Source organism: Myotis daubentonii, chromosome 16 (assembly GCF_963259705.1).
Source record: "Myotis daubentonii chromosome 16, mMyoDau2.1, whole genome shotgun sequence".
NCBI classification, from domain to species: Eukaryota; Metazoa; Chordata; class Mammalia; order Chiroptera; family Vespertilionidae; genus Myotis; species Myotis daubentonii.
In genome coordinates, this window is record NC_081855.1 from 17,383,137 (window position 1) to 17,511,841 (window position 128,705).

Sequence of the window (128,705 nt, forward strand, 5' to 3'; positions counted from 1 at the left end):
ATGAGAAAGAAACATCAGCTGCCTTCTGCACTCCCCACTGGGTACGTGCCCACAACCAAGGTACATGCCCTTGACCGGAATGGAACCTGGGACCCTTGAGTCCGCAGGCCGATGCTCTATCCACTGAGCCAAACCAGTTAGGGCCACATGTTCTATTTAAAAAAAAACACAAAAAGGGGGAACACAAGAATACTGTAATCAATCTATACTATCTAAAGTTCCATTCTTTTTTTTCTTAAAAAAATAGCCTGACATTGCCAAGTTTTCTTAATATTGTTTTTTTGATGTTAGAGGGACCTTTTAGGAATATTTCTTATGGCAATCTATCAGTGACATGACATCCAGCAAATTTGTTTCACAACTTTTTTTTCTTCTAAAAAATTATTGAATCTATTAAATGATTGAAGGTATAGACTGAATGTTTTTCAGAAATTATGTTGAAACTTAATCCCAACTGTGATGGTGGGGTTTTTTTGTTTGTTTTGTTTTAATGTTTAGAAACCACTGCATTCTTAAAAATATTTTTTTATTGATTTCAGAGAAGGGAGAGGGAGAGATAGAAATACCAATGATGAGAGAGGATCATTGATTGGCTGCCTCCTACACACCCCACTGGGAATTGAGCCCGCAACCCAGGCATGTGCCCTCAACCCAGGTATGTGCCCTCAACCCAGGTATGTGCCCTTGCTGACGCTCTACCCACTGGCCAAATCGGCTAGGGCACAATGCGATGGTATTCGGATGTCAGGATCTGGGGGTGCTTAGGTCATGAGGGTGGAGTCAGTCCTCATGAGTAGAATTGTGTCCTTATAAAGAACCCCGAGAGCGCCCCTGCCCCTGCTGCTATGTGAGGATGGTGAGTAGATGGCCATCTATGAACCGGAAAGCACTCTCACCAGGCACCCAACCGGCCAGCACCTCTCTCTTGGACTCCCAGCTTCCAGAGCGGAGAGAATAAATGTCTGTTCATCCGCCAGTCTATGGGGTGTTACAGCACCCAAGCTCAACAGGGTGTAAATATCCCCATTTTTATTAGACAATTTCTATCTGACTTTCTACCATCTTATAAATGCTGGAATTACGTTTGTTAACCGCCAATATTAGTTTCTTGGTGATGGGGCTTGAGATTTTTTTCTTTTTATAGTGCTTAGAGATCTTCTGTAATAAACGTATGTCCTTTTTATAAAACAGCATTTCTTCCACAATTTAAGATCTGAATTAAATATAGCAAAATGTTATCTATTATCTGTAATTTGGGTGATAAATTAATAGATCTTGGCCATATCACTTTCTATTCTTTGAAATATGATTAAGCTTTAAAGAACGAAGGGACACAACATAAGTAAGCTGCCAGTTAGTTCCTAGTTGGGGCGCTTACAAGAGGCAACTAGTCTGTGTTTCTCTCTCCCCCATCCTCTCTCTCTGAAATCAATACACATATCCTCAAAACCAGGAGAAAAAAAACTCTGTCCTAACATGTCACCTTTCATTGTAATTACATCTTTAAAGTTATTCAATAAAGGAAAAACTGGGGGTGTGTGGGGGGAGACACTACAAAAACATCCTCAGGTAAGGATTAGAACTAATTAAATAAATTAATTTAAAATATCTCACCCTAGCCCTGACTGGTTTGGCTCAGTGGATAGAGCGTCGACCTGCGGACTGAAGGGTCCCAGGTTTGATCCCGGTCAAGGACATGTACCTTGGTTGCGGGCACATCCCCAGTGGGGGGTGTGCAGGAGGCAGCTGATCGATGTTTCTAACTCTCTATCCCACTCCTTTCCTCTCTGTAAAAAATCAATAAAATATATTTAAAAATAAAATATCTCACCCTAGCTGATTTGGCTCAGTGGGTAGAGTGTTGGCCTGCGGACTTAAGGGTCTCAGGTTTGATTCTAGACAAGGACACATGCCCAGGTTGCGGGATTGATCCCCAGCAGGGGGCGTGCAGGAGGCGGCTGATCAATCTCTCTCTCATCACTGATGTTTCTATCTCCCTCTCCCTTCCTCTTTGAAATCAATAAAAATATGTAAAATAAAACATCTCAAGTAAACCAGAAATAACTTGCAGACATTATAGAGAAAGCTGTTATCTACATAAAGGTGCTAATAAGAGAAATTATGCAATGGCCAACTGAAAACAGCAAATGAGCCCCCAATCCTTCAACTCCAGTTTTAAAGCATATTACATTATTTATAATTTTCTCATTGTTGGTTCGAGGACAAAACAAAAACTGGTTAAAAGTGACTTGAGAAACATATAAAAAAATACCAAAAGAAAAGCTGCCTCCTGGTGGTCATGTTAAGCATGGGAGCTTTTCTTCTCCTGTACCACATCTTCTTATACTTTTCCAAACGATCTCTCTATATAAAAGGCTAACATGCAAAGTGTCCCTGCAGGAGTTCAACCGTGAGACGTGTTCTATTGCTGGCTGTGATGTGGGCTGACCACCAGGGGGTGGCACGGAACGAAGGGAGGCCCTGGCCAGCAGCTGGAAAGCCCCGATCAGCCCTGATCACCAGCCAGGCCTAAGGACCCTACCCGTGCAAGAATTTCATGCACTGGGCCTCTAGTATAATCATGAAAATAGGTTAAAAAGCCATTATGTTCAATATTGCTTTAATGTGGGACAAGTGCTCTATCTGTTTGATGACAGATCCAGAACACTGCCTGGCACATAGTAGGTATTTGTTCAACAGGTGAAATGTACCACCTGCTCTCATGTTCCTGCCTCCCCACCCACCCTACCCCCCCATTAACAGGAAGCACCTGAAACACTAAATGGCACAGCAGCCCAGGCAGGAAGCAGGCGCCTGGGTATGCCTGCCTAGCAGTAAGCACTCGATACACACGCTTTTGGTCAAAATTAGTAAACTTTATTTAAATTTCAAAAAATAATACACAGAAAGGCAGCTTTAGCTTTGTTCTTGAGGATCAGATGTAACGACCCAGAGCAGGCACTACCCCTAAGAAGTCAAAATACCCTTTACCCCCAATCAAGCCACAGGCAAGGAGGGATCCTCAATTTGGGAACAGACTTGGGTGGGAGGGGTAGGAAGAACACCAGTCAGGCGAGTGGGTTCAGAGACAGCACAAGTGGAGAACAAGACCAAAGCCCCACTGGAAACAGGACCAAAACTTCAATGGGGAACACAAGGAGCTATGTACAAAGGAGCCAGGCTGGCGGCTTGCACCCCACAAGGGAGGTGAGAGGACGCCCTTCGCCCTAGCCAGCCGCTGCGCCCTGCTCAGCCTCAGTTCTCCTCATCACTATCATCTGGGCTGATGGCTGGGCTGGTGAGACTATAGGTGGGGCTGGTGGGCGAGTAGCCAGGGGAAGTGGGCGAGTAGGTAGAGCCTTTCGGGGAGGTGGGCGAATAGGTGGGGCTGGTAGGCGAGTACTTGGGGGAGGTGGGGGAGTAGGTGGGGCTAGTAGGTGAGTACTTGGGGGAGGTTGGGGTGTAGACTGGAGAGGTTGGTGAGTAAGTAGGAGACGTTGGTGAGTATTTCGGGGTGGTGGGCGAATAGGTGGGGCTGGTAGGAGAATACTTGGGAGAGGTGGGCGAATACTTCGGGCTGGTAGGCGAGTACTTGGGAGAGGTTGGGGTGTACTCTGGTGAGCTGGGACTGTAGGAAGGGCTGGTTGGGGTATACTTCGGTGAGGTAGGGCTGTAGCTGGGAGAACTGGGACTGTAGCTGGGCGAGCTTGGGGTATAGGTTGGAGACTGTGGTGTGTACCGTGGACTTGAAGGGGAGTAACTTGGTGAGGTCGGGGAGTAGCTGGGTGAAGTTGGAGAGTAGCTCGGAGAGGTTGGGCTGTAGTTAGGGCTTGTTGGTGTGTAGTTGGGACTAGTAGGTGAGTAGCTGGGTGATGTTGGGCTATAGCTGGGTGATGTCGGGGTGTAATTGGGACTGGTTGGAGAATAGTTAGGGCTGGTGGGTGAATAACTTGGGGAAGTGGGTGAGTAACTTGGTGATGTTGGAGAATAACTCGGAGAAGTCGGCGAGTAGCTAGGAGAGGTGGGAGAATAGCTGGGTGATGTTGGCGAGTAACTGGGAGAAGTTGGCGAGTAACTGGGAGAGGTTGGCGAGTAGCTGGGAGAGGTTGGCGAGTAGCTAGGTGATGTAGGCGAGTAGCTTGGGGAAGTTGGAGAATAGCTGGGAGAGGTGGGAGAATAACTGGGAGAGGTCGGGGAGTAGCTGGGAGAAGTCGGGGAGTAGCTGGGAGAGGTCGGAGAGTAGCTGGGTGATGTGGGACTGTAGTTGGGACTGGTTGGAGAATAGGATGGAGAGGTAGGAGAGTAGGAGGGTGAAGTGGGAGAGTAAGAGGGACTCTGGGGTGTGTAGCCCCCAGGGGAGCGGGGCTCGTAGGCAGGCGACGTTGGTGAGTAGCTGGGAGACATGGCACCACCTGTAGGAAAGAAGCCGAGAGGAGTTAAGTGAGCCTAGCCCCAGAGGAAAGACCAGGGAGAAATGAACTTGGCCGTGAGACACGGACAGCTCACCTGGTGACGGGATGTACGGGCTTGAAGGGCCTGGGGAGCCTGGGGAGCCGGGGGTGGGAGACCAGGCAGGGGAGTAACCCGGGCTGAAGCCACTGGCATCTGAAGCAGCGCTGGGAGAGAAGCCGGCTGCCCCTGGAGTCATTCCACTCCCTGCGAGAGAGAAACGTGATGTTAAAACCAGAGCAGGAGCCTGTGCACAGTCGGCTCTCCATCTCAGGGCAAGTGGGAGAGCTGTCTGGGAGGCGTGAGGCAAGGGAAGTAACTCTGTCCGATTCAGGAGGAACGTCATACACCCACTGGCCTCAGCCCGCAAGTCATCTTTTCTGGCTTTACAGTAATGAAGTTAACATTACACTTCAAAAAAAACCAAAAACCAAAAACAGAGCTGGAGTCCAACACCCTCCCCAGAGCTCCGTGGCCTCCAGTGTTCCAATCTGGTGACCCTTTGCGAGCCCTCGATCCACCCAAAGAGCTCTCTCCCGGGTGGGGCCACTCACCAACACTGGGGGACCAGGCGCCGTAGGCTGGGGTTGCGCCCTGGTTCCAGGGCGTCATGGCTGGAGAAATGCCTCCCATGGGACTGGGTGCTGAGCCGAAGAACATGCCGGTGGCTGCAGAAGGAACACAGCGACTCTGAGTAACAGCCACCCTCCCGTCCGGGGCCTGCCTCCCCTTCAAAGGCCCAGCCGAGTTCTGGGCAGCTGAGACCCTCATACTCACGTCCGGCAGCCCCCAAGCCGGGGATGTTGGTGGGGATCTCCATGCCGTACTTGCACTTCTCTGCATCGAGGAGGAGGTCGAAACAGCCAGTGCCGGCGGGAGCCAGCTGGCCCAGCATGATGTTCTCAGACACCCCCTTCATGGGGTCGCTCTCTCCGTGCGCAGCTGCTTCCATCAGCACATCCACCTGAGCAGCCAGAAGAGGGCCAGGCCCCATCAGACCCTCCACGCAGTACCCAGGGCCGCTCACCACCGCATGGCGCACCCCCCCCCACCCCCCACTCCCGCCAGGGAGGACAGCACCAGTGCCCAGCACTCCCCCCTCCCACCCCACCCAGCACTTCTGCCATTACCGTTTCCTCGAAGGAGCATTTCATGAGAGGGCCAGTATCTTGGCGGTTGACTCCGTGTCGCGTGATGGCCATCAAGTGGCCACGACAGGTCATGGTATCACACAAGAGAGCCAAGTGCCGGTAATTAACGTAGGAGCCATCAAAGGAGATGACATGGTACAGCTCCCGCTCCAGGGCCTTCCGCACGGCTTCAATACCCAGCACCTGGAGTGGGGGTTGGGGGGAAGGTCAGGGCGGAGTAGCTCTGCTCGCAGCTCCGACCATCACACAGATCCAGAGGGGCAGCCAGTGAAGCCCAGAGTCGAAAGGGGGTGCAGGCTAAAGACACTGACCACGGACACCCCGAGAGTGGAAAACACAGAATGCGTCTGTTGCCAAGAGCCCCAGGGACGGGGTCTTGAGCCGGAGACGCAGGACGGACTGCGGGCACGGGGCCGCAGGCTCACCGTGAAGATCTCCACGATGTCATTGGACGTGGTGCGCACGGGGTCCACGTCCTTCTCACTCAGCACCCGCATCAGGCTCACACCGTCTGTCTCCAGGATCCACTCCTGCAGGGCCTTGAACTCCCCGTCCTCGGTGATAATGATCTTCTTCTTATTGTCTGTCTGTGGCAGGTGCATGTACACCTGGAGGGGCACAGAGTGGGTTCAGGTGGGTGGGGCCGGGGGTGGGAGGGAGAGGGGTGGGAGGTGGAAGGCTGCTGGGGAGGGAGTGGCAGACCTTGCTGATCTGCTCGATACCCTGCAGGGTCATATCTGTCAGCATGTTGGACTCAATGCAGCGCAGAAAAACATCGTCATCCATCTTGTCCACCACCTCTTCCTCCTGCAACGAGAGTGAGGTGAGCTCCCGGAATCCGGTCTCTTCCCAGGCTCCCCACAAATTCTAGACTCCTCAGGGACCTAACCGCCAAGTCAGGCCCAGACTCTACCCCTTCAGTTGCAGTGAGGTTATCTGTTCTCCAACAGTTCCACAGTAGGTTCTGACTTTTCATTTTTAAAGCACCAGGCAGGCACCCACACCTGCCGAACAGGGAGCTACGCCCAAGAGTGAAGCCGTTAGTCAAACACTTTCTTGGGTCTTGTTGCGCCTGCTCTCACACCACTCTTCCTAGGGCACAGCAACTCCTACCGTCCAACCTGCCCCAACTCTACCCCTGCCCGCATGCCGGAGCTTCGGGGAGGAGAGCGCCAATGACAGGGCTACCCCACTCCAACGCTCCCTGCTCTAGCTATATGACCACTACAGATTTCAAAGACTTTTGATGCTAGAAGTTTTGAAAATCTTTGCTAACCACGATTACCCATTCCTACGTTAGGTGGTGTGACTGGCACCTCAATGCTGCTTTCACTGTAACTTCTTGGTCATGAACAAGATCTAATGGCTTCTTAGATCTGACATAACAAGTTCCTCCTGGCTCCCACTTACCTCCTGCATCTTGTTTTCATCACTGTTCATGATGCGGATACGGAGGACCAGCTTCTCCGCGTTATCGTCGTTAAAGATGCAATTCAAGTCATCGCCAAAACCTGGGGGGAGGAGTCACGAGAGGTCACACCTATTGGACTTGCTTCCGTCGCTGTTCACCTGCAGCTCTCTCCTTACAGGGCGCTCTTTTGGCTCCCCACCCCCACCCCCTTATAGAACCCTTTGGAAAGAGGGGAAACACTGAGAAGGAAAAGGGGATGGAGAGGGGACCTGGAGGAGAGATGCCGTGGAGACCAGAGTGCAGTGACACGACAGAAGGGGATCCCAGGCTCAACTGAGCTGGGCTGGCCCTCCCAGCCTTACCAGCATTGATCTTTTCAGCAATCTGCTCCATGGTCAGCTTCCGGTCAGTCATGTGCTTCCGGTCCAGCTCCACCCGCAGAAGCCAGGGGGAGATTCGGGCCACATCAAAGTCAGGCATCTCATAGTAGACATTCACCCATTCCTGATCCTCTGCCACAACCGTGCTCTGAGGGTTGGGGTCATAGTAGATGGCTGTGTTGGCGGTCACCTTCCTCAACGTCGTATGTTCCAGGCGGCACAGAATGTCCTGGGAAGGAGGAAGGATCCGTGACACAGTGTTTGGGTAGCTCCACAGGCCTCTTCAAACCCCCGTAGAGAGAATCCCAAACTTTCTATTCAAGAGAAAGAGTTCCCCTCCCTTTCCCCGGCCAGGAAGCCCACCCCCAGGTCCTACCTTGGCTCTCTCAGCATCTCGCGCAGACTGGCCCAGCAGGAAGACCGTGAGTGAGGGGGTCTTTGGCTTCTTGGAAATGTTGATGAGCTCCTTAAGTCGGGGCACACCCAGTGTCACATTCTTGGCTGACACACCAGCGTAGTGAAAGGTGTTCAAGGTCATCTGGGTTGCAGGTTCTCCAAGGGACTGTGCAGCCAGAGCTCCCACCATCTCCCCAGGATGGGCCTGGAGTAAGCAGAGCGAGATCAGAAAAGCCCTCCCTTTTGGTGAATGAAAGCGAGGTGCAGTCAGGGCTGAAACTATCTTCTCTTCTTAAAGGACATGGGACAGAGGCATTTGGAAAAGGCAGAGATTTGAAAAGGTGCCATACCATCTAAATCCCAAATCTCTAAAGTATGCTAAATTTACAGGGTAAATATTCATTTGGCAACAGTCTTCTAAATAAGGTGCTCCCCAATGTATTAATTGAGATATAATCATATTTGATAAAATATAACCTTTTAATTGCAGTCATACAGTATACAGTCTTTTTAGATGGGGTTCTTTCACTTAGTTGTTACGGATTTAAGGTTCATTACTGCCTTTTTATGGCTTGATAGCCTATCACTTTTTATCATGAAATAATATTCCCTTGTATGGCCATACCAATTTGTTTTATCCATTCATTAATGGAAGAACATTTAAATAAGTCTTCTTTAATTTCTTTCAGCCATGTTTTGTAGTATTTCCTAGTGAATTTTAATTATTTAGTTTATAAAACTAGATTTAGATCACATGAATTCTAAAGCATGCCTATAATCATAATGCTTCTCTCCTTCAATTAACCTGTAAAGTCCTTAGAGAGAGTGATGGTATATTCCAGTACCTATAAATCTCTTCTCTGCTTACTGCAATTCCCTACCTCCATCTAACTTAGAATTCTGCACTCTGGAAACATTTTAATAGATAACAATAGTACCATTTCATATCCCAGTCATGCCACTTATTTCCTGTATGACCATCGTATAAATACAGTCACACACTCTCCAAGGCTCAGTTTTTATCTCTACAACATGGGACTAACAGCCCCCTCCTACTAGGGTCGTCCTAGGACCCTCAGGAATAAAGGTAGAAAGCCTCAAACACAGGACTTGGCGCACAGCAGACTCACAATGAATGAGAGTTATTGTTAGGTGTCTGTGGGCAGAAGTGGGCTGTTCTCCAAAGCCCAGAGAGATCAAAGGAGAAAAACAAGGCTGAGGTGAGATAATACTCACAATGGCTTGGTTGAACTTGGACTCAATCTCTCCAAGCAGCCAGTCGAAGGCCTCTCCACTGAGCCGAAATTCCTCAGCCATGCGGCGGGAGCACAGCGTGGATCGAAGGTGAATGTTGAAGAGCAGTGTGGCGTTTTCCTGGGCCTGCCGGCTCAGTGGGTCATCCCCATTCACAATCACCAGCTTCTTGCTCAAGTCTTTGACTCCTGGGGACCAAATGAGAGATGAAGAGTTTGCAGACCATGGTCCAGCAAATTCTTGACGGCTATTCCTGCCTGGAGGCCTCAGAGCAGGTACTCACCCTCTACCACCTTGATGGGGTGCAGGTCCGAGGGAAGGCGAGGGTTGATATGGAAGATTTTCTGAGCGTTCCAGATCATGCGCAGCAGGTTACAGGGGAGGACAACCTGAGGCAGCGAAGGGAGGAAGGGTCACAGGTTGGGGACAGCCACACAGGGGACACCCTTCTCCAGCGCAGCCCTGCCTGTCCACACGCACCTTGCTGTCCCCAGTTGGGAAGATGACCCTGAGCACCTCCCGATCCTCACGCATCCTTTCAAATTCTCGCTCCAGCTCGTTCTGAATGTGCGCGTTGCTCAGCACATCCTTCACCAGATCCTCCTGCAGAGTACGCCGCAGGGCCCTCTCATTGGTGTAATCGAAGCGGAACCTGCAGGTGACAGGGCGTGGTGTCTAGGACCAGGCGGGCTCTGGGGCCTGATCTCTGCAAAGGAGCCCTGTGAGGCTCCCAGAGGTGCGCGTTCTTCAGGAACAGAGCTTTGGGACAAGAGTCCTGGGCAGGGAAACGTAAGATCTAGGCCCAAGGACTGCCAACGGGCCCCGAGCCTGCGCCATGCCCTCTAAGCTTGCTTTGTGCCGTCACCAGGAACAAAGCAGTGACGGGTCTCAGCTCCGCCCTCCACCCTCCCTCCGCCATCGCACAGCTGCTGTCAGAGGACGGTGTTTCCACAGCAAGGCACCTCCCGGTGACCTGGGTGGGAAGGGGAATCCCACAGCTCTGGCCTGCGCTGCTGGAGGGAGAACCACCCGCCTGCCACTCCTCACTTCTTCTCAAAAGCCTTGTTGGACGGCTTAAGGGTAGCCAGGTTCTGGAACTCCACGCTCTCGCCCGCCAGGCCGTCCTCGCCGTAGCGCAGCTGCACCACCTGGTTGATGGAGTTGCGCACAGTGGCGTCATACTTCACCATCACCGACTCCATGGACTTGATCAGCCGCCGCTGGATGTATCCTGGAGGGAGGTAATCAACCATGAGACCCAAGGCAAGAAGAGGCTGACAAAGCCGTAAGAGTCCTCCCTATCTCAGGATGAGCCTTGCTGGTTACTCTGAAGCCTTACCGACCTGAGGAGCCGGCTAGTAGCCCATCATCCCTGAGATCTCGGACTAAAAGCTCAGTCCGCTACCAAATGCAACCAGGGCCCAGCAGAGTCCCCGAGCAACCAGCCCCCATGCGACAGGTCAGCAGCCGGGAGCCCCGAGGCCCCACCCCTCATCCTGAAATGCTATAGAGCAATCAATGAGGGCATCTGCCTAACTCTTGAGCTGTAGTCTCTATTTTTTCCACGAAGGCCAGATTCCATCTCTGGGAATAGACGACTTTAGCCCGAGAACCCCGCTCCCCACCCCAGGCACTTTTCTGCCTGTGGTGCACCCTGGGACCAGCCACGGAAACCCTGGCTCTGAAGGCCTCACCAGTCTCAGCAGTCTTGACCGCTGTGTCGATGAGCCCTTCACGCCCGCCCATGGCATGGAAGAAGAACTCGGTGGGCGTGAGGCCGGCCAGGTAGGAGTTCTCCACGAAGCCGCGGCTCTCGGGCCCGTAGTCGTCCTTGATGAAGTGGGGCAGAGTCCGGTGCTTGAATCCAAACGGGATCCGCTTGCCCTCCACGTTCTGCTGCCCGACGACAGCAATGACCTGGGAAACACAAGGTGGGGCGCGTCTGACTCCCTTTGCCTTAAGAGTGAGTTCCCCGTTTTTCCCCAACTGCTCCCCCAGCAACACATACTTTCCTCCCCTCTCAACCCTCAGTGTTGGCCCCAATCTGAAAAGACAAGGCTCCCACCTGGGAGATGTTGATCTTGGAACCTTTAGCTCCAGACACAACCATAGACTTAAAGTTGTTGTATTCAGACAGGGACTTCTGGGCAGAGGAGCCGGTCTTGTCTCGGGCGTCGTTGAGAATGCGGTTCACCTGGTTCTCAAAGGTCTGCCGCAGGGTGTTCCCTGGGGTGGGCTCCAGCTCGTTGTTATGCGCCTTCTCGATGACCTGGGTGCGAAGATGGCGGCCGAGTTCTCAGTGAAACACCAATCCCTGTCTACTCCCCTTCTCTCTAACCCGCACACCCTCTTTGTTAATTAAGTTCAAAATCCATGAAAGGTTCTTGTTCAGTCTTTGCCCAGCCTTCGCTCTCACCTCTATGACATCCTGCTTGGCCTTCTTGATCGTGTTCTGAATGTCCTGGTAAGTCTTGGAATCAGCAATAGAGTCCCCAATGCCAATGGTATGACCTAGAGACAAGAAGCATCAGCAACACCTTCTTTGGTCTCCCAAGAACCATGGGACAGAATCACAGCTGAGAGAGGAGGAGGAGGGACACCCAATCTAAGGACTGAGAGAGGGAGGGCAGAGAACAGCCAACAGCGGCGGAGGATTCGCAGAGGGCTTGGCAGAGCCCTGTACTTACCCTCAATGAGAAGCCAGTTGTTAATCACAGTCTGAATGTTGGAATAGAAGAGGCGAGTGATGTCATGGCCCATCTCGAGGTAAGAGATGTGGACCAGGGAGCCAGCTGATGTGCCCAGAGACTTCTTACACAGGATGCCCATGATCAGCTCCCCATTCTCCACCACCACCTGCAGACAGAGCACCCACTCAAGGCCCCTGCTGGGGTTCCCGTGTCCAGGTCCTGTCCCCACCCCCCAGAAGCCAGGCCCTACCTTAGTGTCCCCGGGAGAGATGTGCTTGTAAGGGCCGCTGTCCTCGTCGTCGGGGTGGGTGCTGTGGGTGCGGATGCAGTTGATGTGGCCGGGTATGATGAGGGAGAAGATCTGCTTGCCTGTCCACAGGGGCCGGGGCTTCAGGATGGCCGGCTGTGGGACCTTCCCGTCCCACGTGGACAGGAACATGAGGAGGTTCATCACTTCGCCCTGTGAGATACAGAGCAAGGACGACGGGAACTGAGAACTGCAGGCCTCAACCCCTGAAATGCCCGGGAAGGCTACCCTGCCCCAGGAGGAAAGCCAGATTTTGGAGGCAAATAGATAAAGAAAATGTTTTCCAAAGTTTTAATGTAAAAATTTGTCATAATGAGACTTAAAAAACCCCCACCAGTAAGTATAAATTACTTGTAATAATTAGGAAATAAGTGAAAGTAAAAAAAAAAAGCAGATAAACAGAATTTTAACAAGGTCACTGATTTTCCCCTTCACCTTTACTTCCCAGACAATACATGAAATTACATGACATTTTACGGAATTAAATGGGGAGCTCAAGTCGTACACCCTTTTGGCCTCTGATCTTTCCTAACTTACACTCCTTCCACCTCACAAGCAAGTTAATCTCACAGGTCAGGACAGAGCAAGTCAGGGCAAAGGTCACAGCTCTTCCTCCCCAACCCCAGCCGCACAGCCTGGGCCCCTCTCCAGGACACACACCCGCTCCAGGAAGACGTCTCTCTTTGTGAACTTGCGCACGGCCGTGAGCGTGTCCTGCACGATGCCCATGACGGGGCGATTGCTCTGGGGCGTGACGATCATGCGTGGCACCATGGCCAGCTCCTGGATCTCGGCCCGAGTCTCGAGAGACTGTGGAAGGTGCAAGTTCATCTCATCGCCATCGAAGTCAGCATTGTACGGGGTGGTCACACTGCAGGGAGAGAGAGGAGTCCGAGTTGGGAGGATGCCTGACGCCGGCAGTGAAAGCGCAGGGAGCAGCCCAGCCCCAGTCCGACGCCCTCCGCCAGCAGACTGACCTAAGGTTCAAGCGAAAAGTCGACCAGGGGAGGATGCGGACCCGATGTCCCATCATGGACATTTTATGCAGAGTTGGCTGCCGGTTGAAGATAACAATGTCCCCGTCGCACATGTGCCGTTCCACCTGGGGAGGTGAAGCGTGGACAGTCTCGGTGAAGGGGGGATGCTAAGGATGAATGACGGGGGACCTAACACGCTTTGTAGACGGAAAGGGATGGTACTTTGGTGTTATTTCACTTGAAACACTTGTCAGCCACCCTCTTTGGGCTGGGCCCTGGGTTAGACACCAGGCTATCAGAGATGACCGAGAATAGTGCCCACCAACCCCAGGGAACTGTGTGGGGAGAAAACTAAGAGGTTCTAAACAAGAAGCCTCTGTCTGTTCCTCCCCCTTCCCTGCCGTATGTGCCCCGCATGCTGCCCTTGGGATTATGTGACCCCCCCCCAGACTGTCAGAGGCTAACAACCACAATCTAGCCTAGAGCAGCAGTGTTTTGAAAAGGGAGTCAATAGGAGTCTGGATCCTAAGGAACAGGACAGCCACAGCCAGCCCCCACCCACACAGCTTCCTGCTCAGGTGAGGAGGCGGCCTGGCCTGTTCCGTACCTTATAGCCAGTCTGTAGGTGAAGGTCACTGGGCTTGGGGTGGAAGCGCAGGTCAATGCGATCCCCATTGTCTCGGATGATGTACTTGGCCCCGGGGTACTGGCTGTTCCCCCTGCGCACTAGTTCCTGAAGTCTAGGAAGGAAACACGTGAAGTAAACAAAAAACTTCCCCGGAAGCTCTCACTGGCGTTCCGCAAAGCCAAGCCCAACGGAAGCCCAGCTGTGAACGTCAGCGCTCCCTTCGGTTCGCTCCGAGCCCATCACCCTCAGGTCTCCCCTGCAACGCCAGGCAGGACTTCTGAACTGCGCACACCTGTCAATGTTGAAGGGGGTGACAATCTCTGCAAAGGTCATGTTGGCGGCAATGGAGCGAGGCACGCCAACCTGGTCAATGGAGAGGTTGGGGTCGGGGGTGATGACTGTGCGGGCTGAGAAGTCCACTCGCTTGCCCATCAGGTTCCCTCGCACCCGGCCTTCCTTGCCCTTTAACCGCTGCTTCAAGGACTTGAGGGGACGCCCAGACTTTTGCATGGCCTGTGAGCAAACACAGGGTGAGGGGCACCCCAGCAGTCAGCACTGGCCTCTCCTCCAGAGCTCGGAGGCCTCGCGCTGGCCCCCTACCCGTTCCTCTCGTGCCCCGAGTAGGGAGTGTGCTGACTCACGCGAGGCAAGCCAGGCAGCTCATTGTCCACCATGGTGGCCACATGGAACTGGAGGAGCTTCACGTCCTCTGCAATGACGTGGGCGGCCGCGCCGTTCTGCTCATTGCGCCGAAGCTGGTTGTTGATCTTCACGATGTCGGCCAGTTTGTGAGTCAGGTCATCCTGAAGTGGGAATCAGCACAGTCACAGTCCAGCTCCCACTGAGCACTCAGCACGGGGGTGTGCACACAGCGCCTCTGGTGTCCTCACCCCACCCTCAGGCAGGTCTGCTCTCTCCTTTCAGTTAGAGAAGCACCTCCATGAACTTTCACCACCTTAGGGACCTTGTTCAAGGTCATACAGCTAGCCAGGGGCAGGTATTTTCAGGCTCAGGTGATCTGTCCGTCATCCATGCACACTGTCCTCTCCCACTGGCTCCTGTACGTACACACCCCCCCCGCCCGCCGACACCTGCCAGCCAGCTGAGAGGAAGAGTCCAGAAGCCACTGACCTGGTTGCGGGCAGAGCCCTGCATCACGACAGCGGGCCGCACAGAGAGCGGGGGCACGGGCAGCACGGTGACTATCATCCACTCGGGCCGGGCGTAGCGCGGCTCCATGCCCAGCACGAAGCACTCCTCGTCGGAGATGCGTTTGAAGATCTCATGCACGCGCTCGGGACTCAGCAGGATCTTCTTCTCCTGCGAGTCCTCGTTGACGTGCTTCCACTCCGCATACAGCTCCAGGCCTGAGCGCCGGATCCTGGGCTGGTACCGCCCACAGCCACCATGGCCCTTTCCGGGAAACGAGGGGCCTTTAGGACCCAGGGATCGGGCCTCTGGGACCCCCCCCCCCACCAGTGCCTCCCTGCCCCAGCTACCTTTTCTTTGGTCAAATCCTCGTCACCTTCCGGTTGCTCCACACCAAACTTGTTGTCCATCTCCTCCCCGCCCTCACAGATGTTTTTGCCCTTGCAGAGGTCATAGACATGTGTGAGCCGCTTCTTGGGCTGCCCCTTAGACTTAGCCAGAATGTCCTTGATCTTGGGGTTGTTCTGGGGACAGAGCAGAGCAGCGTCAGGCGGGCCTGCCCCTCTGCCCCCGCACCATGTAACCCCTTCCCTGGGCCGGGCCCACCCCCACTCACAGAGTCCACCAGCAGCTTGGAGCAGAAGAAGCAGACACAGCGCAAAACTTTCATCGTCTTCACCAGGAAGCCCACGTGAAACACAGGCTTGGCCAGCTCGATGTGGCCAAAGTGGCCAGGGCACTCTGTCATGTTTCCTGTGGGAACACACACCTGACGTTTCCCTCCCAGCTCTCACCTCAGAGACGAGGTCTCCAGGGGTCCCCGCACAGGCCTGGGTTTCTTTAAGGACTTAAGCTCCCCCTTCCCCTCATGACTCCACACCCCCCCCCCCAACACTCACCTGCACACGTTTGGCAGCGGCCAGTTCGCTCAATCACCCCTTGCCTCGGGTCCATAAGCCCCCCGAGCTTGGGGCGGCCTCCCTCAGTTGTCTCAGGGTACTTGATGCCACCCTCTGTCACAGACATTCGCTTCTGAAGGAAGAGGAAGGCCAAGAACAACTAAGTAGGATTCTTAGTTTCCAGATGTCACACACCTAAAGCCTCCACGGCCCACAGCTTGGCAGCAGACTAAGCAAGTTTACCCCGGAGTGAGGGGAAGGGGGGCCAGTATGTGAACACCTCTGGGAGTAACCAAAACTGAGTGTCACAAGTCACGACCCCGTCCGAGTCACTGCCCGAGTCAGGGACAAGTGGTCAGACCAGCATTCAGTTAATCTCAAGCTCCATGTAAGCTGCGACCTCTAGGACATGACCAGACATCCCTCCAGGTTGAATTCTAAGCCACTGACATATATATGACTGAACAGCAAAAAAAAAAAAAAAATAAGTTGTTTTAAGAAAAAACACCAAACAAACCACCACCAATGCCTGTTTCTTCCCCAAAGCTGAAATCAAGCCCAGAAACTGAGCCCCTGACAGGAGCCTGTTCCCGCTGGAATGGCTCCGGTGCCCGCTTCAAGACATGCCTGACAGCTCTACGAAGCCAGGCAGCCCATCCTCATACCCTCCCCTTCTCAAGGGTCTGGCCAGCGTGAACCCTTCCATGTTCAGATAGAGATTTTATAATAAGACAGGAGAGCCAGGAGCTAGAGTGAAGGGTTGGTGGAAATTACTTGGAGCAGACGTAAACCCAGGCCCTCGCGAGATGAAGGCAGAGGCGAGGCCTAGAATTCTGAGAAGGTGGGGCCAGGAACCACTGGCACCAATTCAGTGAAAGAAAGGTTGAGATGAAGGGCTCAGAAGCAGATATGCACCGAAGGAGAGATTTCTGCCCTGGGCTAAGGACGGTTGAGGAAACCTTTAGTTTTCACACACCAACCACCGAAGACCTTTAAAGTAGGTAAGGTTTCTGGTCCACTAACTTCCAAAGGGAAGAACTCAGACACGAGAAACCAGAGGCTGAAGTGAGCTGCTTGAGGAGCCTGCTCAAGAAGTCACACCCAACCCTTTCTGCTCCCAAACATACGCTCACCCACCCTACCATGCTGCAGCGTAAGTGACGATTTAACCTCTAGGACCCATCTTGGTGCCAAGTGCAGAGCTAGCTGATTCATTCTTATTTTCATAATTTATAAAATAGGTGCCATTTAATTTTACAGATTACAAAACTGAGGCCCAAGGTCACACAACTAGAAGGCATTAGAGCCAGAATTTGCCTGTGCATTCTTTCCACTGCATCATGCTGGGGGGAAAACGGGTGAATTCAAATCAGCAAAGGACAAGATGATGATATATATGAGTGCTTATTATACAGCCATCATCCTAAATATCCCCTCCTTCCACTACCACCGTCCCTACCACCGCTCCCGTTGAGACCCTTCTCTGTCTTGGCTCGTGGGACCACTCCTTGACCATCTCTCTCCCTATCTCTCTGGCTGCTGCTGCTTCGTCTCTCCCCAGCCTCCTCTGCCTTGGTCTGCTCCTTAAACACTGCTGCTCCCCGAGGTTTCGTTCGCCCCCACTCCTCACAGCACTCTAGGCTACCCCATGATTTTCATTATATACTGATGAGGCCCAAATTCCCTCCAGATCACCCTTCTTTTGGATTTTGGAGTCACATATGAAACTATGACTAAGCCCCCTGCAGATACCTACTAATAAATCAAATTCAACACGTCTAAAATCAAACGCCTTTTCCACAAAAATCTCTCCTTTTCCTTTAGTCCCCTCTAAGGTGGTGGCACTCAAGATCCAACCCAATACTTACCCCTTCTCACTGTCAGGTCTGATGGAATAAGTGAATGGCCACCCCTCCCCTGGGAAGTAACCTTTAGACCACTTCACAACAGACAGTCCCTTTCCCTGAGCATCTGAGAAGACCACATTCCACTTGCTCTTTTCCGTCAGGACCCGCCCAGAGAACTCCCCCGCCCAGAGAATTCCCCACCCAGAAAAAGCCCCCCCCCCCAGTCCTTTAAAAATCTCTGACTCCCTGTCCCTGGATGCTGGCACCATTTTGGGGCTCAGCCCATCTGGGTATCCAGATTACCTAATAAATTCATAATTCTTTATCCCTTTTGGCTTCGTGTGTTCCTCCTTTGGCGACCCTAACACTTACCCTCAGGCATAAAACAGTAGAAAGAGCATGAGTGGAGGCCAGAGACTCTTGGTTTAGAATTATGAACTGTGTAATCACAGGACTTAATAAGCCCAGGATGTAATTACCCATTCATTCACCAAGTACGGGTGTATCTGTCTGTAACTCCTAAATATTTCTTGAGTTTGCCCCCTTCTCCATCCCTTCCACCAGTGCCCCAGGTCAGGCCTTTCCTTTGTGGTCCACATCAGAGCATCCCATAGGTCATCAATCTATGTCTCTCCAATCCATACATGCCACAATTGGGGTGTTCCCTCTAGAATGGAAATCTAACCTTCATATCCTCTTATTCTCAGAATGATGTCCGAATTCAGCAAGACAGCTTACAAAAGGGTTTTATGATGTTCTCACCTTCCTTTCTTGTCCCACATCTGTAACAGACTTCCCTATCACCTGGCTGTGCCTGCACTCCTCTGGGTGTTTGTACATGCTATTATACGTCCTTGAAATGTCCTTCCCCGAAAAACAAAATGCTATTTAAAGACTCAGCTCAGGCATTATTTCCTCTTCCCCCCTTTTTTTCCTTTTGGTTAATCCTCACCTGGGGATATTTTTCCATCTTTTAGAGAGAATGGAAGGGAGAGAGAGACAGAGAGAAACACATTAATTGGTTGTCTCCTGCACTTGCCCTGACCAGGGACCAGGGAGGAGCCTGCAACCAAGGTACATGCCCTTGACTGGAATTGAACCCAGGACCTTTTGGTCCGCAGGCCAACACTCTACCACTGAGCCAAACCGACTAGGGCAGGCATTAATTCTTCACAGCCTTTCCACAGCCTCCCAAGGCAGACTGGCACTCCTTCTCTGTGCTTCTGCAACCCCTCTATATCCCTGTACATCTCATTCAATGAAATTATCTACTGGGGTCTGTCTTCCCCATAGATTTTAAGCATCTCTTGGGCAGGCAGCATTTCTCTATCCTGGATCCCATGGCTCCCAATAAAGGTTTGTTAAACTGAACTAAACTACTTAGGACCTTCAAAGACAGGGAAGCACCCTCAAAAGACCTTGGAAAAGAGAGATTTTCCCCTCCAGTCAAACCAGTAATCCCCTCCTAGTGGATCTGATTGGCCACTGCTGGGTAGGAACCAAAATGTTCTACAGATGAAGGCTGAAGAGGTTCTGAGCACCCATGATACTCCTCAAGATGACCTGATGAAATCTCAGGGAGACAGGTCTGGAGGGTGACTGAATTCACAAAGTTGGAACCTCATCAGCTGCACTGAGAGAAACACAGGGAGGTTCCTCACCTTGAATGAAACACAAAAAAGCCGAAGCAGGTCTGAATCTGGCTGTGAAGAGAGTTACTACAGAAGGCCTAAGGGAAATCGCACGTAAAACTTTTCACCTCCCTCTCCTCCAAGCTCATGCTGACCGAGCCAACCACCTTCTAAGGACTAATTCTGCTCCCAGGCATTGAGACTGGGCCAGCGGCTGTCCTGGACTGTCCCTCTACCATAAATTAACAAATTGTCATTCTGAATTATATACAATCTATTTTAGCCCCCAACCCTTTACCCAAACACTAGGTCTCACTATCCACATGATGAAGGTTAGAATCCTGAGGAGTGGCCGGTCCCAGGTGCCCCTGAGGTCACAGAACAAGAGGCGTGCCCTAGATTGTCAGTAAAAACTCATTCTCTTTCCTCTGTCTTTAGCAAGTACACAAGGTCCTTACAACTCGGCTTCAATCCAGTCTTACAATAGATTTTTAAATAAATAAATAAATAAAAATATAATTTTTAATATATTTTTACTGATTTCAGAGAGGGAAGGAGAAGGTGAGAGATAGAAACATCAATGATGAGAGAGAATCATTGATCGGCTGCCTCCCGCATGCCCACCACTGGAGACAGAGCCCGTAACCGGGCATGTGCCCTGACCAGGAATTGAATCCAACCTCTGGTTCACAGGTCAACGTGCAACCACCGAGCCACACTGGTGGGGCAACAGCTTTAATAGGTATCTCTCCACCCCATTTACGCTCCAACTGCCAAAGAGTTCTCAAAATTCCCTGTCTTCACATGCCCCTCCTTTCCAGTAAACTTCTTTTCACTCTTTAGGACCCAATTCAGCCCTGGCCAGTTGGTTAGAGCATCACCCCGATATGCCATATTGTGGGTTCGATCCCCAGTCAGGGCACATACAAGAACCAACCAATGAATGCATAAATAAGTGAAACAACAAATCGATGTTTCACTCTCTCCCCCTCCCTTCCTCTCTCACTCTAAAATCAATTAAAAAAAAAAAAGACCCAATTCAAATGCCACCTCTCCAATTCTTCGAAGCCTTATCCACACCCTAGCAAGGTCCTCAGTCCAATTTTTAATTACTTATTTACACATTTGTCTCTCCCATTGGGCTGTAATCCTCGAAGGCAAGGATTATGTTTCATTTATCCTTTCTATCCTCAGCACCTAGCACAGTAACCAGCACATGGTAGGGGCTCAGTAAGTATTTGTTGCACGTGTAGGAAATCCCTTATTAGATTGTAAGTAATTTGAAGACAAGGATAGCTTTACACTACCTAAAAGATAGTGTGGGCTACTACTGTCTTAAATCCTTCTTGGAATAAGTTGGGGTATAAATAAATTAGGATATGCTTTCCATGGAACAAAGTTGCTTTTAATGAATAGGAGTCAATGCCTTCAAATGTATTCAAGCACCCATTTCCCCTGACTTTGCGCACGCTTTTCTTTTATTTATTTTTTCTTTTAAAATATATTTTATTGATTTTTTACAGAGAGGAAGGGAGAGAGACAGAGAGTTAGAAACATCGATGAGAGAGAAACATCGATCAGCCGCCTCCTGCACATCTCCTACTAGGGATATGCCCGCAACCCAGGTACATGCCCTTGACCGGAATCGAACCTGGGACCTTTCAGTCCGCAGGCCGACACTCTATCCACTGAGCCAAACCGGTTTCGGCCTTTTATTTTTTTTTAAATATATTTTATTGATTTTTCACAGAGGGGAAGAGAGAAGGATAGTTAGAAACATCGATGAGAGAGAAACATCGATCAGCTGCCTCTTGCACACCTCCTACTGGGGATGTGCCTGGAACCAAGGTATATGCCCTTGACCAGAATCAAACCTGGGACCCTTGAGTCCACAGGCCAACGCTCTATCCACTGAGCCAAACCGGTCAGGGCTGCCCAAGCTTTTCATAAACCCCAGCACCAAACCTCCCTGCTTCCTTCCCCTTACTCTGCAACATCAAAACACTTTTTTTCTTCTTTTTTGAGAGAGGAAAGGAGAGGGAGAGAAAAATATTGATGTGAGAGACACATCGATTGGTTGCCTCCAGCATGACCCCCAACCAAGAGCCCGAAACCGGGGCATGTACCTTGACCAGAAATCAAACCTGACTCTTCCTGCATGGGATGACATTCCAACCAACTGAGCCACACTGGCCAGGGCCAAACATCTTTTAACAGCAAAGACAATAGCTTTACCTTGCAGCCAATTCTCAGAGCCCTCAGTATCTCAATATACACCCCACCTCAAGACTTATGAGAAAATATTCTACCCTTAAATACATCTGTTCCACGAGAGGATTCTTACCCATCCTCCTCCGACCCAAAGTGGAAATTTCATTCCCTCAAAACTGGCCAGTGTGACTTGGATGGAGCGTCATCCCGTGCACCAAAAGGCCACAGGTTCCACTGCTGGTCAGGATACATAACCAGGTTATGCGTTCAATCCCTCCCCCCAGTCGGGGTGCATATGGGAGGCAACCGACTGATGCTTCTTTCTTTCTTTTTAATTTATTTTAGAGAGGGAGAGAGAGACATCAATGTGAGAAACATCTATCGCTGACTTTCTCTTCTCTCTCCCTCCTTTCCTCTCCCCCCCTTCCTCTTTCTCAAATCAATAAAAGCATATCCTCAGATGATTAAACAACAGGAGCACTATATAAACAGCAAGCAATGACCCCTGTAAGTTTTGTGAACAGCCTTTCATGCTTTTTAAAAAATGAAAATGTTCCGGTTTTTTGTTTTATTTTTCCCCATAAATGGGGCCTTATTCTGCATATTGTTCAATAACGCTTTCATTTATCCAGATTCCTAAACTTATTGGTCCAATGCCTTAGTGTCTCAGTAATTTTCACAACACTCCCTAGACAAAAACAAACAAAAAACACACACAAAAACACCACTTACTAATTACTTAGATCCAAACAGCTTAAGTATTTATGTCCTACCAACTTAATACCATTTGAAAAAATATACTAAATTTGAGAAAAACATTTTTAATATATTAAAGCATCCCCCCCCCCCAATAACCACAATTATTTATTTATGATACCTGCTGGGCACTGCCCAACTTCTCAAATCTTAGAATCAGATTGGACAGGACCACCCTATTTCTTGCTCTACAATGATCGTGCCCAGAATTTAGCAACTGCTAAAAACCAAGCTTCACAAAGACATGACGTCATCTGAAAGGGTTTGGTGCCACCTAATGTTGAAAAGGAACTACCTGGCACTAGTAGTTCCCAGGTGTGCTTGTGTTTCTAGAAAATTTAAAATCTCTCACGGGGACCTGTGAGTTTGCTGCAGAGCCTCACATTTAATTTATTGGGAAGGTCTTGTTCTATTGTAAAAATAGAACCTGAGTTATTCAACAGGATTCCTATTAGTAAATTAATAATTAGGAAATTTATAATTTCAAACAATGTTGCAATAAAATACTTCTACATGTATCTTCGTGTACTTGTTCAATTATTTCATTCACTCATTTGACAAACTTTTTAATTACATGCCTTATGTGCCAGGCACTATTTGAGATGCTGAAAGAAGAGAGTGAAAACAGTCTCTTATAAAATTTACATTCTATTGAGGGAGCAAAAAACCACACACAGAAAAACGAATCCTCTCAGGTAGTGACAGGTTATGAAGTAAAATAAATCAAGACTAGAGGTTATAGGGCCATGTGACTCTGGTTGAGCGTCAAACCCAGGAGGTCACGGTTTGATTCCTGATCAGGGCACGTGCCTGGGTTATGGACTGGATCCCCAATAGGGTGTGCAGGAGGTAGCCGATCAATTATTCTCTCATCATTGTTTCTATTTCTCCCACCCTCTCTGAAATCAGTAAAAGAATATATATTTTTTTAAAAAAGACTAAGGGGTTGGTTATAGAATGCAGAAGGATGTCATTTAAATAGGGTGGTGAGGAAAGAGCTCCCTTGACATGACATCTGAGCAGAGAAACATCGATCAGTTGCCTCCTGCACCCCCACCCGCACCCCCACTGGGGGTGTGTGTGCCCACAACCAAGGTACATGCCCTTGACTGGAATCGAACCTGGGACCCTTCAGTCCGCAGGCCGATGCTCTATCCACTGAGCCAAACCAGTTAGGGCCAAACACCCAACCTTTGATGAAATATCTGGAATTGTGTTTGCTAACTGCCAATATTAGTTTCTTGGTGATGGAACTTGCAATGGGCCCCTAAAATTCGTCTGATTTCGTTTCATGTCGGGATCTCTGCGGTGCGATGCCAGTCACCCTTCTCACCCTCCAGCCTCACCTGCGGCCAGGCTAACACCCTAACAAAACTGAACTCTGAGGAGCCTCTAGGCTGGACCCCACGTTGCCAAAGGCTCTCTCTGGGCGTTGCGAACCCATAGGCCTGCCGCCTAGGGCTGCGAGCAGCGCCACACCCCGCCCGCAGCGAGGAGGGAGGAAGAGTGCGAGGACAGATCCGCTTACCAGTTCATCCGGGCTGAGAACTCCGAACTGCACGCGCTTGATGGTGCGCAGCGGGCATGCGCTGTCCCCGGAGGGGGGGCCACCCCCGTGCATCGCGGAGGCAGGCGCGCTGCGCAGGCGCAAACCTCACTACAAAAAGCCTGCGCCGCCTCCGCCTAAGAGCTCAGACCCCGTCGGGGCGGCCGCCGGGAAGGATCTTCCCTAAGTAGGGAAGAAAAGGCCGGAGGAGGGAAAGGTTGGGGGAGGGAAGGAGGCGGGGAAATAAAAAGGAGCGAAAGGAGTTTTCCTCCCTGTTTCCGGAGGTTTTTCGTTTCTCAAAAAGGAAAAAAAAGGAGGAGGGGGAAGGAAGAGGGGTCAGAGGGGGGAGAAGAAAGAGGGTAACAAATAAATAGTTAACCGGGCTCCCGAACGGCAGAGGTTACGGCAGTTTGTCTCTCCCCCTTCCGGGAGCCGCCTTCTTCTCCAACCGTCCCGGCCGCGCTCTCGGCGCTTCTGAGAAGAGAACTGAGCGAATGACGCCTTTTATAGATCCGTCCCTGCATCCCCGCCCCTTCCTTTCCCGCCCTCCCTTGCGCTCTCCAGGGCGGTCTGCGCCGGCCCGCACGGGGGCGCGCGCTCCAGTCGTTGCTCCTCCCTTCCCGGCTCCGGGGTGGAGCGACCTTTGAAATGACGGGGGGGAAGGGAAATTGAATCCCTCCACCTCCCTGAACTGCTCGCTCCCGCGCTGAGGTTTGAGGTTTGGAGGATCGAGGGTGAATATAGGCTGCTTGGAGTCTAGTTTGGAGTGTGTTTCGTCTTCAGCCCAAGTTTGTCATTAATATCCCCCCCCGCCCGCTGGAAAATGGTCTGTTCTGTGACTCGGTAATGAAGGAGGCGGGGCCGGCGGGTGTTCCCGCAGGGGGTAGTGCTGGGGCCGCCCTTGGTCATGAATATGCAGTAGTCGCGCTGAATATGTATGAGTCAATCAAGACGGCCAGGCCGAGTGTTTGTCCGGAAGTAGCTATTTGCCGAGAGGCCTCCTGGGACGGGTGGGCATCTTCTGGCCGCTCACGGAGGAGCCCTGTTCGCGGCCCGAGTGCGGGATCCCCGGCCGGAGCGGCTCCGAGACCTCGGCTCAGGCCTGCCCGGAAGGAGGCTGGCCGCTGCCCGGGAGGGAGATCGCGGACCGTGACGATCCAGGAAAAGCAGATTAGCCGCGGGGCGGGACGCAAGCCCCGGGGGGTCAGGGTCTAAGCATCCGAACGTTAGGGAATCCTCTCCCTTCTAGAATATTTCAGAAAAAAGGTGGGGGAGGGGGGCTCCCACTATCCTTCCACAGCGGAGATGACACAAACTGTGCAGCCACATTCAGGGTGATCCTTGTTTGATGTCAATGTCACGTCACCACCCCAAATTGGCCGGGGAGGGGGGACGGGTTGGGGTGGAGGGAGGGAGGGGGCACAGCCACTGGGAAGGCAATCTCACGCAAGGAAAACAGGCAGACGCCCTTCCCCCAGCGCAGCTGATTGCTCCGCTGGCCTCCGGCCGCCCCAGCCCATGGCCTTCTCCCTGTGCTGGGGTGCCATCTCCCCGTGACTCATGGCCTGCCTGCCTCAGCTCCTTGGATCTGCTCCTCAGACAGTATTTATTACTCTTCTCCGGTCCTCGCGCCCCAGCCTGGATTCCACATGTCTTGGTCCCCAGGCTTGTGCCAGGCCTTCCAGGCAGTCCCTTTCCACCAAGTCCCGGTTCCCCTGGACCCCAAGGTCTGTCCCTGTCCCACACCAGTTCTCTTCCAGTCGCTTGTTCTCCCAGGTTTTTATTCCAGTCCCTATTTGCCCTTGCCTTTCCCCCCTGACCCCCAGCTCTCAAGTCAGTCTCACTCCGCCACCTGCCCTGCCCTCTCACAGCTGAGGTTCTGGGCCAGCCGTGGGCAAACTACGGCCTGCGGGCTTGAAATGAATAAAACTATTGAAAAAGACCCTACCCTTTTATGTAATGATGTTTACTTTGAATTTATGTTAGTTCACACAAACACTCCACCCATGCTTTTGTTCCGGCCCTCCGGTCCAGTTTAAGAACCCATTGTGGCCCTCGAGTCAAAAAGTTTGCCCACCCCTGTATCTGGGCCTTGGTGATGGCCAGCACAACCACTGCCCCAATGATGTCAGAGGTGCCACCATCTCTCTCGCACTGGCCAGTGTGGCTCACTCGGTTGGAGCATCTCCTGTACATTAGAAGGTGGCATGCTCAATTCTCGGTCAAGGCACAAATTCAGGTTGTGGGCTCAATCCCAGTCAGGGGTGCAGGGGAGGGTGTGGAAGGCAGCCAATCAATGTTGATATTTCTCCCTCACATCCATGTCTCTCTCTCCCTCTCCCCCCTTCCTCTCTCTAAAAAAAAAAAAAAAAAAAAGTCGTGGCTGGTGTTGCTTGGTGATTAGAGCATAAGCTCACACACTGAAGGATTTGATTCCAGTCAAGGGCACCCGAGTTGTGGGTTCACTCTCCCCTATTAGTCGATATGGCTTTTTCACATTGATGTTTCTCTCTCTCTCCCCACCCCTTTCTCTCTTCCACTCTCTCTGAAAAAGCAATGGAAAAAATATCCTTGCCCTACCCAGCATCAGCCTGCGGACTGAAGGCTCCCAGGTTCGATTCCAGTCAAGGGCATGTGCCTTGGTTGTGGGCACATCCCCAGTGGGGGGAGGGGGGTGCAGGAGGCAGCTGATCCATTTTTCTCTCTCATTGATGTTTCTAACTCACTATCCCTCTCCCTTCCCCTCTGTAAAAAATATTTTTTTAAAATGCGGAGACAAAGAAACAGGTCACAAATGACAGAAATGGAGGAAAGCAAACTACAGGATATAGAGTTCAAAACCACACTTATAAGGTTTTTCAAGAATATTCTAGAAACTGCCAATACATTTAGTGAGACCCTTGAGGATATGAAAAAGGACCAACTAGAAATTAAGCATACACTGACTGAAATAATATTATACAGAGTTCCAACAGCAGCCTAGAGGATTGCAAGAATCAAGTCAAAGATTTGAAACACAAAGAAGGAAAAAACACCCAACCGGAAAAACAAAAAGAAAAAAGAATCCACAAATATGAAGATAGTGTAAGGAGCCTCTGAGACAACTTCAAGCGCACCAACATCCAAATTATGGGGGTGCCAGAAGAAGAGAGAGCAGGATATTGAAAACCTATTTGAAGAAATAATGACAGAAAACTTCCCCTACCTGGTGAAAGAAATAGACTTATAAGTCCAGGAAGCGCAGAGAATCTCAAACAAAAGGAATCCAAAGAGGCCCACACCAAGACACATCATAATTAAAATGCCAAGAGCAAAAGACAAAGAATCTTAAAAGCAGCAAAAAAAAAAAAAAAAAAAGTCAGTTACCTACAAGGGAGTACCCATACGACTGTCAGCTGATTTCTCAACAGAAACTTTGCAGGCCAGAAGGGAGTGGCAAGAAATATTCAAAGTGATGAATGCCAAGAACCTACAACCAAGATTACTTTATCCAGCAAATCTATCACTCAGAATTGAAGGTCAGATGAAGAGCTTCACAGATAAGAAAAAGCTAAAGGAGTTCATCACCACCAAACCAGTATTATATGAAATGCTGAAAGGTATCCTTTAAGAAGAGGAAGACGGAGAAAAAGGTAAAGATACAAATTATGAACAACAAATACACATCTATCAACAAGTGAATCTAAAAATCAAGTGAATAAATAATCTGATGAACAGAATAAACTGATGAATATAATAGAATCAGGGACATAGAAAGGAAATGGACTGACTATTCTTGGGGGGGAAAGGGGTGCGGGGGGTGCAGGAAGAGACCGGACAAAAATCGTGCACCTATGGATGAGGACAGTGGGGGGTGGGGTAAGGGCAGAGGGTGAGGTGGGAATCGGGTGGAGGGGAGCTATGGGGGGGGAAAGAGGAACAACTGTAATAATATGAACAATAAAAATTTAATTTAAAAAAATATATATATATCCTTAGGAGAAGATTACCAACAATAAATAAATAAATAAAATAGCCCAGCCAGTGGGTGTGGCTCAGTGGTTGAGCATCGACCTATGAACCAGGCATAGTTCAATTCCTGGGCAGGGCACATGCCCAGGTTTCAGGCTCGGTCCCCAGTAGGGGGTGTGCCTATTGATGATTCTCTCTCATCATTGATGTTTCTGTCTCTTCCTTTCCCTTCCTCTCTCTGAAATCAATAAAAACATATTTTTAAAAATAATAAATAAATAGAAAATAAATGAAAAAGTGCCACAGTCTCATAGAGCACCCAATACTGCAGCATCGCGGGGGCCACCACCTCCTCAGAGTGCAGGATAGTGCACACCAGGGCAGGGTGGACCTTGGTGACCGAATAGCTCACACACAGGAGGCCAGAGCAAAGATCACCACTGCCCTCACACAGCTCCAGCTCAGAGGAGAGGATCAATGGGCAGCAGGGGAAAGGAGAAAGGCCTGGTACACAGCCCACCGGGTCCATCAAGCCGAACAGGAAGGCACTGTTGGCAGGCAGGAGGGGAAGCCCCAGCGATAGTGCCAGGCCGCCCAGAAAAGCGAGCACATAGCTCAGAGCCATGCAGAGGCCCTTCGTCCCCTCAGTAGTATCCCTAGTCCAGGTCCCACAATGATGATGAGTCCCACGGAGCTGCCCACTAGGCCATACCAGTCCGGGTGACTGAGACCCTGGCGCTCGAGACAGAGGGTGAGGAAAACAGAGCAGATGATGGAAAAACTTTTGTGGACGAGGACAGTGTTGCCAGCAGGCATCACCTGAGTGAGGGCATACAGGCAGGGGCCAGGCAAAGGGGAGGTGGAAGAGGCATCAACAGATGAGTAGCTCCAGCAAGGATAAGTGGGAAATCTGGTAAGACGCCTGGGAGAAGGGGCCCAGCCCGGCCACAAGCAGACTCGTGGGTGGCAGTACAGGTGCCGGGGGCGGGGGGGGGGGGCGGGGGGGGCGGGGGGGGTCTGGGTGGAGTGGAGGGCCAGCCATGATGACTGGGTGAAGTTGGCAGGTTGAAGGAGCAGTGAGTGCCAGCTTGTTAGGGAGAAAAGCGCTCAGGCATTAGGGCAGCCATAGTCCAGGGGACCTGAGACAGGGCAAATGTCAGGCTGGGGTCTAGGACCCGTGGACTGTAGAGGGGCAGGCTGTCTTGCTGAGGAACTCGGGAGCGAGAAAGGGCCTGAAAGATGGATGAGGCAGTGCAGTGGGGTAATACGGCAGGAAGCAGGGCGTGAGTAGTCCTGGAGCACTGTTCCTCTGGGTAAGTTGTTCCTGGGAGGAGAAATGGAAGAGCCAGCGACGCTCGGCTGGTATGAGGAAGAGGAGGTGGCCTCTGACGCTATGTGTTTATGTGATGTCACAGGTTCCAGGGACATCTGGGCACACCACGGTGAATGTCATTTGTTCCTTCTCTAGGACAGCTGGCAAGTGCTGGGGGCGGGAATGGGGAGCAGCCAGGAGCTATGAGGAAGGAGGCTATGCCCCCTTAGCCCTCACACTCACCATCTTTCCTTGGACTTCCTCCACTCCCCCTGGCTCAGGGCCCTGGGACCCGTAAGAGCTCCAGCCATTGTGACCTGATGGCAGGGGTGGGGTTCTTCCCCGAACCTCCCTGAGACGGGGGTGAGCCTGTTTTCTCTTTGTGTCCCACTCTGCTGGCTTTACATCTCTGCCTCGGTGATTCCAAAGTTGTTCTGATTCTTTTTTTTTCTCTCTCTTTAAGACTAGCTCTGTGATGAGACTTCTTTGGTTTTAGCTTGTCATGTCTCACCTTGTTTCAGAAAGGAGCTCTGAGGGCTGGCTCCTCAGTCTCCTGGGTTTTGGATTTTTGAAGACCAGGGGGGAGCCTTGGGGACGGTCCCTCTGGAGGTGCAGGAATGTGTTTCTTCTGTGTGTGTTGTCGGTGCTGTCCGAGGAGGCCCACACCAAGGCCTCTGCATTACGGACCAGTACATAGAATTGGCTATTTCCTCTGGTGGACAAAATACCTAGCTGCCTGCTCCTCTGCGCTGGTAGCCATCGCTGGGCCTGTTCCCAGAGGCTGGGCATTCCTGGGCCTGGCCTGGTGCGGGTGCCCTGCATTTCTGGGGAGGGTGTGTGTGTGTGTGTGTGTGTGTGTGTGCTGGCTCTGTGAGTGTGCTGAACCTGGGTCTGCGGGTCCACCGAGGCCCGACTGCGAGCCGAGCCTGCCATGTTGTGGGTCTGCGCCCTAACAGGCTGTGCGATCTCTGGGCGGAGTGCCACGCCGAGTGGAGGGCAGTGTGTGTGTGTGTGTGTGTGTGTGTTGGGGGGGGGGGGGGCTGTCCCTTCCTAGGAGTGGGTGGTCGTGCGCCCTGCGGGGGTGCTGCAGCCAGGCCCGCGCCCCGCTGGGTGCCCAGCCGCCCGGCGGCCCAGCGCGAGCCCTTCCTCCCCCGGGATCGGTCCGGTCCGGGCAAAGGCCGCAGGGCGCCCCGGCCCCAACCCGAGCCCGGAGCCCTGTGTCGGTGTCGGCTGCGCTACGCCGGCCTCCTCTCGGCGGCAGCGGCGCTGGGGGGGACTGTTTCCGGGGGTGGGGGTGGGGGTAGGACCGGGGTGGGGGGGGGAGCCGATGATGTCAGCGGCGGCGGCGGCTGCGGGGCCGGGCCGGGGCCGGGCGCTGGGGGGGCCGGGGCCGGAGCCGGAGCCGGAGCTGGAGGCGGGCGAAACAGGAGCGGCCGGGGGCGGCCACGGTGATGAGCCGGGCCTGGCGGACGCGGCGCCATCGCAGTCAGGTGGGCCCCGGGCGAACCGGGCAGGGCCAGGCGGACCGGAGCCAACAGCCGGGCCCCCTCCCCGCTGCCCGGTGCCGCGGGGGCCAGGGTCGCGCCCCGCGCCCGACCGCTACCCTTTGGGGCTGACCCGGGGGCTCCGGGGTCGGGGGCTGAGGCTGGCCCCGCCCCCAGGCGCGCACGGCGCTGGGAGGGGGCGACTGAGGGGCCCGGGTTCGGCGTCCGACCCAGCGGCGGCCGGGGGAGGCGCGATCGCGGGGGCCGGGGAAGGGGCGCCCTCGCTCCCCATTTGAAAGGTTAATTCTGCAGCCGAATGCCCCCTCCCCTTCTGGGGCAGGTTGGGGGTAGGGCTGGGCGGGCGTGAGCCCCGGCCGGCGCTGCTAGCGGCTGGGAGGGCGATGGCGTAGGAGCCAGGCAGAGCGGGGGAGGGGTGGGCCGGTGAGCGCCCCGGAGTTAGGGTGCGCGGGGTGCGCAGGACCAGCCGGGGCCCGGAGCCGCTGCGCCGTCGGGGCAGGGTGGTGGCTGTGGGTCCCGGAGATTGCGTGTCTCCTGCCGTGCTGTGCGGCCAGGTAAACCGCTCCTGCGCACCACCGTTTGCTGGCCTGGCAGCCAGGGGTCTGGGGAGGGCCCTCCTGGGCCATGGGGACTGGAAGCCAGGTGGTGGGGTGCCCAGGGTTGTGGGGCAGAATTACAGCAGGTGGCCCCGTGGCTTGGGGTGACAGGTCCCCGTTCCAGGCAGGATCCGGTACCTGCAGAGTTTGCTGGATGTGGGGCGTTCGGCAGGTTTATAGCAGCAAGTGTTTTCTTCTGCCTCCTGCACGGATGAACTATTTATGAACTGTTGTTTTCCGCACAGCTCGCTGGTGTCAGTGCTCTGGGCGGCCGAGTGCAGGCGTCTGGTCTGCGCCTGTTTGGAGGGGCGGTTGTTTACCTTTGAGTTGGAAGGTGTCACTTCTGGGCCCCGTGTCTGTGCCGCTGAGGTGTGGTCCGTTTCTGTGCTGCTCGGTGAGGACGGCCCCCCCCCTGGATGGGTTCCTGTGTCTGTGCGATGAGCGGGTTGCATGGGGAGGTGGCCCACGTCTAGAACTCAGGTACCACCCATCGTGAGGGACTTGAGAAACCCTAGGGTGTGTCTCAAGTGCTTGGGGAGCAGCTGGCACTGGTGTGAGGGGCTCTGGGTGGAATGTGCAGGTCGTGTGGATGGGACCGTGGGCAGCCTAGCGAGGGGACGGTTGTGTGTGCGCTGAGGGATTCTTTTGTGACATTGTTTGTGGGGAGCCTGTCCCTGCTGTTGGGCTGGGAGGCGAGCTGCTCAGAGAACACTTGTGGGGCGGGAGGTGGCGTGACAAGGGCGTGTGGGCCTCAGCCGCAGCCGTGTGTGCGTGCCTGCCTCTCGTGTGTGTGAGTGGCCTTGTGGGGCTGTGTTAGGAAGAAGGCAGGGAGATAAATGTGGGGCAGAGCAAGGGCAGCAGGCAGGAGGCTTGGGTGACGTCCGGTGGCCCGGCTCGTCTTTGTGCAGGGTCTGTGCGCTGGCCTCTCGCGGGCCTGCCCAGCGTGTCAGGGTCACTGGGAGGAGAGGCCTGGCGGCTGCGAGGAAACTGAGCTTGGACAGAGTGGCTCCTTGGTCATGTTTACGTAAAGGTCGGGTGTGACTCTTGTCACTGAAATGGAAAAAAGAAACACGAAGTTTTCAGCCTCCGCCTCCTGCTTCACCCTCTCTCGGCCCCCCTTGCTGGTATCTCTGCTTTTCCATCGCTTCTGTGTCTGTGACGCACGCTGGGCAGCTCCTGTGACTGTGGAAGGGTCTGAATTCGCTCACTAAACAGATTCCTCAGAACCGGTTTTCCTCACCTTTGGGGCCTGGGCCCTTCAGTAGTGTGTGTGTGTGTGTGTGTGTGTGTGTGTGTGTGTGTAGGGGGGATGGTGTGTGTGTGTGTTCCGAGTGTGTACACACCACTGGGTACTGCGCCTCGCCTGGCCTGGAGGGTGGATATGCATGGGGAGCGGCAGGAAGGCACGATGGCTGGGGCCTCCTGCATGGAGGGCTTGCTGGGCGCTAAGCGAGGCCTGCACAGCAGGGGCACCGCTGCCTGGTGGAGGGGAAGGAGGTCTAGGTGGAACTGACGGGTTCCGGCCCTCCTGCTTCTTCACTGGCACTTTCCCTGAGTGAGCCTCGGTTCCCCATCTGTAAAATGGGACTGATTGTCTGCCCTGCCTATCTCCCAACAGGGTTGTAAGCAAGTAGCATGTGGGAAATGTGCCAGAAAAGTAGCTACAGTTTGGGGACTATGCCAGCAACTGTCAGCCCTCTGCCAGCGCTGAGCCCCTGTTGGGGCTTGGCTCATAACAGTAGCAGTAAGCACTTATTTAGCACTTACTGTGTACCAGGCACTGTTCTCAGCTTCACATATGATCACTCATTTAGTCTTCACAGTCCCCCGTGGAGGTAGGTATTCTAATTACCTCTCCTTTTCAGATGAGACCGCTGAGGCCCACTTAGCTAGGAAGAGGGAGAGCTGGATTTGAACGCAGGCAGTCAGGTTCCAGGTCCTGTGCTCTTCTACGCTGCTTTCTGCTGCCCTTCTGCAGTTTTCTGCGGGCCTCTCTATGCACACACTTCTCCCCAATTTCTGTCTCCCTCAGCACCTGCACCAATCCATTTCAGAAGACCCATGTGCTTAGTAACTCAGCAAGGCCTAGCCTGGGGAGTGAGCTAATATCTGCTGCTGGGTGCTGGCCATAGAAGCAAAGAGATGTGGATGAGCCAGGGGAGGGAGAGCTTGTCCTGTGGGTTCGGTAGGGCCACGAGGGAGGAGGTGGCATTTGAGTTCGATCTTAATATTTTGCAGGGCTTTGGAGAAGAGGTGGAGGAAAGGCTGCATTTCTAACAGGAGGCCCAGCACAGGCAAAAGCATGGTGGTCCAGGATGTGTTGAGGTTGTAGAGCACACTGGGTGCTTGAAGGGAGACGAGCACAGGCAAGATTGGAAAGGAAGATTGGAAGTAGACCGCTGAGTGCCTGGCTGAGGAATTGGAGCTTTATTCTAGAGGGAGCGGGGACCAGTGAAGGGTCCTGAGACCAAGAGTAATACCACCTGAGCTGCACTGGGGAGGTTGACCTTCAGTGAGAGGGAAGCCTGGAGGCAGGGGAATAGCTGGGAGACCATGACCTTGGACCTTGCGAGTGTTAACAAGGCCCCGAGCTAATTTGGGGGCCGGAGGTGGGTCGAAGGGAAGGCTTCCAAAGCCTTTCCCAAGTCGGGCTGCAGATTTGACCAGACTTGGGGACTGCCGGATGTGGGGAGCGAGGGAAAGGACAGAGTCAGACGTGACACAGTTAGCGTTTAGCACGTGAGACCTTGTGTGGTGATTCTGCAACCCGCTCGCTGGCCATAGGCCCTTTCGGGGCAGGATCCAGCAGTATGGCGGAGGGCAAGACTCAGCACCTGGATCACACAGGCCTGGATTTGAATTTTGCTCTGCTCCTCACAAGCTGTGTGACCTTGAACAAGGTAGATCCACCTCCCCGTGAGCCTCGGTTTCCTTCTTTGTAAAATTGGGATACTATAAATACCCACCTCGGGCGGTCGTTTGGGGGATCATTCCATCAGGCAATGCATGTAAGGCCCTGGTGCGAGTGCCCCAGAAGTGGTCGAGTTACCGTCATCATCCCAGCTCCCGACCAGCCCAGTCCTGCACTGAGGATGACTTCCTTCCCAAGGGTGGACAGACTACAGGCAGACTTTGAAGAAGACAGGTTCATGCATTCACCAAATTTTTTAAAAATCTCCCATTACATATCAGACACTGTTCTAAGCACTGGGGATCGCAGTGAACAAAGCAGACAAAAATCCCTCCCTCCCTCCCTCCCTGGCCAGTGTGGCTCAGTTGGTTGGGCGCAGTCCCGCACACCAAAGGGTTGCCAGTTCTATTCCCAGACAGGGCACATGCCCAGGTTGTGGGCTTGGTCCCTGGTGGGGGGCATGCAGGAGGCAGCTGAACGATGTTGCGTTCTCACATCAATGTTTCTCTCCTCTCTCTCTCTCAAAATCAATAAACTTAAAAAAAAACTCTTCTTCCCTTGGAGGTTACATTCTAGAGATAAATGAACAATATGTTTTACTAAGTGTCAAAGAGAAAAATAAAGTAGGGGAGAGTGACAGGAAGTTTGGGGAGGCAGAGGGTGGCCAGGGAAGACCGGGGGTGGGGTGGGGTGGCTTTTGAGTCTAGACTTAAAGGAGGCGGGGGGGGGGGGGGGGGCGGGCAGCAAGGCACGAGGCTGAGAAAACATTCCAGGCAAAGGGAACAGCAGGAGGCGGAGTGTGTCGGTGGCAGTGCTCGGATCCCCACCTCAGTCACACCTCTAAGGCCACACCACCAGTCAACAGTAGAGAAGCAGTAAAAACAAATAAACTAAAAACCACAGAGCCACCAAACGTACCATGAAGCCTGATTTCTGCTTCTCTTTCTTCACTTCCCCGCATCATTTTCTGGGACGACGTTCTGAGATGATGATAAGAGTGAGCGCTTCCTGAGCATTTACTGTGTGCCAGGTGCTCTTCTAGGTTCTACCAGTTATCAGCTCACTTATTCTTCAGAATAACCACACAAAGTGGGGACTTTTCCCTTCTCATAGACAAGGAAACTGAGATACAGGAGGTTAAGTAAGTTGCCCAGAGTCATTTAGCTAGTTCTTCTCCACCTCCCACAAGCCCTCGTAGGGCAGTGGCCCGTGGTGCGGCCGTTGAACTCAGCAGAGCTGGGTTCAAACTCTGTGTGGTTAGCAGTAAGAGCAGGGGCAAATCACACTGCCACCGTGTTCTCTATACCTGAAAGTGAAGCGTGTAGAGCATTTAAAGCCTCAGTTTCCTCATCTGTGCAGTGGGGTTGATGACAGCCCCTGCCTTACTATGGTCCTTTTTGAGTGTTGAGATGCGATGATGCAGATAAAGCGCTTAGCTCTGTACTTGGGACATAATAAGTATTTCATAAATGGCAGCTACAAGTCCGAACTAGGTTTATGATGTTTCTAGGTCAGCGGTCGCCAACCGGTGGTCTGGGGACCACTGGTGGTCCGTGAGGCCTGAAAGGTTGGCGACCGCCGTCCTAGGTGATCTCTCTAAGGGCCGGGCCAGCTTTGGACGTCTCTGGTTCTAAGAAGCCTCAATGGGCCTTGTCCAAGTCAACACAGCCACCCTCGGCAGGCACCACGCCTCAGCGGGCGCCATGCCGGTATGGTGGTGCAGGTGGGCCGGCCTGGCCACGCGAGTGTGTGGGGGCTGGAATTGAACCTTTGCTTTGCTCACTGCAGGGCTGCTACTTCCTGGAGGAAGGGCCTCTCCTCTAATTTTAACATGTGGGCTGTTGAAAGAAAAATACACTATTTTTCTGTACTCTACTCAAACACTTCTGACATCAGGTGTGTGGGTTTTCCCCTCACTGGGTGTCCTACAGTTCACTTCTGACACCAACTGCCTGGAAATAGTGTCACACCCCCCCCCCCACCCCCCATTCAGATGCCAGTTGCAAATCCAGGCTTCCTGTGTTCTGACTGACCAGCTATAAATTGGGGTTTACCGTGACCCCTGCCTCAGATTTGATAATTTGCTAGAATGGCTCACAGAACTGAGGGAAATACTTATGTTTACTGGTTATAATAAAGCATATGATAATAGAGACGAATAGACGATGGGGAGGTGTGCAGGACAGGTCTGGAAGGGTCTTGAGCGCAGGAGCAGAATTCTGTCTCCGAAGAGTTGTGATGCGCCATCCTCCCAGCAGGTGGATGTGTTTGCCAACCTGGAAGCTCTACTGACCCCACAGTTTAGGAATTTTTATGGAGCCATCATCATGTAGGCATGATCAATCATTAACTCAGTCTCCAGTCCCTCTCCGCTCCCCAGAAGTTGGGGGTGGGTGGGGCTGAAAGTTCCAAGCTTCTATCATGGCTTGGTCTTTCTGGCAACCAAACCCTATCCAGGAGTCCACCAGCAGTCACCTCATTAGAACAAAAAAAATGCTCCTGTCACCCAGGAAGTCCCCAGGGATTTAGGAGCTTGGTGTCAGGAAGCAGAATCAAAGACCAACCATTAGAACAAAAGAAGCTCCTAATGCTCGTACCACTTAGGAAATTTCAAGTTCTAGAGGCTCTCTGTCATGGAGATGAAGACCAAATGTATATATTCCTATTATATCAGAATAGCATAGCTCAGAGCTGCAAACAAGCCCTTCACCTGGTTTGGTACAGTCAAGAACACAGGCTTTGGCGCCAAACTTCCTGGGATCAGGTGCCAGCCCTGCTCACTGCTCATACATTCTTGAGTGAGCTACCCAGCACCTCTGAGCCTCAGTTGGTCACTTAAAAATGGGGAAGCTGCCCTGACCGGTTTGGCTCAGTGGATAGAGCATCGGCCTGTGGACTGAAGGGTCCCGGGTTCAATTCCGGTCAAGGGCGTGTACCTTGGTTGCGGGCACATCCCCAGTGGGAGGTGTGCAGGAGGCAGCTGATCGATGTTTCTCTTTCATTGATGTTTCTAACTCTCTATCCCTCTCCCTTCCTCTCTGTAAAAAATTAATAAAATATATTTTTAAAAATATATTTAAAAAATGGGGAAGTTGCCGAAACCGGTTTGGCTCAGTGGATGGAGCGTTGGCCTGCGGACTGAGGGGTCCCGGGTTCGATTCTGGTCAAGGGCGTGTACCTGGGTTGCGGGCGCATCCCCAGTGGGAGATGTGCAGGAGGCAGCTGATCGATGTTTCTAACTCTCTATCCCTCTCCCTCTCTGTAAAAAATCAATAAAATATATTTTTAAAAATATATTTAAAAAAATGGGGAAGTTAGCCTGGCCAGTGTGGCTCAGTGGCTGAGCATTGGCCCATGAACCAGGAGGTCACGGTTGGATTCCATGTCAGGGCACATGCCCTGGTTGCAGGCTCCATCCCCAATAGGGGGCGTGCAGGAAGCAGCTGATCTGATGTTTCTCTTATCGATGTTTCTATCTATCCCCCTCCCTTCCTCTCTCTAAAATCAATAAAAATATATTTAAAAATAAAATGGGGAGGCTAAGCTACTTTTTAGGGTAGTGAAGAGGAAGGAGTAAATGAGGCAATGCAAGTGAAGCGTTGACCCTTGGGGGTCCCAGCGGGCCGATGGCTGTCATGGGAGGGAATGCTCTTTCCTCACGTTACAACCAGACCCACCTGCAATCCAGCAACTGACGGGCAGCACCGACCCAGTCTGTGCCTGGCCATTGGGGCTGTTGAACTTGTGCGTTCACCTCTGTTTATCACCTGCTTCTCCAGGGGAGGAGTCAGAGCAGTATTTTGGGGAATTGAAATGGACTTCGGAGGGAAAGCCTTTTAATCCAGATAGTGTGGTTACCAAGTGGGAAGATAAGGTTTTTATGGGGTGGTGCGAATTGTGTGGGGAACTCCTGACGCAGGACACGTCAGAGAGCGTGTGACCCAGGGCATTCCGAAGGAGATCGCTCCCAGGGCAGACGAGAGGGGCCAAGAGCTCTGCTCTCAGGTCAGCAGGCCTGGCTCTGTGCACAGGCCACACCTGTTGTTATCAGCTCTGTGTGACTTTGGCTAAGTCACTGTATGGCTCTCGAACTTAGATCCTCAACTGAAAAATGCAATCCCAAAGCCCTGGCTGTGCCCACAGGGGAGAGAGCGGCTGTGACGTGCCTTCTCTGTGGTGATTGCCACAGCTCGCCTTTGGGTTGCCTACTATTCCTTTTGGATGAGCTTCCCAGAAAGAGGTGAGATAAGAGTTGTGTCCCACCCGCTCCCGCAACCCCTATTTTATTTATTTTTTATTATTGTTATTGATTTCAGAGAGGAAGGGGGAGATAGAAACATCAATGATGAGAGAGAATCATTGATTGGCTGCCTTCTGCACGCCCACTACTGGGAATGGAGCCCGCAACCCAGGCATGTGCCCTTGACTGGAATCGAACCCGGGACCCTTGAGGCTGCAAGCCGATGCTCTACCCACTGAGCCAAACCAGCTAGGGCCACAACCCCTATTTTAAAGCCAAAGTCCTAAGGCCCCTAGCTCTCAGAGTAAGGAGTGGGACCCAAGTTTCCTCACTCCTGATCTGGTGGCCTTTCCAGTCCCTCCAGAAGCTGGAGCAAGCTGGGCACCTGCTGTAAGAATTGTGTAAGAATTGTGGTCTTTGGTGGTCCCCTGGCACCTGGGCCAGAAATCCCCTCAAAGATTTATGGGGCTGGCACCTGTGAGAGGAGGTCCTTTCCTAATTTGAATATCTAGCAGCTTGGTTCAATAAAAAGTCTCAAACAAATCTATTTTGATATGTAAATGAAGTCATTATAAAAAAGACAATATGCAAATGTCTGACTTCCTTTGAACTTTAAGATTGGGCCAAAGGGACTTGAGAGTGATCCAACAGGCTTCCCTAGACCTAGAGCACTGCACGAAGCTGCTGTATGTTTTGAATTGGGAATATGCAAATGAGCTTGTTCCTGTGCTGATGGGGCCAGCAGAACCAGGCTGCAGGACTCTGTGTGGCCTCCTAGGTCCCACTGGATGTGGCTAAGCAAATAGCCTGACAGGCCCCTGGGCGGGTCAGGGTCTGCAGAGCAGCCCGTGTCCTCTTTGACCCTGAGCACTCTCCCACCCCTGGCTCCTGGGTGCCTCCCATTTCAGGTCTCTTACCGAGGACATACATGGTTTGTTCCTTCACAGAGGGAAGAGGCCCGGCCGGAGGGACTTGCTGAGCCTCCCTCATTCTGCTCCATGGTGGCTGTGCTCTCAGGTGAGGCGGTGAGAGGTGTGCAGCGGGAAAATGTGGACCTGAGGCAGCAGGCCAGCCATTTTGTGTAGCCTTGCGAGTCTTATGAAATGGTCATCAGTCCCGTGGGAAAGAGGTGTCTGTTGCTTATTTTTCTAGCCTGTGACTCTGGAGGTTTTAACCTTGGACCTTCATCAAGACCTGAGGTGTCCCTGGCATCTTCCAGCCCCAGATGTCTGACATACTGGTGTTGGATGCTGGCCAGACGTGGGTGGCTAAGGTTAACCCCTGACTTCTGTGATCGGAAGTTAGCCAGCCTTCCACTAGTCTCTGACCAACAGCATTTGGCCCCCCACCCCCACCCCCACCCCCAGCTCACCTCCCTGGGTTCTGAGGCCCCTGCTCTCTGCCCAGCCTCTGAGATGCTCCCCTGACTTCTTCTCCTGTCTAGGCTGGTGCCATGCCCCCCCCAGCAGAGGTGACGGACCCATCCCATGCCCCCGCTGTCCTGCGCCAGCTCAACGAACAGCGGCTCCGCGGCCTCTTCTGTGACGTCACCCTCATAGCCGGAGACACCAAGTTTCCTGCTCACCGCAGCGTCCTGGCCGCTTCCAGTCCCTTCTTCAGAGAGGCCCTGCTTGCTTCAGCTCCACTGCCCCTCCCACCAGTTATTGGGGGCTCAGCCCCTAACCCTGCCACCACCACAGCTGCCTCCTCCTCTTCCTCTTCCTCCTCTTCTCCGCCTCCAGCCTCGCCCCCCGCGTCCTCCCCACCCAGGGTCCTAGAGCTGCCAGGGGTCCCAGCAGCGGCCTTCTCTGACGTCCTCAACTTCATCTACAGCGCCCGCCTTGCACTACCTGACGGCGGCGGGGATGGGGCAGCCGTGGCAGAGATTGGAGCGCTGGGGCGGCGCCTGGGCATCTCCCGCCTACAAGGCCTGGGGGAGGGAGGTGATGCCTGGGTGCCTCCTGCCCCAGCCCCCATGGCCACGTCGCAGCCCGAAGAAGACAGCTTTGGGCCTGGGCCTAGGCCAGCCAGGGAGTGGGAGAGTGACAGGGCTGAGGCCCAGGGCCCTGACTCGCAGCCTGCCCTGTCCCGACAGCCCCTGCCCTGTCCCCGATGTGGGAAAAGCTTCATTCACCCCAAGAGGCTCCAGACCCACGAAGCACAGTGCCGCAGGGGGGCCAGCGCGAGGGGCTCTGCGGGGCTGGGAGCCGGGGGCTCTGGCCCGAGTGGCCCCACGGGCGTGGACGCCTCAGCCCTGCCCCCCGCCGTGGGCTTCAGAGGTGGCCCGGAGCACGTGGTGAAGGTGGTCGGCGGCCACGTGCTGTATGTGTGCGCGGCCTGCGAGCGCTCCTACGTGACCCTGTCCAGCCTGAAGCGGCACAGCAATGTCCACTCCTGGCGGAGGAAGTACCCCTGCCGCTACTGCGAGAAGGTGTTCGCCCTGGCCGAGTACCGCACCAAGCACGAGGTGTGGCACACCGGGGAGCGCAGGTGAGTGTCTGGGGGGGCGGGGTGGGGGCAGCCAGTCAACACCAGCGCTCGGGCACCACCTGGGCAAGGGAGGGCGTGGGCAGAGCATGGAGCCTAGGAAGGCATCCTGAGACTCCCGCTCACCTGCTCTTCATCACTTACCCATCTGCCTCCTTTCAGCCCCAGCTCCTTCTGCTGATACTTATTAGCACCTCTAGGTGCCACGACCCTGCTTGGTGCTATGAAGACCAAGGAGGAAGGATAAAAGTTACCCCCACAGGAAAAGACTATGCCCATCAGTCGTTATAATATGTATTTCCATAATGTGTCCCTGTTCATAAGACATTTCCCCTGTCATGTGAGCTTAAAAGAAGGCCTGGTGAATTAGGCAAGGTGTGTGATTATTCCCAGTTCACAGATGGAACAGCTGAGGCCCGCTGTCCCACAGCTGGGGTGGGACACTGAGCTCGGCGGGACTGGTGTCCCTCCCGAGGCTGGCAGGGTGGGATACGCAGCAGGAAAGGAGGGTGAGCGAGTGGCTGAGGGAGTTCTAGGTCTGAGTGGAGGGCAGTAGAGGTTATGGGAAGCTGAGGCCCTGGCTTCAGGGCTCCTGACTCACCTGGCTCTGTCCCCACCCTGTTTCCTCCGCCCCGGCCCAGGTACCAGTGCATCTTCTGCTGGGAAACCTTTGTCACTTACTATAACCTGAAGACCCACCAGCGAGCCTTTCACGGTATTAGCCCGGGCCTCCTAGCCAGTGAGAAGACACCCAATGGAGGCTACAAGCCCAAGCTCAATACCCTCAAGCTGTACCGCCTGCTCCCCATGCGGGCAGCCAAGCGACCCTACAAGACCTACAGCCAGGGAGCCCCCGAGGCCCCTCTTTCTCCAAGCCTCAACACACCGGCCCCTACAGCAATGCCAGCCAGCCCACCGCCTGGCCCCCCGCCTGCCCCAGAGCCCGGCCCCCCGCCCTCCGTCATCACTTTCGCCCACCCCGCTCCCTCCGTCATTGTTCATGGGGGCAGTAGTAGTGGTGGAACAGGGAGTGGGCTGGCCAACACCGGTGGGGCCCAAGCCGCCTCGGTCATCACTTACACTGCTCCCCCGAGGCCCCCCAAGAAACGTGAGTACCCACCTCCTCCCCCAGTGCCTACACCCACACCAACCAGCCCAGCCACAGCGGGCAGCCCCGCCACACCTGCAGGGCCTGCCACGGCCACAGAGGAGACCAAAGGCCGAAACCTGCGGGCCGGAAGGACTCTGACCTACATGGCCAAGCCAGCTGGTGGGAGTGGCGGGGACGGGGGTCCTCCCACAGGGCCTGGCCGGGGGCCTCAGCTTCAGGTGCCCCCTCCACTGTGTCAGATCACTGTGCGAATTGGCGAGGAGGCCATTGTCAAGCGCCGCATCTCAGAAACTGACCTGCGTCCTGGGGAACTGAGTGCAGAGGAAGTGGAGAGTGAGGAGGAGGATGAAGAGGAGGACGAGGAGGAGGAGGAGGAATCGAAGGCTGGCGGGGAGGACCAGCTCTGGAGGCCCTACTACTCGTACAAGCCCAAGCGCAAGGCTGGAGCTGCAGGCGCCGGCGGCGGCGGCGGGGGCAGCGGGACGCCCAGAGGCCGCAGGCCGCCGCGCTGGAGACAGAAGCTGGAACCGAGGAGCTGGGAGGAGACCCCGGGGGCTGAGGCCCCCACAGGGCGTGCCTGCGGGGAGCGGAGGCACCGCTGCGGGGACTGTGCCCAAACATTTGCTACCCAGAGGAAGCTGCGCAAGCACCAGGAGGCCCACGGCGGGGGCTCCCACAGCTCCCGGGCTGGACGGAGGTCTTCCACACGCTTCGCCTGCCCTCACTGCGCCAAGGTGTGCAAGACGGCAGCCGCCCTGAGCCGCCACGGGCAGAGGCATGCTGCTGAGAGACCTGGGGGCACCCCCACACCTGTCATTGCCTACTCCAAGGGCAGCACTGGCACCAGACCCGGGGATGTCAAGGAGGAGGCCCCCCAAGAGATGCAAGTCTCCTCATCCAGCGGGGAGGCCGGTGGCGGGAGCGCTGCGGCGCAGGAAGCGTCTGAGGCCGCCTCAGTCCAGGACCCTGTCATCTCAGGGGGTGAGGAGCTCCCAGTGGTGGCCGGAGGGGGCGTCTATGCATACCCACCTGTGCAGGAGTTCCCACTGGCTCTGATTGGAAGCGGCCGGGAACCTGGTGGTGGCAGGGGAAAGCCTGGCAGTGAGGGGCCCGTGGGGGCCGGGGAGGGGGACCGAATGGAAGGGATAGGAGCTGCCAAAGTCACCTTCTACCCCGAGCCCTACCCCCTCGTCTATGGCCCCCAGCTCCTTGCCGCCTACCCTTACAACTTCAGCAACTTGGCTGCGCTCCCAGTTGCTCTTAACATGGTCCTACCTGATGAGAAGGGTGGGGGAGCCCTTCCGTTCCTACCAGGGGTCTTTGGCTACGCAGTCAATCCTCAAGCAGTACCCCCTACGCCCCCAACTCCGTCTCCCCAAACTCTTCCCCCACCCGTCCCCCCTAAGGGAGAAGGGGAATGGGCAGGGATTGAAGGAACCCAGAAGGGAGATGTGGGGTGAGCTCTGGACCCAGATCTCCCCTTTCACCAGAGGCCACCCTCCCTGAACCCCCCGCCACTACCAGCTGCCTGGCCTCCTTGCCCCTTGGGAGCCCCTCCACACTCTTGTGCAGGGACTTAGGGGCCCCTGGAGCTCAGGGGCCAGGCTGCTTTGTGTGAGATTGTAGTTTTCCTATCTCCTGGGAAGGGGTCTTTGGTGGTTCCCCTCTCGGTTCTCCTCCAGGGAATGACCTCCATGAGGGGCAGGGCCAGCTCCCATTCCCTTGGCCAGCCCTCGGGGCAACTGAGCAATATACTTACATGGATCTCTACTCACGGCCCCCACCAGCTCTGAATGTCTAACCCGCCCCCCTGATTCGTATTCCTAGGGGGAAACCATCTCTCTTCCCTATGCTCCTCCCTCCTTCTGCAGCGTTCTTTAAGCCTGTGCCCAGATGCTTCCTAGCACATTCCATTCTTGGCCCAGGGCCTGGACCAGACCATTGTGATACCTGACACCCACCCACATGGGAGCTCGGCTTTGGATTCTATCTTCCGATGGTGGATTTCTGCGTCCCTTTTTCCTTCACGTTAAGATGCCATGCCTTCCTTGGCTTCCACGCCTTTGGATCTTCCATATCCCTCCTCAAACTCCTAGACTCTGGAGATGGCCTCTTCCAGTCCAGGTCAAGGGGGTGTTGGGGAGGAGGGCTACCCATCTGTTTCTTTCCCAGCCCAGGGCAGCACCAATCTTGGTTCTATCTTGACCCCCAAATCCAGTGAGTCCCAGATTCTTCCAAGGCAAAAGAGGTGAGTAGATCACATCTCTTTCTGCCTCTACATATGGCCTCTTCTGGGCTAAGCCAGATTTGGGGGCTAGGAGGGAGGACCTCCATATGGAATGGGGAAGGGAATCTACTTTTTCCCTGTGGTTTTTTTTTTTTCTTTCTTCCTGATGGTTTCTCCCAGACTAGACCAAATAGCCAGAAAAATAATGGGGGTTGGATGGGTGGGTAAGCTCAAGATTTGCACATGACCTCCCATCCTTACCTTTACCCCCATCTTTCCCAGCACCACTTCCCTCACCAATCACTCCCGATGGTTTTGGGGAAACCATACTATTCCCTTGGTGGGCTTTGGGGTATCCCCACCAATTTCCCCTCCAAAATAGCACCTTATACCCCATCTCTGATTCAGTTCCCCACACCCAAAGATCCCAGCCTAGGGATGGGATGCAGGGACCTTAAATAGTCCCTAATCCCTAATTTGCACTAGTTAACCCTGGTCAGGGTCCCTATGTTTCCTTCCAGTGGGTTGTTGGAGAAACATTTGCTCCTAATTCTCTGATAACAGGGCCTCTCCACTCTGTGATTGGATGAGCATTTCCCATCTGACCCACCTCACCCAAAAAAACCCAGCTCATAAGGGGAGAGCCAGTTTTGGGGAGCAAATTTGAAAAATGGGAATTAGAGGAGTGCAGTTTTAGAAAGGGGGAAAGTTGCTATCATCAAAATGGCAGCCTTTTTCCCAGCTACTGTTTTCTGGGGCCAAGATGGCTGCCCTCTCAAAAGACGTTGAAAGGGCAAGATCATGGCTTTTAGAGGGGGGTGAATTTGGGGGAAGGGACAGGAACATCCTCCTGCCCCGTTACCCTCCCAGACTACACAAAGGGGGAGGTTCTTGGCAGGCTCCCTGAATGTTAACTATGGAGGAGTGTCGCTCCTTCACGACTCCTCTGTCTCTTTGCACTTTTCTTGGTCTTGGCCACAGTCCGAGTGAAGAGTTTTCCTACTGAATGTACCAAGTTCCAATTTTTATGGGAGAAAAAAAATTTTTTTAACAGGGAAAAATGCAAAAAAAAAATCACTAAAACGTTCCCACAAATCTTGTTTCTGGCACTTTAGAAAAACTGCGAAAAAAGTACATAATAAAGAATACATATATATATCTATATCTACACACAGATTATATATATATATATATATATATATACACACACAGCGGAACCACAAGAGAGACTGAGGAAGGCCTTGGAGGCAGGGACAGATGAGATGACAGTCCCCTTATATCCTTAACCTGAACCGCTGAGGCAGAAAGGCACAGGAGATGGAAGGGGTGGAGGATGGACCAGGGAATGGTAATTTCTGCAGGTCACAATTCTAAAACCATTTTGGGAGAACTGAGATCGTAGACATTTATTTTTTTGAAAATATGATTTAGGGGAAAGTTTCCAGAATTTGGTGGTTCTGGGCAACAAATGAGATTGTGGCAAAACGGCGATTAAAAGACATGGGGAACTTGAATATTGTGAATTTCAGATGTTGGAAATTGGGGGGTTTGCAATTTCATCTTTTGAAAAGTATCGTCTTGTCAGTTTGGGCCCTTTCCTCATGTTCCCTGGGAAGAAGGGTGATGGTGGAGTAGGAAGGCCACTGGTTCTGTGCCACAGCACGCGAGATTTAGAATTCTACAGACTCTAGTTCTATATGTAGTGAGGACCCAGATTTAGAGAAATTGACCAATATTTATCTCCGCATTTGTGTGTGTGTCCAACTCTCTAGGCCAATAAACCAACAAGACAAACAAACTGTGCTCCGCAGCGGGATACCAGGTGCAATTATTTGTGTGGTCGGTGGTCTGGCTGGACAGGGACGTGCTGCCCTTGTCCCACAGGGATCCTTGGGAGCTGTAGCCCTATTCTCCCTCTTAGGACAACCACCTCCAGCAATTGAGTTGGTGTGAGGTACTTCGTTGTAATTGCAGCAGCCTACTAGGCTCCAGCTGACTTTGGTCTGACCTCCAGGCAGAAACATTAAACTCCTTGCAGTTCACACAGCCTTCTGGGCACAAGATCCTCCTGTCCCAGAAAGGCATTGCCCTAAAGCCGGTGTAACCCTTTCTCCAAATTGAAAGGAAACAGGCACAAAATATGGGATGGCCGTAAGAGACACAACAACCTTTCTTTTTTCCTCCCATTGGCTTCAACTCCTGTCCCCCATGCCCTCCCCTGTATTTTGTCTAGTGTTACGGAGGGATGGGTAAGTAGAATGAGTGAAGCTGGTCAGGTGGGTGGGGGCTTTGAGGAATTGATCAGAGTGGGCAGCCACTAATGAGCTCTTGCAGGTTGCTGCCAACAGGGGAATCAGGCCTGGTGTTACTGTAGGTTTTTAAAATTTTTTCAAGAGGAGCCAGAAATCCAAATTTCTCTGTGAAATACCCACATTTTAAAATTAGCTAACTAATTTAAATTTAGCATTATTCAGGCCAAGCCCTAGCCGGTTAGACTCAGTGGATAGAGCGTCGGCCTGTGGACCAAAGGGTCCCGGATTCAGTTCCAGGCAAGGGCACGTACCTTGGTTGCAGGCTTCCCCCCCTCCTCCCAGGCTCCCGGCCTTGGTTGGGGTTTGTGCAGGAGGCAACCAATCGATGTGTTTCTCTAACATCAACATTTCTCTCGGTCATTCCCTCTCTCTTCCACCCTCTCTAAAAATCAATGGAAAAATATCCTCAGGTGAGGATTAAAAAAAAAATTTATTCAGGCCAATGCCATGGGCCGAACAAAACACAAGTTTACAACGTCTGATACATACTACATAGTGCTTTTGTTCCCATCTATAATTATAAAATTGTAATATGCTAATTAGAACGGATGTCCTGCAGGATGACCTTCTGGACGAAGCCTGGGCTGTGAGGGAAGCCAGTGCCGGCAGCCGGGGAAAGGAAGGCCTACTCTTGCACGAACTTCGTGTATTGGGCCTCTAGTCTTCTCATATGATCCTTAGAGTGAGGGGCAGATACTATTATTAGCTCCACTGTACGATTTAGAAACAGCGCAGTTTAGTAGCTTGTCCAAAGTTTAAGCACCAAAGCTGGAACTTGAAGATTTTTTAAGCGCGATTTTTCTCCTTTTTACAAATACATCCTTTTAGAAACACTTATCTTAAAGATAATACTTATTTCAAAACATATTACGCTACAGAACGGTAAAAACAAAAATGACCACTAGTCCCAACGTGCAAACATAAGTGCTATTAATTGGTGTATTTCCTTCCCTATTTATTCAACAAATATTAAGCAGGACATGTGCTAGGTGCTGGGGGTACAAGACACAGTTCCTGCACTCATAAGGCTTACAGTCTCATCCTTGCCCTTTGTTCCTTTTTACTGGGAACCTGGGTGTGGACAGTCCAAAGAGTTTCTTTAAGAAGCCAAAGAGTAAATTAGCTGAGAGTGCATTTCTGGGGGGCCCAAGGCTTCCGTATGCCCACTCCCACTCAGGTTCTCCCTGGAAACAAAACGACACGACTGGACCCCGAGTGAAGGAGTTACGAGGCAGAAAGGGGAAGGGCCAAGCTCGCCAGTCAGCTGGCCGAGGACTTAGGTCTTGCCTCTAGGTCCTAGGGAAAGGGGTCGGGCGGGGGCAAGTGGTATGTGGCGTCCAGGAAGATGACGAGGGTCCCGACGCTCGTGAAGATGATGAAAGTCCACAGGAAGAGGCGGTCCACGACCATGGCCACAAACTGCCAGTCTTCCTTCAACTGGGGGTAAGCGGAGAGAACTGTCCCCGAGCTCCAGACCCCGGGAGGCCACCCCCCGGCCCTGGGCCCTGTCCTGGTCCTCCTACAACAGCTCTGAGGTAGGGCAGACTGCGAAGCTACCAACGATTGGTGACGGTAAAGAGCCAGTCAGATAAAAAAAAAAAAAAAAAGGAAAAAGAACCAGTCGGAAGACAGGGGGCGGGACCAAACGAGGACGCTTCCAATCAAAAATAGAAACGTAATATCAGAGGCGGAGCCTGAGTTTGAGGGTGGAGCCAAGGCTGTGCCCGGCTCCACCCTCACCGGACTTACCGCATCGTGGTCCTCCTGTTCCTGCAGCTGTCGAGCGATGTAACTGATGGAGGCAACGACCTCCCGTAACTCGGCGGGCAGGCCCACAGCCCGGTTTGGACCCTCGATAAATCGCCGTAGATCCAGGGCAGACAATTCAGGCTGGAACCTGGAAGAGGCGGGACCGTTTGGTCAGGTCCCGGGTGCAAAGACACAGCCTGCGTTCGGGCCATAGCCCCCGCCCCAACATCCTGCCCCTTTTCACACGCTCTCAGGCTCTCCCCGCCGGCGGCGGTGACTTCGCCAGCCTCCCGTAATTCCTCCCGTCTCTATGGCGTAGTCTCCCCCTTTCAGCAAAGTGGGCAGCAGATACTACAACTCCCGTGATGCTCAGCATCTTTGGGGAGCTTAGACCGCCTGCCTCCGCACAGACTTCTGGAAATTGTAGTTCTCCCTCCCTGAGTAGGTTCTACCTGTTGGGTTTGGGGAAGAGGAAATCGTTCGGTGGCTTCCGGATGAAGTATTCATCCGTTCCCCGACCCCAGCCACTCCCCGGAGTCTCCCTGAGGGCTGCTGCGGGCGGCTCCGGCATCTGGTCTCTCTCAGGCTTGGGCCTCTTCAGGCCCAGGTACAGAGGCAGCTTGTGGATAAAGATCTGCAGAGTAGAAGAGGCGTGCTGGAGGGGGCTCTCATGCTTTTAGGCCAGCAGGGAAACAGCCGGCCACCCCCACACCACATGCCCATTCCTAAGCATGTGCGCATATGTCCCCAGAGCTCCACAGGCAGGGAAAGGCAGCCACGCAGCCTTCAGAACGCCGAAGCGGACGGGAGCCATCCTGACTGGAGAGGAAGGTTATGGGGCTCCACCCTGGTAGTGCCGCGCCCTGAGGATGTTTCCCTGGGACCCAGGAGGGCCATATTGATGATGAGAGTGTGCGGGGTTCTTGTCCCCGCATCAAGAAGGGCTCAGGAGTCTGGAGAAGGGGCTGTGCGTAGGTGACATAGGAATCCAGAGGCTAATAACGAGTCCGGAGACGAAATATAATTTTGTAAGGCATTCTGGGGGTCAGAGGAGCTTAGCTAAAGGAGCTAAGTTCTAAGATCTTAAGTCTAAGGCAGCGGTTCTCAACCTGTGGGTCGGGACCCCCTTGGCGGTCGAACGACCCTTTCACAGGGGTCGCCCAAGACCATCCTGCATATCAGATATTTACATGACGATTCATAACAGTAACAACATTACAGTGATGAAGTAGCCACGAAAATGATGTTATGGTTGGGTCACCACGTGAGGAACGGTATTTAAAGGGCCAGAAGGTTGAGAACCACTGGTAAGGCCTTGGGTTCTCTCCTCGTCCCCTGTACCCCATGCTTCTTATGAACACAACTTGTCCTGAGGCGAGACAGAGATACGCACTTCAAAGGGTCAGGGTTTGGTACAGAGTCCATTGTCAGAATGGGGGAATTAGCCTACGGCTGTTCAGGTGTTTGGCCAGTAGGAGGCAATGACATGTAGATGAAGGTGCCCTTTAACTGTCTGGCAGCCACAATCAGTTTCCTATTCAGGTTTGGGGAAAGGCCTTTAGCCATTCCCAACAGGTGACTACATGTGTGACTCAACCCTGTTGAGTCCCCCCGTCTCATCAACCTTTTGATGAAACTCTTGAAATTATGACATGCTGGAATTGGTCTACGGCAAGAGTGTGGGGTCTATGAAATGGTAATGATGGGAGGGCAAATGTAATTGTGCAACGTTTGGACACCCAGCGGGCCTTGGCACTTCAACAGTCCATGAAGAGCTGTAGTTCTCCCTCAGTCTGTGAAAGGGAAGGTTGAAGTGGTAGGAGGGAGAAGTCAGACCCGGACAAAAAGCCAAATACTAAGATTAAGAGTTAATACAAGCGAGAGGAGGAGATTCTCTTACCTGACGGACCCACAGGGGCATTTGGTGGGTGTGAGGTGAGCGATGGTGCAGGTTGAGGACAACAACGCTAAGGATGACTGAGAAGGTGACGAGGACCATGGTAAACATGAGGTACTTAATGATGATGGGGACAGCCAGGGAGGTCTCGGGCACTTTGTCTGCCAGCAGCAACAGGAACACGGTAAGAGTCAGCAGGGCAAAGATTGAGAGCCCCATCTTCTCTCCTTGGAGGGCAGAGGGGAAGGCAGAAGAATTAGGCTTTGCCGGGAGACAATCTCCACGGCATAATTGGTGACCATGTTTCCAGCCCACTCACTCAAGGACAGACTTTTGGAAGGACCAACTGCATGCCAATGATTCCCACATTTATACCTCCAGCCTGGACTTATTCCCTTACACTTATATTCACCTGCCAACTAAACCTCTCCATTAAGTTTGGGATGTTAAGTAGACATCTCAAACTTAACATGTCTAAAACCTAACTCCCTCATCACCAACTCCTCCCATAGTCTTCCCATTTTATAAATAACAACTTCATCTTTCCTGTGGCACAGGCCAAAACCCTTTCAGTCATTCTCAGCTCCCTTCTCTCTCTCATCCCACATCCGATTCATAGCAAATCCTAATGGCTCTACCTTCAAAATATATCTTATCACATCTACCCCTAACACTCGTGTAGGTATAAACCACCATTACCTCAGGTCTGAGTTATTATAAAGGCCTCCGCTTTGCTTCATCCTTTCCCCCTCCCCCACTCTGTTCTCAAGAGAGCAGCCAGATTGATCTTTTTTTAAATTAAATATTTTTTATTGACTTTTAGAGAGAGAGGAAGAGAGAGAGAGAGAGAAACATCAATTGGCTGCCTCCTGGACACCCCCCACTGGGGATGGAGCCCACAACCTGGGCATGTGCTCTGACCTGGAACAGAGCCAGCAACCTTGGGGTGCACAAGGCGAAGCCCAACCAACTGAGCACCACTGGCCAGTTAACATGTAAATCAGTCCCTGCCCGCATGGCAGCGTGGCTCAGTGGTTGAGCGTCAACCTACAAACCAGGCGGTCACAATCTGATTAATATGTTACACAGATTAACTCAATTCTAACCTTTACAACAACTCTGTGAGGTAAGTACTGATTACCTTACAGCAAGTGCTCAAAAATAGCAGCGACAACACCACCACTTACATAGAATTTACTGGGTATGCTCATGAACTCACGTGATCCTCAAAATAATCCTATTCTGTAGGAACAACCATTGTCCTTGTTTCTAGATTAGGAAACTGGAGACACATAGAGATTAAGGAATTTGCACAAGGTTACTCTTACTATATTATGCTGCCTCCTAGAGAAATGTTGGCTATTACTGCCAAGAGAAATAGGAGTTTAAGAAACTAGTAGGTGGCCCAGCAGGTGTGGTTGAATGTTGACCTATGAACCAGGAGGTCATGTCTTTCTCTCCCTCTCCCTTCCTCTCTGAAATAAAAAAATAATAATAATAAATTTTTTTAAAAAAAGAATAGTAGCCCAGGAACCAAGAGGTCACTGGTTGGATTCCCTGTCAGGGCACACGCCTGGGTTGCAGGCTCAATCCCTAGTAGGGGACATGCAGGAGGCAGCCAATCCATGATGTTTCTCTCCAATTGATGTTTCTATCTCTCTATCCTTCTCCCTTCCCCTCTCTCTCTAAAAATAAAGACATATTTTAAAAAAGAGAGAGAGCCCTAGCTGGTTTGACTCAGTGGATAGAGCATTGGCCTGAGGACTGGAGGGTCCCAGGTTGGATTCCAGTCAAGGGCACATGCCTGTGTTGCGGGCTCGACCCCCCAGTAGGGGGCGTGCAAGAGGCAGCCGTTCAATGATTCTCGTCATTAATGTTTCTAATCTCTCTCTCCCTGTCCCTTTCTCTCTGAAATCAATAATAATATATATATATATATATATAAATATAGAGAGAGACTAGTAGGTGTCTAAAAAGTGAAGGAAGGAGGATACAAAGAATGAGGACAGGGAACAGGAGAGGTGTCTAAATCTGAGAGAGGTTTCGAGGATGAGATACGAGGATTCTGAAGTATTCAGAATTTACTGGGTGAAAAGAAGTGAGCAACAGAAGACAGGCAGAGCCTGAGGCTGGAGGAAAAATCTGGATCCAGATAAAAAAGCTCTGGTCGCCCTAACCGGTTTGGCTCAGTGGATAGAGTGTCGGCCTGTGGACTGAAGGGTCCCAGGTTTGATTCCGGTCAAGGGCATATACCTTGGTTGCAGGCACATCCCCAGTAGGGGCTGTGCAGGAGGCAGCTGATCGATGTTTCTAACCCTCTATCTCTCTCCCTTCCTCCCTGTAAAAAATCAATAAAATATATTTTAAAAAATAAAGAAATAAAAAGGCTCTGGTTGAAGAGAAAACCTGAGTGAGATTGCTGAAGCACAATCCGTGCTGGCTTGACAGGAAAACCTTGCCTGGATTAACGGTGGAGAGGAAGAAGCTGAGCTCCTGGTAAAAATGGGGGCTGGGCCTGACCAGTGTGGCTCAGTGGTTGAGTGTCAACCCAGGAACCAAGAGGTCGAGGTTCAATTCCAATCAGGGCACATACCTGGGTTTCAGGCTCCATCTCCAGTAGGGGGTGTGCAGGAGGAAGCTGGTCAATGATTCTCTCTCATCATTGATGTTTCTATCCCTCTCTCCCTCATCCTTCCTCTCTCTGAAATCAATTTAAAAAACAACAACAAACACACACGAGTGCTAGGGCCGCTTCTCCCTTACCCGCATCTGGCGGCAGGTAGAAGACGAAGATGGCCAGGAGAGTGATGAGGATGCATGGGGCAATGACATTGACCAGGTAGAAGAGCGGTTTCCGGCGAATGATGAGGTAGAAGGTGACTTCTTGGTGCTGTCCCTCTCCCACTCCCCTCGGATCCCCTGGAGGCTGGATTAGCCGAGAGGGCTTGTGGATAATCTCCCATTGGCCATTCTCTTGGTGAAGGGGAAGAAGAACAGGAGAAGGGGACAGATGTGGGGCCTGGTCCTTGCTGGTGCCGGATATGGCTGGCTCTACCACATTCTAGAGCCTCGGAGGCTGATGCGATAAGGGGTTAGCTGTGAACACCAGGCTGGACAGCCCATCATTAATAAACTGAAATAAGTCTTAGCACAATGTAGCTAGTCATACCTATCCTGCTGACACCATAGGTTTGTATTGGCATTGCTGATGGAGTATATTTACCAGCCTGTTAGAAACCGGAAGCCATAACAGCCACAGATGTGGGATCCAGGCCCACTCACCAATGAAGGTCCCTTCATGAATGTCCACTTCCTGCCGTTCCTGCCCATCCAGGCCCACACCAGTGTGCAGGCTGACCTCTGAGCTGTCATAGCTATAGGAACGAAACACCATGGTGCAGTTCTGCCAGTCAAAGGGGAAGTAGGTGACCTGGATGGAAGGAGGAGTCACTAGAGCTGGCAGAGAACTGGTCAGGGCTGGGGGAGTTAGGGCGATCACAGGGCAGACAGGGGTCATAGAATATGGAGCACCAGGAAGATGAGGGCCACCAGGAGCGGTCAGCGGGGTCACAAAGGAATTGGAAGGTTATGGGGGGGGGGGCAGGGGCAATGGAGGGGAGTTACTGAGGAAGACTGGAGGTCAATGAAAGTGAGCAATGAAACAATGGAAAATCAGGAGGTTAAGGGAGATGTGAGGGTCAGGAGGGGTAACGGAGGAGGGAGGGGTGGGAGTCAGGCTATCAGAGAGGGAGGGTTTCTACGAGCGCCTGGAGTTCCCCGGGTGGAGCCCAGAGACCTGGATGCTGCAGCTACTGCGATAGTTGCCAGGGGGCTTCCAGCGCACGGAGCCATCGGAGGTTACCACGACGTTAATGTCCAGCGCGACGTCAAAATTGCCGTCATTGCTGCGGGGAAGGCATCTGCTCAGGTGGGACCAGGCCCCGCCCTCCCAGAGGCCTCGCCCCCCCCCCCCCCCAACCCACCACCCCGTCCTGGAAAGACCCTACTTGTTCAGTAGCACCACGTCTGGGAGCCACACGGATCCAGCCGTGATGCGCAGTAAATCGATGCCTTCGTACTCGGCGGGGTCCCAGCTCAGCCTGTAGTCATTCCACTCCTAGGAAAGCAGAGGCCGCGGGGGGCTGTCAGGGGCTGGAGGCTGGGGGGAACCTTGGAAGGTCCGAGGGAAGCGCGCAGTGAGCGCGAGGGTGGGGGGCAGCGCAGGTGTGGGTGAGATTCCGGAGGCCGGGAGTTCTGGTTCCGGCTCCCCCTGCACTGGCTCGGACTCCAGCAGCTGATTCCCCTTCCCTCGCAACGGGTCCCAATTTTTTAGTCCGTAACAACGAAGACGTCGCACTAGCTATCCTCTAAAACAGTGGTTTCCAAACTGCAGTTCGAGACCCGTTCGTGGGTCAGGAATCATATTAGGGGCCCCAAAATAGTTCAAAAAAATTAGAATGAAAAAATGCACGAAGTACAACTCCCGCAGTAAAGACGGCATTGTTTCCCGAAGCTTCTGTTTCAGTTGTTTGTTTTTAATATATTTTATTGATTTTTAATAGAGAGGAAGGGAGAGGGATAGAGAGTTAGAAACATCGATGAGAGAGAAACATTGATCAGCTGCCTCCTGCACACCCCCCACTGGGGATGTGCCCGCAACCAAGGGATGTACCCTTGGCCGGAATCGAACCTGGGACCCTTCAGTCCGCAGGCCGACGCTCTATCCACTGAGCCAAACCGGTCAGGGCTGTTTCAGTTTTTTTTTTTTTTTTTTTTTTTTTTTTTTTTTTAAATATATTTTATTGATTTTTTACAGAGAGGAAGGGAGAGAGATAGAGAGTTAGAAACATCGATGAGAGAGAAACATCGATCAGCTGCCTCCTGCACATCTCCTACTGGGGATATGCCCGCAACCCAGGTACATGCCCTTGACCGGAATCGAACCTGGGACCTTTCAGTCCGCAGGCCGACGCTCTATCCACTGAGCCAAACCGGTTTCGGCCTGTTTCAGTTTTAAATGTGTTTTCTTTTTTGTTTGTTTTTTGTTTTTTGTTTTAGTTCATAATGAAAAAATTATTTTTGACTGGGCCGGACATTCGAGGACATTTGTAAAGGCAGCGGGACACTCTTTCCCATCCCGGGGGGGTCTCCGTACCAGGTCTAAGTACACCTTTGTGCTCATCTCCTCATCCTTCTCGTTCTAGAAGGGAAAAGTTTAAAAGGTAGAGGTTATATAAGTGGAGATGGATGAGGGGGTTCGGCGGTCCAGCTCTCCCTGGAAACGCCCCGCTTTTTCTGAGTCCCACCCGCTCGGGCCCAAGCCCCGCCTCTACCTCCGAAACTTCCTGCGGTCTCTACTGTCAGTCAATTCCCGCGCAAGTCCCGCCCCAGGAGCCCCACCCGCAGCTCCAAAGTCCGACCCTGAATCTCCGCCCGCTGCTGATTGACGCGACCAGCACCAAGCTCCGCCCAGCCCGTGACCCCGCCTCAAGGCCCGCCTCCCAGTCCGCCCATCAGCCCGGTTCCACTCCAAGATCCGTCCGCAGGCGGGTTCATCCCCGCACCCGGCCCCACCCCCGGCCTGTCCAGCAGTCACGCCGATGTCCGCCCAGGCTCTGCTAGCGACCGGTCCAGCTCGCAGCCTCGTCCCGCCCCCGTCGTCCCTCGGTCCGGCCCTACCGACAGCCACGCCCCCAGCCCGCGGGCGAGCCTGACCTCCACCGCCCGTGCGTCCTCACCAGGCTGATGAGCTGCGCCAGTTGGAGACCAACGCTGACCCCGACGCGGTCTCCGACCTCGCGCGCCGGCCGCACCGAGCTGTCATAGCCCGAGAAAAGTTTCTTGCGGAGCCGGCCTTCTGCCTCCGAGCCGCGGGCGCCTGGAGGAGGGCACTCAGTGAAGCAGGGTGCCCGGCCATGACCTCTGGCCCCGTCACTGTCCCTCTGAAGCCCAGACTTACCCGGGGCGAACGGCGCCCCCAGCAGCAGCAGCAGCAGCGCTCCTAGGGTCATAGCCCGGCCGCGTCCAGTGAGCTCGCTCAGTGAGCCACCGGGATGGCCAGGGCAGGGGAAGTGACGAGGCGCCCAAGAATGTGCACCTGTTGTTGGGGGGCAGCCGCCAGCCCACCCGCCCCGCCCCTGGGACTTGATCCCGCCCCGAACAACTGCCAGTGCACGCCACCCACGGATAACAGACAACACATCCGTTGTATAAATCTTCTTTATGTGAGAATGCAGGGAGTGGACCCTGCCCTCCCCCCGCCCCCCCAGCAGAGCCAGGACACGGTGGGGCCCGGGCGGGGTCTATGTGGGGGAGGGAAGCATCAACGCCTCTGGCCCTCCCTTTAGGCCTCCCCAGTCTCCCCTGCCCAGGTCTGAGGCTGCCCAGAGCCCACCTCCTAGTTCACTGGTAGGTTCCTGATCTTTTCCAGGCCTGCCCCTAGCTCTCCGTCGTTGTTTTTTCAGAAGAATCTAGCCAGGCCCTTGTTAGGTACCTAACACACAGCTGAGGTTATAAGCTGTAAAGTAAAGCAAGTTCTATTCAGGTAGAAGCTCTGGGGTTATATGAGTTCTGGAACCCAAGAGAGGCCCTCACCCTCCTTGTCCTGACTTAGGAGAGAGTGGTGGGACTTATTGCTGAATTGGGGTATCTTCACTGGGATGGTCAAGTCTATATCATGTTTTTTATTATTATTGGGGGTGACACTGGTTAACAAAATTATACAGGTTTCAGGTGCACAATTCTACAACACATCATCTGTATACTGTAAGGTCTATGTCATATTCTTCTTATTCCAGACCCATTTCCCTAAAGACCTCAGCTTTAGAGGGGATCTGGGAGGAATTCTTGCTGAGGTAGCTGTGTTCATGTCCCCCAATCCCAGACACAGGTCCAATTAAGTCATGATTTTGACCCCTTCCCCATCCTAGCTCCCCCATAATGAGCCATGGATTCCTTCTAAAACTCCTCAGCCCTTCCTCAGATTTATTTCCCTGGGCCCCAGCTGAATTAAACTGCATGTAAAAATAAGGTTAGCATTCTCTAGGAGGAAGAGTATGATTTTTAGAAAATTATCTATGTAAAACAAGAAGTAGTTCTTAATTCATCCAGGACTTAATTCTTTTTGAATAATAGCTGGGTCCTTCCCAGAACTCATTCTTAATAGGTATCACTAGGGAAGTTGGGAGGGTGGGTCTACTAGAACTTACTCTAGAGCAATAATATGGCTATATAGGCCCCAGTTCCGTCCTGGAGGGAAGGGTGGAGAGTCTGGTCTATATTCTAGAGCTGAGGTTCAGAAGGAAGTATGGCTCCATATGTGTCTAGAACACCATGCTCTAGTATTGGGTATCTCTGGGATAAAAAAAGTTAAACCTGTAGTAATCTGAGACTGGCCCCAATTCAGGCCAAGGCCAAGAGCTGGACAGGGCTCAAATCCAGCCTCTCTCTACTTGGAAACCCGGGGTCTGTCTGGGTTGAGGAAGCCTGGTGGATCCAGCACAGAGCCTTAGTGCAGAAACGGCCCTGGCTGAGGTGCCTGGTGTTGCAGAACCTGTTCAGAACAAGGCAGAAGGTGGAGGAGGGAAAGGACACTAACCCTGAGCTCCAGTAGATCTATAAACCTATGGCTCAGAGGCCATGAAAAGGGCTCCAGGAACTGGCTGAGCCTGGGGAGGGGAGTATTGGAGTCCTGTTCTCTGTTTGGAAACCCCTAGTGCCATCTTAGGAAAAGGCTTTGCGGGGGGCGGGGTGGGGGCGGGGTGGGGGCGGGGTATAAGTGTGGAAGGAAGGAAGTGAGCAGCCAGGACACTTTCAGACATCCACCTCTAAGGTCCAAGCATCTAAGGGTTTCAGCAGTTCCTAGGCTCCCTCAGGGTAGAGCACCTGGTGGGACCTGGCTGCTCAGGGCATGAGTATGGCAGCTGGGGTGAGAGCAGGTCCAGGAGCAGGGCTGGGAGACAGGCTGTGGCGGTGGCTAGACCGGTGCAAGTGCAGGAGTGTCCAGTCCAGGGTCTACATTTCAGGGGGCAGGGGGACTGGAAGGAGACGTCTCGGGGACACTGTGGAGAGAAGGCTCCCGGTACATGGCCACTGTGAAGGGGAGAGGGAGAGTTAGGCACAGAGAGACCTAGGCAGAATCAGAGCTCTGAAAGGGCTCCCTTCCCCTACAGTCAGCCTCTGAGAACCCCAACCCCATAGGAGAACTCCCCAAACCCCCAAAGGCCAAAGTCTTCCTGGCTTGGTCCTCCTCACACTTGTAGCCCCTGAGATGCGTGTCACTAAATGTCCATGTCGAGGTCAATACCCTTCCACGTGGCCCCCATTTTCTCCAGTCCATACTCACCCTCCAGGAGCTTGGGCACAAAGTGGGCAGCTGCCTTGGTCTTCTTGACTCGATTTCCCTTCATGACCCGACCCTCTTTGTCCAAGCCTAGGTACCAGGCCCGGCCAGAACGGCACTGACGGTAGAGAGCAGAGGCGTACAGGACATAGTAATTCTCAAAGACACACTCCTTAAAGCGACACTCAGCTGTGAAATGTTGCTGAGGAGACAAAGACCCAGGAAGGCACACACAGACAAAGAGACAAAGAGACACATCACTGGACAGAAGGGAGCCCTGGGAAGAACAAGCCAAAATATAATCCATACATTTCAGGCTGGGAGGGCCAACTTCTGATCCATGTGGGAACTGGGAGGAAGAAAGGACAAGGAAGCGTCTGGTAGGTCCTGAGGGTGAGGAACTAGGCCAGTGGTTCTCAGCCTTCCTAATGCCGCGACCCTTTAATACAGTTCCTCATGTTGTGGTGACCCCCATTTTCATTGTGACAAATTGAACATAATGAAAGCACAGTGATGAATCACAAAAACAATATGTAATTATATATGTGTTTTCCGATGGTCTTAGGCGACCCCTGTGAAAGGGTCGTTCGACCCACAAAGGGGTCGCGACCCACAGGTTGAGAACCGCTGAACTAGACTCTCCACTCTATTCCCAGCCTCTGAGTGCGCCCTATCCTGAATGACTCTGGGGCAGTGAGTGATAATGAAGCCTGGAAGGGGTAGGAAGAGCAATCGGGGCCCTGAAAGGCTGAGGAGTTGGACAGTCAAGAAGCCTGGGGGGTATCTGGAGGGCAGTAACGACAGGACACCAGCAAGCGCTGGCGTGGGAGGGAGTCCTGAACCCTAAAATAGCTGTAGTTGAGAAAGGTGTAGCTGGGGAATCTGCAAACCCCGAGCCACTCAGCCTCTTTGTCTCACCGAGCTGTAGAGCAGCCCCTCAGCATTCATGGCCATGTAGTGACCCAGCTTGGCACTCTGGATGGTAACCACACGGAGCCCCACGGGGATCAGATTAAAGTGGGCTGGGGATGGAGAGAGGGGGCATCAGTACCCCAGGCCTTGCATCCCCATCTGAACATTCCCCTGCCCCCCCCATTCCTAGCTTCACTTCCTCCCTTGGGAGTCAGAGGCCGACTGTAAACACAAACTCAAGCAGGCATGGGATTGCCCTAGTCTCCTAGCCCCACTAGCCCCTTCCCACCCAGGGGCCGGCTTCCCCTCTCACTGAAAGAGCTGGTGTCCTCTGGGGTTCCCTGGATGCTCCCGTCGGGGTTTGCCTGGAGGTAGAAACCCTGGCGGCAGAACAGTTTGGTGACGATGCCTTTAAGTTGAGGCTCTAGAGAAAGACACATTCATCTTTAAAAATGACATCTCTGTTCCCAAAAACATTCCTACACTTGGTGGGATCAGAGGGGGGAAAAGAAGGGAGAGGGGAGGGGAGGAATTGAGTGCTAGGGCCCCGGCTTTCCCACCCTCCAGGAAAGCTCTCTCCCCCCTCGCCTGGGTTCCTGAGGAGGCTGAGGTGTGGGTCCCTCCTGCTGCCTCTACCCACCGGCTTTCAGTGTCATGTATTGAAATGTATTGAAATGGATTAATTCCTACTCCACAGCTCAACCAGAACAGGGGTGGAGGAAGAGAGGAGGAAGGGCACAGGTTCATCAAAAAGCAGAGGGAGACAGGCAGGGCTGCGGAAGTGACATTGTGTTTGCGAATGTGGGGGGCCGCAAGGTGACCACAGGGTAGGGGCGCCCCCTCAAGAGTGGGGGTGGGACTGGGCCTGACGCTGACTCAGCACCTGCTGCTGCTGCTGCTCCCTTGGCACGGGCCTCGCCTTGGCCCAGCGCCGGCCAGTCTGACACTGACCCACTGTCTGTACCTGTCAGCCCGCTGGCTCGGGGGCCCAGGCCTCCCCGAGGCTCAGCCTTTCCCCTTCAGCCAGGTAACCCGCCTGGGGTGGGGGGCGCCCGGGACCAAACCTAGGAAAAGGGGGGAGGTGGGGAGGCAGGGTGAGTCACGTGGCGGCTGGGTCCCACTCAAAGGGTGGGCTGCGGACCGTACCACTGCGGCGGGCCGGCGGCGGGGGGGGGGGCGCGGGAGGAGGGCGCGAGGGGCTCACCCTATCGGAGCTGGGAGCGGGCGGGAGCAGGGCCAGAGGGACTCCCTGCCTGTGGCACCTGGACGGGACCACGCGCGAACCCGCACAACTCTCCACGCCGGTCGCTTGCTGTCGGCCGACTTCCGTGTACCCCCTCGTAGGTGGTACGACCCCCCGCCTCCGAGCGGGTCTCCCGCCGGCCTGGTACCGTGTCTGAGTTCCTCGCAGCAGAGGGTCCCCTGAGCTCGTGGGGCCCGGTTTCGGAGTCTCGTGGAGGGTCATGGGGGGAACCCAGCTCCTCTCCTGAAGCTCAGGTCAAGGGGGGAGGGCGAACAGAGGGGCGGCTTGGCGAGGGAGCTGCAAGGACACCCAGGGGAGAGCTGGGGAGATTGGCGCTGAGCCAGGCCAGCTCGGCCAGGAGGAACCGAGCCAAGACGGGGAGGAGCGGGAGGAGCGGGGTGGGGGCGGGGCCGCCGGAGCCGCAGAAACTCTCGGGGTGACCCAGGCGTCCGGAGCCCCCAGGCCCCTCGGCTGTGGATGGAAAGAATCGCGAGAGCCTGCACGTAGGCGAAGGGCTGTGGGGGTGGGGATCGGGGGTGGGGGTGGGGGAAGAGCGGGAGCCACGAGGCTTGGGGCGCCAGACTGAGCCCCTCAAGCCTTCCCCTTGCCCTCAAAAGCAAGGAGACTCGGGGTTACGGGCAACAGAGGAGGGAAACTGAGGCAGGGACTGGCAGAGACTTTGTGGTCCACCCCCTTTCACTTCCCGGGAGCCTCCCTCAGTCGGGCTCCATTCTCCAGAGCCCCTCATCTCGACCTCCCGGGCAGAGAGACCCCCGTCCCGGACACCCCCCCCAGCCACTCACCGGGGCCGCGGTCCAGCCGCGCGGGCCGCCCCCCGCACAGTCGCACCTTGGACAGCAGGATGAGGAGCTGCTTCTGGCAAAGGGACTTGGTGCCGCGGGGACACACGCGCCGCTGCGCCGACACCGGCCGGCTGCCCCCGGGCTCGCGGACCTCCCGCTTCTGCCGGATCAGGCTACTGGCCAGCGCCGCCATGGCGCCCCGGGAGGAGACACCCCCAAACCAGCAGGCGCTGGGAGCGCGCTGGGCTCCCCCGGAGAAGCCCTCTCACCACGGCATGCTCTGGACGCTCTTCCCCGACTCGCCGCCCCACCCACCGGACCTTAGGGATAAGCCTCAGCACCCCGAACCCTCCCCCCCCCCCCCCCAGCGTCGGCTCTCGCCCTGGGGCCCCCTTGCTAGCTCCACTGGATCCAGCAGCCTATGTACCTCTCAGGCAACCCACCCTGGACTTTTGCCCCCTCCCCTGCTCTCCAGTATCTCTGTCCCCACTTACCCTATCCCAAAGTCATAACCCTCAACATTTCCAATACGTGGTTCCAACATCCCCAGGCATCTTTTCACCCTATTTCAGGGCCCCTGAACTCCTGCCAAATCTACTTTTATAATCTCAAGGATGTGGATCCTTAGCTTTGGGAATATTAGCTCACCCCACCCCTGCTGGGGCCCTGCCAGTGTCAGGGCAGAACCCAACTTTGCCACCCTCGAAGTGAAGAGGATCTCCCACGTTTCCCCCACTGAAATCCCCCCAAACTATGTCTGGGAATATCCAGGCTGTTCCTGTTCAGTGAGAACGGGTTATCAGACTCCGTCTCTAGACAATACCTTTTTTTTCTCTCACCAAGTCACCCCCATTTCTAGTGGCTCAGGGTTCAAATTGCTGAGCCCATGTTACCCTCCACTATTTTTGAAGTCACCTCCAAATCCACCCTTCTTGGTGGATACACCTGGTAGGTGTCTGGGGGGCCCTCTGTCAACCTGGAAATAAGGAGCATCCGTTTTGGTGGTGGTTTTTTTTTCTCTCTGGCCCCCCTTAATTTCCTCAGGAACAGCTGGTGCTGTTTAGATCCCACCCCCTCCAATCCAACCAGCCCCGCAAAAGAGTGCGCTCATGTCACCAGTTCCCAAATGTGAACAGGCCCCCTACAAGTCTGAGCGCATCACTGCTACAGGGCTTCCTCCTCCTCCCCGGGACTACCTATAGCAACCCCCTTTCCCCCGACGCCCCTCCACCTGTCCTGTCTTGTAGATCCCGCGACGGGTGGTGCTGGCCCGGGTTCCAGGCTCCTCCCTCCCTGTCCCCCGCAAACGGAGCTTCCCTCCGCGCCTGGCTAGGCGTCCTGGGCCCCCGGAAGAGTGAAGGTGTCCCCGCAGAGCGCCCTGGTCCGGCAAAATCGGAGCACGGCCTGGCGGCTGGACCAAGTGCAGCGGCGGTAGAGGCGGCAGCAGTAGCAGCAGCGACAGTGGGAAGCTGAGGCGGCCGCGGCAATCGCAACCGCAGCTCGCGCTTCCCCAAGAGCCAGCCTGGGGGCGGGGCAGGGGGCGGAGACGCCAGGAAAAGGGGGTTAAGTTGGGCGGTAGGAACCCTGGGGTTCCTTAGAGGCAGAGAGTGGGGATGGACTTAGAGGCAGGGGGAGCTGAGGCAGGGCCGCATATCTGGGTGTTCAGAGGAGGAGGAACCAAGGTGACTCCATTGAATGGAACCCTGGATGAGGGGAGGGAGATGGGGCTTAAGATCAATGGAAGGGTGAGCACCCAGAGAGTGAAGGGACCCTACGGCCCAGGATGGGAGGACAGAACTGAGGAAAGTGGAGGTAATAACTGAAGAGACTGGGGGGAGGGAGTCGAGATCTAGCTTGGGGCGAAATCCGGCCTCCTTAATATGATTGCTTTTGTGTGAGACGAATTAGTCTGTCTCTGATCTCCATACCGCTCTCCTTTCCACTTATCCTCCCCCTCCCGCCTATAGACTCCGAAGAGACGGTAAGAATTGGGGGAAGATAGTTGCTAGAGGCTATACTAGGGCAAGAGGGATGCTGGCCACAGGTTTGGAGAGCAGAGAGTCCAGACGGGAAAGACCTGTACCCCGGATGGAGCGCGAGGCGAGTGGAATGATGGGGAGGAACCGCAAGGATGCCTTCTTGAACGGAATTTTGGGTCCAGGGTGCTCAGTGTCTCCCAAGTGAGGGACTTTCCATGCTGGTAGAAGTCCTTAATGGGCCCCGCCTCCCACACCAGCTAAGCCGCCCCCCTTGCGCGCAGTCTTGGCCTCCTCCACCGTGGCGCACAGGGCCCGGGCAGGGTCCCCACGAAGCCGGGCCAACGCCATAAGCAGCGCAGCCGCGCTGTCCCCTGCCCAGAGCTTTCGGCCGCTCAGAAAATAGTGGGGCAGAGTCCCGGCCTCGAGCACACGGCTCAGCTCATCCAGCAGCCCCAGGCAGCAGGCGCCGGCATTCTCCGGCCGCGCCAGATAGAGCGCAGGCAGCCGCTCGCAAGCCCAGTAGAGCAACGTCCGCAGAAGGTAGGGCGCCGCGGCCCGGGTCCCGGCCACCAGCGGGCGCAACAGCGCCTGGGCCGCCGCGTGCGCTTGCAGCAGCGGGGCGGGTATGAGCGCCTTGAGCGCCAGCTCCTGGCGGGCGAAGCACAGCTGCCAGCCGGAAGCGCCCGGCCGCTCTGTGTCCCCGCCCGGCACCAGGTAGAAGGACGACGACTCGGAGGCCAGCGGGCCGGCCCACGAGTGGCTCCGAGCCCCCTCGGGCCAGCCATTCACGGACGCCACGGGGATCAGGTCGAAAAGCAGGAGACGGCGTGGGGGCCCTGGAGTAGCCAGGAGGATAGTGGTGAATCCCGCGTGGCGGGCTGCGTGGACCAAGAGCGGGGCACCAGGGACCGGGATCAGGGACTTGGCGACCTCAGCCAGCACAGCAAAGAACCACGCAGCCACCTTGGCCGGACACAATGTGGGCCACGCCTCCGGAGCCTCCGACAGCGGCGGTGCAGGACTCTCCGTGGTTGCTTTGGTGACGTCACCACCCAGTTCTTTCGGGGATGCGGGAAAGCCGAGGTCGGTTACATCTGGCCGAGGCGACTCGGGCCCCGAACGGTTACTAGGTGATTTTTCCAAAGACACGTGCGGGTCCAGCTCGGTGACGTCACCGGGCGGTTGGTCCACGGAGCTTGGCTGATCCTGGGGACTTTGTTCGCTTTCGGTGCGGGGGACCGAGTCGCGTCCTCCTGGGACTGGGGGTCCCAGGCAGTCCTGCCATGCCTTTCGCACCGAGGTTCCCTGCATCAATTCCGGGAGGCAGAGCCGGGCATAACAGGATTCCATGTCCAGTTGCAACTCCTGCCCGATGCCATCGAGAGAAAACACGGGCACCAGCAGGGTGAAGCCGGCGTCGTAGTGAGGCCCCCGGGCATAGGGGCCTAGGGGTGAAGGCCCCAGATCCACGGAGCCCTCGCGAATCCCGCCACGAAGCAGCAAGAGCTCTGCTTGGGGCGGAAAACGGGGGTCTCGGCGGTGAACCAGACCTACGGGAAGAGAAGGGATTGTGATACGCAACTCCGGGGCGGGGCTGAGCTGCGCGTTTCTGAAGCCGGGGAAGGTTACTCACCGAGTAAAGAAAAAACAAAGTCCTTGGCCCGGAGGAGGTCTGGGCCCGTCTTGGGCCCGTCTCTCCAGCTCTCCTGCACTCCTAGCTCCTGGATGAGCTGGGTCAGTTCCTGGAGCTGCGCTCCGGAGCAGAAGTCGATGTCCGTGAGCGGGCGGGCTGGGGCCGGGGGCGGCGGGCCCCACCAGGGGGCACTCCCCCAGACCGCGGAAGCCATGCGGCTCTATGGTTTGGGGCCGGGGAACGACACAGACGAGAGGAAGCCTAGACCGGCCAAAAGGCACCTCCGCCCTTCTCTCTTTCCGAGGCCGACAGAGTGCCTCAGGCAGGTGCGCCAACGGGTCTGCAGATAAAGGGCTGTGAGTTCCGTCTTGAAAACGAACAAATAAAGACCTCCTCTGTCCTTGCCCTTTCTCCTATTCTGGTCCCCGCCCCATGGGCCGGTTCACCGGACTCACCCCTCCTTCGGCACGTGATACCCCTCCGGTGTCCCTGTCTACCTCCCCGGACCTCTTTTTCCGGAAAAGGCTTAAGGTCTGCGGCTTCCCTAAGGGGCAACTGCGAGAGTTGGGAAGAAAATGGCTAAAGCAATCCAACAGGTGGCTTCTTCCTGCTGCCCGCAGGGCCACGCCCCGAATTCCAGCCTCGCCCCTTTCTAGGAGCCGTCCAGGTGGCTCGGGCCGGGCCGGCCCCGCCTCTGTCAACACTCCCTTCGCTCTTTTCAGATCTCGCGCTGTCCGGGGAGTTGCAGTTTGTTCCGTTACCAGAGCGATGGGGCTACGCCCCCACATCCTTTACTGTTCCTCCGAAGTGCCTGGTTGGAGTTGGAGTTTCTATGGAGATAAACTGTTCTGTTTCTTTCCAAGCCCAGGTCAGCCCCACACAAACATTCCTTGGAGTTGGAGCAGAAGGGTGATAGGATATATCTAAATAGCAAACAATAATGGTGGACACACCTCAGGGCCTGGGGAGAAACAGGGGCCCCTCTATCCCATGTGAGTAGCGGAGCCCTGGTCATGTAGGTCTAGAAGGGTTCTTCCATGTACTTATAACTGCATCTTGGAGATGAGACTGCGTCTTAGAGAGGCTGCACATGACCTGCCCAAGGTCAGAGCCGAGCCAGAGAGGTGTTAGAAAGGAGCTCCCCTTGGAACCGGTGGTAGTCATGTGAGGCAAGAACACACAGGTGGTGGAGACCCAGGAGTGGACATCTGACTCGGGGAAGGGACATATTAATGATACCCACCTCAGTTACACATGTGTGGTGACGGGAAAAACACTTTGGAATCTCATACCTGGTGTGTACACAGATGAGTATCAGAACTGAAAATCAAATCCAGAGGAAACTCCCAGTTGGGCGGGGGGCAGAGCAAAGGGAAATTATGGGGAAGAAAATTGTTTTCGGTTACCAATGCTTTCAGGGACGAAGCTTAAGTCCAGGATGACAAGGGAGCCAGAATAACGGGACAAACGTTAGGACACCAGGGACAGGCTTACAGATCAGACCTATGCATTGCTGGACCAGGACTTCTTCCATACCCTTTCCCCTGGGGACTATCTCTGGAGTGATAGCCCATGGGCAAGAGAATTCAACAGAAACACCTAGAAAAATTAGAGGCCTGTAAAGGAAGGGACTCTCAGAATCCAGAGCTCAATTTGGGAAGCCCAAGTCTCAGGCGTTCCTAGTCACTGACAAAGAGAGCTCTTCTCCCTTAGCAACTCAGAGCCCCAAACACTGCCCAGAACTGGGGAGGCAGGTTTCCATACATCCGGTTGTGACCCAAGAGACCAGATCAGGAAAACTGAAGACTGGGCTCTCTCTCACATTCTGGGGTAATCAGGCGTCTGGCATCCCTACATCTTACCTCCTCCCCAGAGGTGGCCTCTGAGCCAACCTAAAAAGAATTAAGTTCTCTGGGCTCTGTGGGAGTTTTGAAGAAGCTGGGGATGGGTGACAGGGAAAGGAAAGTGACTCTTAACTCTAAAGCATTACTGCCTAGTAGGATTTTCTGTAATGATGAAAATGTCCTAAATCTGTCCTGTCCAATGTAGTAGCCACTAGCCACCCATGTCTATGGAGCACTTGAAATGTAAATAATGAAACAGAAAAACAATTTTAATTTTTTTTTAATTTTAATTAATTTACATTCTAAAAGCCATGGATAGCTAATGGCTAGTGTGTTGGAAAATGCAGCTCCAGGGCCTTGGGGATCATGGGTTTAGCTCTGCAGCTTTGGAGGAGAAGGGGCAAGTATAGTTCCAGTTCCCATCAGACCCTGAGAGTGGCCAGTGTCGGCAGTGGGGCTGGGGTGGATGTCCTCAATCAATCACAGAACATTTCTCTCGCCTCTTTATTCCTAATGCACCTTGGTCCCCTCTTTTTCCAAGGGCCTCATGACACACTGATATCCCCACTCAGTGTTCTCCGCTGAGTTGCTGGGTGCCTCTTGGCAAAGGCGCCTGGGAGATAGAGCTTCACACTTGTCTCTGCCCACTCTGAACTGCCTCTGGCGGGCATCAAAGACCACATGCCCTACCCGGGTGCCTGACCCAGTGCAGTGAGTCTTCAAGTTGGTTTTGGGAGGCATAGCCATCTGGTGATAGTTCTGGCTAGCTGGAGGAGCTGTATCCACAGGACGGTACACCCACTCTTGGCCACCTACTCGATGGGAGGATGGTTGTAACTCAATCAGTACAGGTACCTCTGAGAAGGTTTGCAGGTCACTGTAGATCACCTGGGCCTTGGAAGGGCAGGAGTACTGACCGAGTGGGTCAGGAGTCCGTGGGAGATGTTGCTCTGCATTCTTCTGAGGAGTCTCCCCATATACAAATGACTTTGTCGAGGGCAGCGAGGACTTTGGAGTCTGAGAGGGACCCAAGACTTGGACAGAGTTAGTACCTAGAGCAAGGTCTGGGTTCTTGTGGAAGTCAGGATTTGGGATAAGGCATGAGTCCTTGTGGAGGCTTGATTCCTTGTTAAGGCCGTGAGTGGTGGGGAGGCCAGAGTCTTGGGTAAGGCGTGGGCCCTTCTGTGGGCCAGGATCTTGATTAATTCCTGCGTTCTTGTGGAAGTTAGGGTTTGGAATATGTTCTGGGCTCCTGTGAATTCCAACATCTTGGGCAAAGCCACATTTCTTTTTTGCTTCATTGGCTTGGATAAGGCCTGGATTCATATAGGGGTCAGAATCTTTAGTCAGGCCTAGATTTCTGTAGTCTCCTGAGTCTTTGGTGAGGCCTGAGCCCTTATGGATGCCACAGGTTTGGGCAAGGCCCGGGCTTTTGTAGTGGCCAGATTCCTGGCCTGAGGTCTTGTTTACTTCAGAGTGTTTGGCAAGGCATGGGCTCTTCTGTGGGCCAGAATCTTGGGTAAGGCCTAGACTTCTGGAGACTCCCCAATCTTGGGCATTACCTGTACTCTTGTAACCTCCAGAATCTTGAGAAAGGCCTGGGCTGTGATGGAGGCCAGTTGTTTGGGAGTGATCTTGACTTTTGCAGAGCCCAGTCTCTTGCACAAAGCCTGAGCTCCTCTGAATGTCAGAATTTTGGAGAAATGTTAGGTTCTTATGGAGGCCAGAGGGTTGGGTGAGACATGGGCTCCTAAGAATACCTACATTTTGAGGCGGACCTAGGCGCTTTTCAGGGCCAGACTCTTGGGTAATTAGATTCTTGCGAAGGCCAGAGTCTTGGGCGGGCCCTGAACTCTTGCAGAGATGAGGATGTTGGGTAAGGCCTGGCAGCTTTTTTAGGCCTGGATCTTGATCGAGGCCTGGGTTCTTGGAAACTCTAAAGTCTTTTGAAGGGCCTGGGGTTCTTAGGAGGCCAGAGTCTTGGGTGAGGCCCAGTCTCTCATGAAGTTCAGAAGTTTGGGGTTGGATTGGGGGTTGGAAAATGGTGGAAAACTGGGAAGGGATGGGAAACTGGGAAGAGGGTATCAAGATTGGAGGTAAGGTGGGGGTTTGTGTTGAGGTGGAGGGCTTCACCTGGTGGTTGGTAGATTGTTGAAGAACAAAGGATCTGGGAGAAACAAGAGGGAGAGAAAGAGTGCATGGTGGAGGAGCAGTGTACATTGAATTCTGGACACTGGTGGGAGAATGAAAGCAAGGTTGAGAAGGTGAATCATCCTTGGAGTAGACCAGGAATTTGGGATAGACTGCAGGCTGGGAGTCTGTTTCTTTCCTCTCAGAATTGCAAGGATGGAAGCTGCGGTAAGGGAAGGTCTTAGGCTGTAAGAACTTGTCTTTGGCATCATTTGAGTTATTCCATCCCATATTCTCCAACTCCAGGTAACCTACTGTGGATCCTGTGGAGGTGTTGGCAGTATCCCCACTAAGTTGCTTCGATGTTTGCTCGACTTTACCAGAGTTTACCAGGCCCTCTCTGTCTTGGGGCCTGGAGAGGGTACCCAAGTCCTTTCTGGAATACCCAGTGTTCTGGGTGGGGCACCCATAGAATAAGTTCTTCTTTGCCATGGGGGTAGCATAGATCACATGGCCAGTGGAGAGGTCTTGATTGAAGACAGTCAGGGTAGAGGGAATAGGAGTTAGGCTGTGGGTAAGGGTGGAGGTAGGGGTAGGAGTAGGAACTGGAGTGGTAGTTGGGGCCATGACCAGTGCTGGGGCAAGGATTGAAGCAAATTTTGGAACAGGGGCTGGGGCAGGAGTAGCAGCAAGGGCAGAAGTTAGAGGAGGGTCTGGGGCAGAGGTTGGGGGAGGGACCAACGTGTGGGCATGGGTATAGGTTAGATGAGCAGGGTTGCTGGTTGGGGTATGGACTGTTAGATGCTCAAGTATGTAGTCCATGGAGTGGCCTAAGGCATGCGAGGAAACCTTGGCTGGGGCCTGGGCCAGGGTGTGAGCTGAGGTATGCTCAGGGCCATGGGCCTGGGTGCCAGTATGCTCAGGGGTGCAGACTATGGAGTGGACCTGGGCCTGGGTGGGGGCGTGCTCAGAGGGGTGGACTGGGGGGCGGGTCTGGGCCTGGGTAGGGGTGTGCTTAGGCGTGCAGACTATGGAGTGGATCTGGGCCTGGGTAGGGCGGTGTTCAGAGGGGTGGACTGGGGGGCAGATCTGGGCCTGGGTGGGGGTGTGCTCAGAGGGGTGCACTGGGGGGCAGATCTGGGCCTGGGTGGGGGTGTGCTCAGGGGGTCGGGGGCAGGTCTGGGCCTGGGTAGGGGTGTGCTCAGAGGGTCGGGGGCAGGTCTGGGCCTGGGTGGGGGTGTGCTCAGGGGGTTGGGCTGGGGGGCAGATCTGGGCCTGGGTGGGGGTATGCTCAGAGGGGTGCACTGGGGGGCAGATCTGGGCCTGGGTGGGTGTGTGCTCAGGGGGTCGGGGTTGGGGGCAGATCTGGGCCTGGGTTGGGGTGTGCTCAGGGGGTTGGGCTGGGGGGCAGGTCTGGGCCTTGGTGGGGATGTGCTCAAAGGGGTGGAGTGGGGGGTGGATATGGGCCTGGGTAGGGGTGTGCTCAGGGGGTCGGGGTGGGGGGTGGGTCCGTGTCTGGGCTGGGGCATAATCTGGGGTCTTAGTCTTATTCCCTTGGGGCAAGCAGAGTGGAACCGGATCCAACTTGCTCATCCTGAGAAACTGGGAAGCTGTCTCTTGCCTGCAGAGATAGGTGCCTGGGGCCTTTGAGGCTATGAGTTGAGGGGCCTCCCTAGCGCCCTTCATCCCCTCCTTCCACAGTCCCCTTAGAGTCTCTACGGGAGCCCTGGCGTGTCCATACTGCGGCTTCATCCAGTAGCACCTAGATTCCTTCTCATCATTCGTGTCTGGTATGCAGGAGTCAAGCTGGTTAGGGTTCCTGAGCAGGAGGCTTGGACAACGATGGAAGCGGGAAAAGGCTCTTGAGTATAGGTTCTTGGGGTCCACAGAGTTGCGCATAGCCATGGGATGGTTGCCTATAGAGTTGGGTTGCTTGTCTGCAGGGAAAGGTGGGGTAAGACGAAGCCTGAGGTCCTGAATGGCTGAACATGGGGACAGGGACAGAAGAAAGGGGACAGGGCCAAATCCCCCGAGCCCATGCTGGGAACCACTCACTCACCTTTGGGGAAAAAATGATGGAAAAGAATCCGCAAGGAGCTCTTCAGATGCCTCCAGAGCTGAGGAAGCAGGGGAAGGGAGAGCCCAGAAGTAAGGTGAGCCTTGAAGTCCAACCCTAGCCGGGCCACATCCCAGCAGCCCTCTCACCTCACCCCCTCCCACCTCAGACCCTAGGGCTTCCCCACCCTGGCGCCCAGGCCCCTCCCTGACCAGAGTCACCACATTGATCCCCACGTTGAGCAAGATGAAGCTGGCCAGAAGCAGAAGAATCGAGTCTCCTAGGTCCTGGCATTTCCTGGAGTTGGTGCCAGAGCACACTGGGGCTGCGTGGTGGGCTTGCTCACCCATGACCGGGGGTCCCAGGACTACCTGGGCCCCCTGGCCCCCACATACTCACTAGGAGCCAAACTCTTCTGGTGGGGGAGGGGGAGAACTGGGTCATAATGGAACAGGAGGTCACAATGAGGAAAAGGAAGGCCAAGTGTCATTCCCCGGTAACTGGGTTTGCGTAACCTGAGCCTGGAGAGTCAAATAGGGCCCAGAAGCCAACATCCCCCCCCTCCCCCCGCCCCATCTCACCCTCATTTTTCCCCCTCATTGCCTGCTGACTCACTCATTCGAACACTCACGGAGCAGCCCATCCGCTTCTGAGACTAGGAAGACCATGGCCTCAGAGCCCTGGGGAAAGCCAGGCCGAAATCCAGAGCCTTGCCTTCTTCCTGCCCTTTGTGAGGCTGCAGGCCGGGATCTACCCTGACATGGAACCACCACGTCTGGAATCTAACCTCAGCTTCTTACGTGGGGCGGAGCCTCTGAGTCCCCTCTGGGGACAGAAAGAGCCTCACACAGAGCAGGTGCCCGGAGACCAATGGTCTGGAGCAGGGGTCCTCAAACTACGGCCCGCGGGCCACATGCGGCCCGCCGAAAACATTTATCCGGCCCGCCGGGTGTTTTTGCCGCCGCTGCCTGTTGCTTAGCAGCCGACTAGTTTTTTTTTAAACTATAGTCCGGCCCTCCAACGGTCTGAGGGACAGTGACCTGGCCCCCTGTTTAAAAAGTTTGAGGACCCCTGGTCTGGAGTCTGCAGCGGCAAGATCTGCTGAGAGCCCTGGCGCAGGACCAGGAGGGCCCCTGCCCCACGGGGAGCCTCATGCCAAGCACACCGCTTCTCATTTCCGGGAGCTAAGGGCAGGGATCCAGGCTGGCAGAAGAAGTGGCACGGACCACCACGGGTTTCCTGGACTCTGTTGCTCTTTATTCCTCTTTCAGGGCCCTGCCCCACCGCCCCACCGGTCAGTTCAGGTTCCCAGCCCGGCTCCTGTGCAGCGAGGGCCTGGAGGCGGAGGTGGAAGGTGGCGGCAGGGAGCTGGCCCTCGCTCTGTTCTCCTGCACCTGCCGCTTCAGCTCCAGGCTGTCGTACACCTGGTGATTGGCATTGCCCCCTGGGCTCCGGCTGAGTGGCATGAAGGTGATTGGGGGCGGCTCAGGAGTCTGGGCTTCAGGCAGGGCCTGGCTGGGAGCCAGGGTCCGTTGGTATGAGACCTCGCCCAACACAGTGAGGGAGGCAGATGTCGTCAGGGGGTGCTGTGTGGGGAGGGCCTCAGCCCATTCAGCTGCCCGGCGCCGTACCTCATGGGGGTCCCGGGAGGAGTAGCTCAAGTGTCCTGTGGACGGGTAGGGGCTGTGGCTGTAAGCATGGCCGGGGAGGCTCCGGCGGTGGGCCTGTGGGGAGCAGTACTCCCGGGCCTCGGGCCGGCAGCTCAGGGCCATCAGGGCGGATGGAGGCTCGGAGGCCTCCAGGCCACGCCGCCGCTGATCCCAGCAGTCATACGGGAGCTGGCCCCTTGATTGGTAAGGGCTGTGCCCCCCATGGGCCCAGGAGGGGTTGGGAGGCAGCCGGTGGGGAGGTGGAGGGGGCAAGGGCCACTGCTCAGCCTCCATATTGCCCCAGGCGCGGGACTGCGAGCGGTGGAGCCCATAGCACTGCAGCCTCAGCTCTGACTTGGCCTCCACGCGCTTGGGCATGCGGCGCAGCTCAGGGGCCTGGTAGATGGAGGGTGGTGGCAAGCTGGCCAGGATCCCGCCCTGGCGGCCCCACAGCCTCATGTTGGAGGGCAGCCCCATCCGATGGCGCGGCCCGCCCCAGCCCCACGGCGGGTACTTGGGATGGGGGAAGGACAGGGTGTTGTCCTCCTCCAGAAAGGAGTCCGGGTCCTCCTGATCAAAGATGGGTTTTGGCCTCAGCTGTGACCTCCTGTGTCTGTGAGGTGGGCTGTGGAAGAGCGTGCAGTTTGGGGGGAATTGTCTGTGGTTCTTCCGTCTCTGCTGGTAGCCGTAGTGGGGGCGGCGGTGGTGGCGGAGCGGGCGTTGGCTGCGCTTGCGGGGATGGTGATGGGAGGAATCCGAGAAGCAGGAGGGCCGGGTCACCTTCACTTCGACAGGGTCCAGGGCGCAGTGGATGTGGATGTTTTGGGCCTTGGCTGGGGCGTCTTTGGGGGGACTTTTACAAGCCTGCAAGATTGCATCTGGGGAACGCAAGAGTCCGTGAGGGCAGGGCAGTTGTCGGTTGGGAACATGGGGGCTTGTCTTTCTTGGGCTGTGGTGGTAGCAGGGGTGTGGGGGTGTCCCCTCCCTCGCTAGCTGCCATACTTACTTTTCTGATGGATCCAATTGATCGTCTTGTCTACGACACACTGGAGCCCACGCCACATCTGGGGGTGAGGTGGGGTGGGAGTGAAGACCAAGCTTTCCACCAGCAACCCCCCCGCCCCCCGTCCCCGCCAAGACGGCTCTTGCAGATGGGGGTGCAGGCTGAAGCTGGCTCCCACCCTCCGCCCTCTGTGCTCCCAGGGAGGGCCCGCAGCCGGCACTGACCACCGTTGTCAGGTTGATCCCAACGTTGACAAGAATGATGAGACCCAGCAGCAGGAGGACGAAGTCCTCCGCATCCTGGGGATTTGCTTGGTCTTGATTGCAGTTCCCCAGGGTGTTATGCCAAAGCTTGTTTTCCATGGTGGGGGGGGGTCCGAGGGCCACCAGGGCCGCACCCCCCCACCGGCCCCGACCCACACTGCACTCATGCCAGGACCGGACCTGGGGACCCTGGCCAGCTGGTGAGGGAGCCGGGTCATAATGAGGCACATGGCAGGAGTCACAATGCAGAGGCGGCAGCCCCTTTATCCACTCCGCTGGCCCTTGGCTCAGTCCCCAGATTTCCCAGAGTTCCGTCTGTCCTTTGTCTCCAGGGGAGCTTGCTTAACTCAACACCTGATGCCTGATTTGGCAATATGGTAGCTACAGTAGTGAGACAGTCTTCCTAGGGATTGAAGCGTGCATAAAGGTTTCCTCTACTAGTATTTCATTGCTCTAAGATACGATGGCAGTTTATGTAACCTGTTGGTGTTTCCCACCCACACCTACTTGGGGCTAGCTAGCGTCTAGGGCAGCGGTTCTCAACCTTTGGGGGTCGAACGACCCTTTCACAGGGGTCGCCTAAGACCATCGGAAAACACATATATAATTACATATTGTTTTTGTGATTAATCACTATGCTTTATGTTCAATTTGTAACAATGAAAATACATCCTGCATATCAGATATTTACATTACGATTCATCACAGTAGCAACATTACAGTTATGAAGTAACAACGAAAATAATTTTATGGTTGGGGGTCCCCACACCATGAGGAACTGTATTAAAGGGTCGCGGCGTTAGGAAGGTTGAGAACCGCTGATCTAGGGTGACTAGGTGGATGGGTGACAGCAAGAGTCCCCTCTGAAGTCACCTCATTGTACATTCGTCCTGACCGTTTCCCTGTCATACCTCTGGCCCTACCCTAACCATCCTTTCTGGCCGGGGATTTCAGCCCTCGGTGTCGGTGGTCACTGAGCCTATAAGCCCCTTTGCTTCAGAGCAAGACTGGTTTCTACCTTGCTGGGGTTGCTGCCTCTGCCAGGGACCACCTCCAACCATGGACGTGGTCCTTAACCAATTGCCCTCCCACTGAACCACCCCTTCAAGTTGAAAAACTGTTAGCTACCACCTTAAGAAAACCACATTATCCCTGGCTGGTTTGGCTCAGTGGATGGAGCGTCCGCCTGGGGACTGAAGGGTCCCGGGTTCAATTCTGGCCCGGAGGTGGGGTGGGGTGGGGTGGGGTGGGGGCGCATGGCTGGGTTGTGGGCTCGATCCCCAGTGGGGGGCATGCAGGAGGCAGCCAATCGATGATTCTCTCTCATCATTGATGTTTCTATCTCTTTCCCCCTCTCCTTTCCTCTCTGAAATCAATAAATAAAATTTTTTAAAAAACACATTAAACTCACAAAGCACAAAATAGATGTAATTGTTGATATGACAAAGTTTTTTATTTAAACAAGGTTCATCACTGGTGTCTGTGAAAGGGGTGCCCTGGGAACTACAAGTCATTCGTCTGCACAATAAACTACTCAGCAGAAATAGAGGAACGGCCAGTAGGCATTTTCCATCAAGGCTCCAAACACAGAGTAGGTGCTTGGTACACACCCCCTGAATGCAATCAGCTGCAAACGATGGGGGGAGGGGGGGGCATTAGCCGAATGAAAAGGAACAGAGAAGCAGGGCGATTCACTGAAGGCCTGTCTGCTCACATCCCGGAGCCCATCTGGAATGAAGGTGAGGTCCAACCGCTTCAGCGTGGTGCACTCACATGGCTCCTCGTTCCCAAGTTGTGTGTGTGCACATGTGTGTGTATGTGAGTGGGAATGTGTGTGGTCCCAGCTGCTCTCAATGGATGGAATACTCTGGAGAGTTCGCATGGCAAACTAAGGCAGGTGGGAGACTCCGATGGGCGAAGCTGACTCTGGCAAGGAGACTCTACCTGCAGAAGCAGGGGGTGAAACACCTGAGGCCATGAAGTTGATCCTTGATGTCTGTGTGACCGACCCCCCCCCCAAAAAACCACCACAAACCAGCCTGCCTCTCTCTCTCTCTCTCTCTCTCTCTCTCCCTCTCTCATTTTTTTTTTTTTTTAAATTCTTTTCCAATCACCTCTCTGTCAGGGGATGCACTTGCCTCTCTGAGCTGCTGTCTCCTCACTTGTGAAATGACGACAGGAATCAGAAGAGGGCGGGCACAGCCCTGAGAGTGTCCCCAGTTTCTCATCCTCTGCTCTAAGCCCGCTTACGGATACAGGAACTTAAGGTTCTGACTGGGGAACGGTGAGGGCTGGCTGCCTTCCCTCCCCAAAGAAACAAGGGTTGAGCCCTGACCAGTTTGGCTCAGTGGTTAGAGCGTCAACCCGTGAAGGGTTGCAGGTTCAAGTCCTGGTCAAGAGCATGTACCTCCGCTGCAGGATCCCCAACCCCAGTAGAGGCCCATGTGGGAGGCAGCCAATCAATGTGTGTCTCTCACACCAATGTTCCTCTCCCTCTCTCTCTCTCTCTCTCTCTCTCTCCTCCCTCCCATCCACTCTCTGGAAATCAATGGGAAAAATATCCTGAGGTGAGGATTAAAAAGAAATAATTTTTTAAAGAGGAAGAAAAAAGGTTTAAAGATTTAAAAAAGAAGAAGAAAGAAATGAGGGCTGAGCGGGAACCACACCTCACCCATCGCTGCAGCCTAAACCGGGGCTCTGGCAGGAACCAGACCACTGAGGGCCCAGACCATGCGGGCGGAGGCCTCCCTTCCGGTGTGGGGCTGCCTGGGCACCTGGGGTAGGATTGGCGGGGCCCTTTCTGGGCACTAAAGAGAACTGGGCGGAGGCAGATGGGAACCGTAGAGCCCAGAAGGGCCTGGAAGAGGTCTGAGGACAGGGTTGATAGATTGAGGCCAAGAGGTGGATGAGGGTCCTCAGGGCTCTCCAGGCCCTGTTCCCAAGGAGATCGTCTCCTTAGCAACCAGGGCTTCTAGGAGCTGTGTGGGCCCTAGCAGGGCTCCCCCTCTCCCGCCACCCGCCCTCTCCCCCCCCTCCCCCGGGGCTCCAAACCACCACACACCAGCTTCTCTCTGTTTTTTATTCTCCTCCAGTCACCTCTCTGTCAGCGGACGGTATACCCAGTCCTTGTCCTTGTTCGCCCCTTCGGCAGCGTTGGCTCTGGTGGCCATGGGGTAACAGTGGGCCAGAGACTCCACCTCCTGGGTCAGCTCCCGAAGCCGCCGCCTCACGTCCAGGGCGTCATACACTAGGTGGCGTGAGGGGTGCCTCTGGGGGATATCTGGGACAGCTGCTGGACCCTTGGGTGCTGGGGGGCCAGGCGAGCAGGGCTCCTGCCCCCCCTCAGCTCCCGCCCGCCCTCCGTTTTTCTTGTGGCACTGTGGGCTGGGGGGCGGGGGGTTCACAGGGTACACATAGGCCTCTAGGCTCATCTCCGACCGCATCTCTCTTTTGAGGGGTCTTCTCTCTACGGTCTCCTGGAAGCGAATGCCCTGGGTGGGCAGCCCCGCAGTGTCCTGGGCCCAGGGATCCCAGAACCCCTGGGCGGATTGGAAGCCGTCCCAGTCCGAGGGGTGATCCCAGTTGTGGGAGCAGATCGCCCTGTGCCGATGAGGGTGCTTCTCCTCGTCGTCGGTGTCGGGGGCCCAGGCTACTGGGTGGTGGGCACGGCCTGCTGACCAGCCTCGGTGGCGCTGGCGGCGAGTGGGTCGGGGGGTCACGGTCATTTTCACAGGGTCCATGGTGCATCGAAGGTGGACTGCAGGGGGGCTCGGCTTTGAGTGCTGGGTCTTCTTTCCAGGTGAGGATGACTTAGACGCTTCTGTGGGTAGGGAGAGGGGAGAGGCTGCGGGGGACACGGGCGCCTACGGGGCAGAGAGCAGCGTTCGGGGAGAGAAGCTGCACAGCTGTGGCACGTGAGAGGGGAGACTGGGAAGGGAAGGGGCCAGCTGGGGGTCAAGGGCAAGAACATTGGGTATCTGCCCCTCCTCTGCCCTAACCCCACCCCGGGCTCAGCTTACCTTTCTCAGAAACAATTCTGCAGAACATTTCGTGTAAGAAGAAACGGAGTCTGCGCCAAAGCTGGGGGAAAGGCACGGTGACCCCAGGTAGGCCCTGGCCACCAGGCCTGCCCCCCGCCAGCCTGCCGGCACCCTTCCACCAGCCCCGCCCTCACCAGCGTCACCATGTTGATGCCAATGTTCATGCAGATGATGAGGCCCAGCAGCAACAGGATCGAGTTGCCCAGGTCCTGGCAGCTGTTGGTGTTGGGGCTGTGATATGAGGCGCACCTGGGCCATGGCTGCTCAGCCACAGCCATGGGGGTCCCTAGGACCACCGGGGCCCCTAGACCCCCAACCCACTGTGCCACAGTCCCCAGCAGCCCGCCCGCCTGACCCAGAGGCCCCTGGGGGTAGGCGGGTCACAATGATGCCGGGGCTCCTCCTCACAATGTGCCAAGAGGGAGAGTCCTGGCCCGGGATTAACCCTCTGGCCTGGGCCCACACCGTGGAAGAAACCAAGCCCCCACCTTGTATGCCCCTCCTGTGGCCAGCTTCCTGGACCAGCTAGCGAGGCCCTCCAGCCTGCCTAGTGTCTGCGCCCATCAGCCCATTTGGTCCTTTTCTACACCAGGCTCAGTCCTCTGCACAGACACGGGTCCTAATCTTTTTCTTTTTTCTTTTCTTTTTTAAAAAAATCCTCATCTGAGGATATGTTGAGAGAGAGAGAAAGAAACATCAATCGGTTGTCCTCTGTACACACCCAGATCAGGGATCAAACCCACCACCTGGATATGTGACCAGGAATCGAACCCGAAACCTTTTGGTGTATGGGACAATGCTCCAACTAACTGAGCCACTGGGCCAGGGTGGGTCCTAATCTTATCTCCCTAAATAGCCCCATTACCATGGCAACCTTACTCAGCACCCACTCCCCTTCAGTGACGAGGCCTCAGAGCTATTGCTGAAAAGGGCCGTGGCTACAGACCTCCCTCATCAGCAGTCACATCCCCAAGGCTTGTTTCTTCAAAACCCCCTGCCCCCACCCCCTAACATCACAGCAGGCACAACCAACAGTTAAACTTTATATTTACAATATTCTCTTCATCTTTTGCCAGGTTTAAAAATGTGTACAGAGCTGCGAAGGGCAGGGACATGGGGTTGTCAGGGAACTGTTCTGGGGAGAGGGATTGGGCATTGGAGTCCGTGGCTGAATCATGGGGTCCCCCAGCCCCTCTCCCATGCCCCAATTTGTGAGACATCTGTCTGTAGGGTTCAGGGCCCAGGGCCCTGGCATTTAGAGGGCATGGCTGTTTGGAAAGGAACTAGACCAGGCAGGAGAGGGGTGGGAAAAGAAGGTCCCATGGGTGGAAGTGGGAGGAGGGACGGTCAAGGGGCAAAGTTCTGGGGAGCCAAGACCAGGGATTCCGGATCCGATGTCAGCGGAAGACAGCACCCCAGCCCCAACTCAAGTTTGCCACTAACAACCCACAAAAGGCCAGCGGACAAGGATTCTCTCCTCCACGGGTGCCCTGAGAACCCTCCCGGCGAGGCTCCTTTCCCTGTAGGCTCAGGTCCCCTCTGGGCGGTCACCTTACGCATCCTTTCACATTCTTCCGGCTGGTGTCTGACCAAGACCTGGCCCCATTGCCCCTCCACCTGCTTCTCAGCGAGCTGACCTCATTCTCTCCCCAACCATGAAGCCTTCCCCCGGCTCTCCTCCCCTCCCCCTCCACGTCCCCTTTCCTTCAGCCCTGGCAGCTGAGGGCAGAGGGGGCAGGTCACAGACAGGGAATGGGCAGCTGAGGGGAGGGGCTGGTCTGACACAGACACAGGGATGGCTCCTAAGAGGGAGAAAGAGGCACAGGGGGATGAGGAGACAAGAGAGACACAGGTAGGACCCCTATAGCTGCCACTCCCCCCTCCTGTATCCCACCTGCTCCCACATCTACCTCCTCTGGCCCAGGACTGGGGAGCTCTTGGCAAACCCACCGACCCAGTTTGGCACAGATGAGTAATGGTCTGAGGACTGAGGGAAAGGCTGTCCTCAGACCCCAGGGAGGGCTTTGGTCAAACATGCATGGCCTCTACAGGTGGCAGGTCCCACGCCCCTGACCCCCAACTCTAAATCTCTGGGGGAGGGAGGAGCAGAGCTCTCCCCTGAGCGTCTGTGCACCCCCCTCCGCTTCTGCCAGTGTGAAGTCTGTTCCCACCTGCTGTGTGAGGAGGAACTCGGTGCTGGGCCTGCGGCCTGGGGGATGCAGGGAGGTACTGGAGAGAAGGGACCATCTGCATGGGAAAACACACATCCACATGCAAGAACATGTTTCCACTCAGAGTGTGCCCTGGACCTATGGGACAAGCTCCCGGGCGGACAGGCTGCCCGGGTCTCCCGCCCCTGCAGGGGCTGTCGGCTATGGAAGGCAGAGGCCTACCCAGGAGACCATGCTTCGCTGACTTGTGCCACGGGCGGGAAAACATGCTTCCCAGGGCGGAGGGGTGCGGCGTGGGAAGGGGGCTGGTCCTCACTGCTTCCCAGAACCACCCTGTGTTATCCTGTGGCCAAGGGTCGCTGTACATGAGCACACCACTTCCAGGGTCTCCACGGGGTGGGGGGCGGAGAGAGGAGGCGGGAGAAGGCATGAGGGAGTATGATTCTGGGGTACAAATCCCCGCAGAAACTCTTTGAGAGGGCCAACATGTGTCCAGGGCGGCAAAAAAAACCTCACCCTGCACATGGGAAAACACCCCCCGTGAGAAAGCACACCTCCGCGTGGGACACCCCCCGCGCTTCCACACACCGAAGGCTGGGGTCCCGATGGAGGGGACAGAGCACCCCCCAGTTGTTCAAAGGCCCGGGTCCAGAGAAAAGGGGCCTCTGTGCCTGGGGACACGCGCATCCTGGTGAGGAGACCCACGTCCACCTCGTGTCCCTCCACGTGGGACAAGAAAAGCCTGCTGCAGGTCCTCCTCCCTGCCTTCCGGGTGGCACTTCCTGCCGATGGGAGGGCTGGGGAGGAGGCCCCCCCAAGCTGTCCCCTATACCCGGGTAGTGGAGTGGGGGTGGGGTAGAGTGTTGTTGTGGCTGGTGGCGGTGGGAGGAGGTGGGGGGAAGGGCCCAAATGGGTGGAGGGAGGGTGGCGGCGGGGGAGGTGGCGGTCCCAGGCCACTGGGCAGCAGGGTCAGGGCCCCGGGGGCCAAGAGAGGCACATCGTCTGGTGCCCGGCGCAGGGCCAGGGTGTAGTCGGGTGGGCAGGCGGGGCGCAGGGCCTCAGCGGGGTCTGCCCCGACGCCGCCACCCCGTTTCAGCTGCAGTGACACCAGCTCCTCTTCTGGGGGCAGCTCTCGGCCGGTGGTAGGGAGCAGGGGGCCCCCACCAGGCACACCGGAGCCCGACCCCCCAGGGGGGCTGAGCCGCCGGCACCGCAGCTCCTGCCGCCGGTCCCGCTTGTAGTAGAGGGCGGCAAAGGCCAGGATGTTGAGGAAGAGAAGGGAGGCGCCCACGGCCACAGTGACGCTCAGCTCTGTGGAGTAGTCCCGGGAGTCCCCAGGCAAGCGGTCGTAGGCCCTGGGGCCTGGCTCGGGCTCGGGCTCAGGTGGCAGCGTGGCAGGTGAGGGGGGCCGGCGTGTGCCCGGGGCGCCGGGCGGCGGGCGAGGCGGCCAGCGCGTGGCGTAGGGTGGCAGGCGCGTGGTGGTGGTGAAGATCTCCGTGTGCAGGTTGTGCAGGTGGGGCACGAGCTCCAGCCAGAAGGCCACCTTGTTGGCACGGTAGTTGTCGCGCACGCGCGGCTTCAAGCCAATGTGCAGGTACTGCTTCTCCTTGCTGTTGAACTTGCTCCACACCACCTCCTCGAAGCGGTTGGGCTTGGTGTGGATGAACTTGGTGTCCTGCGGCACCGGCTGGTTGGGGTCGCTGTGGGCACAGGAGGGCAGGGAAAGGAGGAGTGAGGGTGAGGCTCCCACAGGGTGAGAAGGTGGGGGAGGGGAGGGGAGGGAGACAGAGATGCAGAGAGCCAGGGAAACAGAGGAAAGGCAGAGGAAACCAGAGGCAGAGATGGATACAAAGAGAGAGAAATTGCCAGAGACATAGAAAAACAAAGAGGGAAAGAGACAGACTGCTAGAGACAGAGATGAGGACCGAGGGACAGAGATAAGCAGAGACAGAGAAATAGCCAGCGGGAGAGGCAGAGGCTGAGACTGAGATAGAGACACATAGAAACAGGAAGACAAAGACACATGAGAGGCAGCCAGGGTGAAATCAGCAACAAGAAGCAAACAGATCAAAGGGAAAGGGAGAGATATCAATGGCTTTCAAGGGTGAGCGATGTAGAGACAGCAATAAAGACAGACAGACACAATCGCTCACACATACTCATACACAGATGGGAGTAGTCAGAGGGCAGAGCCCTGGGAGAAGAAAGAGAGAGGGCGACCAGGCAAGGGAGGGATGAAGAGACAGGCATGGAGCCAAAGCCACCAAGGGAGCCCACCCCAGAACGGACAGGGACCTCTGTGTTTAACTGCCGAGTCTCCAACACGCAACTCAGTGCCTGGCACAGAGCAGGTGTCCAGCAGGTGTCTGAGTTGGAAAGGCAAGAGTGCCGATGACAGAGGGCCTGTCAGGGAGTGAGAGGGAGAAGGACTGGGGGTGGAGGTGTGTGCGCCTTGGCCTGCACGGAGCCCCGCCCAGCCCCTCTGGCCCTCACCCAGTCTTGGCGAAGTTGGTCCAGTAGGTCATGACCACGGCGCTGAGCATGACATCATTCTTAGAGAAATTGCAGGGGAAGAGGTCGGTGGCACCCACCATGGGCACACCGAAGACGTAGGGGAGCTCGTCCCCGTGCGCTGCGTCTGCCCACTCGGGCCGGCCCTCAGCCTGGCAGTGGTGGTAGAAGGTGTAAAAGTAGACGGGGGACTGGTAGTCGGCATGCAGCTTGGCGGTGGCCACGGCTGGTGCCACCCACTGGTGATCGGTAAAGAGCGCCAGCAGGGTCTTGCGCCGCATCTCACCGTTGTCCCGGTCGGCCCAGTCTGTGTACATAAACTTGATGGTCTCCCGCAGCACATCCTTACCCCCCGGGTAGGAATACAGGTTGTCCACAAAGTTGGAGACTGTGAAGTCAAAGGCGCTGGCGGACACGCCGTCCTCGCTCTCTGCTGAGTCCTCCACGAACTTGAGGCCCTCTCCTTGGTTGACACCGATGAGCATGTCGTAATTTAGGAATTCTCCCTGCTGCATGAGGATCTCAGGGTCATCGGGGACGACGTCGCCGTCCACCACGGGCCCGAAGGCGATATGGTAGCTGGGGAGAAGGGGTAGGGCCTCGTCACCAGCTCGCTGGCCTCCACTGGGCTCAGAGCTGGCTGAGCCTCTGCCCTGAAGACACTGCTCCTTAGTTAACATCTAGGAACCCTCAAGGGCACTTGGCCTGTTGGGAGGTCTTCTCTGAAGCACTTTCGGGCACCCTGTGCATACTTGGGGAAAGCTCCCAAGAATAGAAGACAGGGCCATCAGAAAATGCCTGCAGACACCTCTCACCCTCAACCTCCCTGGAACCAGCAAGGTGAGCACAGACCTGACCCTGGCCCTCTCCCACCCCCGTCCCAGGACCCATACCGGGCGGGCTGCACGTCCTGGTCCACCAGCTCCCGGGAAGGCTTCCGGCGCAGACACTCCACAGCTTCAGCGCTGTCCTCCCGGTCACAGCCCACCTTGGCCGCCAGCAGCCGCGTATATTTGAGCGGCTGATAGTTGACAGACCAGCTGGAAATGGCAGTGCCACTCTGGGCGATGGCCTTCTGGAATAACCCTGGGGGGACAGGCAAGCTTCAGGCTGGGCAGTGTCAGCCCAAGAGAGAAGGGGGACCCGGCAGGTGCAGGGATACGGGAAAGGGGACGGGGCGGGCAGGCTGATGAGGTTGCCGGTACCTTCCGAATGGTGGGAGAGGATCAGAAGGTTGACACAGGATGCGCCTGCCCCAGACCCAAAGATGGTGATGCGCTCGGGGTCACCCCCAAAGTGGGCGATGTTCTCACTGAGCCAGCGCAGGGCCTGGATCTGGTCCAGAAGTCCGTAGTTGCCTTTCGCAGCCTGGTCCCCAGTGCTGAGGAAACCTGGAGGTAAAGGCAGAAAGGGAGCTACCTGGGGGAGTTACAGTGTCCTTGCCCCTTATCTGGGCAGCTCAGCCCATCCCAGAAGCCTTTTTGTTGCTGCTGCTGGGTTTAAAGGACCCCGCCCACCAGGCCCCCTCCCAGACTCCCTAGGTTTGGCTGCCCGCCCTCACCGAGCACCCCAAGCCGGTAGTTGAGCGTGGCTACAATGACGTTGCCATAGGCGGCCAGGACAGAGCCATCGAACATGTTCCCGGTGCCCTCCATGTAGGAGCCGCTGTGCAGAAACAGCATCACAGGTTTCTTCCCCGAGTCCCGGATATCTGCGTGGGGAGGGGGGGGGGGGCGGGGGGGCCAGGAGTGGGGGACAAGGGCACAGTGAGACCAGAAGCAGCTCCTCCCAGCTCCCAGGCCTGCTGGAGACCAGCCCAGAGCTCAGGGGACACGCCATTCCCATCCCTGGGGGGCAAGACCGGATTCCCCGCCCTCCCTCCCCGCTAGCTCTGGGGGCTGGTCCCTCCCCACCTCCTGCCAGCCTGTCCACAGCACTTCTTCCAGTGCGGGCAGACGTCCAGGAACCCTCACAGAGGCAGGGTGGGTGTGGCCCTCCTCAGGGCGTCTGGACCCAGGGGACCCCTCCCCCCCACACAGCAAATCTCCTTCCTGCTCCTGGGGAGAGTGTGCTCCTCGGGCTGGCGCTGGAGCTAAAGCTGCTGGGAGGATCCTGCCTTTTCTCAGACTTAGGCCTGGGGCCTCAGCTCCACATGGTAGCCTAGCCTGTCCATGAGGGGGTGCCAGGCCCTAGGGTCCCTGGGGGCTTGGTCTCCTCCCCGCCCTAATTCCTTTCTAGGTCACCTCCCCAGTCACCATGGCAACCCCCAGCCTAATTACTATGGCAGAAGGAGGCAGGGTGGGAAAGAGCCTGCTTAATGAAGCCAGGGTGCCGCTCTAAGTCTCGGAACCCCCTGCAAACTGGCCTGAGCCCTGGGTTCTGCACCGGACCTTTCTCCTGTCATGTCCCCAGAGGATCCCATAATCACTGCGACAGGTAGTAGACTTTGAGGAGTGGGAGTCTGAGAGGACGCGCCACAGTCCCCAAGGCCACATACGTAGGACGTGCCCTCCCCTGCAGCCTCTCCATGATGCATTACAGCACCAGGGCTGGGCGAGCCCTGGCCCACAGACCTTCCTTTCTTGACACCTGCAATCCCTCACTAAACTAGGCACTCGGCAAACAAGAGCCAGGCCCGGCCTCACAGTGGGTCCCCATGGCCCTGCCGGCCTCCTGCATCCCGCTAGGAACTTTCTTCTAGCCAGAGGGTCAACAGGTCACTAAGATACTTCCCTCCACCCCCTACGGCTTCCCGCCTCCTATCTCTTAGGACCTTCTCCGCCACCTCCCTCTGCCTGACTTTGGCCAGGAGCTTCTGGGTGGGCAGTGCCCCCTGTGTCCTCCCCAAATTTCCCTTTGTCCTGAACCTCCAGTGGCCTTCCAGTAGTTCGAGCTGGAGTCCAAGTCCTGTCCTAAATGTCCTTAGCTCTCCCCACTCCTCCCCACCCAGCACCTCCACTCCCGAGTGGGGGGAGGGGAGTCAGACAGGGAAGGAGCAAGAAGGGGGGCTGGGGCAACAAGAATTCAAAACCCACAACAAAAAACGGGATCAAGAAAGAAAAAAACAACAACCAAAAAGCAAGAAGCTCTTGGGGCAGATTCAACAAGAAGAAAAAAAAAAAAAAAGATCCGTTTTTTGGAAAAAAAGAAAAAAAGAAAAAAGTTCTTTGCTTTTTTTTTTTTTCAAAATTTTGTGGTGAAACTTCAAGATATTGGGCCCTGTTTTCAAAAATTTCCAAATTCTTTAATTTGCTTCAAATGTTTGCATTTCCTGCATCTGACAGGCTTTTGGAAATTGTAGCAGGTTTCTGATGTTTCGATTGTGTCATCAATTTGCCATCTGAAATTTTTTTTTCAAATGTTTTGCTACAAATTTAAATTGTTTTTTCAAATGTTACATTTCACAAGTTTCAAAACAGTCCAAATTTCGGTCAAACTCTAAGCATTTTATCCAATTCTCTGGTGTTTTACTTTTTTTCTGACATTCCAATTTCTTTTTTCATTTTGTTTTCGCCAGGTTTAGCTTTTCTTGCAGGTTTTCTAGTGGGTCCAACATTGTTCAAATTTCGTTTGAAGTTTTCATAATTCTCTTTTCCAATTATTATAAATTTTTCTTTTCTTTTCTTTTTCGTTTTTAGTTGGGAGAACAACTGAGGGCCTTGAGGGCTGTGGGGCATTTAGTTGGGGGCAGGGCCGTGAACGTGAACGTCCTCTTATCAGCAACCACATGCAGCAGCGGGGGTTTTTAAATCTACCTGTGTCTGGCGGATTGAGCGTCGCCTCGTCACGTTTTTTTGTGAGCGGACCTAAGACCGGGAACACAAAACAGAGAAAAAAGGACAATTTTGTGGGGAAAGATGGGGGTCGGGGGAGGTTGTGGATGGGGAAGGGAGGACAGAACGCAGAAAAGGGGAGGATGGGGGGGCAGAAAAAATAAGCCAAAAAAAGCAAAATTTGTTTGCAAGAAAAAGAAACCAAGAAAAGAGAAAAACGTTTCTACAACCCAATTTTGTTCCCCTCCCCGGAAAAAGTCATGCCCCAAAGAAAAGGCTTGTTTTGGTGGTGGCGGGGGGGTGGGGGTGGGGTGCCTAAGTGGGCTGAGGCCTGTCTTAAGACATACTGACTTGGCTGGAAAGGATCTGGCTTGTCCATGTGTTGGCTAGTCGCTGGAAATGAAACGGTGTTAGAGGCGGGTTGGAGGGGAGGGGAGGCCTGCCCGGGAGACCAAGGCCAGCTGTGCCACCTGGCCACCACTCACGCAGACCCTCTTCAGGGCCAGCCAAGCACCTGCCTGCTCCCCAAGGCTGTGGAGAGGAGGGGCTGCAGCAGAAAGGACTCTGCTTCCCTCTGGACCAACCTGGAGGGCTGGGGGTCGGTCAGCTAAGGCTGCCTGCCCACCTACCCAGCCTCTCAGCCCCAGCACTGCTCTTCCATCCGCACTCACAGGCCTGGCTTCTCACCCCGTCTCCCCAATGTGGGGCAAAGCAGGGAAAGGGGTCATCAGGTCTTGCCCTCCACTCCACCTCTTCCCTCTGTACCCCTCCCCGCAAAACCTTATCCCCTACCCAGGCCTGCTCTCCCCCCAGATGGTAAATTTCCCACCAGGGGCACTCACCCCTCATCAAACCTTGTTTTAATGCCAAAAAGCCCCCTCCCCCAGTGCAGGGGTTCAGTCCACAAACAGGGAATAGGAAACACGGTGCCCTGGGCCAGCCAGACACATAAGGTGCCAGGCAGCGCTCGGAGGCACAAAGTGTGGCCACTGTCAAGAAGAGGACCCAGACGAGGCCGAGTTTGGCTCCAGGTTTCTTTCAGGGGAGATTTGGGACCCAGGGGCCTGAGGGGGCTCCCCCAGGCTGACTGGTTTCACCTCAACCACAGAGGGAGGGATGGGTCAGCAGGGCCCAGGCCAGCCTGGGGAAGGCTTCTCCCAACGGGCAATCACGGCCCATGAGGACCCATTAAGATCAGGGCCTGTTCTCTGTGACAGGATGAGAATGGGGCGAAGTCAGCAAGGCATGCGTGTACGTGAGAATATGAAGTGTCTATGTTGTCTGTGTGTGTGTGTGCCTGAGTCAACCTCTTCCTTCCACAGCTGGTGTGAAGACTCAGTGAGATCACCTGAATGTGTCGGGCCCCCAGCAGGTTGGCAGTAAGTGATGGTTAAAAATACAGAAGGTGTGGGCATGGGTGGCGTGGGGCAGGGTGGATAATTTACATGGAGATGTTGGAGTAGATAGTCCATTGGCGGGAAGTGTTGGATAGATGTTTCACACGGGGGGTGATGAGACCACCCACTGAGGAGGACATGGGTTGGACAGCCTGTATGAAGATGGGCGAGTGGAGAGTCCACGAATGGGGAGTGTTGAGATGGACAGTCTGTGTGGAAGCCCTGGGGTGAAGAATTCACCGGAGAATACTGGATGGGGTAAGTAGTCCATGGGCGCGCAGGAGAATGTGGAGTGGATGGTTCTCACACAGAGGGTGTTCTGTAAATGTTCTATTAGGATGCTTGGAATCTGGATGAGATTAGAGCAGTGGTTCTCAACCTTCTGGCCCTTTAAATACAGTTCCTCATGTTGGGACCCAACCATAAAATTATTTTCGTTGCTACTTCATAACTGTAATGTTGCTACTGTTATGAATTGTCATGTAAATATCTGATATGCAGGATGGTCTTAGGCGACCCCTGTGAAAGGGTCGTTTGACCACCAAAGGGGTCGCGACCCGCAGGTTGAGAACCGCTGGATTAGAGTAAATGATACTTCTATGCATTGTGTGTGTGGGTTACTATGAGGCATGGTGTATATGGGTAGTTAGGGCGTTAGGGTACATGGTTGTTATGAGCAATACAGGGTAGATGGTCCATAAAGTTATTGGAAAGGACACGTGTTGGTAGAGGTACATGAGGGGTTCTGAGGTTGGCATGAGAGGACTTTGGGTACAGGGACTGTGGTCTGAATGGCCTGGTGGAGCACAGGGTCCAGGTACAGTGTTATTGGGACACATGATCTATATCCAGGGATATTGGGAGCCACAGGTGTGCATGATGGGATACACAATTTCAGAGAAGTCCTGGGGGTGCTGGGGGAAGGTGTGGGGAATTATAGTTTGTAGGGTGTTGGAACACATACTCAGGGGTGGGGGGCCTTTGTTCTGCCAGGGGCCATGTGGATATTTATAGCATCACTCACAGGCCATACAGAATTATCAACTTAAACATTAGCCGCTGTATTGGGTCACACATTTCCTTAACTCACCCCTGATGCCTTGACAGGGCCGGACCCAGTGATTTCACCGGCCGGACGTCCCCGCCCGATATATGTGGTCAGTGTGTAGGCTGGTTGGGTACACAGTCTGAATGTTGAATAGTTGAGATCCCTGATCCGTTGAGGGATTTGAGTCCCTGATGTGGGGGTGTTGGGCATGCAGGGTGTACATAGAGGGGTTCCTGGTACCAGACCTATGTGTCAAGTGGTTGGAAAATGCCTGTGGGGTGTGGTAGGAGTGGATGGTCTCTGCTGAGGGGTGGGGTGTTTTGGAGAAGTGACATGGGTGTTGGAAGGGTAGCATGGGCTGTGAGGACGGTCTGTTGAGGTGGCTGGAGTTCTGACTGCCTTTCCTGTAGACAGCTGGGAGTTCCCCTGAACGAGCCTCTGGTTAATCTCAGTGTGCTGCAGGTGGGCAGGCGGAGACCGTCCAGGGGACTATGAGCAGAGCTGTAATGAACTGAGAGCTTACTGACAGACAGCCAGTTGAAGAGCAGGGAAGCTGTTCTGAGGGGAGGGGTGGGCCGTGCTGTGAGTGGAGAGGCCCTTGGCCAGGAGTTTCCCTGATCCTTCAGGAGGGTCTGGGAGTCAGAGGACATAGCATCCTGCAGAAGAGGCACTCAGCTTAGGCCAGGGGCTCTGGACGTGATGTGACAGGTGGAAGTCTGCAGTACTGGTCTGGGGGAGAGGAGGAGTCTGTGCTGTCCTTGAGGGATAGATGTTGCTAAAGTGGACAAGCCAGGGACAAGTCCAGGCCTGGGGGGGAGGGGGGCGCGGGCAGAGCTGGAGTGGCTGCCTAGGCAGGGTGAAGGGTGCTCCCTCTGTGGTGTCGGGGAGGGTCAGTCCAGCCTAGTGCCTGCTGACTCTACCACTGGCTCTCTATGGGCACAATGAACTCCTGGGTGGCTGTCTATATGGGAGTCGGTCATTCCTGGGACTGCTCAGCCGGCCCCCAACCCACCCGGGAGGGCATGCAGAGCCGGCCGGGATATACTGTCCGCTCACTGTCTCCACAAAGCCCAGCTCCCATCCCGGACTGTGCCAGCGCCCGAGGTTCTGCATGTGTGTTTGGGGGCTGTGTCCACGGGATGCCCGGCCTGGTGCCCGCGCCCTTACCGTCCTCGGTGGGCACGTAGAGGTTGAGGTACAGGCAGTCCTCGCTCTGGTTCTGCACGTAGGTGGCGGCTGCCTCCAAGTTGTCCGTGAACCACACAGGCAGCATGATCGCGGGCAGCGCCCCGTGCAGGTTCTGCGGGCAGGCGGGTGGCAGGGTGGTGGCGTTGCGCACGCCAGGCCACGAGGCGGGGGCCTCTGGCGGCTGGAAGCGGCGGGCGCCCAGGGGTGGGGTGGCGTAGGGCACGCCCAAGAACTGCACCACTGGGCCCAGGATCTCGTTGTTGAGCTCACGTCGCACGCCACGCACTCGCCCGTAGGCCGTGTTCACCACGGGGAAGCGCTCCTCCCCGAGGCTGCTGAGGCCCAGGCCAGGGCCACCTGGGGAACCACCTCCGGGACCCCCTCCCCCGCGTTGAGCCCCCACCAGCCCCACCAGCCACAGCGCCAGGAGCCACATGCTGATAGGGGGACCCCCCCTCCCTCCCCGGGACCCCCCCCTCGGAGAGAGAGAGAAGGGGGGGGAGAGGGAGGGAGGCCCCCCCTCGCCCCAGGAGGGAGGAGGGGGTGGGAAAGGAGGGAGAAGGGGAGTGGAAAGGGACCTGGGTTAGACCGGACAGAGAAGGGGTCTGTTCCTTTCCATGGAGGGGGCAAGGGATAGGGAAGGGGAAGGAAGTGGGAGAAGGTGAATGCAGGCTGGACCTGTGGGTGGAAGGGAGAGGGTACGCAAGATACAGACAGACAGACAGACAGACACATCCACGGGAGAGGTGGGAGAAGGGAAGGGAAGAGGGGCAGACAGAAAGGAATGGGAAACAGAAGAGACAAGTGGTTAGTGGCTTGGAATTCAGACTGGTTGACCCCCTTCTTCCACCCTCAGGCCCCCCAGCACGTCTCCCCACCCGAAAACGCCCCCTCCATCAGCAGGGACCCAGATAGAAAAGTCTGAGGCTGGGGGTCAGGTCAAGATGTGGTAAGAGTCCAGGACACAAGCAGAGGGCAGGACGGGCGGCTCCCAGACCCGGCCTGCCTCCTTCCAGCTGCTTTATCCCAACCAGGAGGCTCTCCTCAGGGACTCAGAGTCCCAGCTCCCACCTCCCGGGGAGGGATGAGATAGACAAGGAAGAGAAAATAAAAATACCAAGTCATTAATTAGCAGGAAGTGGAGGGTTTGTTTATACGTGTTAATTACTCCTGAGCTGTGACTTCATGGCACTGGACCCCCACCCCAGGCCAGACTCCCGATCTTTCCTGGGACTGCACAGGCCCAGCACCTTCTCCTGCCTTCAGCACCCATTCCCTAGGCATTTGTGCATCAGTGTGTGGGGTGGGGTGGGGGTGGGGGGGTCCTTTCCCCAGGCTCTCTCCATTTCTCCCCTCAGAAGTTACGATGCCTTGAGGCAGGGGCTAGAATAGGGAGGGGGTGATGGAGTGGGGGCAAATCCAGGGACAGATGCGTGATCCTGCAGCCGGTTGCCCAGCGACAGGGATGCTGCCCCGCAATGTTACCTCGGCAACGGGCTGCAGCTTTAACCCTGGGGGGGCGGGGGGGGGGGGGTTCGGGTCTGGAGGAAGAGGGTAATGGACTGGCTTGGTTATGGGGTCCATTCTGGCCATGAGGGCAGAGGCAGGAATCAGAATGCTAGCGTGTCCCCAAACCTTAGCACAGAGGAAGAAGTATATATGTTGAGGGGAGCAGAAGATTGGGGGGCATTAAAGAACCCTAAAGGACCCGCCTCTTGGCCCTTGTTGGCCAATCAGAGCCTAGTCCTAGTGACCAGGCCTCTGGCTGGGTAGAAGGGGTGCTGAGGTGGGTTTGGAGGCCATCACATGCACCCACTGACTGCCCCCCCCCCCCCCACGTCTTGAACAGCCTAGTACTACAGGCACTTCTCTCATGCATGGCATTTTGACCCATGTCCTGGGGGCAAACCTAGGGTTTCTCCTCATCCCATCTCAGCTATTCACCTGCCCTTCCCCTTGCCAGTGCCCCACAGATGCTGCTCTGAGGCCTGAGTGCTCAGGGCAGAGGAGCAGGGCAAGGGAAGAGATCAGACTGAAGGGTCATTTCAGCACCCCCCCCCCGCACCCCCCAGCTGCCAGAGCTGTTTGCTGACGCCGGGTTTTCAGAGCCAGGCGCCAGCCCGCGGGTGGCTCTCTGCAGGTGTCAATTTATTCCAGAGATGAGGACACAGGAATCCTTACCACACACACCTAGTCATGCCCTCCCCCTCTTCAGTTCCTCCGAAGCTCCTGTTCCCCCATCACCGGGAGGGGGCTTGGGGCTGGCTCCCTCAGGGTCTCCTCTGCCCATGCCAGTCTGGGCTCTGCTTCCATGGCCTTGCCACCCCTCCCCCTCCTACTAACTCAGTCTATCTGCCTGTCACCCCTCCTCCCTGAAGGTACTTTGGGCCCCTGGCCCTCTCCCTGCCAGCTTCTCTCCCTTCTCCCCTCCCTCTGCCCCCCATCTCTTTCCTCCCCGGAGCACTCCCAGAGCAGCTCTCCCAGCCGCTTCCCCACTGCTCCAGCTCTCGTCTTCAGTCTCACCCTGTCTTCTTTCATCACTCTCTTCTACATCTCCCTCCTTAGTGCTTCCCATCTTCCTCTCTCCTTCAAACCCCTTCCCCAAATTTCTCCCTCGAGCCTTCTCTATTTCTCTCTCTCCTTCTCCTCTTTCCCCAGCTCTGTCTCCCCCATTTCCTCTCCCCTTCTCTCTCCTTTCTGTCTGCCACATCTTGCCTCCACCACCCCCCCCCCCTCCGCCCCCCTCCTATTTCTCTGCCTTGCTCTCTCCATCCCTGCCCAGGCCTGACTCCCCCAGCCGGGAAGAGTTGAGGGATAGGGGCTCAGGCCGCAGCCCCCCCTCTCCCTGCAGTGGGGGAAATGGCTTGGCCGGGAAGGGGAGGAGGGGGAGGGGAGATGGGAACACACGGGGTCTGTGGGCCCATTCAAAGGATCATTCATGGGCTGGAGAGAGGCAGAGACAAAGAGACGGAGACGGAGAGACACGGGAGAGCATCCCTAGGCGGAGACAGGCAGACAGGCAGGCTGGGGGGAGCCAGGCGCAGAAAGAGATGGGGAGTGGGAGACCCCAGCGGACCGCCACGCAGCCCCTCCACCCGCCCGGCTTAGCTCCTACCTGGCTCAGCCCTGGGGCCGTGGTGCCTCCATCCAGGGCTCCGAGGAGGGGGCGGCGGCCTCTGAGCCCCCGCGGTCCCGCAGGCCCAGCCCCCGCCCGCAGCGCCTCACCCAGCGGGGGAGGGGGATCGCCCCAGCCCCAGGGGGCGGGGCCGGGATCCAGTCGATCCCCGGGGAGGGGAAGGGAGGGGGTCAGGAGGAACCCGAGAACAGGGAACCCCGCAGTGGGGCCAGTGGAGTGAGGAGGAGACTACGGGACAAGACTGGAATGAGGATCCACTGGCTCCGTGGGCCGGCTTCGAGGGGCCAGGAGGTGGTACAGGCGGAGGATCCTAAGGAATCGGGTGCGGGAGGAGGAGTCCACCGCAATCCCCAGGGGCCCGAAGCCCGGGAGAGCAGGATCCGCGGTGCAGGGGCAGAGATCCAGCCGGAATCCTCGGGAAGAGGGAGGGATCTAGTCGATCCCGAGGGCGGGCGGGAGTGGGAGGTCCGGGGAGTCAGAGGAAGGCGGGAGTGGAGTCTGGAACCCCGGGGCGGGGGTCAGCACTGCTCCTAGAAGGGAAAGGGGGGGTCAGGGGGAGGTTTCGGGGGACGCTCAGCAGCCGGGAGGCCCGGACTCCCGGCTCCGTGCGCCAGGGCCCGCCCGCCCCGCGTCCATCCCAGCCCGAGAGTGATGATCCGTCGGCGGAGCAGCCGCAGCAGCCCCGCGCGTCACCGCGCGGCCGCCTCCCCCGCCCCCTGCAGAGAGAGCGGCGCACACCCCTCGCTCGCACCCGCCCGCCCGCCCGCCCGCCCTCCAGAGTGTGGGGGGATTGGAAACGGTGGAAGAGGGCGGGAGTGGACAGACCGACGCATGGACGAAGCGGATCGGGGCAGGATGGAGACATCCACCCAGATCTCCCATCCTCGGGGCTCTCGCGGCTGGTGGCGGTGGGGTGAACTAAAGGGGGCGGGGCATCATGTGAGGGAGGCGGGGCCTGTGGGCCTGGAGGAGGGGCCATATGGACAGCGGGCGGGGTTTCATGGAGATGGGTGGGGCTTGGGTGTCCGTGGGGTCGCCTGTTTTGGGGTGTGGGCCTGGTTTAAAGCTGAAAAGGAGGAGCCTGTGGGGGAAGGGGCGGGACCTGCTTGGGGACCTGGATCTTTGGAAATTGGCCGGAGGTGGGAGGGGGTGTGAGAAGAGGCGATCAACTTGGAAAGTGGGCCAATCCGTGACGCAAATCTCCTAGCACCGCCCCCCCAGCCCCACCCCCCCACTGCTCCGCTCCTCCGCTCCTAATTGGTTCCGATTTCTCCGCCGCCAGGCGCCTTCGCCATTCAACAGGAGCTTTACAAAGGCGCAAGTACCGGGGTGAAGACCTGGACGCTGAAATAAACACGGCCCTGATTGGGCACCTGTGCACCTTATTTGCATGGAAGCTCGGGATTGGCTGGCCTCTTGGGTGGCCTGGGCGGTGTTCGCCAGGCTCGTGACCGTCCGCTGCCATGGCCGGACCTGGCGCTGCTTTCCGCCGCTTGGGTGCCCTGTCTGGAGCCGGGGCCCTGGGCTTGGCCTCCTACGGGGCGCATGGTCAGGGGCCTGGGGATGGAGCTGGGTGTGCTTGGGGCGACGTAGGGGGTCTGGTGCAGGGATGGAGTCTGTGGGAATCGCGACGGCTGCCAGCCACCAGCCAGCCTGCGAAACCCGCAGCCCTTTAGAGCCCCTCCGCCCGGTCCACCGGTTCCCAGGGCGGCCCATGCGTGTCTCCGCCAGTGAGGAGCCTCCCGGGGTGCCCCTGCTCCCCGGTGCCCACCGGGGTCCTCCCGGGACTTGGGGCGTCAGAGCTGGTAACTTCTGCCTCTCCTTTCCACAGGCGCCCAGTTTCCGGATGCCTACGGGAAGGAGGTGAAGTAACTGCGCTGGGGCTCCCCGATTTCCGGGTCGAGGAGGGCACACAGTCGGGGGTCCCCTGCGGGGAGGGGCGGAATGCAGGTCTTTGCAGCTGCAAGGGCAGAAAGCCTGGGGTGTCGGGTGCCTGCGGGAGGGGCAAGCTGAGACTCAGACCTTTTGCCCCTGGGGATCCAGGCTCCTGTGTTGCTTGGGAAGTCCACCCTCGCCCAATGACTCTTTCTCTTCTTACAGCTCTTTGACAAGGCCAACAAACACCACTTCCTACACAGCCTGGCCCTGTTAGGGGTGCCCCATTGCCGAAAGCCCCTCTGGGTAAACTTTCCCCCTCCCTGCCTCTGGCCCAGCCCCACCCACTCCGCAGTCTGCCCTTTGCTTATCGCCTTGTTTTCTCCTCTGTCTCCTCCAGGCCGGGCTACTCCTAGCCTCCGGAACCACCTTGTTCTGCACCAGCTTTTACTACCAGGCTCTGAGTGGAGACCCCAGCATCCAGACTTTGGCCCCTGTGGGAGGGAGCCTTCTGATCTTGGGCTGGCTTGCCTTGGCTCTTTGAGCTTCCTTGTGTTTAATTTCTGGGTACATTTTTGAGAGGTGACACAGAGAGGGGATTAAAAGAGAAAGGCAAAGAAGTATGGAGTCTTTGTCCATCTAACCTCTTGGAGGAAGAAGGGTAGGGATTGTCAATCTCGGAACTTCCTCCCTTTCTTAAGCCGGGACCAGTGAGCTTTGGGTCTGAGGATAATGTTCACTTCAAGTTAATCTGTTACGAGGTTCTTAAACTCAGAGTGATAAATAATGCTTGAGGTAATGCAGATTCTCAGGGAAGGCCTCAAGGCCTGCGATCTGTATTCTAATAAGCTCATCACGTGGCTACTAGAATTTGAAGATTACTGTAGGGTGGTGGTTTTCAGCCCTGTCAGTCCACAAAGTGATTGAGCACTCATTTATTCTGGAAGCCAGGTGTAAGGCAAGGCAGGACAGGAGGAATGCCGTTACTGTAGTCCCCCCCTTATCTGTGGCTTTACTTTCCACAGTTTCGCTTTACGCAGTTTTAGTTACCCATGGTCATCTGTGGCCCAGAAATACAAAGGAGGAAATTCCAGAAATAAACAATTTATACTTTTTAGAAGGTGTGTTGTTCTCTGTCATCCCTCTCTGTCTCACTGTGATGTGACTCATCCCTTTGTCCAATTGCCAGCTGATTAGTCACTTAATAGCTATCTTAGTTATCAGATCGACTATAATGGACTTGCTGTGCTTATGTTCACGTAATCCTTGCATTGCTTAGTAATGGCCCCAAAGCACAAGAGTAGTGATGCTGGCAATTCAGTATGCCAAAGAGAAGCTGTGAAGTGTTTCTTTTAAGTGAGAAAGTGAAAGTGCTTGACTTAACACGTTAAGCGCCATGTCAGTCACCGGTGACTGACACTATACTTTCCATCCGGACCTTGTCAGTCACTGGTGCCGCCAGCATATCGGTGAAATCAGATATCTTGGGCTAAATGGAAAGGAAGACAAAACAGGCTTGGCACTTAACATGTTAAGGAAATAAAGTCATGCTTAGGTTGCTAAGACCTATAGTAAGGACACGTATCTATGAAATTGTGAAGGTGGAAGAAATTCGCGCTAATTTTGCTATTGCAGCTCAAACTGCCAAAGTTACAGCCACAGTGCATGATAAGTGCTTAGTTAAGATGGAAAAGGCATTAAATTTGTGTGTGGAAGACATGAACAGAAAGCATGTTCTGATATAGATGGCAACCTGTCATGCCAGAGAGCATTGAGCCTATACAGGAAGAAACTATAGTAGCGGTTCTCAACCTGGGGGTCGAACGACCCTTTCACAGGGGTCGCCTAAGACCATCGGAAAACACATGTATATAATTACATACTGTTTTTGTGATTAATCACTATGCTTTCATTATGTTCAATTTGTAACAATGAAATTGGGGGTCACCACAACATGAGGAACTGTATGAAAGGGTCGTGGCATCAGGAAGGCTGAGAACCACTGGTGTATAGGGTTTGGCACTGTCTGGTTTCAGTCACACACTGGCGGTCTTAGGACGTATCCCCCTTGGATACAGGGGGACAACTGTACTTACACTATACTTTGGGATTCAAAGAAGGGACAGAACATTATGTATTAGGGGTTAGAAAATGCTTCACAAGCCCTAGCCCATTTGGCTCAGTGGATATAGCATCAGCCGGTGCACTGAAGGGTCCTGGGTTCAATTCTGGCCAAGGGCATGTATCTCAGTTACAGGCTTGATCCCCAGCCCTGGTCGGGGGTGCCTGTGGGAGGCAACCAATCAATGCGTCTCTCTTCCACTCACTAAAAATCAATGGGGAAAATATCCTTGGGTGAGGATTAACGAAAATAAAAAGGAAAATGCTTCACAGTGCTTGAGATGATCCTTGAAAGAACTCTGCTGTCTGAAGGAAACAGTAAACAAAGACAGAGGTAGGGAGCAGAGGAGGATGGGACTAAAGGACTCTTCCGTGTGGGCCACGTGTCTGAGAAAAGGAATGGGAAAAGGTGGCAAGGCAGGCTGGAGTAGCACCCACAGCATGTGGCGAACTGGCAGATATTTAGGAGGCAGTATTTATTAAGCCAGTGCTCATCAAGTATTGATCAGGTGTCAGACACATAAGGAAATTCAACTGTGAACAAGACAGATGCCAACTTTCCCTCATGGAGTCTTCCATTTAGTAGTGGAAATGGACCTTAAACAAATTTGTCATTGTGAGTTGTGCTCTGCTTGAAGGAAAAGACCAGGGAGGCAGCGGAAGAGTGGGGCAAGGGAAGTTATGTCCTTTCAGATGGGAAGGCCTTGCAGGCTGAGGTAACCATGCACAACGCTGGAAGGAAGTGTATTTTAGGCAGAAAGAATAACTGGCAAAACAGGCCCAAAAGAAGCAATACACCGTCTTTGAGGCGAGGGAAAATTGGGTGAGTTGGAAAACACTACATGTGGCAGGCAGACACTCAGCATTTCCTTGTCGTGCAACCATAAATCATTGAAAGGCTTTTAAAGCGAGAGAGTTAGAATCTGTGATGTTTACAAGATCTGGAGAACTAATCAGAGGATGGCCACAGGGAGGCCTGTCAGGACGCCACTGAAGAGGTCCAGGTGTGAGGTGATGGCTTGGCTTAGGGTGAAAAGGATCCAATTCAATATATATTTAAGATAATGCTGATAGGACTTGCTGATGGATTGCGCATAAGGGATGAATGAGAGGGAGATTTCTGGCTTATATGCCTGACTTGGTGGAGGTGCTATTACTCCGATGAGAAAAACGGAAGGAGGTTGCAAATTAAGGGGAGGCAAGTCTGAAGGTCAGTTTGGACATGTTGTTTCCAAAATGTCCAAGGGACATCCAACTGGAGGCGCCACACAGGTAGTTGAGGAGCTCAGGGAGGCGTCTGAGCTCAGCAGGAAGGTCCAGACCCAGATTGACTCTGCAACCCTCTCTGGTCAGGCTTCCATCCCGTTTCTTCCCCACAAATACTCTTGGAAGGATCCCATAACTCACTATGACCTCCTGGTTGCCAGATCTAATGGATGATTTTCGATCTCATTTTTCTCAGCCTCCCTGCAGCATTTGACAAGCTGGTCATACTGTCCTTGAAACACATCGTGTTGCTTCTGTGACACCACTCTCTGGTTTTTCCTATCTCTGTGGCTGCTTGTCAGCTTCTCCCCTTTGCAGTTTAAATCAATGGTTTCCAAATTTCAATGAAAAAAAATTAGAACTACTATGCATACATATTTTAATTTCATTTTTTTTGCAGGGGGGGGCTCTCAGTATAATTTCATTTTTTAAAATTTCTATCTTTGTGTATGTTTTATAAAGTGCCTATCTGTAGAGTATATTGGAGGTGCATACCTAATTTTTCTGAAGGTGTGCATTTGAAAAAGTGCAGACCGTTTCTCTAATTAAGGATGCTTAGATAACCTCATTCAGCCCCGCACCTTTAATCTGCATAATTTTAGATCCAGGATTCCTGTCTCCCACCCTAGTTCCTCCTGAGCTCCAGCCTCCTGTGGCAGCTGCAGTGTAGCTGAGTGCTCAGTGGAGTCTTGAAGGAGTTGGATGATGAGCGAAAGGTATGTGTTCCAGACCAGGCAACAGCTTTCAAGGCCGCCCTGAAGCAAGAGGGAACCCAGAGCACTTGAGACCTGAAGCAATTCCTGGTGACTGGCTTGAAGATCGTGAGAGGGTCAGCAATGAAAGATGCGGATAGCACTGGTCAAATGGTGGAGCGACTGCTGAGAGGTTGGACAGTTCAGTGAGGACAGGGGGAAGCCATCGAAGCATTTATATCCAGGAAGGAGACATGATTTGAGGTGTATTCGAGCATCACAATAATTCGTCACTGAAAGATGAGTAAAATAGGCCCGAGAGTGACCTCCAATGCCAGTGGCAGAGCCAGCACTGGATCCTCAGGCTCCTATCTCCCCGTTTAGTGCTCTGGATGCATTTCTATCCTCATCTCAGGCAATGTCTGGGAACTTCCAGGGGGAGGAGAACTCGGTTGGTTTCTGGAATGGCCACCCTCCATGTAATGTGATCCCTAATACCTGAGCTTTGTCCTGCCAGTAGGCGGGGCTCTTGGGGAAGCAATATAAATGAGGCCTGCTTGGTCATTTGTCCTTATTGTTACTATACGTTGTATCTCAACAGTCCTGAGAGTTGGTGGGAAGTGGAACTAAGAGAGGGACAGGAACTTGATCTGTATCGTACAGCTAGGACCTGGGTAAGCTGTGATTCAGACTCTCTTCTGTCCAGTTCCCAGAGCTACACTCTTGCCTTCATGTATATACCAAGAAACAGTGAGGACAGACCCTTTAAAACATGATTTGATACAATGAGCTCAGTGTTACAAGTAGGAACAGGTGGGCTGGCTCCGCCTTTGGAGGCTGGTGAGACTTCCGGCCACCGGCTGGGTTTCAGCACGCACAGTTCACCAGAAAAGAGGGACAAGATCGCCCTGGTAACAGCGAGAGGCGAACAGGGGCGCCTGGGGCTCAGGATGGAGTGGGCAGCAGGAAAAGGCAGAAAATACAGAGGAAGTGCGGAGCTCACACTGAACAGCCTCCTGGGCCAAGCTTGAGTCAACTTTGAGTTCCCTTTTCCTCACATCCTCTGTCCAAGCCATCGTCAATCCTGTTGGCTTGAATACATAACTGGAATCTGACCATTTCCCACTGCTACCCTCTGGCCCCTGGCCCATGCCCTCATTAAATCTCCCCGAGTTTGCCTGGCTGGTGTGCTCAGTGGTTGAGCTTTGACCCATGTACCAAGAGGTTGCCAGTTTGATTCCCTGTCAGGGCACATGCCCAGGTTGCCAGCTCCATCCCCAGTAGGGGGCATGCAGGAGGCAGCTGATCAATGTTCCTATTTCTCCCTCTCCCTTCCTCTCTAAAATCAATAAAAACAGCTCTAGCCAGTTTGGCTCAGTGGATAGAGCATCGGCTTGCGGACTGAAGGTTTGATTCCGGTCAAGGGCACATGCTGGGGTTGTGGGCTCGATCCCCAGTAGGGGGTGTGCAGGAGGCAGCTGATCAATGATTCTCTCATCATTGATGTTTCTAACTCTCCTCCTTTCCTCTCTGAAATCAATAAAAAATATATATTAAAAATATTTAAAATCAATAAAAACATATTTTTAAAAAAATCTCACCTAGTTTTATGCAATAACTTCCTTCTGTCCTTGATTATCGACAGCCTACTGTGGACAAAGAAGAGAGAGAGAGAGAGAGAGAGAGAGAGAGAGAGAGAGAGAGAGAGAGAAATCCTTCTAACACAGTAGTCCTCAGCCTTTGCTACATATTAAAGCCTGCTGAAGAATTCTCAAAAAGTTCTTACTGCCTAGCTGGTTTGGCTCAATGGATAGAACGTTGGCTTGTGGACTGAAGGGTCCCAGGTTCGATTCCAGTCAAGGACACATGCCTAAGTTTCGGGCTCGATCCCCAATAAGTGGCGTGCAGAAGGCAGCCGATCAGTGATTCTCTCTCATCATTGATGTTTCTATCTATCGCTCTCCCTTCCTCTCTGAAATCAATAAAATTTTTTTTTAAAAAAAGTTCTTATGGCTCTGGCCCATGGTGCTAAGTGGTTAGAACATTGGCCCATGCACCAAAGGCTCAATTCTGGTCAAGGCAAGTACCTGGGTTATAGCTTCGATCCTGGGCTCAGATGGAGTGCATTCAGGAGGCAACCATGTGTCTCTCTCTCGAATTGATGTTTCTCTCTCTTCCTCCCTCCCTCCCTTGCACTCTCTCTAAAATAAAAAATAAAATCAATGGAAAAATATCCTCGGGTGAGGATTAACAACAACAAAAATAGTTCTTGTGTCTGCACCTCACACAAACTATTCTAATTTAGTTGATATGAAGTGGGGCCCAGGCAGAGGTATTTTTAAAGCACCCCAACTGATTCTAACTTGGGGCCAGAGTTGAGGCTCATGTCTGGTCTCTGTCCAAACCCTCCAACACTTCCCATGTCACTCAGAGTATAACCCAATCGTCTACAGGCCATATGTGATTCCGCCCCTTACCTCCCTCTCATCCATTCTATTCCTCCCTCATTCACTCTATCCCAGCTACACTAGCCTTCTTTTTGTTCATTGAACAATTAAGGCACATTCTGCCTCAAGACCCTTGCCCTGTGGCCTATGCGTGAAGCACTCTTCACTTAGAAGTCTGCATGGCTCAATCCTTGACCTCCTTTAGGTATTTGCTCAACGGTCACCCTCGTGGTGATGCCTTCCTAGTCTGCCCTCTTTAAAATTGCAACCCCGTGCCCAGCTGGTGTTGCTCAGTGGTCGAGTGTTGATTCATGAAGCAGGAGGTCACCTCTTCTATTCCAGGTCAGGGTACATGCCCGGGTTGCGGGTTCAATCCCCATTGGGGGTGGGGAGGGTGCAGGAGACAGCCTAACAATGATTCTCTCTCATTATTGATGTTTCTATCTCTCCCTCTCATTTCCTCTCTGAAATCAATAAAAAATATTTTTAAAAATTTAAATTGCAACCCCTGCCCACCACTCTCTATTCTCCTTATTCTGCTCTATTTTTCTTCATCGCACTTGTCACTTCTGATGGATTTATTTACATTATCTGTCTCTTCTTCACTAGAATGTGAACTCCAGGGGATCAGGAATATTAGTTAATTGTTTTGTTAACTGTTTTTAACTGGTAAATATTCCTATCACCGTAAATGCTATCTGACATACAGTAGGTGCTCACTAAATCTTTGTTGAATACCTGAATTTCTGTATGTCTATGTATTTTGGTGGAGGGCAGTCAAGCCCTTGTCTGAAGCAGATGATGCCTGCAGCTGTGGGAGCAGATGAACAGCCCAGAAGAACATGGACATACCGGCAAAGGAGCCACCAAAATCAGCTCCCATATTCATATTGGTGAGTTTCTCCTTCATCTGCCTGGTCAACAGAGGCACCTGAGGTTGTCCTGGACTCTTCACCCCCACATCTCATCCGACAAGTTCTGTGTTGTCCACTCTGCACTCCCACAGCCATTCTCTCCCCCAGCCTGGGTGCCCCATTGTTTCCCACATTACAGTTTTTTAAATATATATATATATATATATATATATATATATATATATATATATATATTTGATTTTTTACAGAGAGGAAGGGAGAGGGATAGAGAGCTAGAAACATCAATGAGAGAAACATCGATCAGCTGCCTCCTGCACACACACCCCCCCCACCCCACCCACTGGGGATGTGTCTGCAACCAAGGTACATGCCCTTGACCGGAATGAACCTGGGGCCCTTGAGTTCACAGGCCGACGCTCTATCCACTGAGCCAAACCGGTTAGGTCCCCACATTACAGTCTTAATGGTTTTTCTAAAACAAAATTTTGACGGTAACTTTTTCTTAATTAAATTTGGTCAGAATCTTTCAGTAGGTTCCCTGCTGCCCTTGGGGCCAAGGCCCAGCTCCCAGGGGCCCTTTGTGCACTCGGGCGGGCCTCCCTCTCTGAACGCTTCCCTGGCCGCTCCCTCCGCCTGTGGGCCCCAAGGCATAGGATCCCTCACACCTCGGGCCTCCGCTCAGGACCCAAAAGAAGGGACTTTATGCGGGAAGCCTTTCCTGCTGACTGCACTGCCTCATCCGGTCTCCCTGAACTTAACCTCCCGCACCCTCACTGGTGACACTGGTTGGCAGCCTGTCACCCGCGTGGCTGGGCACGACTTTAGGAAGTACTGTCATCGCAAGGCATCCGTGTGGGTCACTGCTGCGTCAGGAATAAGAGACAGCGAGGTGAGCTGCAGGGCGGCAGGAAGGGGGCCGGGAGCTAGCCCTAGAGGCCACGGGGTGATAGTGTGAAGGGTGTCCCGCTGCGTCCGGTCAGCGAGGCCCGAACCACCCTGGGAGGAGGGGCCTGGGTCCCGAGCGGTGCCAGCTGCCCTCGCCTCTGCGGAAGGCGCCGAGCTCTCCGTGCGCACACCCGGCGGGGTTGCCGGGTAGGACGCCGTCGGCTGCCCTCCCCGAGAGGACTTCCTCTCCCGCCTGCTGCAGGGAAACGGAAGAGGCAGGACGCCCACCACGCGGAGGAGCCCGCGGTCCCGGGTCCGCAGCCGGGCAGGGGAGCCGGCGTCCTTCCTGCGCAGGCGCGGCTCCCGGGCCGGGAGGGCGGGGCCCAGGCGCTGAGGGGCGGGGCCAGACCCCGGGCCCGCCTCCACGAGCTCGCGGGAGCCTCGGAGCGCTGGGCACCCCGACTGTTTTAGGGGCTTCAGGTGAGCTGGGGACGCAGAGGGGTCAGGAAAGCTCCCTCGAGGTCGGGACGTCGGTCTGATCGCGGGTCCATCCGTCCTGCCGTCTGCCAACAGCCGCCTCCGCGGAGAATGGGGGAACAAAGGGAGGGGGCGGTTCTGCAAACCCCGGAGGGAATCCAGGGTCCCAGGTGCTCTGCCCCGCCCGCTGACACTTTCGGTTTCTCCCCGAGTCAGAGGCGCCGCCCGAGAGACCCTGGGCGGGCGCCGGGCGCAGCCGCCTCTCCGCGTTTGCCTGTGCGTCTTTGTGTCTGTCTGTGTCTGTCAGGCTGTCCCCGAGCTTGGCTCCACTTCTAGAACCAAGCTTCCGGCAGAGCGACAACCCGCGGACCTCATCCCTTCCCTATGGCAGGTAGGTGGGCCCAGGGCGAGGGTCTCCGTTATCCCCCCACACACTTGGGAGCCGGGTGTCGGACGCACCCTCCGGGAATGTGCTCCGACTGGCTGGTTGGGCCCCTCCCTTCCTCTCCGGAGCCGCCGCCCTGCTCCCCAACCCCATCTTTTTCAGTCTCTTCTCACCACGTTTCCCCCGCAGCCTCGAGGTCCCCCAAGGGCTAAGGGGCAAGAGGAGGAGGTCGCAAGTCTCTCTAATGGACCCCTGCCCCCCTACAGGATACTTGCCCCCCGCAGGCTACGCCCCTTCGCCCCCTCCTCCCTACCCGGTGACCGCTGGGTACCCGGAGCAGGTGCAGCATCCCGGGCCCGGACCGGCGCCGGTGCCCGCCCACGTGCCTGTCCCCGCGCCCGGCTTCGCTCTCTTCCCCTCGCCCGGCCCCAGTGCCCTGGGCCCTGCGGCCGGGCCAGCCGCCCCCCTCTTGCCGCTGCCCGGGGTGCCTTCTGGCCTCGAATTCTTGGTGCCGGTGAGTAGGAGATGGGGAGGGAGCAGCGCCAGGGCGGGGCCCCGGCGCTCGGGGCTGCGCGCTGAGGGGGGCGCGGCCCCCGCTGTCTTTCCAGATTGACCAGATCCTGGTTCACCAGAGGGCTGGGCGCGTGGAAAGTGAGTGGAAGGACGAGTAGGTCGGGCCTGGTGACGGGCAGAGAGTGGGCTCCTGGGCAGGCGCGGGTGCCTGAGCCCCCGTGTCACCCCTTGGCAGCGCGCCTAGGCTGGGAGACAAGTAACCGGTATGAACTGCGCTCGGGGGCTGGGCAGCCCCTGGGTCAGGCGGCCGAGGAGAGCAACTGCTGTGCCCGTCTGTGCTGCGGCGCCCGCCGGCCCCTTCGTGTCCGTCTGGTGGACCCCGGGGACCGAGAAGTGCTGCGCCTGCTCCGCCCCCTCCACTGTGGCTGCAGCTGCTGCCCGTGTGGCCTCCAGGAGGTGGGCGGGGAGGGATGGGTCCGGGAGAGGTGGGCGGGGGACAGGAGGTCATGCCATGCGGAGGGTCAATGATGGAGCATCTCCAGCATGAGGCCTGGGAGTGGACGGGTGGGACTGGAGGTCTGCGACAGGGAATGGGAGGTCTTTGTGGGGAGACCAGTGACAGAGCTGGAGGGGTGAGAGCCTGGGCCAGGGTCCCCTGGCTCGCCGGTAACCCTGTCTACCTCCCTCTCCAGATGGAAGTGCAGTCGCCACCAGGCACCACCATTGGCCATGTGCTGCAGACCTGGCATCCCTTCCTCCCCAAGTTCTCCATTCAGGACGCCGACCGCCACACCATCCTGCGAGTGGTGGGGCCCTGCTGGACCTGCGGCTGTGGCTCCGACACCAACTTTGAGGTATCAAGAGTAAGGGGCGGTTCCTGGGACCTTCACACACCAAGATGGCAGCTTCCAGGAGGCAGGATGGCCAACGCTAGTCAAGACACTAAGCTCATGGATCCAAACTCACTGTGACTCCTGCCACCCTTCCAGGGTTCCTCCCTGTAGAAATAGGATGGCTCCCTGGTCTTATAAACGCATGACAAAGTGGGTTTCATCTTGAGGGCCACTGCTCACTGTTCCCTACGGCCATATTGAGAAGGGGAACTAGCCACGGCCAGGCTGGATTTAGAATGGAGAAGGACCCATGTGACGGTTGTGCCTGAGTTTGTGAGCTCAGACCCTGAAGCAAGCAGTAATTTAACTTATTAACCCCCTGTGGCTTGCCTTGCCGATCGAAGTCCAGTGGCCTCTCCAGCCCTTCTCACCATGCATTCCTGTCACCACCTGGAGCCTGGAGAACCCAAGTGGTGGCAGTTTCAGCGTGAGGCTGGGGGAGCACCTTTGCTTGTAGAAGACAAAGGCACTTTACAGACGCTTGAAATTTTTTTTTTTACGTTTTATAATTGATTTTTAGAGAGAGGGAGGGAGAGAGAGTGAAAAAGAAACATTGATGTAAGCGCAAAACATCAATCCGCTGCCTCCTGAACATTCTTACCAGGGACTGAGCCCACAACCTGGGCATGTGCCCCAACCAGCAACCTTTTCGCGCAGGGGACAATGCCCAACCAACTGAGCCACACTGGCCAGGGCCAGAGCCTTGCATTCTTTAAGGGATAATTACCTGTGCAGATAAGGAAGAAACAGTAGGTTATAATCCAGTAGACTTTCCAAGCCATCTGATGAGGTGTCCTCCCTAAGGTTACTTTTAAAAACTGAGTCACCTTAGCAGCTGAGGGAAGATTCTGTGATAGGAACTGGTTGGGAAGGACACAACTTGGTCACTTCTGGGTGGGAATGTCTAGACTGGGGGTTCTCATAGGGCCAGTCTCCCTCTTACATAATTATGAATGGTCCATGTTTGGGGCTGTGCTCTTGGGACCACACGGTTGGCTGGGAGAGAGCCTGCCCAGTGTGGGACTGGTCATCAGGAAGTGCCCCAGAGGGGTAGGCCAGTGAGGGAAGGGGATGGGAAGGACATAGGAAATCGTGATAGTTCTAGTCACTGGAGAAGGAGCACAGGAAAAGGACCAGGGAGTCGCTGTGAATTACCATCTACATCAGCAGGACCTATTGCCGCTGGGCTCAGAGGGTCTAGTGGAAAGCATGGTCCTCAGAGGCTGCCCTCTCTGGCTGAGGCTGCAGTGCTGGACAGGGCCCTCCCTACTTTGCAAAGGAAAGGCACCCCTTGAGGCAGACACAGTCTTCTAGGCGCCTGGTTGGCTGACAGGGTGCAGTCCGAATTTTAGCAGCCTCCCTTGCCCTCTCGGTCAAGCTTCTTGGTGTAGGGCAGTGGTCGGCAAACTCATTAGTCAACAGAGCCAAATATCAACAGTACAACGATTGAAATTTCTTTTGAGAGCCAAATTTTTTTAACTTAAACTATATAGGTGGGTACATTGTTATTAACTTAATGAGGGTCCTCCTAAGCTGGCCTTTGCTAAAAAACGTCCTCAATCTGATTGAGGTACGTTCGCTGAGGTCGACCCCTTCCAACTCTCGCATCCACACTCGTCTTGTATACTTGTTTCGTCTGTCTCCTTTCCGAAAACCGACTTCTGCGCACGGGCCACCAAGTTTCAATCGCACTGTACGTGCGCGCCCGCACGTGGTCTTTGGTGGAAGAGCCACACTCAAGGGGCCAAAGAGCCACATGTGGCTCGAGAGCCGTGGTTTGCCCACCACTGGTGTAGGGCACAAACTGTGCTAAATGTGGGTGGCAGGGACTTTGGTAATAAAAACAAACCTAACAACCAGCCATCCATACACTAAGGAGACTGGACTCTGTTATGCTTCTGCTTCTCTCACCACTGATGTTCCACTGACACGTATGGTCCTTCGAGAGAAACACGGCCAAGTCTGAATCCTGATTTTTGCTGTGTATTCCCAGTGTGACGTATGGTGACTCGGTTTCCCCAGAAGTCACATGGAAACCCAAGGCCGTGAGGATTCACTAAGCGCAGAGCCGCACAGTTCATACAGGTGCCTGCGGGAGTAGGACCGGAGACAGGCGAGAGCAGTTGCATCCACCCTAGTGGGGTCTTTTCTTCCTGCCTCTCTCCCTCCCGACAGGTGAAGACCCCCGATGAGTCCCGCAGTGTGGGCCGCATCAGCAAGCAGTGGGGCGGGCTGCTCCAGGAAGCCCTCACGGACGCGGACGACTTTGGCCTGCAGTTCCCGCTGGATCTGGACGTGAGAGTGAAGGCCGTGCTGCTGGGAGCCACGTTCCTCATTGTGAGTGGGCCCTCCCGCCTTTGCTCCCACTGGAGGCTTGCACTTCCTGGCCTCCTGCTAGGAAAGCGTTAGGAACAGACTTTAGGGGGCGGGGGGGTTGCAGTTCTAGACCTGGGTGGTGACCGCTGAGCCAGGCCGGCCCAGCCGCATCTCCTGTTGACAGTCCCCTCCCCTCAGGACTACATGTTCTTCGAGAAGCGAGGAGGCACTGGGCCCTCTGCCATCACCAGTTAGACGGCATCTCAGGGTGAGGACCATCACCTCAGCCAGAACTCAAGATGGTCACCTGGCCTGGCCCGGCCCCTCCTCAGAGGCAGCCCCTTTCCTCCATGTTCACTGCAGAGGACAGACAGGGATGCCTAAGAGGCTGGGGCCATGGTGCCCCATCCCTACCCTACTCCCCTGGCCTCCTTCACCTGTGGCCCCCACAGAAGGGTATGTATGAGAGCCCTTCCCCTGCTACCTCTCACCGCTGTCTCCGGCCATCCCTCAGCACACAGGCGTATCGGCTTTCAGACTTGCCCTACTCACTTCCTCTCACCCCCTTCCAGGGCCTCTCCTCTGCTCTGGATGGGGCCTTGGGAACCCAGAGACCTGGGGTTTTACAGCAGAGCTGGGGTGGGGAAGGGTAAACCGCACCAAAGATGGCTGATATGCCGCCCACCTCTGCCTCAGCTTGACCAATTAGTTCAGCCTCAGAACGTGGCACTCAGAGGGGATCCCTACTTCCCCAGCAACGGCTCTAGGGCCTCGGCCCAGTGCCAACGTCCTCTCCCGCTGGGCCCTCCCCACAGCTGGTGCTTGCTGCAGCTCCGTGTGCCTTAACCAACCACCCCTTCCTTCCCTGTTCCTATAAAGGAGGCTGCATCTTTGTATGTTATATTCATATAAACTTTGTAACGTTTTGGACATTGGAAGATCTATGTCATGGGAGAGGGCAGAAGAAAGAGTTGGTATGGGGAGAAACAAAGGGAAATATGGCAGCTGGGCCGGGTGGGGCTGGCCCGTCTCGTCTCGTCTCGTAATCCATGCTGCCAGGATCAAGTGTCCTTGCATCCTAGACAGCAACTTTCATCACCCATGATGGCTGCGGCCCCGGCCCCGGCAGTTTGGGCCACGTGCCCCAAGTCAGTATGGCTGCTCCCATCACCCGAGATGGCTGTGCCCCCGGAGCTCAGTGTGGAGCTGAAGGCAGCTCAGGATGGCTGTTCCCAGGGTTCAGTATGTCCACTTGGGCATTCTCTGTAGCAAGTACAAGCTGCCTGTGGGGATGGTGGGTAGCAGCTCTGTTCCTCTAAGTCCTCCTCCTGGTTGGCAATGTGGTGAGCAAGGGTGGACTAGATCCTTCTGTGACCCAGCCAAGGGAGCTTGAGCCTTCAGAGGCCAAGAGGCAGGGTAGGAGACACGCGTCAGTGCCCAACCTTGGACTCCTGGACCTGCCTATGGCAGGCTCTCTTCAGATGAGAACATACACCCTTTCAGGACCTTGTTCTGCTCTGCTCGCCCCCACAGGGTCAGCTCCTTGGTGCATCTGGTGTCCATGTCTAAAGGAGCAGAGCTTAGGGCCGAGCCAGGACATAGCGACTGGCCGCTGAGAGGTCCCAGTGGTAATGCTCCAAGATGTGCCGGCAGTCGGCTCTGGACCGGCTGCTCAGGTGGAAGAGCTGGTCTACCTGTGGAAGCAGGAGGGAGGGCAGCTGAGTGCCAGAGGGCAGGGGCAGGAGAGGGGGGAGCCCAAGAGAAGGGTCTGCCTTTACCTTAAGGTTCTGGATGGCAGAAACCACATCTCCTCCAGTGGCTCTCAGTGCCGCCTGGCACTCCTGGTGGGTGACTCCATGTACGCTCAGCTCCACCTTAGGGGACAAAGCCTCACTTAGGCTCTTACCCCGGCCCGCAGCCCCTTCTGGACACCAGCCACTTCGGGGACACCTCACCTCCATAACCCTCTTCTGCAAATCGGGGTCGGGCAAGAGACCTCCGGAGAGAACAGCGGCTTTGCTGGCTCCAGGCGCTCCCAAGGGGTGACTGTGCAGGGGTTCTCTTTTGGGCCAGGGAGGCCGCTCCCTGGGGGGCTGGTTGGACTGAGAAGAGCCGGAGGCAAAGGGAGGGCGGGGTGGCAGGCCTGGGGGCCCCTGGGGGACATCTCTGGCTTTTCGAACTTCAGGGGGGCTCAAACCACCCCCTGTGGGGCAGGGGCCCAGGGACAGAACAGATTCCAGACTCTTGGAAATGCCTGCACAGCGAGAAAAAACATCTTGAGAGGAAGCCTGGGTGCAGGGCCCTGCCTTCGTCCCACTCTGTCTGCTCGTGCTGTCCTCGGGTGGTCCTTGTGTTAGGTGGGACAATAAGACAGCTGCCAGGCCTGGGCAGCTACGCCCCCAAAGAACGGACAGCGCAGGCGCTGCAGGTGGAGATGCTGGGCAGTGCCCAAGGCAGATTTAAAGGGCAGCTGGGATGTCAACAGGCAGAAGGAAGTGGTGGAAGAAGAAGTCATATGTGGGGAAGTCATATGTCAAAGGCATGGATCCAGAGCAGGGGGCAGAGCTGAGGGCTGTTCTTGATCCCAGAGACCCTGGGGCCCTGCCCTTCCCCCACACTCACCCTTTCTCCTCTGCAGGGGCATGTTCCTTTTCTGACCCTGAGCTGGAGGTGGCTCCCGAAGCTTTGCCTTGGCTCTGGCCCTGCTGAGAGTGACCCAGTTCGTTTTCTACCCCAGCCCCACCCGACATCAGTGTCTCCTCCCAGAATCTCTGGGGATCCCCGTCTGAGACCCAGAGTAAAGCTTCTAAAAGGCACGTCCAGCTCCCAGCTTGACCCCGGCCCCTCCCCAAGCTTCCCTTGCAGAGCAGTTGCTGAACTTGGTCGGTTCCCCAGCCCAGCTCTGTCCCCACTCTTTCAGGTCCTCACCCGTCCACGCTTCCCCGTCTCTGCTCTTCCCAGGCAGGGGAGCCTCTGTGGACTGGACAGGTGGCCGGCGAGCCCTTCAGGTCGGTCAGCGTCACTGCCGAGGCTGGGAAGCTGCCCACTTTTAATGTGCGACCATTCTGGCCCTTCCAGGTTGTGGAGCTGGGGCTGCGGAAAGAGGGTGAAAACAAGGGGGGAGTGGAGGCTGGGCCCCCACATGTGTTCAGCTCACGAGCTGTGTGCCGTGGAGCTGCATCTGCCTGGAGGAAGGAAAGCCTTTTTCTCCCCAGCACAAAAGGGCTCTGTGGGCATGCTCCAGCCAGGAGGCCAGGACTGGAGCTCTCAGGGAATGAAGCAGAGGGTTAGGGTTGGAGGAGCTATGGGGAAAGCAGAAAAGCAACCAGGGTCAGGCATGTTGGGAGGGAGTCCTCCTGGGGATTCGTAGGAAACAGGAGGCACTCACCTGCCCTCGATGATAGTGATGGGATCACCACACTCCATCCTCAGGGCACCTGGCTCTGAGACATCCCTCACACAGCGCCCCTCAGGAGGCCAGGCCTGTAGAAACAGGGGGAAGGGGCGGCTGTGCTGTGGCCTGAGTGAGAGGGTACCATGGAGCAGGGCAGAAAGAGACTCCTCTTAGTTTATGCACCCACCAATCCAACCCATTCCAGGTATGTCCTCTGTTCTGGGCCCAGGATGGGACTGTCCCTCCCTGTCCCCCAATGGTAGTCCAGTGGAGGAGGCAGACCTGGATTCCATGCCAAGCTGGACACAGCCCAGGGGCCAGGGAGCAAGAGGAGGGGGGTCTGTCTCTAGCTAGGGAGATCACGGGGGCGGCATCCTGCATCCTGCTTTACTCCACACCCGGGCCCATCACATCCACCTCCAAGCACCTCTGGAAAGTTCCTGTTTCTTTCCAGCTCCAGTGTCTCAACCCTCACCCAGACCTCTTCACATCACTTCTGCTTCACAGCTATTGTCTCCTACCTGGGCTTCCCATCTTCAGTGTCACCCCTCTAATCCTTTCCTGCACCCACCAAGCCAGAGTGATACAATATGTGAAGTCTTGTTCCTTCCCTGCTCAAAATTCTTTCATGGCTTCCAAGTACCCTTAGAGTAAAGACTAAATTCCTTTAACACGTCCAGTCAAGATGGCAGCATAGGTAAATGTGACACACATCCTTCCACAACCACATAAAAACTACAACTAAACTACATAACAACCATCATTCAGAACTGCCTGAAATCTAGCTGAATGGAAGTCCTACAACTAAGGATATAAAGAAGAAGCCACATCGAGACAGGTAGGAGGAGTGGATATGAAGAATAAGCAGGTCTAACACCTCATATGGCAGATAGAATTTGGGAGGGATATCTTGGTTGCAGAGGTCCTCCCCTGAGTAGTGAGGGGTCCCAGCCCCACTCCTGGTCCCCCACTCCAGGAAGTCTCCATAGCTGTGGCTGTGAAAACCAGTGGGGATTGTGGCCGAGTGAGTTGGGGGACTTATGGAGTCGCAGGCAGTTCCTCTTAAAGGGCCCAAGCACAGACTTACTTGGGTTCACTCCCTCTGAGTTCCAGCACTGGGGCAGGAGCTCAAAAGGCACCAGGGACATATGGGGAGGAACAGAAGTGTCTGGGATCAGGGCAAGAGCTGGAGGGGCAGCTTTCTCTCAGACAGAAGTGCAGGCAGAGGCCATATTCCTTTTCTGAGCCCTTCCCCCACAGAGCTGGCAGGAGGGTACCATATCTAAGTTTCCATCAACCTGGCTATCACTGTTTTCCAAGTCCTGGTGATTCCCTGAGACCTTGCCCCACCAACTTTCAGGCCCACCCAAGTTGTTTCCAATGGCTTTTCCATATGAATGACCTGTCTTGGCTCATGCTTCAGACATTCCCCAAATCTCTCAAACAAGCAGCATCTGGCTTCGGCATGCCCCATACCTCTTTCTAAATGGCCCCAGGCCCCATACTAGTGGCAGCTGTCCTTGGCTCGCAGCTTGGCCTCTCCTGGACACCTCCAAGCTGAGCACAAGTAGCGGTCATGTGCAGATTGCTTTGTAGCTCATGCCAGGTGACCTGGGCAGAACACAGGTGGCTCTTGATCTTTGCCTGCACCTGCAGGAGGCTCCAGAGCCAGCGCACCCGGCGAACAGCTTCAGACCCACAAGCAACACAAGTAAGGAGCGAACTTGGCAGGCACCAGAGCCTTGCTGAAGTAAGTCCTACTTTGTGGGATGGGCCCCTGCACAGCTGACCCTCCATGGTGGTCACAGGCAGCCCTTGCAGCCGATTGGCCTGGGTAAATCCCTCCAACAGCAATCAGGGCTCAACTACAACAGGAGGGTGCACACTGCCCTAACCGGTTTGGCTCAGTGGATAGAGTGTCAGCCTGTGGACTGAAGGGTCCCAGGTTCAATTCTGGTCAAGAGCACAGGCCTGGGTTGCGGGCTTGATCCCATTGTGGGGCATGCAGGAGGCAGCTGGTCAATGATTCTTTCATCATTGATGTTTCTATCTCTCTCTCCCTCGCCCTTCCTCTCTAAAATCAATAAAAACATATTTAAAAAAAAGAAAAAAAAAAGAACACGAGGCCCAGCCAGTGTGGCTCAGTTAATTGAGCCTTGTCCCATGCACCAGGAGGTTGCTAATTCGATTCCTGGGTTGCGGGGGCCCTGCAGGAGTCAGCCAATCAATGTTTCTCTCTCATTTATATTTCTCTCTCTCTCTCCCTTCCTCTCTGAAATCAATAAAAACATTAAAAAAAAAAAAAGGGCATGGAAACTGTAAAAAGAATCAGTCAGAAATGAAGGATACCCTAATTGAAATGAAGAAGAATTTACAGGAAGTCAATAGTAAAGTAGATGAAGCTGAGAATCAAAACAGCGATTTGGAATATAAGGAAGCAAAAAACTCCCAATCCGAACAGCAAAAAGAAAGAAAATCCAAAAAATTGAGGCTAGGGTAAGGAACCTCTGGAACAACTTCAAGTGTTCCAACGTTTGAATCCTGGGGGTGCCAGAAATTGAAAACTTATTTAAAAAAATAATGATGGTGGCCCAGGTGGTTAGAGCATCGTCCCACACACCAAAAGGTTGCAGGTCCCACTCCTAGTCAGGGCACAAAGATCCCCAGTTGGGGCACATACAGAAGGCAACTGATCAATGTTTCTCACACACATCAATGTTTCTCTCTCCCCTCCTCTCCCTTCATCTCTCTCTAAAAAAATAAAAAAAATCAATGGGAAATATCCTCAGGTGAGGATTAAATATAATAATAATTGTTCTGGCTGGTGTGTGTCAGTTAGTCGGGCACTGTCCTATGCAGGGAGAGGTTGCTGATTGGGTTCCTGGTCAAGGCATATGCCTGGGTTGGGGGCTCAGTCCCCAACAGGGGGCATGCAGGAGGCAGCTGTTGGATATTCCGCTCTTGCATCAATGTTTCTCACTTCTCCCTTCCTCTCTCTAAACATCACTAAACTATTCTTTAAAAGGAACTTAATAAATAAATAAATTTAAAAAATAAAATAATTCCTGAGGGGAAAGCAGTGCCTCCATCGAGTAGCCACTACACTTAACCCAGGTGCATAAGGTTCACAGCAGAATCCTGGAATCATATTATGACAAAAATAGAATGGTGTCTGGCTTTGGATTTTGTGATTTTTCCTTTTTTGTGTTTTTCTGCAGTTCCACAGTGTGAACATTATTCAAATATTAAATACTTTAAAATAAATAAATAAATAAATAAATAAATAAATAAAAATAAAAATAAAAATAAAATAATGATGAAAAGCTTCCCTAACCTGGTGAAGGAAATAGAATACAAGTTCAGGAAGTGCAGAGAGTCCCCAATAAGAGGCCCAAACCAAGATATATCATAATTAAAATGCAAAAGGTTGTCCTGGCTGGTGTTCTCAGTGGTTAGAGCATCAGCCTGCACACCAAAGGGTCTTGGGTTTGATTCCCAGTCAAGGACACATATCTGGGTTTCATATTTGATCCCCTGCCCTAGTTGGGGCATGTACGGGAAGCAATCAATCAATGTGTCTCTCTCACATCAATGTTTCTCTCTCATCCCCTCTACCTCCCTCCATCCCTTCCACTCTCTTTAAAAATCAATGGAAAAAATATTCTAGGGTGAGGATTAACAAAAATAATAATAAAATGCAAAAAGTTAAAGACAAAGAGAAAAATATTAAAAGCAGCAAAAGAAAAGCAGTTAGGCCTGGCCAGCATGGCTCAGTGGTTGAGCATTGACCTATGAACCAGGAGGTCATGGTTCGATTCCTGGTCAGGGCACATGCCTGGGTTACAGGTTTGATGCCCAGTGGGGAGTGTGCAGGAGGCAGCCAATCAATGATTCTCTCTCATCATTGATGTTTCTATCTCTCCCTCCCTCTCCCTTCCTCTCTGAAATCAATAAAAAATATATATATTTTTAATAAAGAGAGAGAGAGAGAAAAGCAATTAGTTACCTACAAGGGAGCTCCCATAAGACTGTCAGCTGATTTCTTAACAGAAACTTTACAGGCCAGAAGGGATTAGCAAGAAATATTCCAAGTAATGAAAACCAAGGATCTATAACCAAGATTATTCAACAGAGCTACGTTTAGAATAGAAGGACAGATAAAGAGCTTCTCAGACAAGGAAAAACTAAAGGAGTTCATCACCAACAAGCCAGTATTAGATGAAATGTTAAAGGGAGAAGAAGGAGAAGGTGAGGAGAAGGAAAGAAAAAAAAGATTAAAAATACGAACAGTAAAATGGCATTAAATACATATCTATCAACAATTGAATCTAAAAACAAAATAAAGAGACAAGCACAACAGAAACAGCCCTGGCTGGTGTGGCTCAGTTGGTTGGCATCAGTCTGTGCACGGAAAGGTTGCTGGTTCGATTCCTGGTCAGGGCACACGCAAGAGTTTGGAGTTCAGGCTCAATTCCCAGTAGGGGGCATGCAGGAGGCAGCCAACTGATATTCCGTTCTCACATAAATCTCTCATGGCTAGCAGCAGAACAGTCATGGGGTGTAAAGCAGGGAATACAGTCAATACTATGCTAATGATTATGTGTAGAATCAGATGGGTACAAGGTTTATCGGGATGGTCGCTTAGTAAGTTATATATTGTCTAATCACTGGGCTGTACACCTGAAACGAATATAATATTGTATGTCCACTGTAATTGAAAAATAAAAAATGATTTCAAAAATGTTTTCAAAAGAATACCGGAAATAGGATAGTCATTTAGGGAATAGCTCTGAAGTCAGAGAGACTGGTTCAGATCCCAACTCCTCCGCTTACATGTACCTTTAGGCAAGTCACCTAAACCGGCAGTGCCTGAACTGCCCAGTCTGTAACATCAAGGTAACAATGATCTTGTTGGGTTTCTGTGAGGATTAAATGAGTGAACATGCATAAGGATACATGTAAGGCACTCAGTACAGCATCTGACACAGGTCAAGTGCTCCATAGGTCAGCTCCGGTTGTTTACCAGGCCTTACAGATCCTCCTGTGGGGCAGCGCCCGAGCATGCCCCGGCCTTCCCTTCCACACTGAAACTCTCCTCGCAAACGCCCACTGCAACCTACGGCTCTCGACTCTGAGCTCCCCCTTCTCTTGGCCTTCAGCCCTCCGCCCTTCAGCCTTCATCTCTGTAGCACCAAGCTGCTCCCCAGGGCTCTTAGCGCCCTGCAGGTAGGGACTGCTCTGTTCAGAGCAAACAGGGGTCCCAGCCCCCAGCCCAGGAGTCAGTATGGTTAAGCTTGAGCACGGAACCCTGGGAGAAAGAATGGAGGGAAGAGAGATGGGGGGATGCAAGGGTTCCCACCTCTTGGATCAGCCCCTCCAGGGACGAGAAGCTGGGCCGATCAGCAGGATGGAGGGCCCAGCAGTGCAAGGCGAGGGTGTAGAGGGCCCTGGAGCAGAGAGGAGGCCTAGGCAGCCGGGCTTGGTCCTTCTCCAGCCGCTGCAGGATGAGGTAGGGCGGGACCCAGGCCCAGGGCTCCTTGCCCCCAGAGAACATCTCCCACAGCGTCACGCCGAACATCCACACGTCCGAGGCAGAAGAGAAGGCCCCCTGGCGTAGGCTCTCCGGGGCACACCTGCGGAAGCGGAGCTGAAGGGGGCTGGACATGTGCCCCGGAGCTTCCACCTGCCACTGACCATGCCCCCCACCCCCACCCCCACCCCGTGCTCCCACTGTCCTCGGAAGTCCTCCCCAAGCCCTTCCAGACCCACGCACTCCTCTGGGTCCAGCCTCCCTCGGAGGACCAGTTCCCTCCGCTGCTGCCCTCCAGACCCGCACCCCTCACTCACCAGGCATAGGGGATGGGGCGGGGCCCGCCCATCACGTAACGGCCCCGGGCGCCGCCCAGCGGCCGCACCAGCCCGAAGTCGGCCACCTTGATCGTGCAGGGCGAGGTCAGCAGCAAGTTGCGTGTAGCGAGGTCCCGGTGCACCAGCCCGCGGGCCCCCAGGTACGCCATGGCCCCTGCCAACTGCCGCAGGAAGAGGCAGAGCAGAGCCACGGGCAGCGGGGGTGCCGGGGCCGGCGCGGTCAGGCGCGCGTGCAGGGAGCCCAGCGGCGCCAGCTCCATTACCTGCGGAGCAGGGCACCTCATGAGCGGAGGTCCGGCCCCACGGGGCTCTGGCCACCCACCCTCCGGTCTCACTTCAGCCCGGGGCTGTCCCGGGAGCCATCGTCAGGTCTGCTCACCATCTGCAGAGGCTGGCCCAGCACGAGCCCGTGCAGACGTAGCAAATGTGGGTGCTCCAGGTTCATCATGACCGACACCTCTCGAAGGAAGTCCCTCAGCTCCGTGCCCACGGAGCCTTCGGCAGCCACCCGGAGGGACTTGACAGCCACTGGGACCTGGGGGTGTGGGAGAAGCACCATCAGGCAGGGAGAGCTACATCAGGGCCAGAGCCGAGAGGGCAGCAGAGTGAGGGGCAGCTGGCCCAGGCACCCAGGAGGAAGCAGCCCCCCCCCCCCCCCAGGACTCACAGTCTGACCGCTGGGCAGTGTCCACAGCCCTCGGTGCACCACGCCAAAGCAGCCGGAGCCCAGCAGCTCCCCTCTGCACACAGCACCATCTGGGATCAGACACTTGAGTCCCCCCTCTGGCTCAGGGAGGGATGGAGGGTTGTCCGAAGGTGGGGTGGTCTCCTTCTGCTCAGGGGCAAACCCCCCAAGGATCTGAAACAGGGATGGGAAATCAGGGGTGTGGAAGCCTGCAGACCCCTTTCACTCAGCACAGCCCATTCCCCAGCCCCTTAAACCTCCCATCCCCGCCCCAAAACACACACCTTGTAGACCCAGTTCTTAGGCTTGTGCCCCAAACGGTGCCTCTTCAGAGCTTCAGCCAGTCTGCGCTGGGCTGGGGGAGACCAGAATGAAAGGGTTGGGTGGTATGGGGGGAAGGGGTGGGCATGATGCAAGGAATTTAAAGGTAAGAAGAGGGCTGGTGTGGGAGGGGCATGGGGGTTGTAGCAACTAACAGGTTGGGGAGAGAGAGGAGGGCCTCGGGGCTGGGGGTCCCTCACCAGGCCGGCCCATGCCAATGCTGTCCAGATCCTCAGGTCTTACGAAGTCGAAGTGCTCTGGCCGGGTAACATTCAGCTCCTCGAGTATGGATCTGTAAAACTGGGCCAGCTGGGTGTCCCGGAGTAGCCTCAGCAGCCACGGGGCGCCCGCCTCCGGGAGCATGTCTGGAGGAGGAACTCAGGATGGTACGCTCTCCTCCAGACCCAGAGCCCGGGGTAGGCACCTCAGACACCCAGACACCAGGGATGTGGTCCCCAGCTCCACCCTCAACCATCAGAAACCCTCAGGTATAGAAGGAGGGACACATCACAGACAGATGTCCTCCACTCACACACACACACACCCCAGGAGGAATGCTCCCCATGCCTGAGACCGAGGCCTCTAACCCGTCACTGAGAAACCGCCTCCTCCACACCTGAGACCTCACCACTGCAGGCTCCAGCTGTGTTTCCCTGCTCACTCCCAAGATATGGCACAGTGCCCTGTACCCCTAGGACACCCAGACACACTGCCTTTTCAGACCAGAGACACACCATTGCACACACCCTCATATACACCCAAGACTCCTCATACACGCACGAGACATTTTGACCTACCACAGACATACCAGAGATGCCCAGATATGCTAACCACACCATACCTCAGAACCTCAAACATGTAGGCACACACACACACACGTGTGCACATACACACAAAGGTACACTGCCTCCCACACCCAGATACACACACACACACACACACACACATTCTAGCATGCTGCCATAAAACCCAGGCTTACTGTCACATACCCTCTCACATACATGTAGTTGAGACAGGGCCGTTCCCTGCCCCCCTCGACATCGCCCCATAGCACCCAGGTCCACATAAACACACAACATGCAAGGCATCAAGGTCCAGTGTCCACAGACACCTGAGTTCTGCAGGCAGACTGCCCCTCAGCCCGGAGCGTTCAGGTCCCTGCCTCTCCTGCACAGGCGGGAGCAGCACCTGCAATCGCTCAGGCCTGGAACTAAGCTCGGACACTTCCTAGGCCACCTCCCCGGCAGCAGCGAGCCCCGCGTGCGCACCTGAGTCACTCTTACTCAGCTGCCAGCAGCTCCCCCGCAGCCTTTAGGAACCAGGCTCCCGGCGCTCTGGGCGCGGGCTGCCAGCACAAACAAACTCCCCGCACACGCCTGCACCAACAAACTCTTCCTTTCAACGCACACACAGGTCAGCCGCGAGGAAGCGCGGGACCCCACGCTGGGACCTCGAGGGTGGGCTAGGGACGAGGCGCGAGCAAGGGCCCAGGGCGGGAAGGAGAAGGCCAGATCTCTCCATTCTCTCTCCCTCCGGGTCACCTGGCGGCCGGGACCGCTGGCCAGGTGAGAAGAGGAAAGCGCCAGAGAGGGGACAGGAGGGAAAAAGGACCGGGCAGGGGAGGGGGAGGCGGGCAGGCTCAGCGCCGCGGCCGCACCCCAGGCGATGGCTGCCCCGCCAGCCCCAGCCCCGGGGGCCCAGGACCCTCACCTGGCAAAGGCGGAAGCGGCGGCTGCGGGGCCTCGGGAGCTGCCAGGACTAAATCCGAGAAGGGTGGGACCGGGCCGCGCGGGGCGGGACCTGGCAGCGGGCCGGGCCCAGGTGAGGCTGCGTGGGCGGCGGGCCCCTCCCCCCCAGGTCAGACCCAGAGCAACCTCCCTTCCCACGCCTGTGCTGGCCTCCCGCCTCTCCCCACCCTCCCAGCCTCCGTCCAGCCTTCCCCAAAGAACTCTTCACCCTCCCCAGACTTTCTCCTTTGTCCTGTCCCTCACACCCTTTCTCGCCAATTCCTTCGCCCCTCTCGTCCAGGGCCCGCCCCTTAGGTGAATAAGCACCTGACCGAGCGCACCGGCCCCAGCGCTGGGGAGATAAGGCTGAACCGGAAGTCGCCCCGGCCCTGGGAGGGAGAGACAGACCTTCCTGGCTCTCTCCCGGGGAAGGCTGGCAGCGCGGGGTGTTTGGAGATGAAGTTGGGGCAGAGAGGTGGTGCGGAAAGTCCCCAGTCTAAACCGAGTTCAAGACGGAAGACATCGTCCTTTTCCCAGCTCTGAAGTGTGAGGACCTTTGGGGTGCTCATGCGGGAAGCCGTGTATTGGGGCAGGGACAGAGCTTCTGAGTAGCTCCTCAGCCCTACCCCAGCTTGGTACCTGGTCTTGGTGATCAAAGCAGCATTCCCTACATCAGGGCCCCCCTCCCCAGCCCCCGCGCCTCCTCGCCCCATTCTGGCATAACCTCCATCTCCCCAGGTAGCCTCTGCTGATCCTGGGGTCCTGTACACTGCTACTTGGCCTGTGGCTGTGGGGACACGGTCTGGGACCTTGATGAATGCTCTCTTCCTTTCCCTCTGGGCTTCTAGGGAAGCCACCAGTCTTAGGACACCTTTTCTGTCTCCTGTCCCACGGCAGGATTGGTGAGCACAGCAGCTACTGCCCTCAGAGCCCCTCGGAAGGAAAAGCCCACCCCATCTTGATAAACACCTGGGATCTTCCAGCATCGTTGGGAAAATCTTAATAGTTCGCAGTTCTATCGGTATGGCTTTCTCGCCAGTTCTCTTCACCCTACCTGGGCCGGCTCATCGCACTGTCATTGCTCCCTTCACATCTGTTGTTCTTGATACACTTGTAGGCTCCACAGTGCAGGGACTGAGCCTGTCTTGCTCATCGTGTGTTCCTAGTACTTGAGCCAGTGTAGGTATATAATAGGTGCGATGCATATTTTGAAGAAGTCTGCTTCGTCTAATTGTCATCCCTTTGTAGGTGATGTCTTTTCTCCCTGATTTTAGGACATTCTTGGTGTTTTGTAGTTCTATTACAAAGTATCTAGTTATGGATCCTTTTCTATTTGTTCTTCTCAATATGTTGTATTTCCTGTACCTATGAATTTGCATCTTTCATCAGTTTTGGAAAATTCCCAGCCAGCATCTCTCCAACTATTCTTTTTCTCCATTCTTTGTCTTCTCTCATTTGGGGACTCTGAGTAGAAGTATGCTAGACCTTTTCATTCTGTCCTCCATGTCTTTTAACTTCTTTTCCATGTCTTTCATTCTTTTTGTCTCCATGATGCAATCCATGTAATCTCTTCAGCTCTTTCTTCTAGTTCACCAATTCTTTCTTTGGTTATGGCTAATGTGCTGTTTAATTCATACACTGAGGGGGTGTGTCTTTTTTATTTTTTTGGTCATTGTTATGTCATATGAACATTACTTCCTATGCTGACAGTACTTTAATAAGGTATAACTTACATTCAGTAACATGTACAAATTTAACTGTATAAAATCAAAGCACTTCAAGAAATGCACACATCCCTTAATGCAGATGAAGACCTGGAACAATCCTACAATCCCAGAAAGTTACCTTGTGCCCATTTGCAATCAATCCCATTCCCCAGAGGCAACTACTGTTCTGATTTCTAAAACCCATAGGTCACCTTTGCCTGCTCTTGACTTTCTTATCAATGGAGTTACACAGTGTTTATTATTTGCATTTAGCTTCTTTCATTCAACACATTTTTGAGATTCATCTTAGTGTTACATACTCTTTTGGTGGAAACACAATGGCTCCATAAGTTCCTTCAAGGAAGAGCATGTGAAACCTGATTTTTCTCTGAATGTCTGGTGTCCTCACAGGTCTGAGTGTACTAGAGGTCCTCTGGGAGTTGAACACATGAGTGTAGAGCACATGGGGAATGTAGAACATATGGGCAGATGCATCCAGAAAGGTTGGCAGTAGCAGAATAGGCATCAATTTATCCTTCCAGCAAGCTTTCATTGTGCCAGATTCTGGGCACTCAGGTGAACAGTAGACAGAATACCTGCCTTGGTGGGATTCATTCTACAGAGCCTTGCAGAACATGGTCAGGAGCTTGGGCCTTACCCAGTGACTGGGAACTGTGCTGCGTCAGCACGGCCAAGGGTGAACCTGAGGAGGGGCGGTGAAGGATTGGAGAAAAGACAGACAAGAGAATACGGCTGGGGCTCAGTGGATCTCCTGTGCCTGGATGAGGACACAAAACACCCAGCCTGCAAGCCTTTATTTTATAGTCTGATTAAAATAAGAGTAGATTAACTTTTATACAAATGTTCTTGCTTAGGCAACACTTTCTGCACCTCCCACAGCCCATTAGCTACTTAGGAAGGAATTAGGGAGGGCTACAAGGTCAGGCTTAATTATGCTGGGAGAGCTCTGCCCTCCAGGCTGGGACTTCTTTGTGGCCCTGCCACCCGGTCAGCCCAAGGCTTGACCCTAGAGCCCTACAGGGAATCACTGAAGGGTTTTTAATAGGGAATGACAGAACCAGCTTGCTATAGAAAGAGACTGGGAAAAGGTGAGAGAGAAGAAGCAGGAAGCTCAGGAAAGTGACTCTTACCATTGGTTCAGGGGAGAGAGATGGGCCCTGGCTAGGCCCTGCCTACGTGATGGAGAAGAGGCTGATGATGGGGCACTGTCAGCTGGCCTAGGTCCTCCATGTTCCAGCAGGAAGTCAGAAGTAGAGGCTCAGCCCCACCTTTGTCTTTGGCTTGGAAGAAAACAAACAGGTAATCAGAGGCCTCTTTATTCCCCCCCTTCTCCCTGTTGATTTCTTACTTTGGGAGTTAAGTGCCTCTCATCCCCACCTTTGCCAGTAAAGGAGGGTGGGGTGTTGGGGAGCACAGCCTGACCCTCCTCACCACCCTCAGGGAGCATCTCCTTCATGCTAAGACGAATACTTAAACCTGGAGGCCCAAATCAGGCACCACCCCAACCTCCGCCATGCCCTATAGGCTCTGCATTCGAGAAGAATGAGCACATTCACACCACAGGGGCCAAGTCTTTCCTCACTGGGCAGAGATCCAGGAGGATCAGCAGAGAGGGCGCCTTCCCCGCTCCCGCCTTGGGTTTAGCTTGGAGGTGGAACCCATCCCGCCGTAGAAACCTCTCTGCTCCTTTCGGGAACCACATTAGTGCCCCCGTGGCATCTTTTCTGCTCTGACCCCTGAGATCTCTGGGTTCTTTCCCTTCTACCTCACCCAGTCTACGTCTCAGCAAGGTTTGAAAGCACCTTCGTGTTCTGCATCTCGCTCTCTTCTGAGCCTTTGCATGGCTGTTCCCTCTGCTTGGAAGAGTGTTCCCACCCTTATCCCAGCTTGACGCTGCTAAAGTGCAAGAAATCGATCCCTAACTGCTCAGGTCTCTTTCCCTGCACCCTAAGATCCCTGTGTTTGCACTCATGGCTCTGGTAGAATTTGCCAGTAACTTGTCTGTCTCCCCTGCTAGACTCGAAGCTCCAGGTAGAAAAGGACTTCATCTTGCCTGGGTATTGCTGTGTTCCCCATGCCCAATCTATTGCCTGGCTCAGATGATAAGTACTCAGTAACCTTTGTGAACAAATGGATGAGATAGTCGTCTGGCTAGGGTGAAGCTAAGGTTTTTGACATTAAGAGATCCTTTGCTGGGAGTGATGGGGATGGGAGTTTCCAAACATAACCCATAATTATTTTCCTGGTGAAACCATCCCTGCCTCCCTCCCCATTTGGTATTCCATGCCCCCACGTGGTTGGCTCTTCCAAGATCCTTAGGTAAGACCCTCCTGTTCCATCACCCCATCTCCATCTCCCAGGACCTTGAGGCCCCACCCTTTCCCAATTTGCATTTGTCTCACTAGTTTCCAGAGTTACCAGCCCACCACCTTGTATTACCTGCTGGTTTGCTTTCTCAGTGGTTTGTTTATACATACCGTATTCTTTCAGGCTTACAGTGCAGCTGAGGGCATTTATTTATTTATTTAATATATATTTTTATTGATTTCAGAGAGGAAGGGAGAGAGAGAGAGAGATTGAAACATCAATGATGAGAGAGAATCATTGATTGGCTGCCTCCTGCACGCCCCCTCCTGGGGATCGAGCCTGCAACCCAGGCAGGTGCCCTTGACTGGAATTGAACCTGGGACCCTCCAGTCCTCAGGCCAACGCTCTATCCATTGAGCCAAACTGGCTAGGACGAGCTGAGGGCATTTAAAGCACAGTAGGTTGGGCCTCACCTCTGGAACCCGACTGCCTGAGTTTGAATCCCAGCTTTACCACTCACATCCTGTGAATCTGAGCAAGTTACTTCATATTTCCGTGCCTCTGTTTCGTCATCTTCAAGATAAATCTATTAGGAGTATCTCACCTTTTGAGGTTATTGGAGAATTAACTGTGCCTACATGTGCGGTAGCCAGCCTCCAAGATGGCTGCCAGTGACCCTCCCCTCCTGGTCTTCACACGTTGTGTAATGCCTGCCCACAATGAATGGTGCTAATCTGTGTAATCAGTGGGCTGTTCTGAAAAGGATGGCGTGTGACTTCTGAGGTCATAAAAGACAGTGTGGCTCTTGCCTTTCTCTCTTGAGTCACTCACTCTGGGGGAAGCCAGCCCCCACATCGTAAGGACACGCAGGCCCTCTGTGGAGAGGCTCTACATATCGTGGGCCTTCAGTGCCAAGTTCTAAGCTCCTTTTTCTGCCCCACTGTTCTAGTTATCTATTGTTGAGTAATAATACCTAGCGGCCCAAAAAAAAAAAAATCATTATGCTCCTGGATTTTGAGCATCTGGGATTCCTGCAGAACACTCTGGGGATGGTTTATATCTCTGCTCCACTCTGTCTTGGGTCTCAGTTGGAAAAACTGAAAGTCTGGGGGTGACTTGACAGCTGAGGGCTGTATTATCACTACTATGTCTGGCAGTAGATGCCGGATTTTGGCTGAACTCTCCCACGTGGACTCTGCATGTAGGCCAGGAATCCTCATAACATCGTGACTCTGCTCCAGAGTGAGAATCCCAAGAGGCAGAGGGCAGAAGGTGCCAATTTCTTAAGGCTTGAGACCAGAAAGTGACCCAGCATCACTTTTGCCAGTTAAGAAGCCCAGGTTTGCCGAAACCGGTTTGGCTCAGTGGATAGAGCATCGGCCTGCGGACTGAAGGGTCCCAGGTTCGATTCCGGTCAAGGGCATGTACCTGGGTTGCGGGCACATCCCCAGTAGGGGATGTGCAAGAGGCAGCTGATCGATGTTTCTCTCTCATCGATGTTTCTAACTCTCTATCTCTCTCCCTTCCTCTCTGTAAAAAATCAATAAAATATATTTAAAAAAAAAAAAAAAAAGAAGCCCAGGTTCAAGGGTAGGATGCATAAGTCCTACCTCTGTATGGGAGGCAAGTGAGAGAACATGGGGGCCATTGTTTAAAACTGCTGTAGCAGCCTCCCATACATGGCGAGGGGCTCAGAAAAGCCAGGCCTGCCCTGGAAGGCCACGCGCCGGGTGAGTTGGCCTTACGTGCTCAGAAAAGAAACACAGACTCTACCAGCCTCCTGTGCTACGTGCTCAGCAAGAGCTTTCATGGGGAGGGCATGCCACAAGGGTTCAGAGAAAGGGCTGGAGTTGGCAGGGTGCTTCCTAGAATCTACCAGGTGCCAGGCACTGGGGAAACAAAAACATAAAGCTTTAAGCAGTGGCTTTATAGGGTAAGGCCTGGCGTAGAGCTAGGACGTGTAAAGAAACACTACCACCTGATGGAACAGGTGCCCCATGAGAGACAATCCACCCTGGCTCAGGGGCTCAGAGGAGGTTTCCCAGGAAAAGCGATGTCTGAGCCAAAGGAGAAGGGTATCCCAGGGGTAGGAACAAGCCCAGGCAAAGGTAAGGCAACATGAGAACACAGGGTTTGGCCAAGGATGAGTGGTTCAGAGTGGCTGTGGGGTGGACAGAGCTGAGAGGTAAGGCTCCAGGGACATGTTGGGGTCAGGTTCCAAGAAGCATTACAAAGGCAAATCCCTACTGGTGAGAAGTAGGCAAGTGACATGAATGGCAGAGGGTGCCCGTGGTGTGCTGGCACTGCCATTAGGCCTGGGAGAGATCACAAGAGGCGGGTGGGTGGGGTCAGGGGGAAGGTGAGTTTGGGCATGTGGAGTATGAGAGGCCTGTGAGGCATCCGAGTGGAGATTCCAGTTTGATATGTTTGGACAGGTCTGCCCTGAGGACCAAATGAGACAGGGGAGCTGGTTGCTGATGGAGAGCCTTGAACGCCAGGGTCAAGGGCCAAGTCTATCTTCTTTTTTTCCCTTTTTAAATGTTTTTATTGATTTTTAGAGAGAGAGGAAGGGAGAGGGATAGAGATATAGAAACATCAGTGATGAGAGACAATCATTGATTGGCTGCCTCCTGCATACCCCACACTGGGAACTGAGTCCGCAACCTGGGCATGTGCCCTGACCCGGAATTGAACCGCAACCTCCTGGTTCATAGATCCATGCCCAACCACTGAGCCATGTCAGCCAGGCCCAAGTCTATAGTCTGTAGGCAAGGAAGAGCTAGGGAAGGTTTTAACTAAGATATCATAATGGCTAATGATTAATGAGGGCTCCTTGCAATAATATTGGGTACAGTTCCAAGTATTTTATATGAGCTTATTTGGACCTCACAGTAATCCTATAAGGTGGATACTGCTGCATTCCATGGAATTTAAGAAATCACCAGTCGTAATATATATACCATTATATGTCTTCAATTTAAGATGGATTCTTCAGAGATGTTAAAATGTAAACAGGAAAAATAAGGCCATAGAATCAATGAAATACATGATCTGCATTTAAAATATAAAGAAACAGGGCCGAAACCGGTTTGGCTCAGTGGATAGAGCGTCAGCCTGTGGACTGAAAGGTCCCAGGTTCGATTCCGGTCAAGGGCATATACCTGGGTTGCGGGCACATCCCCAGTAGGAGATGTGCAGGAGGCAGCTGATCGATGTTTCTCTCTCATCGATGTTTCTGGCTCTCTATCTCTCTCCCTTCCTCTCTGTAAAAAATCAATAAAATATATATTAAAAAAAAAAAAGAAACAGGAACCGAGAAGTTCGATAACTTGCCCAAGGTCCACTAAGAGACGAAGTCAGGATCTGAAGCTCAATTCCAAAGCCCAAGTTCTTTTGTTTTTTTTAAATAATTCTTTATTGTCAAAAGTATTACATATGTCCCCCTTTTCTCCCATTGACCCCCTCCAGCCCACTCCCACTGCCCACCCCAGGCCCTCAGCGCCCCGTGGTCTGTGACCATGGCCATGTGTATATGCATACAAGGTTCTTGGTTGATTACTTCCCATCCCCCCACCCTCCCCTGCCTTCCCTCCGAGACAAAGCCCAAGTTCTTAACCATCATTTGATATTGGACCGAAGGCTGTGAGTATGTGGAGTTTTAAGACCAGTGTGGCCGAAACCGGTTTGGCTCAGTGGATAGAGCATCGGCCTGCGGACTGAAAGGTCCCAGGTTCGATTCCAGTCAAGGGCATGTACCTGGGTTGCGGGCACATCCCCAGTGGGAGGTGTGCAGGAGGCAGCTGATCGATGTTTCTCTCTCATCGATGTTTCTAACTCTCTATCTCTCTCCCTTCCTCTCTGTAAAAAATCAATAAAATATATTTAAAAAAAAAAAAAAAAGACCAGTGTGGCCTTTGTACTGAGGGTACAAAGTATTTGAGGGGAGTGGGCAAAGTCAGATGGCATAACTTGGAGACAAATCCACAGTGAGAGGGGTCTAGAATGGGCTGGGTGCCATGGGGCGGGAGGAGGGGACAGACGGGGTAGAGGTCCTTCGTGAATGGGCAGAAGTGGTTGACCCACTGCATGCTGGGTGTGAAAACAAGGACAGCTCCGAAATGTTGAGCCTGGGAACAATGGCACAGGGCAGGAGGGAAAGGGGCAGCTGCTGCAGACCAGAGGAGAGCGGCGGTCCCTGGGCAGCTAGGACTGCGGCTTCCCATCCCAGCTGGGGAAGTGACGCTGCCTGGCACCTGGTGGGCACTCACTAAGTATTTGTCAAATGGATGGATGAACGAGTTGGTGCTTGATCTTGGGCAAGTTGTATAATCTGGCTGTAAGATCTCTGGGTCTCATTCTTTGTGTGTGTAAAATGTTGGGATGGGACTAGAACATGTAAAACAACATGGGTGGTACTCCCCTGGAAGGGGTAGGCATTCTTCTCCCCATCCCAGGACATTCTTGGGTACCCCCAAAACAGTGCTGCCAACCCTGGCTGTAAGGTAGATGAACCCAGGCCCCATAAGAGACCACTGAATTCAGAATCTCTGGAGATGAGGCCCAGGCCTGGGTAATTTCTAAAGCTTCTCAGGTGACTCTGATGTGCAGCTGGTTGAGAACCTTGACCCTGGAGCCTCCAAGTATCCCATTGGAAAACCACTGAGGTCAGTGAGGGCTGGGACCCCTTCCAGGCCTAGGCCCTGTGCTTGGTGACAGGCCTCTCTTTTCTCCCCCCCCCCCCAAATATTTTTATTGATTTCAGAGAGGAAGAGAGAGAGATAAAAACATCAGTGATGAGAGAGAATCATTGCTTGGCTACCTCTTGCATGTCCCC

At 54.6% G+C, this 128,705-nt stretch overlaps 13 protein-coding genes across 33 annotated transcripts; 3 read left to right on the forward strand and 10 right to left on the reverse strand.

The window, feature by feature from the left end:
- Positions 1 to 2,855: 2,855 nt before the first annotated feature.
- POLR2A (RNA polymerase II subunit A) lies at positions 2,856 to 24,169 on the reverse strand. The gene is made up of 29 exons (XM_059668772.1): positions 23,665 to 24,169; positions 15,692 to 15,824; positions 15,409 to 15,545; positions 15,143 to 15,316; positions 14,775 to 15,056; positions 14,285 to 14,446; positions 13,936 to 14,156; positions 13,623 to 13,755; positions 13,016 to 13,140; positions 12,699 to 12,909; positions 11,982 to 12,191; positions 11,729 to 11,897; positions 11,458 to 11,552; positions 11,107 to 11,310; positions 10,736 to 10,958; positions 10,089 to 10,272; positions 9,522 to 9,693; positions 9,325 to 9,430; positions 9,024 to 9,229; positions 7,768 to 7,992; positions 7,374 to 7,620; positions 7,011 to 7,111; positions 6,303 to 6,407; positions 6,026 to 6,208; positions 5,580 to 5,783; positions 5,227 to 5,413; positions 5,004 to 5,117; positions 4,507 to 4,656; positions 2,856 to 4,412 (listed from the first exon to the last, which is right to left on the reverse strand). Exons 1-29 carry the CDS (start codon positions 23,755 to 23,757, stop codon positions 3,256 to 3,258), a joined length of 5,913 nt encoding a protein of 1,970 aa, XP_059524755.1. The 5' UTR covers positions 23,758 to 24,169; the 3' UTR covers positions 2,856 to 3,255.
- Positions 24,170 to 27,877: 3,708 nt separating this feature from the next.
- SLC35G6 (solute carrier family 35 member G6) lies at positions 27,878 to 29,160 on the reverse strand. Its single transcript, XM_059668785.1, is given in 5 exon segments — positions 27,878 to 28,050; positions 28,053 to 28,135; positions 28,137 to 28,281; positions 28,284 to 28,480; positions 28,482 to 29,160. Coding segments are annotated over 5 exon segments (792 nt in total). The 5' UTR covers positions 28,676 to 29,160.
- Positions 29,161 to 30,276: 1,116 nt separating this feature from the next.
- On the forward strand, positions 30,277 to 45,822 carry ZBTB4 (zinc finger and BTB domain containing 4). 5 transcript variants are annotated; one of them, XM_059668774.1, is made up of 4 exons: positions 30,277 to 30,435; positions 39,142 to 39,211; positions 39,639 to 40,684; positions 41,323 to 45,822. In XM_059668774.1, the coding sequence occupies exons 3-4, from the start codon at positions 39,648 to 39,650 to the stop codon at positions 43,250 to 43,252; spliced, it is 2,967 nt and encodes a 988-aa protein (XP_059524757.1). In that variant the 5' UTR covers positions 30,277 to 30,435; positions 39,142 to 39,211; positions 39,639 to 39,647; the 3' UTR covers positions 43,253 to 45,822. The 5 variants fall into 5 exon arrangements, with proteins under 5 accessions (XP_059524757.1, XP_059524760.1, XP_059524759.1 ...); XM_059668777.1 differs by lacking the exon at positions 30,277 to 30,435 and adding an exon at positions 30,704 to 30,728; XM_059668776.1 differs by lacking the exon at positions 30,277 to 30,435 and adding an exon at positions 31,425 to 31,523.
- Positions 45,823 to 47,373: 1,551 nt separating this feature from the next.
- CHRNB1 (cholinergic receptor nicotinic beta 1 subunit) lies at positions 47,374 to 56,079 on the reverse strand. 6 transcript variants are annotated; one of them, XM_059668781.1, is made up of 11 exons: positions 55,937 to 56,079; positions 55,716 to 55,855; positions 55,133 to 55,177; positions 53,985 to 54,094; positions 53,774 to 53,882; positions 53,260 to 53,380; positions 52,741 to 52,950; positions 49,981 to 50,204; positions 48,533 to 48,714; positions 48,081 to 48,228; positions 47,374 to 47,768 (listed from the first exon to the last, which is right to left on the reverse strand). In XM_059668781.1, exons 1-11 carry the CDS (start codon positions 55,986 to 55,988, stop codon positions 47,628 to 47,630), a joined length of 1,482 nt encoding a protein of 493 aa, XP_059524764.1. In that variant the 5' UTR covers positions 55,989 to 56,079; the 3' UTR covers positions 47,374 to 47,627. The 6 variants fall into 6 exon arrangements, with proteins under 6 accessions (XP_059524764.1, XP_059524762.1, XP_059524763.1 ...); XM_059668779.1 differs by having other exon boundaries at positions 53,260 to 53,407; XM_059668780.1 differs by having other exon boundaries at positions 53,774 to 53,897.
- Positions 56,080 to 56,429: 350 nt separating this feature from the next.
- FGF11 (fibroblast growth factor 11) lies at positions 56,430 to 62,095 on the reverse strand. 2 transcript variants are annotated; one of them, XM_059668787.1, is made up of 5 exons: positions 61,277 to 62,095; positions 59,544 to 59,654; positions 59,237 to 59,340; positions 58,322 to 58,520; positions 56,430 to 58,068 (listed from the first exon to the last, which is right to left on the reverse strand). In XM_059668787.1, the coding sequence occupies exons 1-5, from the start codon at positions 61,467 to 61,469 to the stop codon at positions 57,998 to 58,000; spliced, it is 678 nt and encodes a 225-aa protein (XP_059524770.1). In that variant the 5' UTR covers positions 61,470 to 62,095; the 3' UTR covers positions 56,430 to 57,997. The 2 variants fall into 2 exon arrangements, with proteins under 2 accessions (XP_059524770.1, XP_059524771.1); XM_059668788.1 differs by having other exon boundaries at positions 59,544 to 60,294; positions 60,435 to 61,419.
- Positions 62,096 to 62,238: 143 nt separating this feature from the next.
- On the reverse strand, positions 62,239 to 65,509 carry TMEM102 (transmembrane protein 102). Its single transcript, XM_059668786.1, has 2 exons — positions 64,889 to 65,509; positions 62,239 to 64,805 (listed from the first exon to the last, which is right to left on the reverse strand). Exons 1-2 carry the CDS (start codon positions 65,100 to 65,102, stop codon positions 63,487 to 63,489), a joined length of 1,533 nt encoding a protein of 510 aa, XP_059524769.1. The 5' UTR covers positions 65,103 to 65,509; the 3' UTR covers positions 62,239 to 63,486.
- A 1,541-nt stretch (positions 65,510 to 67,050) lies between these two features.
- Positions 67,051 to 71,268, reverse strand: SPEM3 (SPEM family member 3). Its single transcript, XM_059671649.1, has 4 exons — positions 71,131 to 71,268; positions 70,922 to 70,979; positions 70,186 to 70,799; positions 67,051 to 70,089 (listed from the first exon to the last, which is right to left on the reverse strand). Exons 1-4 carry the CDS (start codon positions 71,266 to 71,268, stop codon positions 67,243 to 67,245), a joined length of 3,657 nt encoding a protein of 1,218 aa, XP_059527632.1. The 3' UTR covers positions 67,051 to 67,242.
- A 945-nt stretch (positions 71,269 to 72,213) lies between these two features.
- On the reverse strand, positions 72,214 to 73,932 carry SPEM2 (SPEM family member 2). The gene is made up of 3 exons (XM_059668220.1): positions 73,795 to 73,932; positions 73,574 to 73,631; positions 72,214 to 73,445 (listed from the first exon to the last, which is right to left on the reverse strand). Exons 1-3 carry the CDS (start codon positions 73,930 to 73,932, stop codon positions 72,214 to 72,216), a joined length of 1,428 nt encoding a protein of 475 aa, XP_059524203.1.
- Positions 73,933 to 76,898: 2,966 nt separating this feature from the next.
- Positions 76,899 to 78,771, reverse strand: SPEM1 (spermatid maturation 1). Its single transcript, XM_059668791.1, has 3 exons — positions 78,008 to 78,771; positions 77,853 to 77,913; positions 76,899 to 77,653 (listed from the first exon to the last, which is right to left on the reverse strand). The coding sequence occupies exons 1-3, from the start codon at positions 78,149 to 78,151 to the stop codon at positions 76,926 to 76,928; spliced, it is 933 nt and encodes a 310-aa protein (XP_059524774.1). The 5' UTR covers positions 78,152 to 78,771; the 3' UTR covers positions 76,899 to 76,925.
- Positions 78,772 to 78,903: 132 nt separating this feature from the next.
- Positions 78,904 to 94,016, reverse strand: NLGN2 (neuroligin 2). Of its 2 annotated transcripts, XM_059668789.1 has the most exons (9): positions 93,923 to 94,016; positions 93,077 to 93,627; positions 89,941 to 90,639; positions 86,311 to 86,361; positions 84,117 to 84,266; positions 83,761 to 83,946; positions 83,449 to 83,641; positions 82,538 to 83,134; positions 78,904 to 81,744 (listed from the first exon to the last, which is right to left on the reverse strand). In XM_059668789.1, the coding sequence occupies exons 3-9, from the start codon at positions 90,395 to 90,397 to the stop codon at positions 80,871 to 80,873; spliced, it is 2,508 nt and encodes an 835-aa protein (XP_059524772.1). In that variant the 5' UTR covers positions 90,398 to 90,639; positions 93,077 to 93,627; positions 93,923 to 94,016; the 3' UTR covers positions 78,904 to 80,870. The 2 variants fall into 2 exon arrangements, with proteins under 2 accessions (XP_059524772.1, XP_059524773.1); XM_059668790.1 differs by lacking the exons at positions 86,311 to 86,361; positions 93,923 to 94,016 and having other exon boundaries at positions 93,077 to 93,793.
- Positions 94,017 to 94,490: 474 nt separating this feature from the next.
- TMEM256 (transmembrane protein 256) lies at positions 94,491 to 96,092 on the forward strand. Its single transcript, XM_059668793.1, has 4 exons — positions 94,491 to 94,645; positions 94,929 to 94,960; positions 95,198 to 95,278; positions 95,373 to 96,092. Exons 1-4 carry the CDS (start codon positions 94,561 to 94,563, stop codon positions 95,514 to 95,516), a joined length of 342 nt encoding a protein of 113 aa, XP_059524776.1. The 5' UTR covers positions 94,491 to 94,560; the 3' UTR covers positions 95,517 to 96,092.
- A 7,561-nt stretch (positions 96,093 to 103,653) lies between these two features.
- Positions 103,654 to 108,772, forward strand: PLSCR3 (phospholipid scramblase 3). 6 transcript variants are annotated; one of them, XM_059668803.1, is made up of 8 exons: positions 103,654 to 103,738; positions 104,043 to 104,126; positions 104,310 to 104,634; positions 104,729 to 104,771; positions 104,869 to 105,089; positions 105,326 to 105,487; positions 107,702 to 107,863; positions 108,041 to 108,772. In XM_059668803.1, exons 3-8 carry the CDS (start codon positions 104,365 to 104,367, stop codon positions 108,095 to 108,097), a joined length of 915 nt encoding a protein of 304 aa, XP_059524786.1. In that variant the 5' UTR covers positions 103,654 to 103,738; positions 104,043 to 104,126; positions 104,310 to 104,364; the 3' UTR covers positions 108,098 to 108,772. The 6 variants fall into 6 exon arrangements, with proteins under 6 accessions (XP_059524786.1, XP_059524783.1, XP_059524782.1 ...); XM_059668800.1 differs by having other exon boundaries at positions 103,721 to 103,738; positions 104,387 to 104,634; XM_059668799.1 differs by lacking the exon at positions 103,654 to 103,738 and having other exon boundaries at positions 103,988 to 104,126; positions 104,387 to 104,634.
- Positions 108,733 to 119,952, reverse strand: TNK1 (tyrosine kinase non receptor 1). Of its 5 annotated transcripts, none has more exons than XM_059668797.1 (13): positions 119,222 to 119,337; positions 118,311 to 118,475; positions 118,074 to 118,144; positions 117,772 to 117,963; positions 117,484 to 117,639; positions 117,084 to 117,367; positions 116,596 to 116,869; positions 111,231 to 111,325; positions 110,771 to 110,935; positions 110,465 to 110,547; positions 109,798 to 110,096; positions 109,621 to 109,716; positions 108,733 to 109,536 (listed from the first exon to the last, which is right to left on the reverse strand). In XM_059668797.1, the coding sequence occupies exons 2-13, from the start codon at positions 118,471 to 118,473 to the stop codon at positions 109,423 to 109,425; spliced, it is 1,992 nt and encodes a 663-aa protein (XP_059524780.1). In that variant the 5' UTR covers positions 118,474 to 118,475; positions 119,222 to 119,337; the 3' UTR covers positions 108,733 to 109,422. The 5 variants fall into 5 exon arrangements, with proteins under 5 accessions (XP_059524780.1, XP_059524781.1, XP_059524778.1 ...); XM_059668798.1 differs by having other exon boundaries at positions 110,465 to 110,544; positions 119,222 to 119,336; XM_059668795.1 differs by lacking the exon at positions 119,222 to 119,337 and adding an exon at positions 119,821 to 119,952 and having other exon boundaries at positions 108,733 to 109,716; positions 110,465 to 110,544.
- Between the last annotated feature and the right edge of the window lie 8,753 nt (positions 119,953 to 128,705).

Excerpts from the sequence above, each read along its gene's own strand:
- POLR2A (XM_059668772.1), bottom strand. The coding sequence starts at position 23,757 with ATGCACGGGGGTGGCCCCCCCTCCGGGGACAGCGCATGCCCGCTGCGC. Across the intron at positions 14,447-14,774 it reads AGGGCTCTGCCCGCAACCAG|GATGACCTGACTCACAAACT; the intron begins GTCAGTGGCTTC and ends TTCCCACTTCAG. Across the intron at positions 7,621-7,767 it reads GAGATGCTGAGAGAGCCAAG|GACATTCTGTGCCGCCTGGA; the intron begins GTAGGACCTGGG and ends CCTCCTTCCCAG.
- ZBTB4 (XM_059668773.1), top strand. The coding sequence starts at position 38,034 with ATGGCTCTCGAACTTAGATCCTCAACTGAAAAATGCAATCCCAAAGCC. Across the intron at positions 38,195-39,141 it reads GATGAGCTTCCCAGAAAGAG|AGGGAAGAGGCCCGGCCGGA; the intron begins GTGAGATAAGAG and ends GTTCCTTCACAG. Across the intron at positions 39,212-39,638 it reads CATGGTGGCTGTGCTCTCAG|GCTGGTGCCATGCCCCCCCC; the intron begins GTGAGGCGGTGA and ends TCTCCTGTCTAG.
- CHRNB1 (XM_059668778.1), bottom strand. The coding sequence starts at position 55,988 with ATGACCCTAGGAGCGCTGCTGCTGCTGCTGCTGGGGGCGCCGTTCGCC. Across the intron at positions 55,856-55,936 it reads GGGGGCGCCGTTCGCCCCGG|GCGCCCGCGGCTCGGAGGCA; the intron begins GTAAGTCTGGGC and ends GCCCTCCTCCAG. Across the intron at positions 48,229-48,532 it reads CTCTTCCCCAAACCCAACAG|GTTCCAGCCTGAATTGTCTG; the intron begins GTAGAACCTACT and ends CGCCTCTTCCAG.
- FGF11 (XM_059668787.1), bottom strand. The coding sequence starts at position 61,469 with ATGGCGGCGCTGGCCAGTAGCCTGATCCGGCAGAAGCGGGAGGTCCGC. Across the intron at positions 59,341-59,543 it reads AGAGGACACCAGCTCTTTCA|CCCACTTTAATCTGATCCCC; the intron begins GTGAGAGGGGAA and ends CTCCATCCCCAG. Across the intron at positions 58,521-59,236 it reads AGGGGCTGCTCTACAGCTCG|CAACATTTCACAGCTGAGTG; the intron begins GTGAGACAAAGA and ends TTGTCTCCTCAG.
- TMEM102 (XM_059668786.1), bottom strand. The coding sequence starts at position 65,102 with ATGGCTTCCGCGGTCTGGGGGAGTGCCCCCTGGTGGGGCCCGCCGCCC. Across the intron at positions 64,806-64,888 it reads CTTTGTTTTTTCTTTACTCG|GTCTGGTTCACCGCCGAGAC; the intron begins GTGAGTAACCTT and ends CTCTTCCCGTAG.
- SPEM3 (XM_059671649.1), bottom strand. The coding sequence starts at position 71,268 with ATGGGTGAGCAAGCCCACCACGCAGCCCCAGTGTGCTCTGGCACCAAC. Across the intron at positions 70,800-70,921 it reads CCATCATTTTTTCCCCAAAG|ACAAGCAACCCAACTCTATA; the intron begins GTGAGTGAGTGG and ends CTTTCCCTGCAG. Across the intron at positions 70,090-70,185 it reads CTGAGCACACACCCACCCAG|GCCCAGACCTGCCCCCGACC; the intron begins GCCCAGATCTGC and ends ACCCCCACCCAG.
- SPEM2 (XM_059668220.1), bottom strand. The coding sequence starts at position 73,932 with ATGGAAAACAAGCTTTGGCATAACACCCTGGGGAACTGCAATCAAGAC. Across the intron at positions 73,632-73,794 it reads GGATCAACCTGACAACGGTG|ATGTGGCGTGGGCTCCAGTG; the intron begins GTCAGTGCCGGC and ends CCTCACCCCCAG. Across the intron at positions 73,446-73,573 it reads CAATTGGATCCATCAGAAAA|ATGCAATCTTGCAGGCTTGT; the intron begins GTAAGTATGGCA and ends TGCGTTCCCCAG.
- SPEM1 (XM_059668791.1), bottom strand. The coding sequence starts at position 78,151 with ATGGCTGTGGCTGAGCAGCCATGGCCCAGGTGCGCCTCATATCACAGC. Across the intron at positions 77,914-78,007 it reads GCATCAACATGGTGACGCTG|CTTTGGCGCAGACTCCGTTT; the intron begins GTGAGGGCGGGG and ends CCTTTCCCCCAG. Across the intron at positions 77,654-77,852 it reads CAGAATTGTTTCTGAGAAAG|AAGCGTCTAAGTCATCCTCA; the intron begins GTAAGCTGAGCC and ends CCCTACCCACAG.
- NLGN2 (XM_059668789.1), bottom strand. The coding sequence starts at position 90,397 with ATGTGGCTCCTGGCGCTGTGGCTGGTGGGGCTGGTGGGGGCTCAACGC. Across the intron at positions 83,642-83,760 it reads CCTCTCCCACCATTCGGAAG|GGTTATTCCAGAAGGCCATC; the intron begins GTACCGGCAACC and ends CTGTCCCCCCAG. Across the intron at positions 81,745-82,537 it reads ACCAACTTCGCCAAGACTGG|CGACCCCAACCAGCCGGTGC; the intron begins GTGAGGGCCAGA and ends CTGTGCCCACAG.
- TMEM256 (XM_059668793.1), top strand. The coding sequence starts at position 94,561 with ATGGCCGGACCTGGCGCTGCTTTCCGCCGCTTGGGTGCCCTGTCTGGA. Across the intron at positions 94,961-95,197 it reads CGGATGCCTACGGGAAGGAG|CTCTTTGACAAGGCCAACAA; the intron begins GTGAAGTAACTG and ends CTCTTCTTACAG. Across the intron at positions 95,279-95,372 it reads ATTGCCGAAAGCCCCTCTGG|GCCGGGCTACTCCTAGCCTC; the intron begins GTAAACTTTCCC and ends TGTCTCCTCCAG.
- PLSCR3 (XM_059668803.1), top strand. The coding sequence starts at position 104,365 with ATGGACCCCTGCCCCCCTACAGGATACTTGCCCCCCGCAGGCTACGCC. Across the intron at positions 104,772-104,868 it reads GAGGGCTGGGCGCGTGGAAA|CGCGCCTAGGCTGGGAGACA; the intron begins GTGAGTGGAAGG and ends ACCCCTTGGCAG. Across the intron at positions 105,090-105,325 it reads GCCCGTGTGGCCTCCAGGAG|ATGGAAGTGCAGTCGCCACC; the intron begins GTGGGCGGGGAG and ends CTCCCTCTCCAG.
- TNK1 (XM_059668795.1), bottom strand. The coding sequence starts at position 118,473 with ATGCTCCCGGAGGCGGGCGCCCCGTGGCTGCTGAGGCTACTCCGGGAC. Across the intron at positions 116,870-117,083 it reads CGCCCCATCCCCTATGCCTG|GTGTGCCCCGGAGAGCCTAC; the intron begins GTGAGTGAGGGG and ends CCGCTTCCGCAG. Across the intron at positions 110,936-111,230 it reads ATCACTATCATCGAGGGCAG|CCCCAGCTCCACAACCTGGA; the intron begins GTGAGTGCCTCC and ends CTCTTTCCGCAG.